The following is a 126,924-nucleotide window of genomic DNA, read 5'->3' on the forward strand; positions in this document are numbered from 1 at the left end:
TGCTACATGATGCCTCCGCTAATCACCTCGATATCAATTTCTTTCTTTAAATTTCTATAGACTTGACAGTGACTGAACTAGTTATTCACAAAAGTATCCTGAGGACTTTATATCTGAATATGTGATAATCAGTATTTTCATTTTATAAGGTGATTCCTAAAAAACTAAAGCAAGTGTATAATATCACTAAATAAACCTTAACTTTCAGATATAATCATCAATATATTTCTACCACTTCTTATATGCTCTTCTAATCTTGAATGTTTACTATTCAATTCAACAAAATTGACATGGACTCCATAAGAATCTATCTGATTAAACCTAGTCTTTGTTTCCATTTCAACATCCTAGACAGGCTGATCACTGGCATTACCGATTTTGTTTACTGCTTTTTAAATGAAATAACAAGTTAAAATGCGCGTAATTTCCAAACTCTGTTTTAGCAACAGAGCATTCGTGCAGCACAAAAAAGCACAGTAGATGAGTGATAAACAACAACAGGGCATTTACACAACAGAATACTATTTGGCCATAAAAGAGAAGAAAATTTTACCCTTTGCAAAAGTATACATGGACCTGGAGAACATTCTACTAAGTGAAATCAGCCAGTCAGAGAAAGACAAATACCATATGATTTCATTCATGTGTCGAATCTAATGAGCAAACCGAGCAAACAAGCAAAATTGACAAGACTCATAGCAGGATGACAGCAAAGAGGCAAGGGGTGGGTGGTTGGTTAGGGAGTAGAGGGAGTGAGCAAAAAGGAAAAAGGACTCATGGACATGGACAAGTGTGGTGATTGCAGGGGGGTGTGTATAATGGGACTAAATGGTAATGGGGAAAAAACACAATAAAAATAAAAATAAAAAAAGCACAGCTGCTTTGGCATACACTGGGGTGAAATAAGCAGCAAGAGACCATGAGCGCCACCTCCTGGCTAGTGATTCCCCATCAGGTGCCCCAGGGCTCCTTAGAACCTATTTCAGGAGCCACTTTAATAAAATACACACAGAACAGAACAAACACTGCTGCACAATGGAGAGTTTTAGTCCATAGTAAAATTTTCACTGACAGGGAGCACTATCATGTGAAAACAAATAATGTAAAAGTTTATATTTACCATACAAAAGGTGCAGGTAATCAGAGCTGAATTAAGTAGACCACTTAATTACCTGCTGGTACCAATCTTTAAAAGTCATTTTTATTTTTTTAAGATTTTATTTATATATTTTTAGAGAGAGGGGAAAGGAGTGAGAAAGAGAGAGAGAGAGAAACATCAATATGTGGTGGCCTGTCACACGCCCCCTACTGGGGACCTGGCTTGCAATCCAGGTATGTGCCCTGACTGGGAATCCAACCACAACCCTTTGGTTCACAGGCTGGTACTTGACCTACCGAGCCACACCAGCCAGGGAAAAAGTCATTTTTAAAGTGACTTTGAAATGATTTTTAAAAGATTGAATATCAAAGCCAATATTTAAAAGGTCATCACTGAAAGTTAATAAGATAGAGGAAAGTAGACTGTCCAGAACTCCTTTTAGCTACAATACTATATATTCTTAGTAAGGCATCACTTAGTCATGCCTAAATAATACCTACGATCTTTAAGAAGGGTGACTCCAATTAATTGAAGGGCTTTTGTTTTGCTGAGTGAAGTAAGCAATTTGAGAGTCAAAACTAAATTGTCACTGGCTATAGTGAAAACGCTGTTACCAACTATAGTTTTCTCCTCTAAATGTCAAGCACATATTTAAGAGTAGCAAATTGAGGGACTTCCGCCAAGATGGAGGCATAGGTGGAAACACTGTGCCTTCTCCCACAACCAAGTTTGAATACAACAAAGATTTGGAGAAACAAAGACACAACCAAAGGACAGAAAATTGAATTATACGGAAGTCCGACTACATCTAACCGTTCAACGGGGACGGTAAGAGGGGCGGAGCCAGCAGCGAGCAGTGTCGGGCAGGACAGGGCCCCCGACCCAGCGCACAGTGAGACAGACCACGCAGGCCCCAGGGGGCGAGGGCTGACGGCGGTGGCACACTTGCGTGCNAAGAGAGAGAGAGAGAAACATCAATACGTGGTTGCCTGTCACACGCCCGCTACTGGGGACCTGGCTTGCAATCCAGGCATGTGCCCTGACTGGGAATCCAACCACAACCCTTTGGTTCACAGGCCGGTACTTGATCTACCGAGCCACACCAGCCAGGGAAAAAGTCATTTTTAAAGTGACTTTGAAATGATTTTTAAAAGATTGAATATCAAAGCCAATATTTAAAAGGTCATCACTGAAAGTTAATAAGATAGAGGAAAGTAGACTGTCCAGAACTCCTTTTAGCTACAGTACTATATATTCTTAGTAAGGCATCACTTAGTCATGCCTAAATAATACCTACGATCTTTAAGAAGGGTGACTCCAATTAATTGAAGGGCTTCTGTTTTGCTGAGTGAAGTAAGCAATTTGAGAGTCAAAACTAAATTGTCACTGGCTATAGTGAAAACGCTGTTACCAACTATAGTTTTCTTCTCTAAATGTCAAGCACATATTTAAGAGTAGCAAATTGAAAGGGTACAAGTTGTTAATCTTCCCTGGATGACTGAAGGTCTGCATATTGACCCAGCGTCGATATATACTACAGTGTGACTTGTTTAAAATTTGAATTTGCACAAGTCAAGCACCAGCTTTAACCATAATTTCGAATGACCTATTACTTTCAAGTTGACAAGTCATTTTACTATCTCAACTCTTTACCTAGATTAGAAATTCCATGAAAGCAGGGACCATGTCTTTTTTTCATTTCTGTGTGCTCTACAGAGCTTAGCATACTACCTTATACATAGTCAGGTGCTGCTCCATTAGATAAATTGTTGCTGAATTATTAAATTGCTGCCTTCACCAGGCTATTCAAATTTCACCTGTCCAAGAAATAATTCATTAGTTTCACCTTCAAACCCCACCTCTTCTCCACCTACTTCTCTAGCATTTATCTCACATTGGGGATAGAAATCATCTCGAAAGGTGTTCAGTACTGGAGCAGGTGTGGTAACAGGCCTGCTGAAGATACTTACATGAGGAACCCTCCCAAAGCCCTTCCCCAAGGAGAAAAGAGCTAGGACGGTAAGCCAGACTCAGAAAAATGAGTCCTTTTTTATTAGATGTGAAAAATCATTCTGAGCACATCTTGACGTCTCTTACTCAAACTTTTTATTGGCACTGAATTATAAACTGATGCCTGGATCATCTAGGTATGAAAATGCATGTGCAAGACTTTCAGTGTGTAAAAAAAGAAACTACTACTTTTGTAGCTGAAAAAGTACAGTATCTTTGATTTCTAATAAGATTGAACTTTTTTCCTCAATTAGCTATTCCTTCTTTTACTGTCTGTTCAGAATTGTTTGCTGATTTAGGTATTAGATTGCTGTTTTTCTTATTAACAACATTCTTTCAAACTTCATAGTTCTTCATTTTTCTTGTATTTTTTCCCATTTTGTTTTTAGTTTCCTTTACATAGTCCTCTTGGTTAGTCACATTTTTGTATGACTTCAATGGTTTTAAGCTTATAAAGTCCTCTTTTATACAGCAATTTGAAAATTATCCATTTTCTTCTATCTTATTAGTTGATTTTGCATATATTATGCTAATAACATTTTAAAATTAACTTTTAACACCTAAAACTACCCCATTATCCCAGGATCATTTATGAAATAATAATTTCAATTAACACCTATTTGAGATTCTACATTTATTATATATTGAATCAACTATATAGAAGGGTTTGCTTTGAGAATTATCTTGTTCCATAATTCCATCTACACTTTCCCCTGCACTATACTGGTTAATACTGTATTTTGATAGTGTTTTAAAATTTGAGAAGGAAAAAGTATCATTATTACTTTTCCTGAAAAAGATAGTCATACCTATTCAGTCTTTCAGATATATTTTATGCTTAATTTGTCAAGTTGTGTTAAAATAATTATTTTTTATTTTAAAGATTTTTATTTATTTTTCCTTGGGAAGGGAAGGAGAGAGGGAGAGAAATATCAGTGTATGTTTGCCTCTTCTGTCCCCTCTGTTGGGAACTGGCCCTCAACCCAGGCATGTGCCCTGACCGGGAATCAAACCATAATCCTTTGGTTTGCAGGCCCGTGCTCAATCCACTGAGCTACACCAGCCAGGGCTAACAAATTATTTTTTAGAGGGAATTGATCACTTGGAAGCATTCAACCTTCCACAGGATGAAGATTCGTTTTTCCATTGGTTTGTCTTAAGGTAAATAGCACCATACACCTTTTCTGGATGCCACACCTTCAGATAATGGCATATGATAATTGCTAGAGATGCTTTTCACTTTTTCAAGGTAAGAAAGACTCCTCTCACATAATTAACTGAATGGGCATGTAGCTGGTGATTTTCCAAATTCAAAGTCAGAAACAAGTTCTTATTTCACAACATCTGAAAACTAGGAGCCAAAAAAGGGAAAAAAGTATGTAAAATTTCTAGAAGAAAAAAGAAAAATCAAAGTCTGAATTTGTGGTTTTCAAATTTCAGTTTGCAACCAGATGTTGAGTTTGGGGACTTATTTAATAGACCGTCAACAAAAAAATTCTTTAAATGGAATTGAGATATTTTCTCAGTACTGCCTTGAGAAAATTCTTGTCTGTCATGCATGCACATGGGTGTGTGTGGGTGTACTGGATCTGAATCAAAGATAAAAATGAATTTTTGACCACGTTGAAGTTTATTCCACCAGGATTACCAGTACACTTTTCTAAATTTAACAGCATAGATGATTATGTTCCTAATCCATTTGTTTCAAATCTTCCCCTCTTCATTTCCAAATTATATCTTTATGACTTGGAGGATAGGTTATTTTCACATTTCCCTTTTTAAGAGATAAACACCTTCACTCCTTCCTCCCTTGCTTCTCAGATTCCCCCATCTAAGCTAAGAATCATGGTCTTAAAACAGGGCCAAAAGTAATCAAGACAGTGTTTATTCAAAGAGAGAATGTGTCAGATTCCACACAGATATATAGAACTCCATTTTTTCTCTTTCCTCCCAAGAGTGTAAATGGAAAACAAAGATGCCAGGCACATAGGAATCCTACTCAATCCATGCATGTTAACATTTTTTTTTAATTAGGCTCAAGCTTTTACACAAGGCGGATCCTACCAGGCTTGTTTTATTCATTCTGTGGTGTACTTAGCGACTTATTCCTTGTTACTTCTGCGAAACAGCATTTTCTTCTTCCCAAGGCTAACTCTAACTTACCTTAATATGGGCAAGTACAATACAGATCATTCTAAACAATTTAATTTATAAGTTTTGCAAATGGGGAATCAGAGAGATAGTCGTAACTGCACTGTCCCCTGCACCACGGTGACTTTCTCCTCAAGTGAGATTTTAGTCCAAGGAATCTCAAATAGATAGTGTCATCACAAGGATTTTGTGTAAAGATTCTGTTATACTTTTCTTTCAATATCCCCTAAGTTTAGAGAATTTGTCTGTAAAAATATATATAACATGATTTGAATATTGTAAATGAAGATAACATAGTATATAAACAAAATTATATATTAATCACCCTGTAAACTCAGAGATCTTAGTAGTCTTCAGCCTTACTAATTTAACTCCAAATATTGTAGAAATCAAGCTGGTAGGTCTATTCAATATGGTGATTACAGGTTAGAGAAATAATGGAGCTAACCATTAGTTCTGGTTATCAAGAGCTAACCATTTCCAACCACAGTCTGTTTCAAATATGTTATTAATATTACTTGGAAATAATCACCTCTATCTTACATATTCTTTTTTTTAAAAGATTTTATTTATTTATTTATCTTTAGAGGGGAAGGAGAGAGGGAGAGAAACATCAATGTATGGTTGCCTTTCGTGCGTCCCCTGCTGGGAGTTGGCCTGCAGGGAACTGGCCTGCAACCCAGGCATGTGCCCTGACTGGGAATCAAACTGTGATCCTCTGGTTCGCAGGCCCGCACTCAATCCACTGGGCTACACCAGCCAGGGCCCTCTATCTTACACATTCTTGATTTGGTTCTAGACTGACATTTATTTCTGATCAGATGCTTCATAAACACAAATATTTCCTATCTAGGACTTCCCCTCTTCACAAAACACAATTCCTTGACAATGCATTGACAGGGTGCCACTGACGTTTCCACACAGCAACTTCAAGTTTCATAAAAATAATTCTTTTGAAGAACCTGTTTTCTGAGGAATTCCTTACATAGCATATTGCTACTTTTCTATCAGGAAATAAAGATTTCCTGGTCAAATGCAGGCAAATAGCAGATATTTTTAAAGATTTTTTTTTAGTGAAAATTTACCATTTTATTTTTCAGAGATCATATTTGAAATATGGCTCAGAGTGACTTCTTCTACCCAGAGAACCCAAGGAGGCGGGAAGAAGTCAATCATCTTCACCAACAGCTCCTTGATTGCTTATCTGACAGCTTCCATGCCACCAATAAGCTGATTGGCGTCTTAAATACGCATTTGGGGTGCAGGCTGGCCTCCATTGAGATGAAAAGAAATGGGACCATCAAAGAAAATTGTGATATCATCATCCAAGCTGTGATGAAAATCCAAAAGGAATTGCAAAAGGTTGACGAAGCACTCAAAGATAAACTAGAGCCAACCCTTTATAGAAAACTTCAGGATATTAAGGAAAGGGAAACAGAGAAAATTGCAATAGTACAAAAGGTTATTTCAGTCATCCTGGGAGAAGCTACTTCTGCAGCCAGTGCAGTGGCTGTTAAACTTGTGGGCTCAAATGTCACAACCGGCATAATTAACAAGTTGGTCACTGTGTTAGCTCAAATTGGTGCTTCTCTCCTCGGTAGCATAGGAGTTGCTGTTCTTGGCCTTGGCATAGATATGATCTTCCGTGCCATCCTGGGAGCAGTGGAAAAAACGCAGCTACAAACAGCCATCAAGAGTTATGAGAAGCATCTGGTGGAATTCAAGTCAGCCTCAGAAAAATATCATCATGCCATTACTGAGGTCACCAACACAGTGAAACAACAAATGAAATAAGCCATCTTATTTGCCACTGGAATATTTTCTGCTTCTCTCTCAATAATAGTGTTTGGTTTCTTGGATTAGGTTCATTTTCCATAAGCTTTCATCATAGACATAAATACAATAAACAAATTGGGAAAAGGAATTACAGATGCTAAAACCAGATGACTCTTGAGTTTTTCAACAATAAATGCCTGGATCAGTTGGTGCTAGACCCTGGGAGTTAAAAGACTGTATCCCAGGATGTCTTCTCACCCTACTCTACCAGATCAATAACAGGGTAAATGCTATTATAGAATAGGTGTAGAGGTTGCCTTTTTCTTTCTAATTCCCAGTCAAAATCTTTAAATGTACATTGAGTGCTGAGGCTTTCATTTCTCCCACTTCAGACATCATTTAGCTTTGAGGACATACTTAGTAATTTCTGCCTGGTCATAAACCCTGGGACTTTGAAAATAGAAATACTACCACAATTTCGATCATCACTTTAAATCCAAATTTGTGTAAACTGGGAAAGACTGAAATATGATTTGTAACAATTAATGTCAATGATAGGTCTGTAAATTTCTAATTACACACTATAATCTGAATCTATTTTTAACAGATAAAAGTTTAAACTAAAAAGATAAAGGTTTTGTTTCTGTAATTGCAATCAACCCTGATGAATGTAGTATGAAAATTAAATATCCCTCAAGTGTTCAAACACTCTGGAACTTTTTTTTAAGTATATATAAACTTTTATATATATATATCCATAAAATGCATTTAGAATGCAAGAGATGAAGCCACTCTTTCAAGCGTGGCTTGAATGACAAGGGTTTATCATTCAAAGGAAAGTCATCATTTATTACCTTATGAGTTTTCAGAAAAATAAATTTCACTTTCAATACTAGCAAAAATTAGGAAGTTGCCCTGGCTATATAAACCTTTAGGTTGCCTATTTCATTAATTACCTAGTTTCAGAAAAATCCAGAGGCTAAGGAGGTGTAATAGTTGTTAAATTTCTGCAGACGGAAGTGTTTTCTAAGTACTTCACCAACTAATAACTCCCTGTTGAGATTTTTGGATTAAACTCACGAAGTTATTAATAAGCTGTGATGCAAGAATGTGTTTGTTTTACTTGACACTTGAATCCAAGTTCAGGAAAAGTCTTGACATTTAACAAGCTCAACATATCTCAAAAATTAAAAGCTAGATAAAACACTTCAGTTTTTAAATGTACTAATTCTCTCATGTTCTATCATTATTTTTTAGTTACAAAACATCGCAATTTACTTGCGACATCTTCAATATTAAATGTTTTTATTGTTGTTTACTACCTGATTTATACACTTGAAACCACAAGATCTTTTTACTGTTCTGAGACTCAACAGTCAGTCTAAAATCAATTCAAAAATTTCCAAAGACAAAGGTTAGTTTAGGACCAATCTTGAACGGTTAACTGCACATTTAAATATTCTGCTAATATTTATAATTCACTGTAGGAATCGGCCTACAACAACGTATTTCCTATAAGGGATATTCCAATTAAGATGAGAAATAAACAAGCATGTCCTCTAAGGACAGAATTTTAAAATTACCTATAAGAGGAAAACATAGGGTAGGAGCCTTGGGGGAAAAATGAATACAAGAGAATCTTCAAAGACTAAACTGAGGGTATAATCCCGTGCGTACAATGACATCATAGGAGACGTTTTGGCTGGTGAAGAGACCACAGACAGTATAACAACCTCGCCTGTCGTAAAATTAAAATTGACAGATGTATTCCCACTCTTCCTTTCCAAAAAAGTAATCCTGTAGATTAGCAATCTGGGACTCTAATAGGAGCACTGATTTGCTCAGGTCTACACATGTTGTGTGTATCTAAAAATTACTGAATTTACAGACATACATGATGTTGGCAAAACACACCAAACACAGTAGCAAATATTATTTAGGGATTCATTCCCAAACAGACACTCCGAAACGAGCGTACAAGCTTACATCATTAAAAAAAATCGCGAAACTAATACAACTCCAGAAGGCAGAAACAGCACCCACACACTTTCCAACCTACACAAGGCCGATCTAGCGCGGCGAGATAAAGTAAGCACCCGGAATTAGGTCAGAATACCTGTCCTAAGAGGCAGGGCCGTCTTTTCACCAGCCAATCATATATCCGAGCTGCTTCTCTTTTGATTTCTACTGGTCGACAAAAGTGTCTATCAATGTCGTATTTGTATGCGTAATATTAGGGCGGGCTCTTAGCAGATCGTCAGCCAATTCACTACTGTCTTGGTGCGGAAGAGAGTCGGGTCTTGGAGTTCTTTGTTACTTTCTACATTTCCAGGACGTAGAAGTGCGAGGATCTTGAGCCCACAGGGACAGGAAGTGACGTAGGGATGGTGGAGGGGCGCGAGGTTTCAAGATGGCGGTTGTTGGGTAGCCGACCGGGAGCAGAGGTGAAGGCCCCTGCGAAATAAAAGAGGCGAGAGTCGTCCCCTCCCGGCTTCTTGCAGTCCCAGAGTCTGGCGGAAGTGTAAGTGTGCGAGATTGTCCCAATCGGATTATTCATCTTTTCCGTTCCTCCCTTGGGCTCGCGCTGTTGCCTCGGGACGGTAGGCCCCCTAGCCCCGCTCTTTCTCTCCGTATTAGGGGTCTCCCGGGTGCGGACTTGGGGGATCCCCGAGCCTGGGTCCGAGCGGCGACCACCGGTTAAGCGGCTGACTTCTCTCGGTTAGCTAGCGCCGCCTCATGTCTTTCCACGTTGATTGGTAGGTAGCCTTAGATTTGATGGTCAGGGTCAACCGTCGCCATGGTTTCGGCAGTTGCTGCTGCTGTTGCCTCGGGTGGAGATGGGCCCCGACTCCTTGGAACCTTTTTGGCTGTTTTGAGTTCCCTCATGGTTCTGTGGCCCAATTTCCCGATCGCCCCTGCTTTGAGACAGTTAAAGTAGTTTGCGCAGGCTAAGGCTCCAGCATCCTCTGTAAAAAAAATAAATTCTGTAATTCGTATTCTGGTTCAGTTTGGGAAAGATGAGTCAAAACAAGAGCCTGAGGGTAATTGAGCGAGGAAAGCAGAAAAGGTATGGATCATCAAAGATATGAGAGCTTGTATTTATACTAAATTTGTATGCTTCTGCCTTCCACAGCCCCCATTCAGTTTTTCTGAGAAGGAAACCCTTAACAGGCTAAATTAGTTAGCATTGGAACAGCTTTGGAACATTCAGCACCAGTGAAGGCAGTAGAACACTTGCTGAGAGAGTTATCGACTTGATAATGTCTGATAAAATCTTCATCAAGAAGGAATGGTGTCATTCTCTGACCTCCTAAAAATTTTGCCTGGGGCCCATAACTTCCATAGTAAAAGGTTTAACTTTTCGTTAGGCAAACCCTGTCGATTGTTTTGGCGCACCTAGGTTAACACATTTTTGAAATGCTGCTTTTTCAGACCCCCTCAGAGGCTTAAGGACGACCTTCAAGGGGCACATAATCTTACTAACCATATTTTGCCATGTATAACGTGCATCTGTGTGTGCTGCACACCCACACATTTTTGCCCCATACTTTCAGGGGAAAAAGCCCTTTCATTTTAATTTTTTAATTCAATTGTTTGTTTATTTATATTTAGATACTTGTTTTTTGTATTATAAAGGAATTTTAGCATTTTTAACATGGTACAAGAAATTTTACATAACAAATAATTACAAAACACAAAAACAGAAGTTATTTCAGGTATGACCCATGTGTAATGTGCATCTTTATCTTTACCTCAAAAATTTGGGCAAAAAGTGTGTGTTATACGTGGCAAAATGCAGTATACTGTAACCCAGTCATAGATATTTCCCCCCTTGCTTTCTCCCGCCTCACTGTAATCATTCTTACACTCCCCCCTCCCCCAACCCCTATGAAAGAGACTGCAAAACTGTCATTATCCAGAGCATTTTTGAGATCTTGCTGCCAGGCAGGTCATCAGTTTGGCTCAGATAAGCTCTAATATATTCTCATACAAATTTTCTACAGGTTTGGACACTCTTAGGTTGAAACTTTTTTTTTAATGAACAAGTGAACCACACAGATTATCAACATGGGACGAAGATCTACATCATCCACCAAGAGTGGGAAATTTATGAACCCCACGGACCAAGCCCGTAAGTATCCATTCATGTGGGTGATGAAGAGAAGTGGTGAAAAGTGCAAGCGCTAGGGCATCTGTTTCGTGATGCCCTAATTACCAGACCAGCAGTGCCAGGAGTCGGTTGTATGAAGTTAACCAGAGTTCTTGTGGGCACATGATTAAAACTGCAAAACATGCAACCAGACCCACATGGCAAAGGGTCACCAGTTTGATTTGCCAGTCAGGCCACGGGCATGGGTTACGGGTCCAGTCTGCGGTCAGGGTGGGCACGAGGGGCAACCAATGGATATTTGTCACATCAATGTTTCTCTCCCTCCTTTTCTCTCTCTCTAAAAATAAATAAAATCTTTAAAAAAATAGATAAAACTTCAAGTCATTCAAAAAATCGTCCATATTTCTGATTTGATTCTACTTGCAAAGTAGAATTGGCTTAAGCCTTCTTTTTGTATTTGGGATTTTGAATAAATTGGTTTGTCAAGTTCTTGTGTAATATTTTATGGCATCATTTTTTCTTCGGGGTTTCTAATTATTAAGAAAACCAAAAATTGTTGATATTTTTAGTTGACAATATTAGAACAGTGCTAGTGACACAGTGGGGAGAGGCCAGGGATGCTGCGCAGCCCGGCCATGGGCAGGGCGGGCCCGCAGTTCACGTTATCTGTGTTAGAAGGTGCTTTAACAGCTGTAATAGTTTTAAAGGTTTATGTTCTTTCTCTCCCTCAAGGAAAAGAAGCCCGGAAGAGAGAATTAAAAAAGGTATGGGTTTCAGATGCATCAAATTAGTTATCCATGTTGTTTGGCACATCTTGTCATTTGGGATTAGCGGATTTCAAAATAACATTTCCAGTTATTTGTCAGAAAATATACTTTACACTTTTTATAACAAGCCATAAAATTTCAAAGTACCATACAGATAGATGCTCCTTGACTTAAGATGGGGTTACTGTTATGTCCCAATATATCCATCATAAGTTGGAAAATGTCTTAATTCAAAATGCTTTTAATATTTCTGACCTTACCAGACAGCACAGTGTAGCCCACCTTACCTTAAACATGCTCAGAATTTTTACATTAGGCTACAGCTAGGCAAAATTAGCTTGCCTACTGCCCAGTATCATGAGAGACTGTCGTGTTACATATGGCCAGCCCAGGTAAAGATCAAAATTTAAAGTACGGTTTCTGCTGAATTGGTATCACTTTAGCATCATCGTCAAGTCAGAAGTCAAACAGTGGTCGGGGACCATCTGTACCTGGAAACTGACCTGACCTTGCATATAAGCTCACAGCAAGGTGGCTGGTTAACTTTCCCAGTGAGTCAAATAACTACTTTTGAAAGCAACTCATTTTTGGTAGTTATTAAAACATACTACTTTGTTAATGGCCACTGAATTAGTGAATGAAAATAAATGTGATACAAAGTAGCTTTGTCTGTTCATTTTCCTGGTTATGTAGCTGTTGAGCTTGTCACAAAGTGCTTCCCAGAATAGGGGAGGATGTACTTTTTAGCATCATGGCCTTAATACATTCAGAAAAGTTAGGTTTTTAATTGTTTTTAATTGTGTGTTCTTGTTATATTAACATTAAATCCTGCAAAACTTTTCTCTGGTATATAATTTTAGAATGTAGCTGACACCTTTGTTTATTAAAAAAATGTTTTCAGTAACTACATCTCTCAAATACTTCCCTCAGAGAGCACATGTAAAAATAAATAACATTTATTTACCTTTTTGTATAAAGATGAAACAGTTTTGAGTAAAAAAATTATATAATTTCTCGTGGATGAAACAAGTGATCAAGATCGCGATTTGATTCCCAGTCAGGGCACATGCCTGGGTTGCAGGCCGGTTTCCTACAGTCCAACTCCCAGCAGGGGACGCACGAAAGGCAACCGTACACTGATGTTTCTCTCCCTCTTTCCTTCCCCTCTAAAGATAAGAAATAAATAAAAAATATTTTTAAAAAGATTTTTAAAAAAATAAGTGATCAAGAAACCAAAAAGTTCAACCTCAGTTTAGATTCTTGAAGCACATTGAAATAAAAACTCCTCATTAGTGTCCAGCTTCTTCACATACTGCTATTGCCTTTTTCTAAGAACAAAAAACAGCGCATGATGGTACGAGCTGCAGTTTTGAAGATGAAGGATCCCAAACAGATTATCCGGGACATGGAGAAATTGGATGAAATGGGTAAGAATATGTTAAAGGGCCAAATTTGATAGTGGAGACAATAGTCTGATACACAGAGGCAGGCAGATAATGAGTGGAAGCAACAGAGGCATGTGCAAAAGCAAAGCATGGTGGCATTTGATGCTTGAATGTATTTTAATGTCAGAAAGACAAACCGCAATGGTAGGGAGTCATTGTAATCTGCAGATGTCATTGGAGTAAGCGCGAAGCCATTATTCAGCCTGCGCTAATTGTTGTTAGGAGGGATTGAACACCCACTTTGGCCAGCTCACTTTTTGAGAGGAGACAGAAATCTGGCTTCTGAAGTTCCTTTGGGGTTTTTTATTTGTCTTGTTTTGTTTTGTAATGCTAGCAACTACCACATAAATCTGTTAGACCACCATGAGTATACCAGTTTTCCACATTTTCCAGTGAGATCCAAAGATACTTGACTGCTTAGTAAGGATGTAGCTGAAATCATCAAATACCAATATTAAATATTAGGATCCCCCTTTTCACATTTCATAGAATAATTTTATTCAGTCCCTTTATCTACATCTTCACACTTGATCTTAGCCAAAAGGCCGAGAAGCAATATCTACATCTTCAGTATCCCTGCTTTGTCATTACTAGAAGCACATGAGGTAACTGCATCTTACCTTTCCTTGCATCTAAGGTATTTAAAGAATCGTATGTGATGCTACCCCTGGAAATTTTATCCCAACCCACAAATACCAATTTTCTTAACATTAGAACATAGGATTTTTTAATAGAAGTTTTCCAGTGTGCAAGAATAAAGTGCTCAAGTCAACTATGTACTTTTCAGCAGTCAGCTTTTTGCCAATTGTCTTCTGTCCCCTGCCACTTTTTAAAATTATATATTAAAGGAATCTTTATAAGTTTCATTTACAAAAGTACCCAAAAAGTTTCAGTGGTTTGCCAAAAAACAGTGAAAAAGTTACAGTGGATCTCTTCACTGATGCATTAAATAGGGTTCAAAAAAATCCAGGTATGTGAGGGTGCAGAGTTACAAGCTCTCTAACATGATGTGGCTGAGCCTGTGCACTGAGTTCTGGGCCAGACTGTGTGATGCCCAGTCCTTCCCAGTCCTGAATTGATTTATGTGGCTTAATCACACGAGGAGTACTGTGGTGTAAGACCATACCTTCTGGTTTTGAATAAATCGCCAAGATTAATAGTTAATGGGATTTAGGGAAGAGGATAATTAAACTTGTTATTCTTTAAGAAAAAGGAGAAGGGAACATTGTTTATCAGCACCATAATTACAATTTATAAAACTCAGTACAAACTACTTTAAGGGGAAAAGGGCATATATTGACTCTTATAACTTGGAAATCCTGATGCCATTATCAAGCCTGTCCATCTCTGGCCTTTTGTCTGTTAGCTTTGTTCAGCATACTGCTAATGAATTTCTTGAGATGGGAGACAAAATATATATGTGGAATGTAGTGGCGGTTGGGAGACAAGACCACGGATAGCTCTCCATTTATTTCATTCCTGCTTGTGAGAGCGTCTCCTCCACATCTACATTTAAAGGCCTCGGACAAGGATCTGGCCCCAGTCTGGATCCTGTGCCATTTGATCTCTGAGTCAGTCACTGGCAAGGGTGATGGAGGGGGGCGGGTGTGACTAACCAGGCAGGCCGAGAGTCTTGTGCTAATCCCTCCTGGGACAGAGGCCCTGAAATTAAGGCCCATTAACATGGGTTATATGGTAGCTAGACGAAGAGCACCAGTCCTTTATAAAAGTGATAAGCCAGATACCACTGGGTATTTAGTTTGTGATCCCCTTTAATCATCAGGCCTTTGTTGTGAAGTAGTTAATGTCCACATTTTGCAGATGAAGAAGCTGAAAATAAGAGAATTCAAATGATGTGCCCAAGATCTCAAAATTAAATGACAGAGTCAATGTAGTGTGTAAACCCAAGTCTGCCTGGCTGAAGCTTAACTGTATTAGCATAGAGGGGTAAAAATGGATTTTTATTGCAAAGATGAAAAATAATTGGGTGACATTTTTTAGAAAGGAAAGTGGCCATCTTAAAGGGATGGAATTTTCATAAGTATGAATTGCAGTTCTTTAGAAATGAAAGGATATATCTGATGTCTAGCCCCCTTTTAAAATTTCTAGCATATAAGTTTTTGATGAAATGGTACAGTCTATTGATAACCTAAATAAAATGACCTTTTTGTGTTTAATTCCATAATCTCTTTTCTCTCAGAGTTTAACCCAGTGCAACAGCCACAGTTAAATGAGAAGGTGCTGAAAGACAAGCGTAAAAAACTGCGTGAAACCTTTGAACGAATTCTTCGGCTCTACGAGAAAGAGAATCCAGATATTTACAAAGAACTGAGGAAGCTAGAAGTGGAGTATGAACAGAAGAGGGCACAGCTTAGCCAATATTTTGATGCTGTCAAGGTAACCAAGTTTCTTTAGAAAGAGGAACTAAAGTGTTATGTTTAGATTTGCTCTTCAACTTGTTAATGGGAGAATTGATTATTGAGCCTCTTCCTCTTGGCAGTTTCTTGGCAAACTGAACACGTACAAGAGAAGTTAATCCATCTGCCAATACAGTACTAGCCAAAAGCTGGGAATGGCTCAGATAGTCTTAAATCTTAAAAACATCCTGAACCTCTGTGGTTGTGGTTCCATTTCTGTGAAATTCTTGAACAGGCAAAAAATTTGTAGCAGCGATTATCTTGGGATAGTGTTAGGGACTGACTGGGAACAAGTATGAAATGCTATATGTATTTGTCAGAACTCACTGATTTTATTATACATGTCATTGTAAATTTACCTCAAAAATGTAAAAAACCTGAATGCTATCATTTTCGTAAAGCAGGTAATATGGGTTCCATTTACAGAAGAAGGAAACTAAGAACTTGCTTAGTCATGCAGCTAGTATGTGGCAGAAACTCTTCAAAGGCTGACTAATTTTAGAGCCCGACCTCTGCCACTGGAAACATGCTGAGTTAATTGATACGTGTTATTTATTTTCCAGAATATTAAATAGAATGACTCTAGTACTAGAAACTTTACCAGTTGGACTTCTCTAAACAGCAGTTATTTCAAACCAAAACCAACAAGAATTGATACCGGGAGGAGAAAAAAAACTGAGTTTGGTTCTTTTAGAGGAGATAGATTATTTTCAGTATTGAAGAGGCTTGTTCTTGTTTTTGTTTTTTGAGATGTTCATGTTAGGTGAAAAGCAAATCCAGGTTATAGAACAGCTGATTGAACTTCTCATGTTGATAGATTACTCTTACTGTACTACTGAAAGTTTCTCTCTGTTTCAGAATGCTCAGCACGTGGAAGTGGATAGTATTCCTTTGCCAGATATGCCGCATGCACCTTCTAACATTTTGATCCAGGATATTCCACTACCTGGTGCCCAGCCTCCCTCCATCCTTAAGAAGACCTCAGCCTATGGGTACGCGGGAGCATAACCAAATAGCATGTATTAAAAGCACCTCTTGACTGTCTAGAGCCAAAATTAATGCAGTGGGAAATAAAAGACAAAGTGAATGAATATAAGCAGTGCCTCATTTGATTAAAGATGAAATTTTAAAATTCCTTGAAAATTGTTTAGAAAAGTAAATACCACTGTTAACATGATTACTGTGAAATTTTCTTTGCAGACCTCCAACTCGGGCAGTTTCTATTCTTCCTCTTCTTGGACATGGTGTTCCACGTTTGCCCCCTGGCAGAAAACCTCCAGGTCCACCCCCTGGCCCACCTCCTCCTCAAGTCTTGCAAATGTATGGCCGTAAAGTGGGCTTTGCCCTTGATCTTCCCTCTCGTCGGCGAGATGAAGACATGTTATATAGTCCTGAACTTGGTAAGGGGTGCTTGTTCCTTTTGCTCTTAAAAGCTACCCAGCTTTTACATTGGCCCTGTTTTTACATCTTGTCCACCACCCTCAGAATTGGGAAATAAATGAGAATACCATATGGATAAATCGTAGGATCTACCTACATAAAAGCATCCTACATAGCAAAGTATAGAAATGTTTGTTGTGTTTTAAATTAGGCTATTCTTAGAAATATCGCCTACTACCAGTTCCCTAAGATGTGGATACCTGTTTCCCTTCAGCTTTATTGTCACAGACTATAGAGTTTCGCCGTGTGCACAGTGATTTTGTATATATAACTTCTAAATGTGATTTGTTTTCAAATCTGAATCTTTTAAATTGCCAAATGAAAATATTGTCAGCCTATCCAAATAGCCCAGATCTGCACAGAAGTTTTTTAAACAATTAGATTATTGTCACATAATGAGCATAATTCTCTGTGTTTTGGGGGTACCATGTAGTGGAGGAACCAGTCACATTACCCATCCCCTGCTCCCTCCTCCCTTTCCAGCTCAGCGGGGTCATGATGATGATGTCTCCAGCACCAGTGAAGATGACGGCTATCCTGAGGACATGGATCAAGACAAGCATGATGACAGTACTGACGACAGCGACACTGACAGATCAGATGGGGAAAGTGAAGGGGATGAATTTGTGCACCGCGATGATAATGAAAGAAACAACAGTGAAGAAAAGAAATCAGGTATGTGCGGATGGAGGTTGCATGGTATTGATCAGTAAATGGGACACAGGCAGAAGGTCCTGACTTCTTAATACATGTGTGAAAGTAATTGTGGGCTCCTTGAACGGAAAGGTCAGAGCTGCATTCATCTTTATGTCTCAGCAATCTCAAAGTTCCTGACAATAAATACTGATGGATTTTCTTTTTAAAAAACAGTGTATGTAATAAAAATGTCTATGTAATAAAGTTTACTTTTGAGGGAAATGATAATAGCTCTTCAACAGCATAAAGATGTGCTCTCATGGGTATGTATAGGAAAGAAAGAATAACCACATAACTGTTGAGAAAACCATATTCAGATTGTTGTTCTTTAATGAGTCTATTTAAATACCTACATTTGAAGCCCCTTAAATTGTATGTGATTGGGGTATATTATTTGAACCAGAGCCAGAATTATAACGCAGGTATGCCTTTGAGTAGAGTCATGACTCAATGGAACGTATCCATAATGTGTGTGTTTGATTATTATAAATTCAGACTGAGTTACATGTACTTTTAAAGTAGTTAACACATTCATCAAGAAAATTTGAGCCATTGTAATAGGTATTGAGCAGTACAAAATGTATGATGTGTCGCATCTCAATGGTCTTAGAGCTGCTTTTGGAATTGTTTTAGTACCAGCAAGTCCATATTTATGTATTAGTTAATGCTAAAAATATTATCATTTATAATAATGATAGGTTTTTCTCCTATTTCTTAAGAATTATGGTTGCAAATCAAAAAGCTAGTTGAACAGAGTGGGTAGAGAGAGCCAGTAATGAAAAATTACAGAGGGCCCTTAACGTAGGAACAAGTACTAGGAAGTAGAAAGCTGTTAGAGCCACAGCAGCTGCATTTCTTCTGGGACTGCGGTCTGCCTCGTCTTCCTCTTTCTGACAACTGGTGTTTTTAATATGGACTCATCAGTGCCGTCTTGCTGAAAATGGCTGTCCTGTGATTCAGTGGTGATTCAGCTAATATGTACTGAGTTTTTCCTATATGCAAGGCATTTTGTAGGTACTAAGGATATAAACAAAACTAAAGCCCTTCCCACATGGAACTCCTACCCTTCTGTGTTTACCAAGTAAGAAAGCTTCTAACATTGTATCATCTAGTATGATGTTGAAAAGCATCCAGTGAATAACTTTTTTTTCCCAGTTAAGAAGTTCCCTTCTAGTTTGCCAAGAGCTTCTGTCGTAAATACTTTCTAAGCATCTGTTGGGGTATTGTTAATGGGTTTTTTTTCTTAAGTTGTTTATTGTAATGACTTGCATTAAAAGTTTTCTAGGATAAAAGGTGAAATACTTACCTTATAGCTTGTCTAATGTTAAACTATCCTACATTTCTGGGACCAATCTTACGTGTTTACAGTTTTCTTCCTTTTTTTAAAACACTATCTGATTAAATTTGCTTATATTTTATGTTGGCCAGTAGGTTAGTTTTGGTGTCAGTATTATGCTGACTTCATGACTTCTGGACAGCATTCTCTTTTCCTATGTACTTTTGCAGGAAGTTTCTGTAGTGTAATCTTTGGCTGAATTTCCTTGTAAAATTATTTCATCCAGGTGCCCTTCAGTGAACACAGATCTTTGGTTCATTTCTGTTTCTTCCAGTCTTACCACTTCTTTGACCAATTTTAGTAACTTATATTCTTCTAAAAAAATGTTTGTTATTTTTATCTGTGTATTCAGTTTTATTGGCAAAAAGATGTTAGTATGTCTGTCTTATTCTGTGCATATCTTCTGCCAGGTTTTACAACAAATTTGCAGGCAACATTCGTGTCTAGTAATTTATAGTATTTGTTCTCTGGTAAGCATTTACTGAATTGTGTTGATGCCAATTCCACCCCCACCCTCCTCTGGCACCTTAGGTCTGAGTGTACGGTTTGCAGATATGCCCGGGAAATCAAGGAAGAAAAAGAAGAACATTAAGGAGCTGACCCCTCTTCAAGCCATGATGCTTCGAATGGCAGGTAAGGCACGAAAAGAGTGGTGAGTCTCCCTTTGGTATTTCCTCTTGCCAGGTGCTTACGTATGTTTTTCTATTTAGTATCCCAACAACCCTGAAATAAATTATAAATCCTCGTTTTACAAAAGGTCAGGTTTGGAGACATTAAAGTACCCAGAGTTACATGTAATTAGTAAGTGGTGGAACTGACATTTAAATCCAGGTCTGTCTTATTCTAAAGCCTACTAGCATAGACGAGTGGAATAGTATTTGATTCTTTACCTTAGGTATTTTATACAAGACTATTTGGTTGTTTATTTTCAGAAAGCATTTACTGAGCATGTGTCTTCAGGCAGCACACTTTTACAGGCTATAAAAAATTAACTCCATTTACCTGGTTTGAATATCTTTCAGGTCAGGAAATCCCTGAGGAGGGTCGGGAAGTAGAGGAATTTTCAGAGGACGATGATGAAGGTGATTCTGATGATTCTGAAGCAGAAAAGCAGTCACAAAAACAGCATAAAGAGGAATCTCTTTCTGATGGCACATCTTCACAGCAACAAGCTCCCCCGCAGTCTGTCCCCCCTTCTCAGATTCAGGCACCTCCCATGCCAGGACCACCTCCTCTTGGACCACCTCCTGCTCCACCTTTACGACCTCCTGGACCGCCTACTGGTCTTCCTCCTGGGCCACCTCCAGGTAAGCATTTACATGCTATAAATAAATAATTAGGTCTACATGTGGTTAGAGTGAAGTCATTCCAAAAAATACGTATTGTTAGTGGTGTTTTCTTTTCCTCCTAGTGCAGTTACCTAGAAATCAAGGGTTCTTGGGGGACGAGTGCGACTGGTTTGTTCTTTCAGCATTCTTTGATTATGATGCCATTAGGCAGAAACTGAGTATATAGCTGAGAGTTTCTTTTGATACTACTTTTTAATATGACAGGTTGACCCTATTCAAGATTGGTAGCCAGTGAGACTAGGACACAGTAAATGCTCTGTCCTGTCCCTTGGTTTGGGGGTTATTGGATGTCGGTGTAATCTTTATAGTTGGAGACAAAAGTGATAGGTATTAATCACATCTTCAGCTTAAAAAATATGTTTATTTACAGTATGAAATAACATATACAACTTCTTGGCTCTTTATGATTTTATTCCTTCTCTATAGCCAATTAAGTTTTCTTCAGTTGACTTCATCCTTTTCCTGTTAGTTCAAAGCAAAATGGCCTATCTTAATGACATTCTTTGTGGTCCTCAAATTTATCATAATGAGTTTCAGAAGATCACTGAAGCACTTGATTTTGTAGTCCATTTTCAGCTCATGGTGGAACCATTTAAGAATTCCTTTTGCCCTGGCAGGTGTGGTTCAGTGGGTTGAGTACCAGCCTGCAAAGCAAAAGGTCACCAGTTCGATTTCCAGTCAGGGCTCATGCCTGTGTTGTGGGCCAGAGCCCCAGTTGGGAGCGCGTGAGAGGCTGCCAGTAGAAATTTATCTCCCTTCTTTTTCTCCTCCCTTCCCCTCTTTCTAAAAATAACTAACTAAATAAAATCTTTTTAAAAAATAAATATTTAAGAATACGTTGTTGATTATGCTATTACAATTGTCCCATTTTTCTCTCCCCTTTGTCCCCTTCCACTCTGCACTTCCCCTCCCACCCGCATTCCCCCGCTTTAGTTCATGTCCCTGGGTCATACATATCAGTTCTTTGGCTTCCCCATTTCCCATACTACTCTTAGCCTCCCCCTGTCTATTTTGTACCTACCATTTATGCTTCTTAGTCGTTATGCCTNGTCGGGGGCCCTGTCCTGCCCGACCCCGCTCACTGCTGGCTCCGCCCCTCTTACCGTCCCCGTTGAACGGTTAGATGTAGTCGGACTTCTGTATAATTCAATTTTCTGTCCTTTGGTTGTGTCTTTGTTTCTCCAATCCTTTGTTTTATTCAAACTTGGTTGTAGGAGAAGGCACAGTGTTTCCACCTATGCCTCCATCTTGGCGGAAGTCGTCCATGTGATTTCCATTTCTGTGATTTTGTTCCTGTCCTAGTTGTTTGCATAGTTTTTGTTATTGTTTTGTAGGTTCTGTTGTTGGTAGTTATGAGTTTGTTGTCATCATACTGTTCATATTTTTCATCTTCTTTTTCTTAGATAAGTCCCTTTAACATTTCATATAATAAGGGCTTGGTGATGATGAACTTCTTATCTGAACTTGACCTTATCTGAGAAGCACTTTATCTGCCCTTCCACTCTAAATGAAAGCTTTGCTGGATAGAGCAATCTTGGCTGTAGGTCTTTGCCTTTCTTGACTTGGAATACTTCTTTCCAGCCCCTTCTTGCCTTCAAGGTCTCTTTTGAGAAATCAGCTGATAGTGTTATGGGAACTCCTATGTAGGTAACTGTCTCCTTTTCTCTTGCTGCTTTTAAGATTCTCTCCTTATCTTTAATGTTGGCTAATGTAATTATGACATTCCTTGCTGTGTGTTTTCCTTGGGTCCAACTTCTTTGGGACTCTCTGAGCTTCCTGGAATTCCTGGAAGTCTATTTCTTTTGCTAGATTGAGGAATTTCTCCTTCATTATATTTTCAAATAACTTTTTAGTTTCTTGCTCTTCTCCTGGCACCTCTGTGATTCAGATGTTGAAATGTTTAAAGTTGTCCCTGAGATAAAGCCTCTCCTCCTTTTTTTGAATTCTTGTTTATTCATTCTGTTCTGGTTGAATGTTTATTTCTTCCTTCTGGCCCACACCATTAATCTGAGTCCCGGTTTCCTTCTTGTCACTGTTAGTTCCCTGTATATTTTCCTTTATTTCACTTCACATGTCCTTCATATCTTCCTTTATTTTGAGGAAATACTCAGTCATTTCTGTGAGCATCCTGATTACCAGTGTTCTGAACTCTGCATCTGATAGGTTGGCTACCTCCCTGTTGCTTAGTTCTTTCTCTGGAATTTTGATCTGTTCTTTCATTTGGGCTATATTTCTTTGTTTTGGCAAACCTGTTATGTTGTAAGGGGTGGAACCTTAGGTATTCACTAGGATGGGGCAACCCACATTGCTGCATTGTGGCACTGTATGTGAAGGAGGGGTCTGAGAGGGAGTAGTACCAGTTGCTAGCTTGTTCGGCTCTCGCTCCACTTCCTGTCACTTCCCACAAGAGGATTTTATTCTTTTAGGTGCTGATTCCAGGATGGGTGGGCTTGTGTACATTCTAGGACCCTATGGGTCTCTCCAACACTCTCCTGTGAGGCTGGGAGTTTCTCACTTCACCCCAACCCCCTACAGGTTTTTACAGCCAGGGGTTTTGAGCCTTTAATATCCCACGCTGGAACCCTGGGTTGTGCGATTTGTCTTGCTCCCCAGTTGTTCCTCCCAGCTTAAACTCACATGAATGTGGGACCAGCAGTCCACTAGCTGCCACCTGCCTGGGTCTGCCTCCTTGTTGTGCATCCTTTCCACCCCCACTCCCTGTCTCCACCTGTCCTACCAGTCTAGATGAATGTTTTTTTAAAACTCCTCGGTTGTTGGGCTTCCATATAGTTTTCTGACAGTCGTGGTGGTTCTTTTGTTTTTCAGTTGGTTGTGTGAAGAAGCAAAGCATGTCTACCCACACCTCCATCTTAGCTGGAACTTAAAATAAGTTAAAATTTTTTTTCGCATCTTCATAATGTTTCTAGCCCAACAGAGCTGTCATTGAGTATGCTTGTTGTCAGTGCTGGGTAACAAAGAGGTGATTCGTAAGAAATTGAGTACTCTCTCTCTGGTGCTCAAATATTGTTGGATGAATTCTGCTTCTACACATTTCAGTCAATTTTTGAAGTTACCTGATTTTAGGTCAGAGTGATACATCAAACCACATCTGAGTTACCTTTATTTGTTAACCATAATTACTACTTCATATATATTCATTTGACATTAATTTATGATTTTTCTCTTTTCAGGAGCTCCTCCATTCCTGAGACCACCTGGAATGCCAGGACTGCGAGGGCCTTTACCTCGACTTTTACCTCCAGGACCACCACCTGGCCGACCCCCCGGCCCTCCCCCAGGTCCACCTCCAGGTCTGCCTCCTGGCCCTCCTCCTCGGGGACCCCCGCCAAGGCTACCTCCCCCTGCACCTCCAGGTAAAGCTTTTGGTCCATAACAAACACTGTCTCCTATACAGTGTGGGGCACAGTAGGTTTATAGTTGCGAGTGCAAGAAACACAGCTATTCTTGTATTATTATTAATTATTGCATTATTTTCTATATGAACAACAACTGTAAACCTGTTTTTGCCCCATCCTGTGTATTTCATTTGCTGCAGGACATATTTTTATATTTTAGTATCCTGAAATAAAGGAGTATCTTAAAATGGTGCTTTTTAATTGCTGTTAACCTGGATTGAACTTGGGTTCATCCACAGAGTATTTGCATTGATTCCACCTATTACTTAAATTCTCCATTTGAGCCCTGACCAGCATGACTCAGTGGGTTGGGTGTCATCCTAGGCCAGAGGGTCACCAGTTCAATTCCTGGTCAAGGCACATACCTGCGTTGTGGGCCAGGTCCTGGGTTTGGGACATGCGAGAGGCAACCAATCCATGCTTCTCTCCCTCATTTTCTCCCTCCCTTCCCCTTTCTCTAAAAATAAATGAATAAAATCTTTTTAAAACATTCTTCAAGTTTTTTAGATCTTATAACTGTAGTGATTCCATACATCTGCATTAAGTACCAATTAATGTTCAAAATCACAAGGGAGATTTTTTCCTTCAACCCAGTATCAGTGCTGGTATGCAGATTTTCTTGTCTTTTTATGTGTGGCAAGTACCTCTGGTTTACTGCGCCAACTGCCACAGTTTAATGTAAAGATCATTTCTATTAAAAAATCTTTACATTAAAGATCTCCAAGCTGGGACCTTTTTTTCCCTTCTTCTCAGTTGTATGTGCAATATTTATGACTTTGTATGAGCTGTAGCATCATAGATTTGATAAAATTGGGTGTTTGATATTCAGTCTTGAAAGTGGCATTTGAAGAAAAGTTAAACCTGCTGTTCTTGATAAAATGATGATGATAGTCTAAACCATCAATGAAACCTGAATTATTTTCCAGGAATGGTGACTTAGTTGTGATTAGTTGCAGTATCTCATTTCCCACTTACAGAGTTACCATTTTGGGGAGAAGTGATGTGGACGTCACTAAATAATGCATGGGAATCAAACCTAACCTTGTCTGTACTATACAACTGGGACAGACTCTTAGACTGTCACGTTTGAAATGTAACCATTTTGAAGTCATATTTGAAGCCAGTTGGTGATTTCAGTTTTACTTTATATTTTAAAGTAGTGCATTATGTAGAGGAAGAAAACACAATTACTATAAATACAAAATACAGACTGAAGATGAATCTTGTTTTATAATAAAATATTTCTTATTATCAATATTTTTGAGTTTTAAATAGCAAGCAGCATGATTTCAGCTTACTTTATGTAAATTGTCCATTTTTTTAAAGTTGTCAGCCTATGTTTTTAACATCCTTAATCAGTTATATTCTGGTTCCTGCGGTGTTTAGCAGCCTGTTTTCTCCTTCATGTAGGTATCCCTCCACCACGCCCTGGCATGATGCGCCCACCTTTGGTGCCTCCACTCGGACCTGCCCCACCTGGGCTTTTCCCACCGGCTCCCTTGCCAAACCCAGGAGTTTTAAGTGCTCCACCCAACTTGATTCAGCGACCCAAGGCGGATGACACAAGCGCAGCCACCATTGAGAAGAAAGCCACAGCAACCATCAGTGCCAAGCCACAGATCACTAATCCCAAAGCCGAGATTACTCGATTTGTGCCCACCGCACTGAGGGTCCGTCGCGAGAATAAAGGGGCTAGTGCTGCTCCCCAAAGAAAGTCAGAGGATGATTCTGCTGTGCCTCTTGCCAAAGCAGCTCCCAAATCTGGTCCATCTGTTCCCATCTCAGTACAAACTAAGGATGATGTGTATGAAGCTTTTATGAAGGAGATGGAAGGGTTACTGTGACAGCTTTGATGCCCAAACACCTTCTGTTTCACATCATTTGTTCATAGAGAAAGGGGCTCTTGGGAAACTTAGGCAGAAGAGCCACTTTCGTTGTCAGGGTATTTTCTAATTTCAGTTGAAGGCGTATCTTAAAGTTTAGCCTTGTTCAGAATTCGCTGCATAGCAGAGAGCATTTCACTCAGAATAGGTTGGTTACTGAAGCAGTTCTGCCGACATCCATTCCCTTTCATGAAATGCCGCCATTTTCATCCTGTTTCTTCTCTCCAGTTCTTTGGAAATGTGATCAGGGGAATCTTTGTTACTTGTTCCTATTCTCTTGTGTGCGGTGGGCACTGGAGTAGATATTTTGAGGGGAAACAGTTTATTTCACCCCATCTTGCCTTTTTGTTTATTTTTAATATTTTCCTGTAAATATTTTGTAATATTGTAGTGAAATGGATCACATCATCATTTCCTAATAGCAAGATGTGTGGGAAGCAAATGTACAATTCTTTGATTAAAATTATTTCCCACTAACCTAAACTTTGAGTGTTTCATGAAATAAATATAAATAAATGTTCTACTGCAAGATCCTCTGAGTTCCTGATAATGTATAAACATGATATCTTTTTTATGGTCAGAAAAGAAGTATTTAAAACTTGGGTGTAAAGTTACTACCATTTATGACACAAAATGAGAATCTTACTGAAAATGTGGTTAAGCTAGGTTCTAAATATAAAGAATTCTTTTCCTTCAGGATTACCATGTTGACTTTAGAAAAATTGAGAGGTGTTATTTATTGCTAAGAACACATTCGGTCTTATTCTCAAAGATCGCTTGCTTCCCCCAGAACTTGTGGGAATGATACTGATTGAATGGCACACCTTTTAAAACATTTCAAAACTATTAGAGTCAGAAAAGGTTACTCTTTTTCAAATGTGTTTTAAAAGCAAATAAATTGAATAAGAATGCTTAACATTAATTTACATTGCTACTATTTTCTTTACAAAGTAATCACTAATCTACCATATAATTTTAGGGCATGACTTTAACAATATTTTCCCCATTTTACATATGAGAATAAGCTAAAGGGCTTACGTGGTTTATCCAGTGGCCCAATAGTGTATTCCATGTGCAAGGACACAAAGGTGCGTGCACACACAACACATCATGAGACAACCTATGCTTTGCAGTCAGGCTAGGCAGACCTGTTGTTTCCTTTGTATCTTAAATGCCTTTCATGTGAATCCTATGTAAGTGCACCTCAGTTCTTGAACTTATTTGGTGCTGGAAGGCTGTTCAAGAAGCAATTTGTTCAAAAAACAAATCACACCTGAGATGTGTGACTGATCGTACAGGTATCAGTATGAAAGGGTTGTTAGGTTGAGAACCAAAGTTTTGTTCAACAACAGATGGTTTTTTCCATGAACAACTTGGTAAAGAATCTAATTATTCAAGATGGGAGATGTTGGAGAACCAAAGTTTGTACCATAAAAAAGAAGTAAAGATTATTGAATAAATCTTGTATGAAAGAAGGAGAAGTCATTGAACGTATATATAATAAATCCTTAGTATTGTAAAATTCTCAGAATACTATTTGGTGCAATGTGTACCTACAGTGTGTGTGAGAATTATATTTGCATTTCATAATGAGACCTGTGGCTATAGGGTAGGGGATAGATTGACTCAAGGGTGAAAGACAGGTGGGGAGGCAAATTAGGAGACCACTGCATGCAGAAGATGAAGAGTACCCAGACTAGCACAGGAACAGAAATTCAAAATTAGGTGACAGACTGGGAGAGGAGTTGCAGAATGAAGGGAATTGGCCCAGTTTGGAACAGGCTGCGTTTCAGATTGTTGTGCGGTAACCTGTGGGAATCGTAAGAAGGCTGGTGAAGTAATGAAGCTCAGGAGGCTGGTAGAGGGTATTACCATTAACACTGAATGAGAGGCAAAATCAAAGGGAGAGAACAGTGAAGCACAAATTAAATAATCACAGTGATAGTCATTTATTGAGCTCTTAATCACACACTAGTCACTAACTGCTCTATAATAAGGAATTAATATCCTTATATGAATGAGAAAACCAAGGCTTAACAAGGATATAAATAAATACCTACATTTTTATTGGGTAGATTGTTTTTTCTGACGAGTACAAATTAGTATTACATCTTTTTATTTGAGGTAGGCAAATGGGAAGCTGGGTATTGGAAGAAAGAGCAAAGTCCTATTATTAACATATACATGTAAATATATATAATATATAGGTAAAAATTGTAATTCAAAACTATTAGAAATACAAGGAATTATCATGTTAAAGAAACCGTAACAACCTATATGGAGACAAAAAAGACAAATATAAAAAGTTCCTTGGACATGAAGACAAGGGGACATGACAGGATTCAGACAAAGCGCATAAACGTGGGACTGAAATACCCGCAGACAGCAGCTCTCTTGCATGGTGCCCGGACCCTGTGGCTTTTGCTTTGGGATGTCTGTGCTTCCACTGTTCCGTGAGCCCTCTTCTCAGTATCGTGTTTTGTCTTTAGCTAATGAGGAAGGAGAAAGCAGCCCAGCCCATAACAGCTCAGAACTGGCCTGAATTGTTGCCTGGTGTTGCTAGGAGCTAGCCTGACACAGCCCCACAGCGGTTTGTTGTGGAAAATTTCACAGAACACCAACAAGGCCGTTCTGTGGCTGTGAAAAATCAAAACAAACAAGTGGTACTCTGCAATTGCTGTCTGAACACAAAAACACAAGAATGGTCCAAATCAAAATGACCAAACAGACTCCTATGTTGACCAGTATGCATTGGCCTGTTTACCAATTACAGCTTTAGCTTCACTCCATTCCTTGTGCCTTATTAGGTGTATTAATCTACCCAAACCATACACTTACCTCTATTTCCAAAAGCATGCAATCCTGGGCAAAGCCCCAAAGTCAATGATATTACCCTAACCTATAATATGTACGTTCTAATACCCTCTCAGTGAGACACACCACATCTTCCCATAGTATGTCTTCTTCCTTGCTGCAAAGAGCAATAAACACAAATTATTCAACTATCGGTATGTTCACAGTGCTATTTGGCCAGAGGGCATAGACGAAAATAGAGATTCATGAAAGTACTCGTTGCTGGGACCAGGACTCTCACCTCCGTAACTGTGTGAATATTTAAAACCCCTTGTGGTTCCCTCCGTGTGGGGCACCAGTTGCTCAAGGCTGAGAGGTAAGTTCATGTTGAACTGACTTCCTGTATTTTGTTGAAGCCCATGTGTCATTTATTATGTTTCTCTAGGAATAATATCTCTTGGAATTTTTTGTCTAATCAAATCGGTATTCTTTGATAAATTGTTTTTAGTCTTCTATTCCATGTTTTCATTGCTTGTTGGCTTGCTTAACATTTAGTATTGTCTGTAAGAGGCCAAGTCTGAAGGGAAAGGATGGACAGAGGCCTGAAATGTCTGTTTTTTGAGTTGACCTCCAAGGGCGGAATTCTGAAGTACTCCGACCAGCGACTTGAGGACACACTTTGCTTCAGGTCACCATTTCTAAATCTAATAAAGACTTCTTTCTCACTCTTGTCTTTGTGTCCCTGAGAACTGGTTTGTTTAGTTTTGTCTGCCTGGACCCATGGGTGATGACTGGCCATTGGCCATGTTCCCAATGGATCAGAAATTACACATCTTTATAAAACACTATTACTCCTAGTTATAATAATCTAAAACTGTACCTCTTCCAGGCCCAACACCTGCTTCCTTCCTGTCTACTCATTATAACAGTGACTCACTCACCTACCTCTTTAATAGGTACAGTTTCCTCAGGGATCTTTTGGAACTGCAATGGCCACTTAGACTTTTGATGTGAACAAGATAGTTCATTTGAAAAGTACTTTAGAGCAGAAAGCAAATAAGCCCTCATGAGCACATCGCTTGTCTGGTTTGTGTAAAATGAAAGATAATTTTGTTCATTGTAGGGCTTAGCTCTCCATTTCCATAATTTGGAGTTAAGCAGCGCTGGCTTCTTAATTGCATGGTTTGATAAAATTATCAAGGGCCCCAGTTACTAGCCAAATGTGTTGTCATTCTATTACTGTATATGTTAAAACCTGGTTTTCAACACCTAGACTTTTCTTTCTCTCCTTGGAGAAAAACACAAAATAAAACTTTACAGTGATAATTTTTTATCTGCCTAAAGCCAGCTGGCTTCCTTATATTTTCTTCTTTATTTTTTCTGTTCCTCTTTCTATTTCCCTCTTTTGGGAAAATAAACATTTCTGACTTATAAAAATGTATGTTTTAAGCATCCGAAAATACCTATATTGCTTTTACAAATTAATAAGTTACCACTGCTTCTATAACTTTTATAAAAATCAAACTTCATTAAAATATATTTATAAACTATAATCAACTTATTGGAATGACAATAAAGAATACAATTGAAACTGGTTCTTACCAGTATTCTTCTCATCTTTTTTTTTAAAAAGGTTTCCGTTGTCACCATATATACCTTGAATTCTCTACGTACAACGCAAAAGTGCATGCCCACTCCGGCACCGTTAGTACAGTGAGCCAGCTTGTCAGCACCTGCTGTGTGCGGAAAACGTAATCAACTCTAAAGAATGTTTTCTAGTTATATATCAAAGTATAAGCAAATCGGGGGCGGGGGGTATCAAGGAGTACAGCAGTTTCAATTGTGAAAAAATCTTTATCCCTTTACGCTCTGTCTCCTGATGTCTTTCAGGCCATATCCTCTCATTTCCTCAGTGGCCCCTCTTCCTCTGCCAGACAATTGGGTCTCAGGGACCCTCATATCCCCTGTGAGCTGTGGCTGTTTTTACACATTCACTAATATATCTGTACACATGTTCTATACACAGATTTTCCCTCTGGGTGATTTTGTCCAGTCTGACCATTTTTAGTCACAACTCGCACAATCTTATCTCCAGGCCACACCTTTCCCCCTGGATTCATTCACATGCGGCTGCAGGTGTTGTTTTCTGACCCCTGTGCCTTTGTGTACGCTACTCCTCTGCCCAGACCACCTGCCGGTCAGGTTGACTGGTACACCTAGACTCACCTGCCACAGGTGCCACTCTTCCTAGCAGGCTGAGGGGCACAGGTGCCTCTATTACTGTAACAGCCTGGGCACCTCCCTTTCTTTACATGTAGCCTGCTAAATTATAATCGTCTCTTTTATTACATTACAACCACTTTTGTTAATGGAAGTTATCAATCATGGATATAACATAACAGTTACATAGTAAGTTGCTGAACAAACAGGCCCCATTTTTAGTCTGCACGGTGCACTTAACAAACCATTAATTCCAAACTAGATTGTCTTGTGGGGGGGATGCAAATTACGTTTCATAAGCATCAATTTATTATGCCTTTTCCTGTTAAAGATTGAGTTACATATATCCTGTAATTAGTAAAATAGCCATTAAACTTACAACTTTCTCCCAGCAAAGTCACAGGATTGTTAGAATGACATGTTTACCTATTTCAATAGGTCCCATAACTACTGCTACTCACTTTAAATCCATCGGCCTATAGAAACAAGAGTTGTTGCTATTCAGTGAGCATGGTTCTGTACGGGAAACGTATTGCTCTCATTCATTGTCTCACTGATTCCTCCTCAAAACCCACTAAAGTAAACTCCATTATTATGCCCACTTTCTAGAAGACACTGAGGCTGAAAGAGATGAACATTTCCAGTCATCCTAATAAGGAACAGAGTGGATTTAAACCTGTCTCATTCCAGAGAGCTTGAGTTCTTAAACACCATGGCATTTGATCTTTCAACCATTAGAAGGGAGTTTGTGAAGAGTTTGTATGTAGTAGGCCAGTCATCACCAATAATGGTGCCAAACTAAACCTTTTGATTCCAGGCAGACAAAACTAAACAGGCCAGTTCTCAGAGGCACAAAGACAAGACTGGCCCTGCAGAAAAACAAAGAACAAAAGTTCTACCCAAGTCACAAACTACCACATTGAATGTCTTACCTCTGCCACAAAGAGATCGTGTGTCTATAAATACAACTATGGATTATAAATGTTAAAAATCAGAATTCAGGTACCATCAGTTTTGGTACTCTCTTCTTTGATATGGTCTTGTACTTGAAGAAATATTGGCCTTTTAAAGGAACAGCCATACAGTGGCAAGAACTGTTTGCTCATCAAGGATCATAGGCTGAATTGACTTTGCAGGAGGTACGCATTTTTCACTAAATTATTCAGGTAAAAAAAAAAAACAACTCTCAGAACCAGGTAAGATGAGGGACTGATGGAACCTGGGCATGGTGGGTATTTAAGGAGAACCGAAGAACCTCGGGGAAGCAGCAGTGGAGGTGGGGTGGCAGTCACTGCTCTTTGTGTTCCTGGCAACAGGGTTAGAATCTTCAGAGGAAAAAGAAAAGTGTCTTTTCTTTTATTTTGTTTTCTTCTACATGTCTTGATGGGCTTCGTCCTTATTTCTTCACCATTTTGTTAATAAGCCTCAAGTATTTTCAGGAAATTAAGACTTAAATGTACAACCAGCACTTGACACGTTTTGTCCTTCTCCAGGGCCTACCATGCCCCTAAAGTGATAACACTGATAATATCCTAAGAATTAGGCAGTAAAAACAAAACAGAAAATCTTATTAGTTACAGTTACCTATACCTTAACCTATAAGGATAAGCCCATATCCTATAGGAAATGGTACTTCTTTTAATTTACTGAGTGCCCATACATCCCTAATATATGCAGTAAGTGAAGAATCTCAGTCCTCGGGGTGTTATGACTATTTGACATATGGGGAAGCATTCTGTATTGAAAGATGAGGAGTGAACAGCTGGATATTCTGTAACCTTCCCATGGTATCCTTGGGATCTATCTCCTGAGCAATTAGGGGGTAATAATCTGTTTAACAGAAGTGTGTGTGGCCTGGCCTTTGTACATCTCAAAGACTACCACATGAGAAAAGTAATCTCTACATTCATTCCACCAGCAGTGAAGTGACACAGTACTAACAGAAGCTGAAGGGGAATTCTTTCTCTGATATTTATTTGCTCATTGTCCTGTCTTTGGTCATCAGGAAAAAAAAACACACACACACAAAAAACCCCATCTGGCCTCATTCATAGCTGTGCTCCCACTACCCATCACCTACCACTGAGCATGTTATATATAGTTGCTCGATAAATACTGGGGAGGAAATAAAGAAAGTCCATGTGGGAAAACAGGATGAAGATGTACTTTTTTTTTCAAGAAGACTTCAACTCTGACTCACAGGAAAGATTAATTCAAAGAAATGAAATACAAACTGGGATGTATATCTTTTTTGTGGGCCCTGTGGACGATGATGAAGCTTGTGGAAAAGAGTGAAATGGAAGGGTCAACCAAGGACAGAATAGGATTGCCACCGTTTAACTTTAAAATGTGGATTCTTGACCTGAAATGTTCTTCTTCCCGCACTGAAATCATTTGTCCTTGCCTTTTCTCATAACTCACTTATTTATGAAAGAACTTCTGTGGCATTAAGCAATGCAACCCCTATAGTCATTGTTGGAATGAGGTTATTACTTAGGGCCAGTGGAAGAACATTTCAAGCAGGCTATTTGTTGTTATAAAGCAAAATCAAACCTAGTACATTTCCAAAGGAGCATAATATGGCAACAAAACCATTCTGAAGCTAAAAACTTTTCAATCATTTTAAAAGCTCACAAGCATATGTTACTCATGACTAAAGGCACTGCACTGTTATGCAACATGAGTGTCAGGGGAACAAATTTCCAACCTCATGACTCATGCTTCTGTACTACATGTAATACTGGGCGTTCCCTTCATTTTAAAGAAATGTGAACAAAAGTGTATGTATGATATCCAAACCATGCAAACACAACAGCTAACAGCTTAAGAAAAATCTAAGCTGACAGTGTGTTCAGAGTCACTTCCAAGTTGGAAAGTTATTCCACTTTTTGAAAAGTATAGCCAGATAGTCAACTTCCTGCCCCAGACCAGCTGGGTTCCACCGTCCCTTTCCTGGAACTGGTTTTGGAACTGCCCATACAGGGTAAGAGCTACAGCCTGAGAAGAGGCCACAAAAATCATTTCCCCCCCCGCACCCATACCTACTCTGCCTCCCCCTTACCTTAAGGCGAGCAGGGAGAGCTCCCATCTCTGCCCACCTCCAGGACAATGGGTCCCTCCTGGTCTCTTTCACACGCCCATAACACCTCGAGGGCGACCTGTACCAAAGCCGACCCACCAGTACCTGCTCCAGAGGTCTCCGGCAGGCCCCGGGACTACACAGCTCTCTCGACAACACGATTTTCACCGACTTTATTGGTCCCCCACACCGCTGGACCCCTGGCAGCCCACCCCAACAGATAGCGCTGACCCTCCGTGACATCCAGCATATTCAAAACCACTGCGGGATTTTTATGAAGAGGCTTTGCTCAAAAAGCCAGCTCCCCTCTGGGGGCGTCAGAATCACTTGCTCTTCGCCTTCTGACTCTCCGTCTTCTTGGGCAGTAGCACGGCCTGGATGTTGGGCAGGACGCCGCCCTGAGCGATGGTGACTTTTCCCAGCAGCTTGTTTAGCTCCTCGTCGTTGCGAATGGCGAGCTGCAGGTGGCGAGGGATTATTCTGGTCTTCTTGTTGTCACGCGCGGCGTTGCCTGCCAACTCCAGGATCTCCGCGGTCAGGTACTCCAACACCGCTGCCAGGTATACGGGCGCCCCAGCGCCAACTCGCTCCGCGTAGTTACCTTTGCGCAGCAGTCTGTGCACTCGGCCCACTGGGAACTGCAGTCCTGCGCGGGAGGACCGGGACTTGGCTTTTGCCCGCACTTTGCCGCCCTGTTTGCCGCGACCAGACATGTTCACCTCTCGCCTAAAACTCCACGGAGAGAAATAACAACAGCGATCCCCTCCGGGTTTAGGAATGAAACGTAACACACCGGAACTGTCTCTCTCAATACTTTACAGTCACTAGGCAGTGCCTTCCCATTGGACGCCGCAATATTCTCACCGCCCACAACCAATGATAGGCAGGCTCCACTCCCAATTAGCACGCGAGCAGAGAGACCGCCTTCTCCAGCTCTGTCCAATCAATATAGAAAACCTTTGCTTTGGGTTGGATCCTTTGAATTTATTGGATCCTGAGGTTTCAGTGTTCACGCTCCCACTCAGGAAAATAAAGTATTGAGAATTAAGGAACTATGGTTAGGAAAATCCGGAAGAAGACGTTCTCCGTCCACATGTACCAAGAGCTCAAGAAATAAATGCCCCTGGAGGTCGCGCACGATGTGTCAGACGTCGCTGCGCCCACTAGGTGGCATTTCTCATAATACAGCGTCCTAGGCAGGTATAGTTAAGTAATTCCAGAGCCCGCACTTGTGGCAAGGCACTTGGGAGCAGCACTGGTTCTCAAGCAAAATCACAAACTCTTTACCAAATTCTGCTTGCCCAATACCGGGCACGTTGTTCCAATAAGCAAGTGCCTGGCCTCCTGTAAACCCAGAGACTCCAGCAGTGTGAGGAGCTGGCTTGGAGGGCAGCTCTGTATGGAGTTGGTCATCTGATTTTAACCAGACCAGATGAAACTGGACTCCCCGCACAGCTCTGGCGATCACAGGCTACCAATCTGGTTTCTAAAGGCTGTGAAACTAAAGTGCTAGACTAGACATGAATGCTTTCTTCAGAGAGGGCAGGAATAAGGTCGCTTAGTCAAAACTTGAACATCTGCTGTGTCTGAAGTTTTAAGTCTGAAAAGAACCTCTGGATTGTACAGATGATGCAGGCTCCGCTTGGTTGCTGAGGCTGAAACTCTTGGCCTAGGCCTTAGCCTAGTCCGAGGTCACAGGCAACTCAGATCACATTGTCCATGAAAACTATGAAGTACTTGTAGACAAGCCCAATGGTAAATAAGGTCAAGTAAGGCATTCCGGTGGCACTCAGAGGTCATGAAAAGACTAAGGAAAGAAAGAAGGGAGCAACTGTCTTTGCAGAGCCATAGCATTTGGAACAACATAAAGGTTTTTTTATTAGAAATTACTTTCTATTTTTAATATAGTTTATTGATTATGCTATTAGTTGTCTCATTTTCCCTTTTACTCCCTTCCACCCTGTACACCCTCCTCTCCCACCCACATTCCCCCCCTTTAGTTTATGTCCATGTGTCATACTTGGCTTATAGTTCTATAGCTTCTATGACTATAGTCATATAGTTCTTTAGCTTCTACATTTCCCATACTATTCTCACTCTCCCCCTATCTACTTTCTACCTACCGTCTATGGTACTTATTCTCTGTACCTTTTCCCCCCTCTCCTCCTCCCACTCCCCTGTTGCTAACCCTCCATGTGATCTCCTTTTCTGTGATTCTGTTCCTGTTCTAGTTGTTTGCTTAGTTTGCTTTTTTGTTCTGTTTTGTTTTGCTTTATGTGTGGTTGTTAATAATTGTGAATTTGCTGTCATTTTACTATACATGTTTTTTATCTTCTTTTTCTTAGATAAGTCCCTTTAACATTTCATAAAATAAGGGGTTGGTGATGATGAACACATTTAACTTGACTTTATCTGAGAAGCACTTTATCTGCCCTTCCATTCTAAATGAAAGCCTTGCTGGATAGAGCAATCTTCAGTGTAGGTCCTTGCCTTTCATGAGTTGGAATATTTCTTTCCAGCCCCTTCTTGCCTGTAAGGTCTCTTTTGAGAAATCAGCTGACAGTCTTATGGGAACTCCTTTGGAGGTAATTGTCTTCTTATCTCTTGCTGCTTCTAGGATTTTCTCCTTCATTTTAAATTTGGCTAGTGTAATTATGATGTGCCTTGGCATGTTCCTCCTTGGGTACAACTTCTTTGGGACTCTCTGAGCTTCCTGGACTTCCTGGAAGTCTATTTCTTTTGCTAGATTGGGGGCATTCTTTTTCATTATTTGTTCAAATAACTTTTCCACATGTTGCTCTTCCCCTTCTCCTTCTACTACCCCAATAATTCAGATGTTGGAACATTTAAAGATGTCCTGGGGGTTCCTAAGGCTCTCCTCATTTTTTTTTTGAATTCTCGTTTCTTTATTCTTTTCTGTTTGGTTGTTTCTTTCTTCATTCTTGTCCACTCCATTGATTTGAGTACATTTCCTTCCCATCACTATTGGTTCCCTGTACATTTTCTTTTATTTCACTTAGCATAGCCTTCATTTGTTCATCTAATTTGAAACTAAATTCATCCAATTCTGTGAGCATCCAGATCATCAGTGCTTTGAACTGTGCATCTGATGGATTGGCTATCTCTTTGTTGCTTAGTTGTATTTTTTTCTGGAGCTTCCATCTGTTCTTTCATTTGGGCCATTTTTTTGTCTTGACGCACCTGTTATGTAGTGAGGGGCAGACCCTTAGGTGTTCACCTGAGCAGGGTAACCCAGTTGCTAGGTTGTGATGCTATATGTGGGGGAGGGGCCCGAGAGGGAACAATGGCACTTGCTCCACTCTCTGCTGGATGTCAGTTACTTTCACCACTTCCCCCAAGCAAATTGGGCCCTTCTGGTGCTGATTCCCATGCGGGTGGGCTTATGTACATTCTAGGACCCTGTGGGTCTCTCCAATGAACTCTCCTTTGAGGCTGGGAGTCTCTCCTGGAACCTCAACCCCCACAGGTGTTTTTGATCGGTGTTTTGAGGCTTTATTTTCCCAGGCTGGGACCCTGGGTTGCATAGTCTGTCTTGCTCCTCAGCTTCACCTGATTCATTTGTGCGCAAATGTGGGACTGCCTAGTCTGCCAGTCGCCTTACGCACTGCGCCTCTCCACAATCCTCTGCCTTACTGGGTCTGCCTGCTGTTCCCTTGCCTGGGGTCCACGAGCCACCGCCTTGCCGCAAGTTCTCTCCACCCAGCTGCCTGACTCCACCCCCACTACCCATCTGGATGAATGTTTCTTCTTTAACTCCTTGGTTGTCGGACCTCCATACAGTTCCATTTTCTGTTAGTACTGGTTGTTCTTTTGTTTCTTAATTTTTGTTGTCCTTATTTTGATTGTGCAAGGAGGCACAGTGCATCTACCTATGCCTCCATCTTGGCAGGAAGTTAGAAATTACTTTTTATTAATTCACTGAGGTAATTTCATTTACCTCAATATTTTCCATAATTGTACAATTACTTGGCTGTGTCATGTAATGTTAAATACATATTAAAATAAACAATATTTTATGTGGATTATAGTATCCACCAAATTTACCCTTCCACCAACCAATAAAGATTTGATTTCATTGAAAAGCTTTTTTCAGCTATCTATGTATAGTTGAAAAAAATTTTATCTACAATAGTAGAGGCTGAACAAAAGTCTTTGGAGCTGAGAAGCAGTAAGTGTATTGTCACGGTCACGTGGTCATCCTGGATCCAGACTGCTCTGTATGAATCCTGACTCTACCCACTTCTCAGCTGACCTTGGGTAAGTTATTGAGCCTCTCTGTGCCTTTCCCAAAGTGATTTGAAGATCAAATGTTAGTAAGCATCCAGTAACTGTTAGATAAACTGAATTAATGGACATGCAGTTTTTAACAAGATATTCCTGGAATGAGTTTTGTAAGTTTAGCTTACATTTTTGCCTATATGATGGGAAGATTTTTAAACAGATTATTATTATTATTGGCATCAGTTTTCATTTTATTCTTGTAAACAAGGGAGATTTCTAACTTGAAAATGTTCTAACCTTGACTTAATTTATACTGACTTTGTCATGGTCAATATAAATAAATCAGTCCATTTTACGGTTACAAGAACCCTGACTACTCAGGATCTAGTAGGCTTTTCTTCTTCCCTCTGAGTCAAAGCTTAAACTCTTATAGTACAATTCAACTCTTCAAGTTTTTTTCAGCCATCTAGTGTTCCAAGGGCTCTTTCAAGTCATCTTTCTTTAAAACAATTTCTTTTTTAAAAAGATTTTTTAGTTTATATTTAGGGAGAAGAGAAGGAAGGGAGATAGAGAGGGAGAGAAATATCACTGTGTGAAAAAAAAAAAACATGGATTGGTTCGCTCCTGCATGCCTCCAACCAGGAATCTGGCCTGCAACCCGGCATGTGCTCTGACCTGGAATCAAACTGGCTAACTGGTTTGTGGGATGATGCCCAACTCATTGAGCCACACCAGTCAGCACAAGACGAGGGACAGGAAGCACAATTTTTATTTATATTTATTCCTCAAGATATTAGGTACCTGGGGAAAAGTTTTAAATCATCCTCTAAATACCGCTGCTTTTTTATCACAGTAAAACCTTTTGAGAAGACAGAGTCCTGCGTCCTAGAGTGGTGACACCACTGAGTTTTGCTTTTTGTTTTTTTTTTTGGGGGGGGGGTTAGTGTCATAGTTACTCTATTTTTTTATTTTTTAATATAATTTTTATTTAATTCTTGTTCAAGTACAGGTTTCTGTCTTATATTCCCAACCCTGCCCACCCCCCACCCCATGCTCCCCGCCTCCCTCCCCTTTCCACCCCCCACCCTTAGTTATTGTCCATGTGTCTTTTATACTTGTTCATGTGAGTCCATTCCCTTTTCCCCTATGATTCTCTCCACTCTCCCCACTGGGCCCTGACAGCCTGTTCCATATTTGAGTGTCATTGGTCATATTTGCTAGCTTGTTTGGTTTGTTTAGATTCCTGTTAACGGTGAGATCATATGATATGGAACCAGAAAAGACCCCGAATAGCTGCTGCAATTTTGAGAAAGAAGAACAAAGTAGGAGGGACTACAATACCTGATATCAAACTGTATTACAAGGCCACTGTAATCAAAACAGCCTGGTACTGGCACAAAAACAGGCACATAGACCAATGGAATAGAACAGAGAGCCCAGAAATAAACCCAACTCTCTACAGTCAATTAATATTCGACAAAGGGGGCAATAACATAAAATGGAGTAAAGACAGCCTTTTCAACAAATGGTGTTGGGAGAACTGGACAGCTACATGCAAAAAAATGAAACTTGAGCACCAACTTACACCATACACCAAAATAAATTCAAGGTGGATAAAAGACTTAAATATAAGCCATGAAACCATTAAAGCCCTAGAGGAGAGCATTGGCAAGAAAATCTCAGATATTCCACACAGCAATATTTTTACTGATACGTCCCCTAGAGCAAGGGTTATAAAGGAAAGAATAAACAAATGGGATCTCATCAAAATTAAAAGCTTCTGCATGGCTAAGGAAAACAGTATCAAGATAAAAAGAGAAGCAACTGTTTGGGAAAACATATTTGCCAATGATACCTCAGAGTTTTGCTTTTTGTTTAGGGATTCCCCTAAGAAAAAGATGGAGAGCCTCCTTATTGGGGGTTTGTAGTATAAATCACTGCTTATAGCCAATCATGGCATCCATTATTTTACAAGAACTTTGAATTTCTAAATGGAAGTAAGAACCTCAGATTTCAACAATGAGAAATTTTTAGCATTTCAACACAATGAAACTATAGAAATAGTTATTAGGTTGAAAAGCGAACACAGGATTGGGGTGAGGGAGCAAGGAGTCAAGAAAATCTGCAGATTATGCAGAATCAGCAGCAAGGGAAAACTGGGGGAGGAAACAAGGGAGAAAGTTAGACCTTTGAAATAGTTTTAATTCTCCACTGGGCCACAAAAGAGAACAGAAAACCATTAAAAAATGTTTCTCCTTCCCCACTAACGACTTAAAGGGATGCACAGGTGAAAAGCTGTAAAGCAATTGCTTTGAAATCCAACCAGATGTAGAACATCACTGGTTCCTATTGATTTTCACATTAGTCTGGAAATGGTTATTATAGGAGTAAGCACTCCATTTGAAAAATATAGAATCAGAATTTGAACACCCCCATGAGAGAGAGACCAAGGGCTGGCAGGGAGGTGGGGAATAGAGAGAGATGGAGGGAGGGAAACCGAGCATGCAAAGGATGTGGCCTACTTTGTTTTAAGCATTGAGAAAAGACAAGATACATTCTCTTGAGTCTTTCCTCAGTTTTATGGCAAAAATAACAATAAGGTTTCCCCCCAAAAAAGCAAAAAATAATCAGTCTTCTTCTGCTTCCTACTTACTTGACTCACTATTGAGGAGAGAGAAAAAAAAAGTCTCCTGGGGGCCTAGAGCCCTGCTCACTTTCTTGAGGTTTTCAGATACATCTGCTGCAAGGAACTAGAAGTCCTGGTCACAGAATTGTTGGCTGCTTACGTAAGGATGCCTGATCCAGGTAAAGGTGGCAAAGGTCTGGATAAGGGAGGCACCAAGCACCACCAGGTCTTAGAGAAAATATCCAGGACATTATGAAGCCTGGTATTCACCATCTTGCAGAACAAGATGGTGTCAAGCACATCTCTGGGGTCACCTCTGAGGAGACTCGGGGAGCTCAAAGAGTTTCTGGAGAATGCAACTCGTCCTGTGGTGACTTACATGTAGTTTGCCAAGCACAAGACAGTCTGGCCACAGCTGTGGTGTGTTGAAACACCAGTCTCATTCTGTATGGCTTCCACAGCTTAACCTCCAGACTCCATAAGGCCCTTTTTAAGACCCCCAAACATGTCAAGAAGAGAGTCATTGATACTACCTTTCCTGTGACTGTCGGATCAAAATACAGACAGGTGCTTTTGATGAAGTGTTGCAGGTGCCTCTAAAAGTGGTAAAGTTGCGGTTGAAGCTGCTGCTCTGGAGGGTGTTTCCGAGTTACAGGCTTAGTGTTTGCGGTTTGGGAGGAGGGCTGGTGTGAGTAGTCAATCTCCGAGTGGGGAACCCAGCGCCGCACCTGGGATGTCTGACTACTTTGGTATCTGTTTGGGAGGAGGAAGTGTTTCTACAAACTCCACGTTTTAGGAGAGGCAGAGGGTTTCTAGGCAGCTCAGGCCTCTGGCTCTGAACAAGTTTGGAAAGGCTTCTTTGTAAATCAGGGCTAGCCGACATTCTGCCTCTTATTGGACGTTAGGGCCACAACATCAGAGGGGTGGTTCTTCCCTAATGCTGCAGGGTGCCTGCCCTGGCAGAGCTGGGGACATCGCAGTGTCCAACAGGGAAGAACCTGTAGCAGGCAAGTCAGAAAGCACGAAGTGCAGTTCTAATGTGGTTTGCTGGAGTATTGAGGGGTGTGAATGTTTTATTTTTCTTGCTGACATTTTGCTGAAGTGGTGACCAAGCTCAGACGCTGATGACAAGACAGCCAAGTGAGGGTGACATCCAAGGTCAGGTGAAGCTCATGGCCTCTGCACTACCCATGGGCCATCTGCACGAAGTTAGCATCGCGGAGCCAGTGAGCGTCCCTCTCTCAGATCTAGTACCCGGAGTTGGTGCTGAACCCCTGAAACAGGGGAAATGCAGGAATTAGTCCACGGTGCAGCCGGGGGCAAGGGGCAGCATCCAGCCCAGCATCCAGGCCCCGCTGTTGCTCAGGAGGCGGTCAAGTGGCCGTTGCAGCCTGGAGATAAGACCTGGCTTCAGAATAAAGTCCATTTTCTGAGCCGCTCACGGGACTGTGGAAGGGAGATGGGGGGTGGGTTGGTTCTACTAGTTCGGTGAAAATGGCACGGGCGAGAGAACTGTGTAAAAGTGGGGTCTTGCTCATTAGTCCGGCTGTGTGGCACAGAAGCCGCCTGTTTCATTTTCTAGAGGCCACTGTAGGGCTGGAGATGGGGGGGAGCACCTAATGTGCAGGCCAGCTGGGGCTGCCAGTGAGGCCAGGTGTTTGATGGCTTCCCTGTACTAATAACTAACCCTTTTTTATATGACGGAAGTAGGGAAAGCACTTAGGACCCCTTAAATGCTGGGTGAATCCCAGCTCTGGCTTGTCTAAACACCCTGAAGTCAGTTAGCCTCCTGGATGTGGTTGCCCAGAGTGCCTCTGGGGGAGTTTCCTGTCCTTGACAGCTATGTGTGTCTCATTTTAAATGATGTATGTCTCAAATCCACCCAGGGAAACATTCCTTGTATTCCCTCATTATACCATTTTTTGGTGTGCCAGGCACATTGGAACACTTGGCGTTTCATTATTGCATTCAATTCTCCAGCAAGCTTATGAAATATTTACAGTCCTGTGCCACATAATGACAATTTGGTCATTGAGGGACTGAATATACAAATGTGGTCCCATAGGATTATAATGGAGCAGAAAAATTCCTGTCACCTAGTTACACTGTAGCTGAGGTAAGGTCATAGTGCAAGGCATGACTCAGGTGTTTGTGGTGGTGCTGGTGTACACAAGCCTGCTCTGCTACCTGCCAGTCATGTAAAAAAAAGTATATTCACATGTAATTATGTGCAGTACATAATATGTGATAATTACAATAAATGGCTGTTACTGCTTTTATGTATTTACTATACTTTTTATGATTATTTTAGGGTGTATTCTTTCTACTTAAAAAAAAACTGCTATAAAATACTGCATTTTGCTGTGTATAATGAGCACCCTGGCCCAAACTTTCAAGAAGAAAATCTTTTGTTCTAATTTTTAAATTCAATTATTTATTTATGTATATTTAGAAACAAAACCAATTTTCATAGTGCAGGGTACTATTTTTGCATACAGGTATCCTTATCATTGCTTCCTAGAGTTATACTTTTAGCACTTAAGCTAAATAAAAGAATTAAAAACATTTATATAGAAATGGAATTACTACCACCCATGTACAACGCAGACCCTTATTTTCCCCTCACAAATTTGGGCTCAGCAGTGCGCATTACGCATGGCAAAATACAGTCGTCTATCGTGTTGCACCATCAGCAGCCTGTCTGCTATGTACCATGTGTCTTGTTTGCATCTTTTTGTTTTGTGCTTGATTTAATCTCCTGTTGTTTGGTACAGCAACTTGCTCTACAGGCTTGTAGCCCACCAGCAATAGACTAGATCCTATAGCCCAGGTGTAAAATAGGCTATTACCACCTAGGTTTGTGCAGGTGTCGTCTGCGATCTCCGTACAACAATGAAGTAGACTAAGGACACATTTCGCAGTGAATGACTGCAAGTGGTATTATTCATTACCATTATACAGATGAGGAAACTGATGCGGAAAGGGAAGTGAAAAGAAAAACTGGAGCCAGGATTTGAACCCAACTCTGTTGGATCCCACACCCTTTGTCCTTAACTTTTTATGCCACCACTTCTGCCTTGGAGGGCCCCTGTCCTTATTAGCTGACATTTCACATCCAAGTACTTTCTCATACTCCACAAGCACTCAAGTACATTCATGATGTTGGTGTTAATTAAATTTCTAGAGGAGTGAGACTATCCTAGAAGCTCAATTTTCTTTAGTGCAAGATGGTGGCATTGGGGGGGGGGGGAGCAGGCGGGGAAGACTTTACTTAAAAGAAATAGCAGAGTCTGGTAAACTTCTGTCTGTATATTTGTTGAGTGTGAATCAGTGAATTTAAGTAGGAAGATAATATACCTATTAAATCCCCAGTTTAACATGAATCAAATTATTGAGGCTGAAGGATGAAAGGTAGGACCCCAATGAAGCATGGAAATAAGTATTCCTATGAAAATTTAAAATATCTATTCTGTAAGTATTTAATTTACCTGGAATTGTTTATTTTGTTCATTTGTATTTTTGATGATGGCCTCCATGATTTGTACCTGTGAAACAGAATTTATATTCTCTCTGATAGCAGAGCTATTTTTGTTCATGTCTGATGCTCTTTATAAAATATAACAAATCACCCAAGCACAGGAAATCTTTATTTTTACCTGTAACTGTGAGTCCCATNTGCAAGATGGTGGCATTGGGGGGGGCGGGTGGGCAGGGAAGACTTTACTTAAAAGAAATAGCAGAGTCCGGTAAACTTCTGTCTGTATATTTGTTGAGTGTGAATCAGTGAATTTAAGTAGGAAGATAATATACCTATTAAATCCCCAATTTAACATGAATCAAATTATTGAGGCTGAAGGATGAAAGGTAGGACCCCAATGAAGCATGGAAATAAGTATTCCTATGAAAATTTAAAATATCTATTCTGTAAGTATTTAATTTACCTGGAATTGTTTATTTTGTTCATTTGTATTTTTGATGATGGCCTCCATGATTTGTACCTGTGAAACAGAATTTATATTCTCTCTGATAGCAGAGCTATTTTTGTTCATGTCTGATGCTCTTTATAAAATATAACAAATCACCCAAGCACAGGAAATCTTTATTTTTACCTGTAACTGTGAGTCCCATGCTAGCGCCCGGTGCTAAAGCAATTGTATTTTCCAAACCCAAACTGGGTCCTATGGTTCGAGAATACAGCAGAATATCTGAACTTGGAACTGAGATTTTCTGAAGTTGACTAATAGAATGCCTTGCTACAGATGTTGGTTAAATAAAGAACTTTGTTTAAAGATTCTCTCTAATGCCTCTCTTACAGTGTGAATAGAAGGCTGTTGAAATTAGATCCTGTAGCAAAGTCATCTCTTCGGAATGTTGAATATTGAATAACTCTTTTGTTGCAAGTATTGTTAACTTTTAAAGATTCAGAGAGTAAATAAGCACAGTCTCCACCACCAAGAAGCTTCTATTTTCTGAGTAAAGAGACAGGATGGGGAAGTACATCTCTGTAGCAGTACACATCTGGTTTGTTCTAATAGAATTGTGTGAATGAAATGCTATTGGTGTACAGAACAAATTCTGTGAGGCTTAGGGGAATCTTCAAAGACCAGGCAACATTTGTTCTGAGGCAAAGGCTCATTGCAGAGGGGAGGGCCACACCAGACAGACTTGGAGAACAAACAGCACAACGAATGCCAGAGTAGTCCAGGCATGGTGTGTTTGGAGAAACTCTTAATATTGGACATGTAATTTGCCCTGTTGCCCAAGAATAATGCAATGCACTAGGTAAACAGTTGCATAAAAATTGAAACCAAGTCCAAATAAGCCAGTAGAAAAATGGGCACAAGACAGTGGATAAACATGGCCAATAAGCATAGGAAAAGACGTTCAGTTCGATTAGTCATCAGGGAATTGCAAATCAAGCTCACAGTGAAATGCCATTTTTTTGTTCACTAACTAGCAAGAATTTAAAAGTACAATGGCAAGTGTTGCACCCTTATTTTGCTAATAGGAATATATATTGGTTCAACTATTTATGAAACAAAAGTTGTCATTATCCTGTGAGCTTGAAAATAGATTCACATACTTGGTGAACCAGCAATTCCACCCTGTCTATTACAGTATGTGACAAATGAGAAATAATTGTATGGAGATAATGGTCATTGGGAGATTAATATTGAAAACTACAATAAACCACCTATGAGTCTTTGTACTTTCCAAGTTCCTGCCACATCCACCTTTTCTTTTAATTCCTCAAGGTCCTTTTAAAAATCCATTTATTCAATAAATACTTACTGAATTTTGACTGCATTGTTCTAGGAGATGGGCATACAGAAATGAGCATGACAATTCAATTCCTTGAAACCATAGAGCTTAAATTCTAATGTGGAAAGCTAATCAATTAACTAATTAATAAATAAGGTAGTATCAAATACTGGTAACTTTTATAAAGAAAATAAAGCAGGGTAATTTAACAGAGAAAGACTAGAAGAATGAGGTGTTCTTTGAACTGGATGATGACAAAAAATGCCTCTAGGAGGTGCCATTTGAGCTGAAATCTGATAACAACAGACACCAAGTGGCAGGAGTTATAGACAGAAAGAACAGCTAAGTCAAACATCTTTTAAGTGGGTGAAACTGTGAGCAAGGCAGAGAGTGATAGGCAATAAGACCTTCAATATGGCATGGTAATTATTATGTAGAGCCCTGGCCTGGTAAGTTTATTTTAGAAATAAGAAAACTGAACATCAGCAAATTTAAGTAGCATGCCCAAGTCCATATGCTTAGCAAACAGCTAATACAGGATTCAAACCTAGCTCCAGGTTTTGTGGTTTTTGTTTAAGAATATCAAACCACCTTCTGGAACTCAAGCTCTTTTCTGTCTCAAGATACACCATTCTGCTCTTCAATGCTCGCCCTGCCTTTCCAACTAAGAATGAATCAATAAACAAAACTGACAATTAATTACTCTGTTCAGAAGTTTGCACTCCCAGGAGCTAATCACTGTCCTCTTTCCTTAGCTCTCATTTTACCCCGAATCACTCCAGTATGAGGAATTAATCCTTCAGCTACCTGGGAGTGGGTGCCAGGAGTAATAGCTAGCTTCTCTACAGGAAAACAGTTCATTTTTTTTTCAGGACTAAGCACTCTGACCGCCTAGGGAATGGACTACCCCTTTGAAGTAAGGGAAGACAAATAAAGCGATTGCCAGAGCACAACAAACTTTATTACAGCTAAAGTACATTACTACTATCTCCAACACTTCCCAGAGTATATACTTCCTAGGGTATATAAACACAGCCACCTGGATGAAGAGCTAATCCCAGAGTCACTAGGAAATTTAGATTTCTATCAACTCAGCCCTTCCCGAACATGAACAGACTGGACTCAGGAAGGAGAGAAAAGAAGACTTTGCTTAAGGATTAAGTAGAGTTTCTGTTGGGATGGTGGAGGGGAAGATTCCAGGAAATACAAGTCTGAAGGAAAAGAAACCAGCCTGTCAGCCAGAAGCATGCCAGGCACTGGTGCTAGATTTAGATGGGCAGCCCCAGTCTACCGCGGTGATTCGGCTGTCAGTAGGTCACCCTTCCTTGCGATCTACCTTGAATCTCACTGCATGCTTATAGAAAGTTCCAAAACCCTGCCCAGTATTTCGTCAAGTCCTGAGTCTGGAGTTGCCATGGTCATCTCCGACTTGAAATTCCTCCTTCTGCACATCGTCAAGGCATCTTGTTTCTGTTCCATCCATCTGACATTGATCTGACTATCTGTTCATACGTCCCACAAATTGGGCACGTTGTATACAGCACAGACCTGACTGAAGGTTCGGGGAGAGCTAGCCAGTTTTATCCATTTTAAATTCCCAGCGGGATACAATCGTCGTGAAGGCAGGAATTTGTTCATTCTTGTTATACTGCAAATGCTGAGAACATTAGAAAGCACTCCATAAGTAGCTGTTGTATGGATAAGGTAAGGCATCCTTTCCTCATGGAAAATACAAGCAACCTCAGTTATTCTATATGTTCTTGTTCTTAAAAGTCTTCAGCTGCCATCTCACCAGGCCCTTCTCGCTGGCCTTTTCTTTCCATGTTGCTCCCAGCCTCTCCCCATCTTGTTGGCCCGCTTTCTCTTTTTCTCTTTCTACCTCTCCTCCTCACTACCTCCTTCCTGACTGGCCCGAGGACCTCGAAATTGTCCTCATTTATATAAAGCAGTTTGTGTTTCTCTATGCCTAACTCAGAAGGTTTGCACGTCCAAACCCATCGGAGTGCTCAGCAACGCCAAAGCTTTCTAGTTACCCTGCTCCATCTGGCATCAGGTTACCCTATGCAAATAGGGTCAGTAAGTATTTCCTCCACAGGAAAAAAATCAGTTAAAGCAGAAGTTACTAAAAAAGTATATATTTCTAACTTAAAATTTTTACTTTATCTCAAAACATATTCATGTTTATTTATTCATCAATTGGTTGGTATTAAAGCAAGAAATTACCTCTGAGCCCCAGATTGGAGCTCTGAATCAGCTTTTTTAAGTAAACCTTAAAAAAGGTTTAAAAAACCTTAGTGTAGCTTGTACTGTTTTTAGTGTTTGATGTATTGGGCAATTGACAAGCTAAGGACAAGTTTTGCTTGTGTTTTTTTTTTCTTATTCCTCAGTGTTTTATAGCAATCTTGCCACAGCATATCTCCTAGTGATGTGCCTTTGTTTAAGATATCTAGCAGTTTTCATATGGATTTCATCAGATTATGTAACATTTAATTAAGGATATAAAGTAGTAAAATAAATTTGGCAAATTTAAGCGCAAATAAAAGAAGCCCCGGGTAAGCAAATGACTTAACAGGAAGGGGCAGCAGGCATCAGTCACTCAGTGATTCAGAGTAGGTATATTTCAGTAAATCTGGTGAGTCCAGAAAACCATCAGTTTCAAAATACGTTACTGTAGCTACTTTTCCTCTGTACATTTACATCAGAATCTCTACCTTTGTGTTTAGTAAAGAAAAAAAAACTTTCATGTTTTAGTTTCATTAGTTCTTCGTTAGTACCATGCCTTCTGGGAAACTCATTTTTGCATCTCAATGTAATAAGAGACTGCTATAGAGTATAGCAGTGCAGTGTGCTCCTGTAGGCCTGAAGGAGGTGAGAAGGGATCTCAGTAGGAAGCACATAAGAGACCCTAAGTGTTGCCCAAAATAAGGGGGTGACACATGCAGGTGACTTGTTCAGCTGCCCCGTCCCTTCTTTTCTCATATCTTGAGATGCTTTGCATTTGATTGAAGAGTATGTGTCATAAACTTGCTAACCCAGGTGTTCCATGATGTGCTTTCGACCCCTGAAACTTCCCCAGCAGAACCTGCCTCCCTTTAATTGTGATCTGCATGCCAGCAGTTCTACAACGTAAAGAAAACATAATTTTTGCCTTCAAGGATCTGGGAAGGACTGTTATCTTGGTCCTTTGCATTTGAAAATCTTTTCCTGGTTACATGCTATAATCAGATGATTCCTAGAACTGCTTCTACCTTTACTCTTTATATCTGAATTAAAAGCACACGGTAGTTTTCCACCTGACATGACTTCCTTTGATATTTGCAATTCCCAGACCCAATTAAAACAAAACAAAAATAGTCTACTTTTTTCTCCTGCCCTCAGGAAGTGGGAATAGCAACAAATTAACAGGTAGAAAATTAGACTTCTGGCCAAGATGGAGGCATGGGTAGACACATTGTGCCTCCTTGCACAGCCAAAAGAAGGACAACAACAAATTTAAAAACAAAAAACAATCAGAACTGCCAGAAAATTGAACTGTATGGAGGTCCGACAACCAAGGAGTTAAAGAAGAAACATTCATCCAGACAGGTAGGAGGGGCAGAGTCAGGCAGCAGGGCAGAGAGGACTCACAGCAAGGTGGCAGCTGGGGGACCCAGCCAGATGTCGAATTGCAGACTGGGAAGTCCTACATTCAATTGCAGATAAACAGGGAGGAACAACTAGAGTGCAAGACAGACTGAGCAACCCAGAGGTCCTGCACGGGGAAATAAAGCCTCAAAACCTCTGGCTGAAAACACCTGTGGGGGTTGAGACAGCAGCGGAAGAAACTCCCACCCTCACAGGAGAGTTTGTTGGAGAGACCCACAGCATCCTAGAATGTACACAAGCCCACCCACCAGGAATCAGCACCAGAAGGACCAAAATTGATTGTGGGAAGCGGGAGAAGTGACTGAAAACCAGCAGAGAGCAGAGCAAGCAGCACTGTTCCCTCTCATGCCTCTGCCCCCTTTACAGCATCACATGGGTTGCCCCGCCCTAGGGCAAGCCCTAAGGCTCCACCTCTTACTACATAACATGCATGCAGAGACCAAAAAAAAAGTGGCCCTAATGAAAGAACAGATCAAAGCTCCAGAAAAAATACAACTAAGCGATGAAGAGATAGCTGACCTATCAGATGCACAGTTCAAAACACTGGTAATCAGGATACTCACAGAATTTGTTGAATATGCTCACAAATTAAATGAAAAAATGAAGGCTATGTTAAGTGAAATAAAGGAAAATGTATGGGGAACCAACAATGATGGCAAGGAAACCAGAACTCAAATCAATGGTGTGGACCAGAAGGAAGAAATAAACATTCAGCCAGGACAGAATGAAGAATGAAGAAACAAGAATTCAAAAAAAGAAGGAGAGACTTAGGAACCCCCAGGACATCTTTAAATCTTCCAACATCCAAATCATGAGTGCCAGAAGTAGAAGAGGAAGAGCAAGAAGTTGAAAACTTATTTGAACAAATAATGAAGGAGAACTTCCCCAATCTGGCAAAGGAAATAGACTTCCAGGAAATCCAGGAAGCTCAGAGAGTCCCAAAGAAGTTGGACCCAAGAAGGAGCACACCAAGGCACATCATAATTACATTACCCAAGATTAAAACTAAGGAGAGAATCTTAAAAGCAGCAAAAGAAAAGGAGACAGCTACCTACAAAGGAGTGCCCATAAAATTGTCAGCTGATTTCTCAAAAAAAAAAAATCTTGCAGACAAGAAGGGGCTGGAAAGAAGTATTCAAAGTCATGAAAGACAAGGATCTACATCCAAGATTACTCTATCCAGCAAAGCTATCACTTAGAATGGAAGGGCAGATAAAGTGCTTCCCAGATCAAGTTTAAAAAGCTCATCATCACCCAGACCTTATTACATGAAATGTTAAAGGAACTTATCTAAGGAAAAGAAGATAAAAAATACGTTAACAACCGAACAAGAACAAAAGCAAACTAAGCAAACAACTAGAACAGGAACAGAATCACAGAAATGGAGGTCACATGGAGGGTTATCAGTGGGAGAGGGGGAGGGAGAAGGAGGGGGAAAAAGTACAGAGAATAAGTAGCATAAATGGTGGGTAGAAAATAGACAGAGGGAGGTTCGGAATAGTATAGGAAATGCAGAAGCCAAAGAACTTATACGACCCATGGACATGAACTAGTGCAGTGCGGAGGGGAATAAAGGGGCGGGGGGGGGGGAATGTATTTAAAAGAAAGAAAAATACATAAAAAAGAAACTGCTACCAAGAATCCCCCCCTCCAAAAAGAACAAGTAGAAAATTAGATTTCAGTCCAAGTTTGGCCACCAAATGTGCATGAGAAGTTGGGGGCAGCAGTCTTGTGGGACTCAGCTTTTTAACACGTGGGATCTGACACTATCTCTGAGCACATGGTGCCACAACTGAGTTAAATTGTGACACCCAGCTGGTATCAGAGAATTATTTTGTTCATGGAAATAATGAAATATTTCAATAATTCAAATCTGGTGTCAGAAGTAAAGCAGGGGAAACACAAGAAAGATTTTCTTTCACAGATGCCCTTTCTTTTTTTTTTCTTCCCTAATAGTTCTGAGTAGGACTTCCAGTGCTGTACTGACAAGGAGTGGCAAGAGTAGGCATTCTTGCCCTGTACTGGATCTTGGAGGGAAAACCTTCAATTTTCCTCATTAGTTAGGATGTTAGCTGTGGGGTTTTCATAGATGGCCTTTATTGTGTTGAGATAAATTTCTTCTGTACCTATTTTGTTAAGAATTTTAATCACAAATGTGTGCTGAATTTTGTCAAATGCTCTTCTTGCTTCTGCTGAGATGATCGTGTGTTTATTTCTTTCATTTTGTTAACATCTATTACACATTGATTTGAATATATTGAACTACCCATGCATCTCAGAGATAAGTCCCAGTTAATCATGGTGTATTATACTTTTACTGTGCTACTGAATTCAGTTTGCTAATATTTAATTGAGGATTTTTGCATCATATTGATGAAACTACTGTTTCATCATTAGTTTTGTAGTTTTCAAAAGACGACCGTAGTTTTCTTTTTTGATCTCTTTATCTGGCTTTGGTATTAGGGTAATACTATCCTCATAAAATGAGTTTGGAAGTGTTCATTCTTCTTTGTCTGTTTTTGGAAGAGTGTAAGGATGATTGGTATTAATTCCTCTTTGAATGCTTGGTGGAATTCACCCATGAAGACATCTGGTCCTGGGCCCTGGCTGGTGTAGCTCAGTGGATTGAGTGCAGGCCTGTGGACCAAATAACCGCAGTTCGATTCCCAATCAGGGCACATGCCTGGGTTGCAGGCCAGTTCCGAGCAGGGGACCCATGAGAAGCAACCATACACTGATATTTCTCTCTCCCTCTCTCCTTCCCTTCCCCTCTAAAAATAAATAAATAAAATCTTAAAAACAAAGAGGAAAAAAAAAGACATCTGGTCCTGGGTTTCTTTGTTGAGAGGCTTTTGTTTACTGTTCAATGTCCTTCTCTATTATTGATCTGTTCAGGCTTTCTATTTTTTCTTTATTCAGTTTTGGTAGATTGTACGTTTCTGTGAATTTGTACAATTCTTTTAGACTACCCAGTCTGTTAATGTATAATTGTTTATAATAGTCCCTTATGTTCACTTTTTATTTTTCAGACGTCCATTGTAATAGCTCTTTCATTTTTTATTTTATTTATTGCAGTCTTTTTCTTTCTTAGCTAGGACTGAAGTTTGTCAATTTTACTTATGTTTTCAAATAACCAATTTTGAATGTTGTGGGTATTTTCTATCCCTATTTGACTTATTTTTATTGTTTTTTATATTCTCCATTTGAATCATTTCTGCTTTAGTTTTATTTCCTTCAGCCTGCTAAATTTTGGGTTAGTTTGATCTTTTTCTAATTACTTGAGGTATAAGTTTAGGTTGTTTATTAAATATCTTTCTTTTTTAGTGTAGATCTTTATCACTATAAATTTCTCTCTTATTCCTGCTTTCACTCCATCCTTGGTATGTTGTGCTTTCATTTATTAGTCTCCATGTACTTTTTAAGTTGTCTTTTGAGTTCCACTTTGACCCAGTATTTGTTCAAGAGTCTGTTGTTTAGTTTCGACATATTTGTGAACTTTCTGGTTTTCTTGGTCTTATCGATTTCTTTTTTTTTAAGATTTTATTTTTTATTTTTAGAAAGGGGAAGGGTGGGAGGAAGAGAAGGAGAGAAACACCAACGCATGTTTGCCTCTCACGCACCCCCTGTTGGGGACCCGGCCCCCAACCCAGGCATGTGCCCTAGGCTGGAAATCAAACCAGTGACCTTTGGTTCACACTCAATCCACTGTGCCACACCAGCCAGGGCTGATTCTTCTCCATTTCTAATGCCCCAAATCTAATGCAATATCAAATCTAATCCATTTTACCTTTTAGATATCTCTTGAACCCATCTCCATGCCACTATTGTAATCCAGGCCTCCTTTACCTCTGAACTGGGCTACAGAAACAGACTTCTAACTTGCTCCTCCTTCTCCCCAGGTTATTCCTTCCCCTAACAGTTTAACTAGTCTTTACAAATTTCACCTGATCATATCTTTTCCTTATTCTTTTAAAAAAATTTTTAAACATTTTATTTATTTTTAGATAGAGGGGAAGGGAAGGAGAGTGGGAGAGAAACATCAGTGCTTGGGGAAGGGAAGGAGAGAGAGTGGGAGAGAAACATCAGTGCGTGGTTGCCTCACATGTGTCCCCTACTGGGGACCTGGCCTACAACCCAGGTATGTGCCCTGACTGGGAATCGAACCAGTGACCTTTTGCTTCAAAGGCCCGTGCACAATCCACTGAGCTACACCAGCCAGGGCTCTTTTTCTTGATTCTTTTTTTCTTAATTTAATTCTTGTTCAAGTACAGTTTTCTGTCTTATATTCCCAGCCCTGCCCCCCGCAGTGCTCCCCACCTTCCTCCTATTTCCACCCCCCACCTTAGTTATTGTCCATGTGTCTTTTATACTTGTTCATGTGAGTCCATCTCCTTTTCCCCTGTGATTCTCTCCCCTCTCCCCTCTGGTCCCTGTCAGCCTGTTCCGTATTTCAGTGTCTTTGGTCATATTTTGCTTGCTTGTTTGTTTTGTTGTTTAGATTCCTGTTAATGGTGATATCATACGGTATTTGTCTTTCACTGCCTGGCTTATTTCGCTCAGCATAATGCTTTCCAGTTCCATCCATGATGTTGCAAAGGGTAGGAGCTCCTTCTTTCTTTCTGCAGCATAGAATTCCATTGTGTAAATGTACCATAGTTTTTTGACCCAGTCATTTACCGATGGGCATCTAGGTTGCTTCCAACTCTTGGCTATCATAAATTGTGCTGCTATGAACATCGGGGTGCATAGGTTCTTTTAGATTGGTGTTTCCCCTCAAGAAGTACCTTAGGATATACTCCTAACAGTGGAATTGCTGGGTCAAAAGGCACATTCATTTTTAGTTTTCTTAGAAAATTCCATATGATTTTCCATAGTGGTTGTACCAGTCTGCAATCCCACCAACAGTGAACTAGAGTCCCCTTTTCCCCACAACCTCTCCAGCACCTGTTGTTTGTTTCTTTGTTTATGATAGCCATTCTGACTGGTGTTAAGTGGTATCTCATTGTGGTTTTAATTTGCATCTGTCTGATAGCTAGCGATATGGAGCATCTTTCCATGTGTCTCTGGATCCTCTGTATGTCCTCCCTGGAGAAGTGTCTGTTCAAGTCCTTTGCCCATTTTTTAATTGGGTTGCTCGTCTTCTTTGAGTGGAGTCATGTGAGTTCTTTGTACATTTTGGAGATTAAACCTTTGTCTGAGGTATCATTGGCAAATATGTTTTCCCAAACAGTTGCTTCTCTTTTTATCTTGATAATATTTTCCTTAGCCATGCAGAAGCTTTTAATTTTGATGAGATCCCATTTGTTTATTCTTTCCTTTATGTCCCTTGCTCTAGGGGGATGTGTCAGTAAAAATATTGCTGCATGGAATATCTGAGATTTTCCTGCCAATGCTCTTCTCCAGGGCTTTAATGGTTTCATGGCTTATATTTAAGTCTTTTATCCACCTTGAATTTATTTTGGTGTATTGTGTAAGTTGGTGCTCGAGTTTCATTTTTTTGCATGTAGCTGTCCAGTTCTCCCAACACCATTTGTTGAAGAGGCTATCTTTACTCCATTTTATGTTACTGACCCCTTTGTCGAATATTAATTGACTGTAGAGATTTGTGTTTATTTCTGGGCTCTCTGTTCTATTCCATTAGTCTATGTGCCTGTTTTTATGCTTTTTCTTGATTCTTGATAAAGTTCCAAATCCTTAATGGCTTCCAGGAAACCCCATGGCCCACCCTACCTACTCCTCTGACATCTTTTATTGCCGCTGGACTCCTAGCTTTCTCCACTCCGGCCATTCTGTATGTCTTTCAGTCCCTCAAGTATCCATGCCACTTCCCATATCTGGAACTTTGCTCAAGCGGTCCCCCTCCCTCACATGCCCTCTCCACTTAACTAACTCCTGTCCATCCTTCAGGGCTCAACTTAAAGAATAATTTTCCAGGGATGCTTCCTGGACTTTCTAGAATAAGGTTGGTTAGTCTTCCATGTGCTTTCATGGCACTTTGCACTTTTTTCATTGTTGAATTTAGTTATTCGTAAATATTTGTTTAATGTTTATCTTCCCTACTAGAATGCATGTACAAGAAGGATATCAATGTATTCATTTCATTCATGTCTGTATGCCCAGTGCCTTGCCAGTGCCCAACATATAGTCAAGTCTTAATAGTCAGAGTGATTGAAAAACAGCTCTTCCTAGTTAAAGATTCAGTTTCAATGTACTTATAACCTAAACATGCATAGTCCATCATATTTGTGCTTTTGTTAAGCCTTTTGGCTTTTTTTCCATATTATAAAGCCTTTTATGTACACACTACACTTCTTTCTTCCTCTTTTTCATCTTCCCAGTGATGTGTCATAAATTGTATTTTTATTGGGTGAGGCCCAAGTAATCTCCTTGTTTATAACTCTGACCTTTCTGTGAGCAAACACACAGAACGAACTTTGGTTTATCTCCTACCATAATGTAGCTGCTAATTACAGGCAAGCAGGCTGTATCCTACGGTCCATGTGACCAGTGAGGTATGACCAGAAAGGAACAAGGCCACCCAGCTAGAAGCTGTCTAGCTGGAGTTCCTGTCTCTCTAAAAGCCCAGAGTAAAGCAACTGAGCACAAGGAGTATGGTTCTGAGGTGAGCGAGGTCATGAAGACACCACTGTGGGACTTGGCTTTGTGGTCACTGCTCCTCTCTCCAGCGCTGATGACTTGGACTAGCACAATGAGCCAAAACTGCAACAATGGCAACTACCAGATCAGCGTCCTGATGATGAATAACTCAGCCTTTTCAGAGCCCCATGAGAAGCTGAGAAATGCGGTGAACAAGGGATTGAAAATAGTGAGAGAGCGTCTAATTAATAATGGTAAGAATATGGTAAAACGGGTCCTCCTCCTCCCTGTTACAACCTTTGGGGTCAAAGTGTTGCTAAGTGAAGACCTTGTGTTCTTTGCCTGATCACCAACTTTCTCTAAGGGTCTGCCCCACAACTCCTTTCTATTTGAAGGCTCTACATTCCCAGATAGAAGGATTCGAGTCTTCACCCATAATCTGCCCTGCTCTGGGAATGGTCTGACTCAGGGAATGCCAGGTGTTTGCAGCAGTGAAATGCCCCAGATACCATTGCAATAAAAACCAGATTACCACTCAGTTCCAGAGAGGCATCATGTTTCTTCCTGCAGTTGTTCAGAGGCAGGATTGGTTCTGGACCTGAGATTTCACAAGGTTACCAGTCAAGAAGGTGAATTAACAGAGTCAAATTCATACAGATGCTGAATCTTTCTCTGTCACTTTTAATCCATCCATTCACTCTTTACATCTTAGTGGCTATTATTGTAAGACATAGTCAATATAATAAGTTTCCAATCGAATTCAGCATTGCAGTCCTTCATTATATCTTTTAATCATTAAAATAAACTTTACAACATTAGATAACATTTGAAGAATAAAATATGTAAGATACGAGAAAAATTACCCCTGATAATTTCTAGCAACCTGGATATTTCGAGTGTCTTTTTAAATGTTTCTTGGTTTCTTGTTTTTTAGAAACATAGCTGGGATCACTGTGGAGTAGAAACAATTTTCTATCCCTCTGATTTCACCTTACATTATTCTACAAATGACTTTTTATAATTGAATAATCTTTGTAGCATCATGAGATTAGATGTGTGATATCCTTTGGATATCCTTTGGAGTAGATATTCTCCTAAATCATTTAATAATTCCCTGTTGTAAGATATTTCATTATTTTTAATTTCTCATGATTATTTTATAAATACCACACTAAACATTTTTGTGTGTGTATCAATAGGTTTTTTTTTAACTCTTTGAGACTAGATTGCTAGAAGTATAATCACCAAGTCAATGCTATTTGATGCATCTTAATGGTTATTTACGGTTTTGAGGAAGGTATATCTTAGTTTTCTCTATTTAAAACAGTATGGTAATAATAACAGGTATTATACGCCATATGTGTGTAATAAGTTAATTCTGTGCAATATACATTTCTTCAATCCTGTCTGAGACTGGACTCAGATGTAAGTAGAGAAACTAGGTCACTTAATAGAAATCCCCTGTTTATCAAGGCAGTAAGTAGTAATGGAAAGAACCCTTGATTTAATTGCTCTTTGGAGTCCCTGTTGAGTCTCCTTGCAACCCTGGGTGAGTGATTTTCCTTTGTTTCTTTGTGTCGTGGTTTTCTTGTTTACTCAATACCCGCCATGTGCTAGGGAAGGTATATAACCTGTTTAATCAAAGCTCTGTGAGACTGGCATTGTTGACACTTTCACAGCCGAGGTTTAAGAACTTTGCTGAAGTCATACGGGTTGTCTGTTTAAAATGAGAGTCAAACCTCTATCTGTCTAATTCCAAAGAGTGTATCTTGCCACACTGTAAGACCTTGACTCACCATGAACTAACTTTCTCATTAAAATAAAACAGTAGAAAATTGTGGTTAGAAGTAGAGATTTGGAATCAAACAGATCTTTGTTTATATTCTAGCCTTTTATCCAACCATTTACCATGAGCGATGTCGAGGAAATATTTAAGTTTTCCGAGCCTTATTCCTCACCTACAAAATTACAATAGATAATAGTTACCTCATGTGGGTATGGTGTGAATTAAAAGAGTAAATTTCTTGAAGTATCTACTACACGGACTGAAATAGTAAGAACTCAATGAATGACAGTTGTTTTGGTTGTTGTCACTGTTATTGTTGTTCTTGAGGATGTCAATGCTGTTGTTGTTGCTAAGCCGATGGTGTTGTTAGGAGAATAAGTTACCAGGCATATAAAATAAACAATATACTGTATTGGTATGATCTTTTTTAAAAAATATTTTATTTATTTATTTTTAGAGAGAGGGGAAGGGAAGGAGAAAGAGTGGGAAAGAAACATCAATGTGTGGTTGCCTCTTATGTGTTCCTCACTGGGGACCTGACCTGCAACCCAGGCATGTGCCCTGACTGGGAACCGAACCAGCGACCCTCTGCTTCACAGGCCCATGCTCAATCCACTGAGCTATACCAGCCAGGGCTGTATTGGTATGATCTTGATCTCTGAACACATACAACCTGAATGTAAATTCCTGCTCCATCATATACTAATTGAATGAGTTATTTACTCTCTCAAAGTTTCACTTATCTCATTTGTAAAATAGAGTTATTAATGGTGAGGTTCTTCAATAGATTAAATGAGAAGAGAATTTTAAGGGCAAGAAAGAATAAACTACAGTGCTCAAATTTTTGTATTTGGTGATGCATTTTGTTGGATGGATGTTCATGCATAGTAAACGCAAGAAGTCCAAGTTGTGAGGGAAAGATAGGTTCATCTTTTAAGTATATTGAGCATTATTATTTGGAAAAAATTCTAAGACGATATGCTGAAGGGCTAAATAGAAGAAAATTGAGAGTTCAAATGTCATGGGTGACATTAAATAAATGAGATCAATATTTTTTCCTAGTACTTAGGAAACCTTTGTGAATGTTAAAGAATAGAGAGGATTTGAGGAAAAACATAAAAAAAGATTCCTCTGATCTCAGAACATTAACTCCTCAAGGTTGTGTGTCTTGTGGCTAAACACACGCACTGGGTCCACATCCTCTACGTGCTGTCATGTGCTCAGGGGCCCCTTTCCTAGACGCCGGCACTATATCCGGACTCACTCTGGTACAAGCCCTCTTCAGAGCTCTTGCCAGAAGACAGAGGGTTCTCACATCACCCTGCCTTTTATGGTGTTCCACTCACTCCCCCCGGACTGACACGCCGCGGTGCAGTGAGAGAGCAGGCCAGAGGGGAATGAGAACTATGCTTGGGGTGATCATTTATTTCAAAAGTTAACCTTTGATTTGTCATTCTACAGAAGTCATTCCATTTTCTGAAAAATGTTCAGTATTCTCTTGAGAGATCTTTTGGCAGTTGGGACAATAAAAGGGATTCAAAAGCAAGAGTTCACATAACCACAGAATATTGAGAGGCAGCAGCATGCTTTATGTTCCATGAAAATGGCTCTCGAACTTCTGGTCTTAAGACCTCTTTACACTCAACAATAACTGTTGAATCTGAATAGCTTTTTTATGCCATTATTTATCAGCATATAGTGAACTGGAAATTAAAACTGAGGAATGTTTTATTTACTGATTTATTTAAATAGCAACTATAGATATTTTGTCAGTTACCATAAATACAATTTCTTAGTGTAGAAAATTTATTTTTATCAAAAGCAAAAAGTAAAAGTAGGTGGGGAAAGTGGTATCGATTTACATTTTTGTAAATATTTAATGCTAGGCTTAATAGAAAGTGGCTGGATTTTTATATCTGCTTCTGCACTTAACATGTTGCAATAGAAAATATTGTGTAGCCTCTGAAAAGCTCCACTATATGCTCATGAGTGAAGAAGGGTGGACAAAAAATTTAAAAATGTCTTAGTGTAATTATGAGAATATTTTTCACCTCCTGGACTCCCTGAAGGGGCTCAGGGTACCTCAAGAATTAGCAGCCACACTTTGAGAACTGCTGTTCTCCACACCAGATTGATCAGGTTCTAGAATCAGAGTGCCCCGAGTTCAAAACCCAGCTCCACTCCTTGCCAGTGTGTCACCCTAAGCAAGTTTATCCACTTCCTTAGACCTCCATTTTCTCATTTTTAAATTAGGAATGGAAATTATAGATTAACATCATAGGATTCAGGAAAGAATTGAGTGGAATAGTGTAAGCAAAAATCCATAGCCACTAAGCACCTAGTAACAGATCATCCAGTTCTAATCTGAATAAATGGGGGAGAAATGGGCCCCAGAGCTAAAAATCACTTGTCCAAGTTCTCACTCTGTAAGATACCGGTTCCCCTTCTCCCATACCCTGTGCAGTATTTATACTTGATTTTGCCATGTCTGTCATGGACTGCCTTGACCCTAGGATTTTTAAGTAGGTCATCTTCAGTGTTTTTTATAGCAAGAGATGGTTGACAGGAAAGCGCTAACTTATACATTAACAGCAAAAGTATGACCATCTTACCAATGCTCCGTTTTCATCACGTGACCATGCATTGGTCTCCACCTCACTCCCTGACTCCTCTTGCTACTTTCCAAGACCTTATCCACCCCAGTTCCTAATTGCTTCCTCACATGCACTCTCCCACTCTTCTAGGTCGACCATATGTTGTTCTCCTGGCTTCATATACCCTACATGCTCCCTGATGTTATGAGAATTAATGAAGATAATGGATATAAAGGGCTGGCACATGGCCGCTGACCCCACATCTTCCATTAACTTTCTCTGACTGGTCTTACTAAACGGACCCATTTGGCTAGTCTTACTGAACGAAGTACTGTCCTGTCATCTCTGATTTAGATCTCTTCCTCAAAAAGTAAAGAAGAGATAAAATGCTCCCTGGCTGTAGACACGTATCTGAGGGGCTGTACAAGTGCAAAGACTTTCCATATTCTGAAGGAATAGTTCTATATCTTTTAAAATATTCGAATTTGGTGGTCTAGTTTCATTTTTTTTGCATGTACCAGTCCAATTCTTTCAACATCATTTACTGAAGAGGCTATTTTTACTCCATTGTATGCCCATGCTCCCTTTTTCAAATATTAATTGACCATATTATTTCTCAACTCACTATTCTGTTCCACTGATTTATGTGTCTGTTCTTATGCCACTACTAAACTGTTTTGATTACAGGGACCTTGTAATATAGTTTGATATCAGATATGGTGAACCTTCCTACTTTGTTCTTCTTTAGAAAAATTGCTGAGGCTATTCAGGGTTCTTTTGGCTTCCATTATCAAAATGAAAAGGGAACCAACCTTATGGGAGAACATGTTTGCCAACGATACATTGGACAAAGGTTTGATCTCTGAAATATGTAAGGAATTCATATAACTCAAAACCAGGAATACAAACAATTCAATTGAAAAATGGGCAAAGGACCTGAATGGACACTTCTCCAAGGATGACTTACGGAGGCCCAGAGATATATGAAAGGATGCTCAGTATCACTAGCTATCAAGAGAGATGCAAATTGAAGCCACAATGAGATATCACTCCACACTTGTCAGAATGGCCATAATTAACAAATCAACGAACAACAAGTGCTGGTGAGGATGTGAAGAAAAGAGAACCCTAGTGCACTGTTGGTGGGAATGCATTCTGGTGCAGCCACTGTGGGAAACAGCACAGAATTTCCTCATAAAAACTATAAATGGAGCTGCCTTTTGACCCAGTGATTCCACTGCTGGGAACATACCCTAGGAATCCTGAACCACCAATCCAAAAGAATGTATGCACCCGTATGTTCGTAACAGAACTTTTTACAAAGCCAAGTGCTGGAAACAGCCTAAATGCCCATCAGTAAATAACTGGATCAAGAAATTGTGCTATGTTTACACAATGGAATACTATGCAGCAGAAAGAAAGAAGTGATTTCTATCATTTGCAACAGCATGGATGGAACTGGAAAATACTGTGCTTACTGAAATAAACCAGTTGGTGAAAGACAAATGCCATATGATCTCACCTATAAGAGGAAGCTAATGAACAAAATAAACTAATGAACAAAATAGAACCACGGGCATGGAAACATGGGACAGACTGACAGTGACCAGAGGGAGGGGAGGGGATAAAACCAGGTGGAAGGAAGGGAACGGGACTATCAAAGAACATGTATGAGTGACCCATGGGCATGGACAACAGGGTGGGACTTGACTGCTCCTCTTAATAGAAAGAGGAGTGGGGAGTGGGATGGACAGAGGAGGGCAAAGGGGGAAAAACTGGGACAACCGTAACAGAATAACAATTTTAATAAATAGATAAATACATACATAGATACATAAAATATTGTAATTTGGCCCTGGCCAGTATGGCTCAGTTGGTTGGAGCATCGTCCTGTAACCAGAAGGTTGTGGGGTTGATTCCCAGTCAGGGCACATAGCCAGGTTGCGGCTCCATGCATGGTCCACGCACATGCGATTCCCAGTCCTGGCGTGTATGGCAGGCAACCAATCAATGCTTCTCTCTCACATCAATGTTTCTCTCCTTTTCTGTCTCCCTTATTCTCTCTCTCTAAAAGTAATGAAAAAAATGTCCATGGGTGAGGTTTAAAAAAAACATTAAAATATTCTAATTTGGATGTTCAGAAGAACAATAACTTCTCTTGCTAATATTTCCTTAAAGGAATTAAAAATTATTACATTTGACCAACCTGGTTTGAATCCCATTTTGCATGTGAGTCACCACATAGAGAAATTCAAATGGTTTGTGCGAGGACACATAAAAAGTCACTCACACTGCCAGACTAGCAGCTGGTGTTTCCAGGCTTCCTTTATAAGGGCTTCACAAAATTAAGGACATCTCTGCTTAGGAATCAGGGATGTGTCCTGAATATTCCTTACTGAAAGAAAAACAAAATGCAAAAGAAAGTGTTTGATCATATTGTTCTGCTATCTCTTTTTTGGCTCCCTAAATGTAATGCTTAGCAATACCCAGGGATATTAGCATCAATGCTCTTGTCTTCATCTGAAGATGACCCATTATTCAAAGATCCTGGGCCAAGTGGGTGGGTAGAGCTTACTTTGGCTGTCATCACTTTCCTAATACTTACCAGACCCACAGAAGAATCTTGCAGAGTCTAGAATTATGAAAATAGGATGAAGAAAATGAAAATGCCTAAAACTGAATTATGAGATGATTGCACAAATATACATATGTATGTACTATGTACACACACACACACACACACATACATGCTGAAAATCACTGAATTGTATACTTAAAATGAGTGATTTTAAAAATTTTATTTACTTATTTTATTTTTAGACAGAGGGGAAGGGAGGGAGAAAGTGAGGAAGAGAAACATCAATGTGTGGTTGTCTCTCATGCACCCCCTATTGGGGACCTGGCCCACAACCCAGGCATGTGCCCTGACTGGGAACTGAACCAACAACTCTTCGGTTTGCAGGCCTATGCTTAATCCACTGAGCCACACCAGCTAGGGAAAAATGAGTGATTTTTATGGGGTGAATCATATACATCAATAAAGCTGATGAGACAGAGAGGCAGACAGAAGCAGAGAGACAGAGAAAGAGAGCAAAGAAGAGACAGGGACTAATATAAGAACCCAGAACTCAAATGGTGCTAGGCCTGAAAATGGATTTCCATAGCAAAAGATAAATTTTGTATCTGGTATACAATACTGAAAAATAACACTAGTTTTCTATTTTTCCTCATTTCTGAATAACAGGCATAAATGTGATTGTGAATGCTTCCTTTATCTATTCAGACGGGGTGATTTATAAGTCAAGTGACTGTCGTAGTAGCACCTGCGAAGGCCTTGAACTACTCAGGAAAATTTCAGTAAGTATATGCCTTTGTAGATAGAGCTCACACCCTCTTGTCACAGGACAGGCAGAGTGTGAACTTGGGTACCTGTCCATGAGCATCTCTCGTGTCATTTCTAACCATGCTGCCAAGTGATGTAAACGCAGGATACTCTAACTTTACCCCTATATATTTTCCAAGTGATGAGGGCCCTCCAGGAATCCAGGAGAGTGGGAAGAATCTTAGCAGTGTCTGTCAATACACTTTCAATGGTGTGGAGGGGGATTATTTTGTTTTTAAAACTTTAAAAAAATTTTAATGTTGATATTAACTGGTTTGCCTTTGTGTCCCTCATGAAATACTTGAGGTGCCCTGTTAAAAATATATTCTGAAGCCCTACAGCAGAGATCTCTGTTTCAAGTCATTACCATGCATGTGGTCACAGAAGGTCTGAATCTAACTTTAAAGTAATAACTGTGATGTCAAAGGATAGATATGGAAAGTGAGAAATTTGTGCCGAATCCCTCTTTCCAGTTCCCAGCCCCAACCTGAGCTTTGCGAAACTTAAAAAGTTTTCCAAGCTCTCTAGAGACAAGAGACACTCACACACTATAGAATTAAAAAAAAAAAAAAAAAAAAAAACAAGGCTTTTGGTGAAGGAGGGCACTGGGCATGGAGCCACGGTTCCAAAACTTGACTCACTAACATCACACCAACGCCGCACCCATGCCAGGAGGAGGGGCTGAGTGCAGCAATCCTCCTCAATCTTGGGAGGACAAGGGGGGAACAAGGGGAGTGTATATGCCTCTCTACAGAGAGAGGTATGACCTAGTTCTCCAAAATCAAGAACAGGATGTTTCTAAGCACATTCCCCTTGAGAAATAGTAAATAATAAAATCTGTGGTCACCACCTGGCCACACTGCACTTGTTCTCTTTAGCTGGACTTTGTAGCTCTCCCTAAAACTTGCCCACTCCCCCCAGAGCAGCTCCAAATCTAGTTTCTCCCTAACGTGGCCTGCAGATAGTGCGGATATCCCCATCTGCCAGGCCCTCTTCCTCCATTCTGCGTTCCCGTTTTTGATAAAAAAAAAACACAGGTTCTCGGAGGTCAGCTCACTTCCAGCGGAATACTTCCCTCCGCCCACAGCGCGACCGCTCTCGGGCCTCTTCATCCCTTAGCTGCCCCTTCCTGGCCCAAGGCACCGTATGTTGCTCCTTTCTGCTCTGCATTCTAACATCTTTTTTTTCTTTCAAGAGGACATTTATTAAAGCTGGAGACAGTGAAGCAAGGAAGGGCCTCGGATAGAAGCTGCTGGAGAGAGCCTAGGGGGTGCTGTCCTGGCGCTTGAGAAACATTATGGGAAAGAAGTGAGCCAAGGCAGGACTGCTCTTAGCTCACTGGAAATCTGAGAAAAGGGGCCTGGGGGACAGGTTCAGGGGGTTAGCCTGGGACAAGCTACCACTGCGCATTGCTCCCCTAGTTGCAAGTCTCGTGGCACCCCTTAGAGTTTAGGAGATGCATGCCTGTGGGGGAAGAACAGGGGCTGGGGGAGGGAGGGAAAGGCACGGTGTACTCCCAGTAGAGAGCGTGAGTGCCCATTCTGACATCTTGAGTGGTCCACTTTGTAACCTTCTGGGAGCCTTCCCCTGGCCACGTCTTTTCTATCCTTTGGGGGGGTTTTTGTTTTGGTTTGTTTTGTTTTTAGTTTTAGGGATTAGTTTTCTTTTCTTCTTCTTCTACAGACTGAAGAAAAAATGGGCTGTGTCCTCATGGGGCCCTCGTGTACATACTCCACCTTCCAGATGTAGTAAGTAGTTAGTTTTGTTGTTTTTTAAATGCCATTGTGAAATGAAGTCAAGACACAACATCAGTGTTTAAATGGTGTATCAAACAGCATTCTAGTCAAGGCAACACTATGAGAGGTGGTGGGGGCCCTCGTATTTTGTCACCTTTCTTATAACCATCACTCTCTTATCCAGGCAACTCTGCCTTTGCTCAGTGCGGGGTGAATGACAGTAGCTGTTCAGGTTCAGTTACTAACATCTGAGCTGGAGAGGCAACCTGGTATAGGCAGAAAGTCAGAGTCCTGGCAGGAAACAGGAAAGACAGGGTGACTGGATAATGTGAGGAGCTTACTCGAAGACGTTTTCACAAAAGTGTAAGTAGAACGGATGGAGAAACAAAGAAAAGGGCGGCACCCTAGAGCGTGAGCAGGGTCTGTGTTAGCCCCAGGGGTTGCAAGAGCAAGGAATGTTGCAAGGTACTGATTTCAGAGCATTACCTGGGGGTTATAAATAACATAGGAAACAACTTTGCACAATGCCCTTGTCGGCTTAGAAAGAAGCTTTCAGTGGGTCCTATAATGAAAATACTTCTCTCTCCCTGGGACAATCGCCTTCATTCTTTCCGTTCATTAAACCTCATCACCACAAACACTTTGTTCTGCCAGAGTACACCGTCCCCCATCAAAATCCCTCTCACATGCCTTTCTCTCACATGTTACAAACTTCCCCTGAATCAACAGTCACCTCTTGCCTACACTGAGAACACTGTGCTGAGGAACCCCTTGCAACAGATTTGGAGGGTCAACTTTAGACCTCTGAAATTTCTGTTGCAAAGTGTGCTTCTCACACCCAGCCCTACAAACAGACTCAGATGCTCAGGCTGTGCAGAGCGTAGACACACCATGGAAGCACTTTCTGAGCGCATCTTCCATACCAAAATGCAGGCAAATGCAGAAAATCACTCTTTCTTGCATTCATTCCCAATAGTCATCTTCTCTGACGACTTATTAATAATGCTTTAAAGTATGCCCAAAAGGAAAGGAAGATTGAGAAAACTGACTCACTATGTACAAGGACTTGCTATGTGCAAAGAAGCATTTAGTTTTACTGGAATAGGAAGAATTAAGTAAAACAGAGTCCCTGCCTGGATACATAGATAAGGTGACAAGGACACTGGTGACCAGCACAAGGCAGAGTGAGATAGGTTCCATGGGAGAAATACAAAGAAAATGCTCTGAGGGCACAGAAGGAAATGGTCTCCCCTGCTTGGGAGAGTTAGGCTTCGAGGACAGAAAAACTTCACCAAGGGGGTGGCATATAAGTTAACTGGTTGCAGAATGGGTGATACATTTTAATGGGTAGAGCCAGGGGATAAGCATCCCAGCCTGGCAAAAGGAGAAGTAAGTGTGAAAGCAAAGAAGCAGTGAAGTGTAGGAAATGTGTTGAAGCCTGTACTAACTGGTACGCAAGAGATTTATAGGAGACTACTAGAGATAAAACTAGAAAAATTAAGTAGGACCATATTTGGGAGATCATGAGTTCCAGGTGAGCTATATTTGATTAGGTTATCACTAGATTATCAATTAGATTAGATAATTTGTTGTATTTAACTAGATTTAGTTCTATATCATGAACCATAAGTTCGAGCAGGGAAGTCCCATGAGAAGCAGCTCAGCTCTGGAAGAATACTGACAACAGTGAACAGGAAAGCCTGAAGCACACAGGGGAGATGGACGACAGGGGGAGGGAGCCTGTTCAGCGTGAAGCACCTGACACAGGCAGGGAGGATAGCTGCTAAAGGTATTTAAAGGCGGCATCAATAGTATTTGATAACTGATGGGATGATGGGGTGAAGGTGGAAAGTACTCAAAAAGGCTTTGAGATCTCAAAACACTAAAAAAAATGGGAAAATCCGAATAAGGGACAGTTTTGAGAAATAAAAATGCAAGATCAATTTGGCTGTGAGCATGGGGAGTTTGAGATACAAGCAGATCACCCAGTGAAACCTTTCAAAGAAGCACTGAAGATGGAAAGCGTATTGTTGTCCTTCCTTTGTGAGATATGTACTGAGTGCCCACACATCTGAATCAGGCTTACTGAACATGCTGAGGTGAGCAAGCAAGACACGATTCCTGACTTTGCGGAGCTTGCAGTCTAGTGGAGGAGACAGATACTCACCCCAAAGGTCTTAGGCATCAAGGAAAGTTTTCCTCTTTGGATAAAGAGAAATTTAATCTGGAACCCGAGGGATGAGGAGGAGTCAGCCAGGCAGAAGGACAGGACGACAGCATTCCCAGTATATGTGAGGCCCTCATGGAGAATAAAGCTTGATGTGTTTAAGGAACTACAAGAAGGCCCACACACTGAGCAGAGGAAGGAAAACTCTAACATTTTTAGTGGATGTTTGTCTCAAAGACAGTCCACAAAAGAGCCAGAAATAAAGCAACAGATCAAGAAAAGAGTGTAAAGGGCAACCCTTGGATTCTACGATTGTGGTGGCTACAGAAGCCTGTCCTCTATTTTCTTAACCCTACTCCCCAAAGTTTCTATAGCCCAGCCTGGATATTATGAGAGCCCAGGTGACAGCTCATTTCAGAATAAATCAAAGTAACCAAGCCACAGATACATGAAGACACTTAGAGTATTCTTAGAACATAGCATAGGCTCAATAAACACTTTAAAATTCACCTGTGTGGGAGGGACATCTACATAAGACACCTGCTTGAATGATCCTGTTTCTTCCTTATCATTTATTAAAGAGGGATCTTATTTGTGCTACTTAAGTTAATCCTGACATTGATTTCTTTCTCACCTCTTGGCATAGCCTTGACACAGATTTGAAGTATCCCATGATTTCAGCTGGAAGTTTTGGATTGTCATGTGACTACAAAGAAACTTTAAGCAGGCTGATGTCTCCAGCCAGGAAGTTGATGTACTTCTTGGTTGAGTTTTGGAAGGCCAATAATTTGCCATTCAAACAATATTCCTGGCACACTGCATATATTTTCAAGAACGGCACCGAGTCTGAAGACTGCTTCTGGTAAGCAGATTATCAACACGATCTGGCACTTGCCATGGAGATAAAGGCCTGAGACTTGTGGCAGGCCCCTGGTCATTATCAGATGCACCTTCCATCTGGAATGGCATTGGGAGTGGACACTAGCCTACTGTCTTACCCACAGATAAAGCAAAGGGGTCACAGGAAACATCGTATCATAAATATAATTGAGCATATATTGCATTTTCAACACTCTTCCTCGTTTTCAAAGTACCTTCAACAAAATTGTATTGATTTCCCCCGGTAAACCCTCTGAAGAAAAGAGAACAGGTACTATTATCTCCATTTTACAGATAAGGACCATAAAAACCAAAAGTTAATGCCTTCTATTACTCTGCAAGATATGATACCAGAGAATGTGCAATCTACCTATACCTGCAATTAGTTAGAAATCATTTCTCTCCTAGTTTTTCAGAAGAGTAAGGGGCGGGGGTGGTGCAGAGAACAGGATAATGGACACCCTTGCTAAAATGAAATTGCAAGGTTTGCTCACCTTCCACAAAGGTGGCACAGAGAATCCTTTGGGTTCTTACTGATGCCTCCAGGGTTGCAATTCAGCTCTGTAGTCTCCACATAAGCACAGAGAAGGCTGAAGCAGGGCACCACTGGGACTGCGCACCTAGGGAGCTAAAAGGATGAACCCAAAGGCCTCATCCTGGAAATGCTGGGGTGAACTTAGAACACACTTAAGTTCATTTCACACAGGAGGAGAAATCATTCCTATCAATTTTTAATTCTTGTACTGTAGATTCAAAGGTTGTATCTGGGTTGATGGGGCAGGTTTATAGTGCAGCGAACTTTTCTTCTGCAAATAGCAGGAAGCCATTATCAGGAACCCACCAAATCTCCACTTGCCTATATACATGAAGATTCCCTAAAACTTCCTCAATCGTTTCAGTAAATTAGATGCCTTCAATCATGGGGTGTATTATCTACTGTGTTACTAGTGAAAATGAATTTCAGATGAACAAGTCCCAGGCAGATCTGCAAACAATGAGCAAGGGGCAGGAAAGGTGGTGAAGCTGATGTCTTACAGTTTCTGTCTTGCTCCCTCTGTTCCAGGTACCTCAATGCTCTGGAGGCTGGGGTTTCCTATTTTTCTCAGAACGTTTACTTCAAGGAAATGTTGAGACAAGAGAGACAGTTTCACGAAATCTTAATGGACAGCAATAGGAAAAGCAATGGTAAGAAGATATGAAGATGATATTTTGCCAACTTCTTTCTCACAGCTACCACTTCCTTAGGACTCATTTGACAAACCTACCAGACAGAGCTGTTGCCAGTACTCACTTTATTTTGTATCCTTTGAGAGATCTGCAGTTGCATGCCACTCCATTATATTGTTTCTTTTATTGATCAAAACCTTATCCTCTGAGACAAATTAGAAAAGTGGTATTGAGCAAATAGAGTAACTTCATGAAAGTAAAGATGATGTTAAAATCCAGCTTTTATAAACCAAAATGATATCATAATCCACGATCAGAGTTCATTGAGTTTTTTTAAGTTCATCTCAGTCCAGTATATTATTGGATGTGTGACCATTCCTCAAACACTGGGCACCCAGCTCCCCTCATGACTAAGAGGATATGTCTACTGGTATGTAGGATCAGGCAATATTACAAAAGTAAGCAAAGTATCTCACCTGCCCAGTGATCTCAAGTTACAGGTCAAGTGTGAAAAGCTAATGGGATAAGGTCATACTCCCTAAGTTACTGGGTGATTCGCTCCACTTTCCACATAATTCTCTTTACAAATAAGAGTAAAGGAATCAACTGTGGTGATTTCCTAGGGGAGAACACTTGCTGGGCAGGATTGCCTGGTATACACAAATCATGATCTACTGTCATTATGAAGGATTTCCCAACTGAAGGGCCTGCCCTTTGTAAAACATGGGCCAAGATATGAGAAAACATAAGCATTAAATGTTCCATATCCCTAAATGGTTTACAATTCAACTGGGCAACACAATATTGAAAACATCTACTGAAGTGCCCTGCAGCTCCCCTGACTCCTGGAGCCATGCACTGGGGAGTCCAGCTGCAGCTGTGAGATAGGACTGTGCTCCGTCACCGACGTCCATAAGACTGAGTTCTGAGTGAAGAAGCTACAAAGCCCACAAGAAAAGTTGCTTAGGAAAGTTCCAAAATACATTAACTTATACTGTATCTTTTCCAACCACTTTACAAAAGGTGAGACGACAAAAGTTACCAATGAAAATAGTTTTTATAATGACTCCAGCCTGGTGCAATGGAATCGGCATTGAACCAGATTCATAAACCTGGAATTATAGGGCTATCTTTGTCATCGACTAGTTCTTTAACCCTGTGGTATTAAGGCTTCAGCTTCCTTAAATCACTCAAATTAAGGGAATGGACAAGACCATTCTTATTAAGATTCCATTTAACTCTACTCTGACACTATGACTGTAAATTTAAGGAAGGGAGAGGTAGTGATTTGAGGAATTGGTGTGAATCTTAAAACAATGAAGCACAGACATACGGGCTTCAAATTCAGGCACCGGGTTCCCTCCCTGTTGTGTGCAGACCGTCGTATATTTCTCTCCTTGTCTTGCTCTCTCTCCTTCAGTGATTATTGTGTGTGGTACACCAGACACCATCAACACCCTTCAGGGTGGCCGGGAAGTGGCTGAAGACACTGTCATTATCCTGGTGGATCTATTCAAGTAGGTATAATATTTGAAAGAACTTTTTCCTTCAGAAAGAAAATACTCTAAGGATTTCCAAAAGACATATTCTCTTTTCTGCTGCTTAGCGTAGCCTCATATAGGGTTCAATGTGATGATAATATTTTAGCCTGTGTTTCACTCCCTTTTTTATTACATCCTCATTCTTATTTAATTCGTCATGGCCTTAGTAGAGATATATGCCTTTGACATCACTATCATATCTAAATACCAAAGTTTTATGAAAGTGTATTAAAGCCGCCTGTCTATTCATCCTGGTGAGTAGCCTGATTTAAAAGTCTTTTCCCAGGCAGTGATAAATCAACTTAGAACCTAAAAACATTATTTCTGAGAATGTGTGCCATATCTGTGCCTTCAATTGCTAATGGCCTTTGATCCTAGATTATCTTTCCTTCAGTCACCTTTGATATAAAAAAAATTCCAGTTAAATGAGTTTGATTTACAGTTATTCTTTACCTATTGTGGCATAGTCACTGGGTGGTGATCTTTTCCTCTGCATTTCTCTGTAGCTGAAGAGAGAACATTCTAGAAAACACAAATCACTTTTTATCACATCCCTCATTTTACAACTCATTTTTTAATGTGGAAACCCACAAACTAATTGTGCCAAGGCAATGTCTGAGTCAGATTAAGCTGAAAATTAAGCCACTGGTGTGGCTCTGTGCTCTTTGCCCCATCAGCTAGATCATATGACTTCACTTATCTGGCTGGATCATTAATCATTACCTGTCTGTATTCAGACCAGAAGCTATTATTCTTTCCCGTATTTGCCTAGTCATTTCACCCACACTAAACATACTTTTAACAATGTGAAGAGAAATTAAGTTTAGGAAATTCAGGCCTATTTGAACACAATTGTTCACGTAGATAATTTGACCAATTTAACATTTTAGCTGCAGAGTATAGGAGGGAGGGCAAGTTATTAACATTTCATTCCTACACTCACACTAATAACTGCTTGCAAAAACTGCTTTGCCCTCTGGAAGGAGTCCTCAGTGTAGGCAAGTTGAGGTAATTTTGCTGTTAGCAAATCCTCAATCAACTGCCAAAGTGCTGGCGGCCCTTTGCCACTATTCCTGAAGGACACCTGACTATGTTTTGGGGAAATTATGAGATTCAGTTGAAACTAGACCTCACTTGACTTGAGTTCAAATTCTAATGTTGACACTTCTGGTTCATTAGACTCTTGGGTATTATTTAGTGTTTTGAAAGTAAATCTGCTCATTTGTAACATGAGAATAAAAATGCCCTTTTTATAGGGGTACTTTTAGATGTGATAATGCAAGCCAAATATTCAACACAGTCCTCAGTTCAGAGATGGGTTCACCTGCTGTTTGAATATTAAATGATGTTATAGCAGTTCAAACATGTTAGATTATTGGCCTACTAAAACATTCAAATGAGTAGGGAGTTTAGATGCCGCATGTAGCGCAATCTCAGAATTACTGAGAGCCCACGATGTGTCAAGTATTATCCTGTAGTTGAGGATACAGGGCCAATAAGCAAATGTCAGCAAGTTTACAGTGTTAGAGAAAATGTTTAGTCCTTCCGTTCTTATGTTTCACCATCTGAAAAGTAAATTTAATTCATAATATTTCTATCATATCTTAGCATCTCAAAATTGTTATGAGCACTTAAGGAAAAGAATGTTCCCAGGTATAAATCAAGGGTCAGGGAGGCCTGATAACAAGCACTAACCCCCATGTCCAGAGCCAAGGAAAGTCGTATCTATCTTCTGCTCTTCCTTTCCCCTTGTGTCTGGTAAGCACAGCTGCCTAAGTTCTCTTGTTCAACTTAGCAGGGGTAGAAGAAAATCAGTTTATCTGGAGAAAGTAGAAAGATTTTCAGGTTACTAGAAAAAAAATAAAATGCTTTAAACTATTTCAAAGCTGATCTTAGAGTTTGTGTGAATTGTAGAAGGTCCATCTCTATTTTTGGAGGAACCTAATATTCATTAAAAAAGTTGTGCTTTTATTGCAGTAAGAACTACTTCCGGGACAATGTCACAGCCCCTGACTATATGAAAAATGTTCTTGTTTTGACACTGGGTCCTGAGAATCCCAACTCAAGTATCTCTTTTACCCAGGATCCCTTACCGGTAAGTAAGCTGCATATAAGTATATTGTTGTTTTCTTTGTCAAGGTTAAGATATTGTTCCACTGTTTGTGATTCAAATTCTAAGATGAGCTGTTAAAACTCTTAGTATCGGTCAGTGTGCTCGGCTTTAGACCAGCACAAGAGTATGAATTTCTGGAACATCAGAATGGAAATGACAGTGTAGGGAGATAGAAGAAGGCTTGCTAACTTAGGGGAGATAGAAATTTACTATGTCAAATAAATGAAGTTTTCCCTCATCCTAAAACAGCTTTCTGCTGGCACTGATATCAAAATTCCACCTTTAGAGATATATGCCGGGGTGGGCATAAGTAGGTTTACAGTTGTTCACATGGACAATGCCATCATTAATAAATAACAATGCAAATATAAACTCTGTTTTGCATACTCACAACTGTAAACCTACTTGTGCCCACCCCTGTATTCCTAAATTAAGCCATCGTTCTCTATTTTGATTAGAGGTTAACCATTGTCCACATTTGTCCAGGAGAGTCCCGGTTTAGGCTTCTTCTCCCAGCATTACATCTGGTTTAGCATCCGTCCCCCTCAAAAGACACTCTAATTGGACATCAAATCATCGTCACCTTATTCTGATGCAGGGCTTCTGACTCTAACACCACGGCAGGCTTGGTCAGTCACTGCACCTTAGTGTGTTCAAATTCATCAGATGCAATCCACCCTCTGAGACAGGGAGAGCAGGTTTGGAGTGGGAAGAAGAGGGAAGGTGCATTTCTGAGGACCCTGAACAGTTTGGGAAGGGTGAGCAAAGGCCAGGCCCAAAGAGCTCTACCAGGAGAGTTGGGTACCTTTGAAAGTGTCACAGTTTTTCCTAGACTAGCAGTTCTAAGCCCTCTGTTTTACAACCTTGCCAAAATTAGGGGCTACATCTCCTTTTTGGTGGGACTGGGTCTTAACTGGGTTTTTTTACTCTCATGAAATAATTTCAGCAAAAGACACTGTAACTAATGAGAGGTGTTTTATTTTTTCCTTTTTCTATTGGATATTTTGTGCCATACTTAAGGGTGTACTATTCAGGTATCACTTGTACAGGTTCTAGGCTCTGGCAAAAGTGTGATTCTCCATGGGTGGGCAGTCCAAAATACCCAAGTTGACATAGTTCACTTGGTCTCAGCGGGCCATGGAGCTTTAATCCATAGCTGAACTCTGTGAAGTCCAGCATGCAAAAGTTGCAGGGGAGTTCTGACCCTGTCTTTTATGTTACCCTGGGCAGACATTTGTGGCCTGAAGCAACACCCAGTCAGAACTGTCTTCAAAGCAAGTTCATTGGTATTATCCTATCAAACTTCTCCTGCCCCATTGAGGATGCTCAAAGGCAGGGAGATATTTTTATGGTTGTTTTCTCTTACTCTTTATTGAAAACGTGAAACTACAAGTGTTATTTTTGGATAAAATATTACAAGAATTATGTAAATGCCATATGTTGTCCCTCCCTGTTGAAATGAAATATTTTGTCCTCATGGAAAAGAAGTACAGCTGTTTTTAGTTACCGCCTGAAAGGCAGTGTTCTCAGTTCATTGATCCCAAGAGGAGAGAACTGTGACACAGGCATAATGAAGAATCCCACCCCAAGCAAAATTCTCCAAAATTCTCTTGTAATACCATTTCTACAATTCCCCTAATATTCAATTACCTTTGTAGTTACTTTGCTGACCCCAAGAATGTTTTGCTCCTGGCTCAAGATCAGAATCTCTTTTTTAAAACTCATTTTACAACTTTTCCCCCTCATTCAGGAAATGAATTACTTTTCTCATGCCTATGTGAATGGAGTCTTGCTCTTTGGACACATGCTAAAGATATTTCTTGAAAATAAACAAGATGTTACCACCCTCAAATTTGCTCGCGCTTTCAGGAACATCACTTTTAAAGGTACTGGCCATCTAAGGGCAAACAACAACACTTAACTAACACTTTCTACAGAAAACGGAAGAAATACGGACTTTGTGGATGGACTCGGGGAAACAAAGAGGGGCTTTGGCAATAGATGAATCAATAGATAAATACCTTTGAACTTAATTGAAGACAAACATCATTGTATAGACTTTGGAAGTGCTTTTATCAATTACTAGACCCCAGTTTATGCTTCAGAATTTCAGAATCCTTTAATATGAAAGGAAGAGCACCTTGCTAAGGCCCGGTAGTTATGAACACACTCATCGCAGGTTTTTGAGCTGTGATGTCCTGACTGTGCTTGGAGATTCGCAAGAAGAAAAATATTTGTGGTGTGATTTAGGTCTTTCCATCTTTCTCTTTCTATCCTTCAGATATCAGGGACCCTTGTTACCCCTCTAACTCAAAACCTCTCATAACGATACCATCCACAATTTCTCAACACATATCCTTCTGAACTATAGGGATCAGCATCTCCTTTCCACACAAGCTCCTAATGAAACGCCTTTTATTTCCCAGATCTCATCCAGATACTCCATAAAAATTAATTTTAGATTAATGTGTGTTAAGTAAAAGCCAAATAATAGTTGACTTCTCTAACTTGCCCTAAGTCCTTACCCTGAAAAACCTTCCTCACACTGCAGGGTGAGGCTTCTGTTAGCTTCAGAGGGTGGCAGACACCCAGCCCAAAAGCTTGAGGGCTTCGTCCGTCTCTAGTGCATGACAATGATAGAAGAGACCGCTTCTGCTCCCCTGAAGAAGCAAGGAGGGGCCATGTCTTACTGATATTCTCATGTGCCCCAAGCTCTTCCAGGCACTTAATGTACATTTTTCTCCCAAAGTTTGAAAAGTGTAGCACAACACGTAATATAAAATGTGCTAAATCATTTTAAGTATAGTTCAGCGTCATTATGTTTATTCATATCATTATGCAACAGTCACCACCATCCCTCTCCAGAGCTCCTTTCATCTGTTCAACTGAAATGTGACAGTTATTTAACAATAATTACCCATTATCCTCTCCCTCAGCCCCCTGGGAACTGTCATTCTACTTTTTGTCTCTGTAATTTTAAATGTTCTATGTACCTCATATAAGTGAAATCAAACAGTATTTTTCCTTTTGTGACTCTCTTATTTCACTTAGCATAATGTCCTCAAGGTTCAGTCCATGTTATGATATGTCACAAAAGATTCCCAGCTGATATTTTTTTCTTTTAGTATTTTTAATATATCAGCCCACTGTCTTCTGATCTTCAGTGCTTCTAAACAGAAATCAGCTAAAAATCTTATTAAGTACCCTTTGTATGTGACAAATCACTTCTCTTACTGCTTTCAAAATTCTCTTTGGCTTTTGACAGTTTTATTATAATATGTCTTGGTGTGAGTATCTGAATTTATTTTATTTAAGTTTATGTGAGTCTCTGAATTCATTTTCCTTGAAGTTGGAGCTTCTTGCATGTTTATATTCCTGTCTTTGATCAAATTTGGCAAATTTGGACATTATGAATTCTAATATTCTTTTATATTTCCTCCCTCTCTTCTCCTTTCAGGACCTCCACAAGGCATGTGTTGGTCTGCTTGATGATGTTCTATAGGTCCTTCAGGTTCTGTTCAGTTTCCTTCCATCTTTATTCTTTCTGTTCCTCAGACTCAGTAATTGCCATCACCCTATATTCATGTTTGCTGATACTTTGTTCTGCCGGCTCAAATCTGCCTTAGAATCCCCCTACTGAACTTTTCATTTCAGTTGTTGCACTTTTCACTTCCAGTATTTCTTGGTGCTTTTTTAGATTTTCTTTCTCCTTATTGATATTTTCATTTTGTGTATGCATCTCTTTCTTGACTCTACCCATGTCTTCTTTTCTTTGGAATGGGCCATATTTTCCATGTCTCTGTGTGCCTTGTGGTTTTCTTGTTGTCATTGAACACTGGACATTTGAATATAATAACATGGTAATTCTGGAAATTACACGGGGAATGAGAAATTCTCCCCTGGGGAAATCCCCATTCCCTAGGTTTGCTGTTTTTTATGTTTCTGCCTTTTTTTCCCATTGTTGTGGGCTGTCTCTGTACTGAGAGGTAAACTTGAAGCCTCTCGGTCCTTTTCTGAGTCTCCGTCTTCTTCTTGAGTTTCCAATTTTCCCATATATGCTGTTGCTTGAAGGTCCTACTCATCAACGTCTGTCTCTCAAAGGGAAAAGAAGATAATCAAAGGGAGAGAAGGCACACCAACACTTCACACACCCCGAAAGCCATATCAGCAGCGGGGTGGGGTTCTCAGTAATGGCTACCACCTCTCTGCATCTTTCTGGTCATAAGCAATGATCAGCAATCAGAGCACAGATCCCCAACACTTGGAGGACAGGGTCTTTCTGTTTTGCTCATCCTGGCTCCCGCGAGCTGCGTGAGCTTCTCCAGGAATACACGCACAGCTGTCTGCCACGAGACTGAGGGGTGGGGGAATAAGTAGCTGCTGCTGTACTAAGAGCTGAAATGGACCGAAATTACTCCCAATTTACCATCTGAGCCTTCCCCTGGAAGCTGCAAGCCTTTGACTTCAGATTCACAGTTCCAGAAGAGTTACACCAGACAGATTCTCCCAGTGCATTCGTAGTCTGGGCGAGGGGATAGATTTCTGATGCTTCCTACTCTCCTGTTTTCTCAAAATCCTCCTGTGTGCATTCTTAATTTTATCATATCTGTGATCTTGGTCAAGCATCTTAATAGCTGCTAACCCAGGCTTAGAACAGGAGACATTTATTTACATCCTAAATGAGCCACCTACCAGCTGTACAGCCCTGAGCAAGTCACTGTGTTTAACGCTCTAACCCCAGATTTCTCATCAATAACATGGGGATAATAGTCCCTGGGTCATAGTATTTCAGGAAAAATAAAATGATAAATGCATGTAAAACACTTATCACAGATCCTGGTGTAATAGACACAAAATAAATATTAACTATTTGAACTGCATGAAATTATAGTATTTGACCATATTTTTTACCTAAACAGCCATTTCATACATTTGTTGTACTGCTATTATTTCATAGATGAGAAACTGAGACATAGCGAACTTAATTTCCTCAATGTCTTCAACCAGTGAGAATGAAGGGATAGTGAACTTCTTACATTCTAAGTTAGATTACTCAGTGACCTACACACCGTGATACTAGTTTGATAAATACTCTTAGCAAAAACTTTTCACTAATAAGCAGGAAGAATCTATTACATTTAGCCATCCCCCACCCCAAATGCAATGTAAAAGATTTTTCCTTCTAACTAAAAAACATCTCTCATAAAAATACTCTTCAGAGATCTCGGGGCCAAGAACCAATCCAGATACCCCTGGATTGGATCATTTAGATCATTTTCTCAGTAACATAGAGCAATTTGAACCTATTTTATACCCTCTGTCAGTATCTAGCTGATTTTTTAGTCAGTAAATTAACAAAGGCCTCTAACTCTTTCTGATTTTGCTCTAGGGCTAACAGGTAATGACGTGACTTTGGACGACTTTGGGGATATTGATAATCAGATGGTGCTTCTGTATACCTCTGTGGATACCAAAAAAGTATGTCTGACTTCTCATCAAGAACTTGGGTTGAAGCGATTGGCTGAGGAGGGATAACGTGGGAGGCGAGTAATAGTGAAGGAATTAGAGAAGTTATGTAGCCATAACCTCTGGAAGTTAGTTTATGTCAGATTCACAATTTTACTCCACTTGGGGCATTATTGCTTAAGCATTTTGACCCACAGAACTTTTTATTCAGAATATCTACTCTATTGTATAAAAAAAATGCCACCCAGAATACATTGACATAAAGACCAGACTATTCATAGAATACCGATGAGAGGATGACAGTTCTCTTGTAAGAATTGTTCATTCAATTCCATAACTAAAAATTTCAGTAAAACATCTTCTGAACTTCCGTGAAAATAATTGTGTAGTCCCTCTGACACACATAAATAGCCCTATAATGCTATTCTTTTATTCACATTCTATGTGTCTTTTCTTCTCTCCAATTTAGTAGGTTCTTCACAGAGAGGGAGAGAGTCTTACCTCTATGTGTCTCTGATGCTTAGCTTCTCATCTGGCACAAGGTTGATGGCTGATAAGCATTTAATTTAAAAGCAAAAGACATGTCTTTGTGTCACCCAAAGTAGTGCCCATCTCAGAATTTGAAGGCCACAGTTATAGCCAACCAAATGGTCAGTAAAAAGTTTTTGTATTTAAGAGGTTGGGCCCTTACAGAACTAAGACTCTGACAGAAAAAGTTATTCACGTTTATGTAATTTTCCAGTGTGAGCATTATGACATTTTCATGAAGATACATATATCTCCAGCTTTGTAAAAGTATCAGTAATAGAAAATGTAGAAAGCTAGAGAAAAGAAAGTTAAGCCAGAAATTTGGGAACATTATTTCAGAAACATCCAAAGTTTTCGGTTACTCTATTGGGCCCTTATATAATGCTATAGTTAGCATTCATTCAACAGGAGTACTTTTTTAAAAAGATCCCCTCCATACTTCAGTTACTAGTAGTAACAACAAAGACAACTAAAACCCCCTCTAAGTTATTTGCACCTGGGATGAGAGGCCGATACTTGTGGTAAAATCCCATGTCAGCCTCATGCCTGTTCTTCAAAATCAAAGATGTTGTTCTGTGCACTTATTCTCTCTGAAGGCATACCTAGTTGAATTTTTCAGTAATCTCGTGCCACCAGTTGTGCTTTATAATACATGTATATGCAGAAACCAGGGATTAATTTTCAAAATATAGGGCTATAGATACATTATTCTGTATCCAGAGTAGGTCTCAATACAGATATAGGATATATCCTATCCTCAATACATGCAATTATAGATTCCACTCTCAAGTTAAGAGTATATTTTTGAGGCTGTAAAACTTTTGTCCACAATGTTTTAAGGGAATGGTTGTGAATTTAGAAAGATGGCTATTAGCCCTGGCTGGTATGGCTCAGTGGATTGAGTGCTGGCCCGTGGTCACTGATTTGATTCCTGGTCGGGGCACATGCCTGGGTTACAGACTTAGTCCCCAGCTGGGGACGTGGGAGAGACAACTGATTGATAGTTCTCTCTCTCTCTTTCTCCCTCCCTTCCCTCTCTAAAATAAATACATAAAATATTTTTAAAAAGAAAAAGAAAGATGCTCTTTTTAGACTTCTCTTAAAAACTGATTCAATATGTGTAGCAGTAATTTAAGGATACAGTAATATTCCCACTGTGAGATTACTTTTAAAAAAAAAAAGCCTTTATCCTAAAAGCCTAGTATCATGTATAAGAAAGCACATTAGAGGAAAAGGATAGATTTAAAAATTTTGTTATTGACAGAACTTAAGAAATATAGAATTATTTCAGAGCCCTTGACATGCATTAAAATGGAAAGTGGGTTTTAGCTGTTGTGCATTTTGTCAAGACACCACTTTCTCTAGTAACTGAACATTGTGGGAAACATTGATGCTTCACCCCTCAAGCAACTTAGAGCTAGCCACTTAATTTCTCTTAGCATCTGTTTTGCTTTTACTTTTTTTGCATTTTAAGTTTTATTTTCAAATACAGTTTATATTCGATGTTATTTTGTATCAGTTTCAGGTGTATAGCATAGTGGTTAGACAATCACATACTTTGCAAAGTGATACCCCTGATATTTCAAATACCCACCAGGCACCACACATAGTTATAACAATATTATTGACTGTATTCCCTAGGCTGTATTTACACAGGGATTCGCATCCCTGTGAGTATTTTGTGACTACCAATTTGTACTTCATAATCCCTTCACCTTTTCCACCTGGTCCCCCAGCTCCCCTCCCCTCTGGCAACCATCATCAGTCAGTCTGTTCTCTGTGTCTAGAGTCTGTTTCTATCTTGTTTGTTTGTTCATTTTGCTCATTAGATTCCACATATAAGTGAAATAACAAAGTATTTGTCTTTCTCTGACTGATGTATTTCACTTAGGATAATACCCTCTAGGTCCATCCATGCTTTTGCAAATGGTAAGATTTCATTCTTTTATGGCCAACTGGTATTTCATTACATATACCTACAAGCTTCTTTGTCCACTCATCTATTGATGGGCACTTGGGTTGCTTCTATATCTTGGCTATTGAAAATGAACATAAGGGTGCACATATTCTTTTGAATTAGTGTTTTGTGTTCCTTCTAATATATACCCATAAATGTAATCATTGAGTCATAAGGCAGTTCCATTTTTAGTTTTTTGAGTTATCTCCATACTGCTTTCCACAGTGGCCACACCAGTCTGTTTTCCCACCAACAGGACACAAAAGTTCTCCTTTCTCCACATCCTCGCCAACACTTGTTTGTGAATTTATTGATGATAGCCAATCTGACAGGTGTGAGGTGATAACTCGCTGTGGTTTAAATTTGCATTTCCCTTATGATTAGTGACAATGAGCATCTTTTCATGTCTCTTGGCCTCTATTTTAACATTTGTAAAATGAAAGACTCGAACCAGTTCTCTAAAGAGCCCAAGAACCTGTATTGGGCTGACTGTAGTGTATGGTCATGAAAAACAAAAGCAGAAAACGGACCCGCGTGGAGCTTAAATCCACATTCATGCTAGGAAGCAATAAATGGATCTTACCAAGCTCCCCCATGGCTGGTTAACATTGTCTTGTTTCACTAAAAACTGTTACTCTAAAGTTTGAATGTTGTTGGACAGGATGGTCAATTTCATCAGAAGTTGTTCTAAAATCTTTTTTCTGTTCATCCTTCTTTTTTATGCCCTGATATAGTATGAGCTGCTTTTATCCTTTGACACCCACAAAAATGTAACTAAACCAGAAGTTACAAGTCCCACATTCATTTGGAAGAAAAATAAACTCCCTAAAGATGTTCTGGAACAGGGTAAGATATCCTAAAATCATTTTTCTGATAAGGAGAGTAAGTTTTATGGTGTATGCCTTTGGTCTGTGTTCTTTGTTTTGTTTATTGTCTGAATTATATTTGCCAGGTTTACAAATGTGGACACTCCTTCTCTGCATGAGGAATGATTATATTATAGTTATAATCAAACACTGAAAATCTCTCTAACTTAGCATAGCTACCTTCAATAATGCATTCTACTCACCCTCTGACATAAATCATCCTGTAGAAAAATAGGTTTGACAACTGGAAAAGTGAAATATATTCTTACTCCTTTTATGTTCTACTGCACTAAACTCAGAAAGTACATCTTTCAGGCAGAGGGGCGGTCAGTGAGCAGGGCCTGCGAAGTCTCTCCCATCACCTCCCAGAACACACACTCGGGTTATAATGACGGTTACCGACCTACCCAAGATGAGGCCTGATCTGTTAGGGAAAGCCCTCACATGACCCCCCTTCCCCCATGCAGCTTCAGTGCCACTGTTAACACCAGCCATGTCTGGACAGGGCCAGGACAGTCTGTCCTTGCTGGAGCTGGCCAAGGCTTAACACAATGAATATTAAGTGATTCTGTGTTCCTAATCTAGTTTTAGGGGGAAAAAAGTTTACATTCGGAAAAATATTTGTGCCTAAAGATGAAAAAAAAAGTAGAAACACCATTAATAAAACAACTAACAATTATGATATATGAAGGGGTACCCCCAAAATGAAATGAATTTACTTAAAAAATTGTGTATTTGTTCTTCCATGTTTGAACTTCAGTCACCTTCAGAGTACTCTCCATCTGATGCAATGCTCCTGTTGAGACATGTTTCCCATGGCTCAAAACAATTTTTGAACTCCTCGATTTTGATGCCTCTTAGCCATCAAAATGCCTCTGCCATTTTTGTTTCACCTTTTCTACATCAGCAAAATATGTTCGTTTGAGGATATTTTTCATCCAGAGAAACAAAAACAAAAGTCTCTCTAGGAGAGATCAGGTGAATAGGGAGGATGGGGCATGGGGTTCATGCCATTTTTGGTTAAAAACTGCTGAATACTCAGCTTGGTGTGGGCAGGTGTGCTCATAAATCACCCATCATGAAATGAGCAAACATGTTGAAAGGTTTGATTACCAGTCAGAGCACTGACTGGCCTGGGTTGCAGGTTCAATCCTCAGTTCAGGCACGTGCAGGAGGCAGGTCAGTTGATGCTTCTCTCTCACATCAATATTTCTTTCTCTCCCTTCCACTCTTCTTTCCTCTCCCTCTAAAACTAACGAAAAACGGTCCCCAGGTGGGAATAAAAAAATAAACAATAAACAAATATTAAAATTTTTAACTAGAAATATTTTTATCCCACCAGAATCTCTGAAAAGTTGCTCTAAACAGTTGGTTGATGAGTTTCCTTGTGTTAAAGCTACAACAAGTAACTCGTTTCTAGTTCCCTTAAGCTCCATAAGTCAAATTTGGTTAAAAATGATCCCTGTGTTTTTATTTAATAGTCATGAGCAGTTGACTAAAGCAAAGAGGAAGGTGGGAAGTGGGGACCCCATTCTTTTCAACAAAAACTGACTTTAGATTTATTGTTATTGATTTTTAAAGTTGACTTCTTTAGCAAGGTGTACGATGATGATGGTGATGATGTCTAGAACCAAATTCAAGCTTCTTAGGTTTTAAACCAAACTTGACTTCTGAAAAATCTCTCTCTCTTCCCAGGCTTCTGCAACTTTCTACTTCTTCCTTTTGTAACTTTCTGAATAAAAATTATTTTTTCTCCTTAATTATAACTTTCAGTGACAATGATAAGTATGGATTTTTAATATACTTCTTTAAAAGGTTTTAGATGTTTTGGTTATTGAACAATAATTCTGTGCTTTGTAAAGTGCTGAATTCAAAAGGTAATTTTTAAGAGAGCTCTCATTTACCTAAAAGAGATCACATTAAATATTTAGATTCTACAAGACAGGGACATTGTATCATCCTGGGCAACTTCACATTATCCTGAGTTAACTAGAAAATTTGGTTTTCCAGAAATTTTGTTACTTCACTGTTACTACATTTAGTTTTAAGTTTTAGTTTTAGTTTTAAATAAAAGTAAAGTTTAAGTTTAAAGTTTAGCTTAAGTTTAATTTTTAGTTTTTAGTTATAAGTAAAGTAACTCAATCTTTCAAACAGTATGCAGATAAGACATTCACATCCGGTAACTGCCGACTCGGTAGCAAAGTTTCATCTGGACATTGCAGCATCACTGGGTTGTTATTCATTCAGCAAAGATTCACTTAACACCAGGCAGTGTTCCAAGTACCTGGGACACCGCAATGGGCAACACAAATGAGGTTTCTATTCTCGTCCAAGCCTTCATCATCAGCCTTCTGGGTTATAACAACATCCATAGACTTCCGGCTTCCGGCTTCTGGCTTCCGACTTCCGTCCCACCTCCTGCCTAACTTCCGTCCAACCAGCACATCCCAGAATGACAGCATGAATCCAGTCATATTACTGCATGGTTGCCAACTTCACTGGCAGCTCCCCGTTACCGACGGGATGAAGTCAATGACTTATTATTCCACAAATTTCCATGATCTTCCTACATTTCCGGCCTTATTTTTTGTTTTACCTCATCTCCCTCCCCCACTCTCAACTTCCTCCTACTTCCTTAGAGAAAGGGCCCTGCAACTTCATGCCTTTGTGCCCTTATTGATGCTTCTCCTTCTGATTAAAAGTTATGACTACCCCATACAACTGGAGAACAACCACTCGTCGTTAATATTTAACTTGAATTTGACCTTTCCTAAGCTTTTTGTTATCATGTCAGGAGAGTGTTTATCTTAAACTTATCTTACCAGACTTCTACATACAGCTTATAATTACATGTACTTGTTTACACATCTTTTTATACCATACAGTCCATGTGTGCAGTTAATTCTTTACTCATACTTTTTTGTCCCAACACAATGCCTTGGGAAGAAAGGAAGGAGAGAGGGAGGGAAGGAAAAAAGGAAGGAAGGAAAGAGGAAGGAAGGAAGGAAGGGAGGGAGGGAGGGAGGGAGGAAGACAGATAACTGTAAATACGTTTTTAGTCAGCATAATCTGTACAGTGTTAACTTCAGTCAATTCACTTCTCTAAGTATGAATACTTTCCCCTGTTAAACCAGGAGATTTAACAAATCACAAGGTTCCCTCTAACTATTATATCATATAACCTTGGGGTTATAAACTCAATCTTCATTCATTATGGCCCAGTTAAACAAAATGTGATAACCCCAGCAGCCACCAGAAAGCAGCAGAAGCTTAACCTGAGAACTGACATGATCCTGTGAACTTACCTAACAAGCAATACTAAAATGTATGTTCAACTAAAAATTTAAAATTCTAATTAAAAAAATAGTCATGGGATGTAAAGTACAGCCTAGGGATTGTCGACAATATTGTAATAACTATGTGTGGTATCTGGTGGGTGCTAGACTTACCCAGCTGATCACTTTCTAAGTTATGTAAATGTCTAGTCACTATGTTGTACACCTGACACTAATATAATATTTTATGTCAACCATAATTGAAATTTTTATTTTATTTATTTATTTTTAGAGGGGGCAGAAGATGGAGAGAAACATTGATCAGTTACCTCTCACATGCCCCCAGCTGGGGTCCTGGCCCTGGGCCCACAACCCAGGCATGTGCCCTGACCAGAAGTTGAACTAGTGACCTTTCAGTTCACAGGCCATGCTCAAGCCACTGAGCCACACCAGCCAGAGCATATTTTTTTAAACAAATTTTAAAATGGAGGAAAAATACATTTCATTTGCCAGTTGTCAAACAGTTTTTAAATAAAATTTAAAATACTATTGTAAGCAGTATTTAGTATATTTAAATACTATATTTAGTACAACAAGATGCTTGAGTGCAAGCATTCTTTTGACAAGTGCATAAGAATTTAAGTGGGCGGAGGACCCTACAGATGGGGACCCTACAGTCCCATGCATTCCCTCAAATTAGGGGGTGTGTAATTCTCTAGGGGTGTGTAATTCTAGCAGTCTGATAGTAGACTCGCCTGCCCTGTTGAAATTCTATTTCTCATACTCACTTTTTTAAAATAAAATAAACATAAGCATAGAATTTATTTTTTTTAAACATTCAGTCTTTTACTATTTTTTTTAAATTTTATTTATTTATCTTTAGAGATGAAGGGAAGAAGAGAAGGAGAGAAATATCAATGTATGGTTGCCTCTCGTGAGTCCCCTGCTGGGAACTAGCCCGCAACCCAGGCATGTGCCCTGACTGGGAATCGAACCACGATTGTGTGGTTCACAGGCCTGTGCTCAATCCACTGAGCTACACCACCCAGGGCTCAGAATTTATTTTAAAAGAACCAAATCTTAACCTGTAGTAGCGTGCGATGGTATTTTCTAAAATAATGTTTTGCTTTTCAGTTACAGTTGACATATGATATTAGGTTAGTATTAGGAGCACATCTCATACTCACTTTTGTTTTCTGGCTGGAGGTATGAGGATGAAGGTTGTGGCAATGGTGGTGGTGATATACATGGTAACTTATAGTAGTAAACAGAATTCACCAAAGTCAGATGTGCCCACAGTGCAACTCCGACTCCAGCCTATTCATTGTTTTTCTGCCCTGATGAGAATAGAAATCCAGAGCTTACATTGTTCACTGCTAAAAGTTTCCCCTTAGCAGAAAACAAGATAACAAGCAAAGGCAAATTCATGTGTTAGCAAAGCATAAATCCTTCACGTTTATCCGTTAGAGAAAAGTGCTGCGGTATTAACCCCAAGCTAAACCCTCTGCCTATTGAAAAAAAAAAGTTAGTTCATTGCAAGTACATAATGTGATGAAACAAAAACAGTTTAAAAATACATGTGATATGCAGGATAAGTATATAGCACAAGAGGTGTTTTTAAATACGCACTTATTTACATTTTTAAACATTGGGCACTTTTTCCTTGCCTCTTCTCAGACAGACAGATGGGTGGGGCCCAATTTTTATTCAGTTATTTCTTCAACCATCTTTTAATTGACCCATTACCAGGACCAGGTCTTGTGCTGGGTGACCAGTCCCTGGTAACCGCATGGACCACAAGAACATGGACCATGCCCTCAAGTCTATATTATGGTGTCATGAGAGAGAATACTGTGAAGGCGCTGAGGTGCTATTTTAATAACGAGGTCTTGGCATCTCTCATCTCTCCAGAGGCACCTTCATCAGTTGTATTTTTAGTGAAGAAAAAAATCATGCACATGATGATAAAATCCAACAGTTGAAATACTCATGATGGAATGTGAGTGTTCCTGCTCCTGCGTCTTTGCCTCCCTGGTCTCTCAGTCACTTATGCTTCTTGCTCTTTGCATATGTATTTCTAAATACCATATATATATATTTCTTGATTCATCAGCTTTACATATTATCTATTTATCTCTTGTATTGTTAAATGAAGACTTAATTCATCTTCACTAATACGGCTTTTCTCTGATCTCTTCTCAATTTAGGTCTTTTTTATTAATTCATTTATTAGTATCTTTGTCATTTTAATTAATATGCATGAGCTTCTAGTAGTGTTCAATCAATTAGATATAAAATTTCTTGCTTCCCAACTTTGGAAGGTGAAGATGTTAGTGTTCCTATTTTTTCTTCTACCTCTTTCCCAGCTCCCAAATTCTCCTGTGTTTCTCTGTAACTTGTCAGGACTGATAATATTTATTTAGTAACCATATGAAACCATCTGTCATGTGCCTATAAGTTAACATTCTGTAGGTTGAAAACATTTTCATCATTACATTTAAATGAAGTAAAGAGCATGCTATGACATCATTTCTTTCTGTGCAGCTCCAGTGCCTCTCCTTTGTGACACACATACCAGAAAACAATATATTTTTTAAAAAAATTAAAAATTCTCCAAAAACCTGATCAAATTTTAATTTGTTTCATTTTTAGACTATGTCTTCCTTGAACATTTTCTCCTAGAATTTCCAATTGGGTCTCTTTTATTTTTGCTGTGAGAATAAACATGTCTCCTTCACTACATTGCTATTATCTGCCAGCTGCTTACACACGCTTGTCTATTGCTTAGAATCCATTCTGTTTTTTTTCTTTTTCAATCCAGTAGCTTCTTTGTCTGACAGAGACCTATCATGGCCAGCAGGAACCATGAGTTTCCTATAGTTTAATATTGTGGTCCTTCTTGACCTAGCTTACTCCTCTGCATACGCAGGTTCTGCTTTAATATTTCTTTGGGTAGGATCCACATTTTCCTGGATACCACTCACTCTCTGTGAGTCTCTCACATTACCCCATCTACAGAACTCCAACCACACACTCGTGTTCTAATAAATTAAATCACTTACCCTCTTCATTGACTCCCCTCAGTGACCTTAGTAGAGCTTGGAGAGGATCAGCAGGCAACACTAATCTAATATTCCAGCATTGGTTTACTTTTTTGTTCTGATTTGTTCTGATTTAAAAAAAAAATACTTGTTTCTGTCTTTCTCTTTGAATTCTCCTTAGGTATATTGGTTTCAAGAATACCAGACTTCCACCACCAAAATTATTTGTGTGATGGAAGCTATTTTATGACGTATACCATTTGGTGATTCTCATAAGAAAGAAATGAGAGGTATAAACTTTAAGAATAGCTGAAATTGAAAACCACTCCCACTGGGCACATCCCAGATAATTTCCTTCAGAGACCAACCCCCCAGGACCTATATCATCAATGAAGAGATGGAGAGAAGATAGTTTTTAAAAGGCTCTCTCCATTTCCTCTTGTATAAATTACATTGTACACCTGGAATATTTAGAATGCTGTATTCTCGTTTCCATGATCCTTACTAATGCATTTTTCACTGTCTTTTCTGTGACAGGACCTCAGATCCTGATGATTGCAGTCTTCACTCTCACCGGAACTGTGGTCCTGATCCTTTTGATTGCTTTCCTGGTGCTGAGGTACCTACCACCCCCTCTCTCCTGCTATGCTCCTCTTTCAGGGAGGGAAGGAGAGAGAGAGGGTGGCTGTCAGGGAGGGAGGGGGAGAGGGAGGGGGAGGGGGGAGGAAGGGAGGGAGGGAGAGGTCCAATGCCTATTGATGATGTTAACATTAATGTATGTTAACAAAGAGATCTCTAAACAGATGTGAGATCATGAAGGTATTCTGCATCAAAGATGGTATCAAGGGCAGAATATTATTGAGTGGACATATTAGAGCCTATGGAGTAAGAGAAACCTGAACTCAAGTCCCAGTTCTGTGACTTACCAGTTGTGTGGTCTTAAGCATATTACTTAGCAACTTAAGTGTATTATTTAGCTTCAGTATCATCACCTGAACTGTTTAAGGGGTTGAAATGAAGTATGGATAGTGACTACCATATAACAGGCATTTTATAAGTAGAAATAAGTTACTTTCGCTGCTTTATTGGTGTGTTGTGGAAAGTTTCAAAGTCTCTTTATTGATGTTGAGGTTGGAAGAGGCTTTGGAAATCACCTACTCCAAATTTTCTGTTTGCATAGGGTAGGAGAGGCCCAGAAACCTATACAACTATTCTGGAATCGCATCCCAGGGCAGTGTCTGGGGCCCAAACTAAAATTCAGGCCTTCAGACCAGCAATTCCATGATTGTTCTATTCAACTTGGACATATGAAGTGCCTAGCACAGTTCCAGAGATAGTTTATACTTAAAAGTATTAGTTTATATACTTTAAAAATATATAAACTAATGAATGAACAGACATGCCATCCTGGTCTATGTATGTTAAATACACAGAACTTTCTATCCTAATGCATTATCAGGATCACCTCCATTTCCTAACCAAACGAGACAACAGTTTTCTCTATACATCTCACGTTTTGGTCTGTGTCAATGTGCTTTCTCGCAATGAGAGTCCAGCCTGTTGCAGGCCAGTGGAAGTTTTCTTCAGGAAATGAAGTAGGTTATTCTCTTTAGTCTGAAGGCTCCTGTAATTCTGTGTTGCTTGGAAATACAGGAGATGATCTACAGTGTGGGGTGACCATTTAGTTGAGGGTGAGCAGAAACCCAAATCTGGAGATAGTAAAGCCAGTCAATAATAGGGTCAAAGATGTAACCTAGAAACCAAGTCCAAATGGGTGTTAGCTTAAGATAAGGGTAACTCACAAGGTAAGAGACAGTGGCAGGGGGAAATGGGCATTTTCTATTTTCTCTAAGCATGGGAGGGAGAGATAGGGCATCCTAATAACCAACAGTCCATGCAAATATCTAGAAGACAGATGTTGCTCTTGTAGTTTTCCACTACAACAGCCTATAGAAGAAAAGCAGCAAACAATTTATGGCAATTCAGTATGAATGACAGTTGGCACTGTTAGGTCCCAGGAGTTTGTCGAGTTACAGAGATGAAAGCCTGGGAGTCTTCAAGGCCTAGTGCTTACCCTACTTTCCTTTGGGTTTGAGGGCCATCAATATTGGTCAATAATATCCAATTTTTTATGTATTTAACAGAAGGTTACTCAAAGTTAGATGGAAGCATAGGAAGAGAATAATTATTTCTGCTAAGAGACATTAAAAAGGCATTATCAATGACCTTGAGAAGGTGAGTAGGAATTTGTCAAATGACCACAAGCAAAGGCAAACTCATGGACATACAAATAGGTCCCTGGAGAAGAATATAGATTCTAGAATCAGACACATCAAGCATGAGAATTTGGGTTATTTTAGAGGTGACATTACAAGTTACTTGGGAAATAATGTTGGGCAGTAGGCTTTCAATGTGAAAAAAATTAAATGCTGCCTGAAATCATACACAAAGATGGAGTTAATTCCATATGAAGTTTGAAGTAGATATGGACCTAAATGTGAAACTCAAACTTCAAAATTAAGAAGAAATTAATAGAAAATGACTTTATGATCTCAGGCTAGGAAAGTACTTTTCAGTCAAGATAAATAAAGAAAAATCATAAAGGAAAAAATATAACCATGGACATAATAAAATCAAAATATTTTATAAAACAAAGTTAGAATTAGCAAACTGGAAGGTGTTTGCAACATGTAACAGGACAATGGGTTTGTTTTGCAGACTATATAAGGAACTCACATAATTTCATAAGAAAAGAGTAATTCAATGAAGAAAGTAGAAGTAGACAGAATTATGAATAATTTTACCACTTGATACAATCTATAAAATAGCTAGAAAATATTTGAAAAGATAATCTCTTAAGTGATCAAGAAAATAAGGTGCAAAGCACAATTAAACAACATTTCACGTACATCATTATGGTCAAAACACATCTGACAACACCAAATGCTGTTGGAATACGGAGGAAAGAGGAACCCTCCTGAGTTTACTTAGGGAAGCCGGTTGGAGTTATCCGTAAACTTGGGAGCAAGCATCTCCTACAACCCCGGAATTCCGTTTTATCCACACTCTCTGGGGAAAACAATTACAAAACTTCGACATTTTGAATGTTAGGATGCATGTCGTTACAATTTCTCTGTGCTTGTCTAGTTTCTTGATACATATGTTTTAAAAGGCACAGAGGCATAAGAGGAACTGGCTTATTTATAAATCTGGTATATTTTCTGGTGGTTTAAAAATTGTTTTTGCCTTTTAAGTTATCAGTTTAAAATTTTTTTCTCTCCTTTCCCCACCCCCCGCTCTTCATGTCATCAGTACAGATTCTTTATTATGGGGAAGGACTGTATTAGTGAAGGATCTGAGAAAGTGAAACAAAAAGGAAAAGAAAAGAATGTAAAAGGCCATCAGAAATCCTTACAAGTTTGCTGATGGCCAGCACTCGCCGCATTGGAGAACACAGAGTTACAATTGGACTAGACTGGCTCACCACTTATCTACCTGAGCCAATCAAGGTTCTCAACTTCTCCCAGTGTTCAGAAGCTGAATGGCATGAATACTAATAAAAACCTATTGACTGGTTCTGTTCCTTTCACAGAAAATATAGAAAAGAAAATGAACTTCGTCAGAAAAAGTGGTCCCACATTCCTCCTGAAAACATCTACCCTCTGGAGACCAATGAGACAAACCAAGTTAGCCTGAAGGTAAAGCGCACCTCACTTATGAAGAATTCTATCCAGGGCTGGTGCAGCTGGCCAGGTATTTGACAAGACATTGGTAGCACAGCAGAAAATGTGCCAATCAGGGATCGTTTGTTTCAGAATCCAGGATTTAGATATTATTTCATTCGGTTTCAAATGTCCCTAAGAGGTCAATTTTAACCAATATTATAATAGATCACAGGTTTTATGAATATTAAGTTGAAAGATGCAATAGTTCTCAATCATTCTTTGGCTTTTATACCAGAAGCCTGGGAGACCAAGGGCTGTGTCTGGCCTGCAGGTCTGTGTGGGTAGGGGAAAAGGGGGGTGGATGGGACATCTGAATATTTATCATCTTTTAAAATTAATTGCCAACTGTAAAAACCTTGGAATGGCATAGAAAAATTCATAGTACCTGCTTCTTCTGACAATTCAGTTGATCCAGCAAGTCTAGGCTATACCCAGAGCTGGTGGGGCTGCCCCTCAGACACCTAGCCCAGGGTCCTCCCTTGCATTGCTCCTTGGGCTTTTAGCCATAAGTATGGAACTCAAATGCACATCATGTTTCCCTAAGAGCAGCTGTCTGTAGCTACAGGCAGTGATTCCCAATAGGAGGGAACAGGCAGAAGAAGGAAGCAAGAAAATCCCTGGCTGGCCCTGGCTGGTGTAGCTCAGTGGATTGAGCGTGGGCCTGCGAACCAGAGGATCGCGGTTCGATTCCCAGTCAGGGCACATGCCTGGGTTGCAGGCCAGTTCCCAGCAGGGGCCATTTCCCAGCAGGGGATGCACGAGAAGCAACCATACATTGATGTTCCTCTTCCTCTCTCCTTCCCTTCTCCTCTAAAAATAAATAATAAATAAATATTTAAAAAAGAAAATCCCTGGCTGGCTGAAGTAGACCACAAGGAAAAAGCGAGGGATAGTGGAACTCTTAAAAGGAAGGGAGGAAAACCCAGAGTTAAGCGTGAAAGTGGTAGATACCTGGAAAGAAGATACTGTGGAGAGGAGCGGTGAGTTGTGAGAGAGAAACACAAGTCAATTATAACAGTGTCCCTGGGAGCCTGCCCCGCATACTATGAGCGCACAACAGATGCAGCCTACCTGGGAGAGCCTCTCAGCCTTTGACTGGAAGTGGATGGGACAAGATACGGGGCTTCTGGAGTAATTGGCTTTTTCTTGTGCCAGATCGATGATGACAAGAGACGAGATACAATTCAGAGACTACGACAGTGCAAATATGACAAAAAGGTGACTGGTCTCCTGTTTCACGAGAAACTCTCAGTTAGGGGTGTGGTCTGGGCCTTCCGGCTCAACCCTGCCCCACTTCCGATGGTGGCAGTGCCAAGATGGGGTGGGTGCCCGGGTTGCTCCCTGGGGCCGGTCTTGGAGCCTTTCACAGGGATGGGAGGGGCTGTGCTGCAAGGGTTACAAACCCACAATCCTGGGGAAAGTAAAGAATACATAGAACTTTTGAGATGAGTGGAGTGTAGGAAGCAAAAGGGAAAAGAAAAGAGACACAGAGCAGTCCAGGCAACCCTAGTATTATATTTTGGCTCGTGCAGTGGGAATATGGCAATTCCATACGGGGTGGTTGTTACTTCCCTTCCCTCCCCTTCCCTTCCTCCTTCCAACCTTAATTTCTTCCTTTTCGTTTAGCCATTCTTCAAGAAACACTCAAATTTGAGCCTCTCCTATCCTAGGTACTAGGCACCAGGGATATAAACCTCAACAAAATACCAGATACTGCTCTCAAGACCTTACAGTATAGTGGGAAGATAGTCACACAAACAAAATATTACAACATGCATATGAATAGTCATGTTACATTACCTTCTTAATTCAATTGATCTTTGCAGAGGGTGATTCTAAAGGATTTGAAGCAGAATGATGGCAACTTCACTGAGAAACAGAAGATAGAATTGAACAAGGTACATGTCCCTTCTTTGAAACCCTTAAGTGAGAAAAAGCTCCACTGCATTTTTCCTAAGCACTGAGGTCCCTGGTGGAACCAAGACCTTATTGGGGATACTGAGAAGAAAGCCCTCAGGCCGAGAAATGGGAGACTATACTTCTTCCTGCTGAAAATTCCACTAACAGATGCTGAAGAGTGATGTTCAATGGGATAAACATGTTGGAAATCTCTTAGCATGTCCTACAAAATGGTTCTGATATTATTTGAGAGTAGTGAGAAAGAGAGACCATTCAGTAAGATGCAGTGCAAAACGTAACGTGAAATGTGCTGACATCCCAGTGATGAAGAGCAAGTCATCTTCCCAGAGACCTGAAACATGTTTTATTAGCAGAGTAATATTTTCTCTGGTGCTCTTTTCTGGCTGACTTGCTGTGTAAATAAACATTGTTATCTTAGTTGCTTCAGATTGACTATTACAACCTGACCAAATTCTACGGGACGGTGAAGCTTGATAGCATGATCTTCGGGGTGATCGAATACTGCGAGAGAGGATCCCTCCGGGTAAGGACCTGTAGTCATTTCCAATTTCCTAACTGGTCAACCATATGGACAAAAAAATCTAGTAGAAGTTTTAGATGTTCGCTCAGTGAAATAACATCAGAGAGCCAGCAAGAAAGGTTGGTGGGTCAATGTGTTACCAAACGAGATCACTCACAGTGTGTCAATAAGTCTTATTATATCTTTACTAAAAAAAAAAATAATAAAATACAATAAATATTCAGGAGTGTAGATGTGAGGAAACAGAATAGATGTGGGAAATTAAGCAATTACTTCTAAATTTATCTTATTTTACTTCAATATTTACTTGATTTGTATTAAAAGAAAATTGGATGGTCATTATGACAGCACCAAATAAGCATTAGGAAACTTGTTCATAAGTTCTGGTTTTGTAACTGTATGAATTCCTACCATCCTCTCCCATGTAAGGGATTGAGGATGGGCAAGGTGTTGTCAGATGGGGTCAGGTGTACGGACATCGCAAGTTCAAAGCAGAAAGAGAAAGTCAGACAGAACTAAGCCAGTTTCTTGAAAAGAACCAAGCACCAAGTAGGAATATAAAATCATTAAATAGTTCAGAAGGGCAGGTATTTACAAGAAACAGTCATTTACAAAAAAACAAAGTCAGGTGTGAGGCAGAAATGGGACTAAATGGGAAAAGGGTAACAGAGGAAGGAATTAAGGAGAGTTGCTTCAAGGAGCATTGAAATATTTGAACCTCACCTTCAGCAGTTCATGGGCATCTGTTTCGACGGCTTTCCACCTTTTAACTATGTTTGGGTAGGTGACCATATCAGGATACTTTGAGAGTAAATGGGGCACTATAATAATTGTTGGAATAGCAGGCGTAAATTGCAAGGCCTCCAACAAACCAGCATGTGTGGTCACCCTGCCTTTTGGACTATTTTTAGACCTGCTATAACCTCAATATTCTCCCTCCCTAACAAAGCTAGAACCTTAAGATTGGGGGCAGTGGCAGCCCCAAAAAGGTCTAAATACTCGTAATTCAATAATGTTTTAAAATAATTTTAAAAATTTAAATTAATCCCTTAGAAAATTTTAATAAACTTCAATTAAAAAAAGAAGTTTTTGAGGGCAAAGAAGCTTAACAGACACTTCTCCAAGGAGGACATACAGAGGGCCCTGACACGTATGAAAAGATGCTCAGCATCACTCACCATCAGAGAGATGCAAATTAAAACCACAATGAGATATAATCTCACACCAGTCAGAATGGCCACCATTAATAAATCAACAAACAATGCTGGCAAGGATGTGGAGAAATATTTATTCCAAGCCAGACACTGAATGAGATGTTGCAGAGACATCAGTGAAGAAAAATTAGCATAGAGTTTACGTTTTCATGATGGGAAGAGATAATAAACATAAACAAAATATATCAGGTGTTAAGGGAAAAAATTATGTTAGAGTCTATCTACTCATAACTTAGCTCCCTTAACTTGTCCTGGTGCTTATAGCCCAGCCATCCTTACCTGAAATAAATTATGACTTTGGACCCTTCACTGGAAATTACTAGTATGGTACGTAAGTTAAAACTAATGATCAAATTGGGCTTTTTTCCCAAAGAAGAAACTATTGTTAGGCTACTACAGTTTTACTATGAAGAATATTTATTAGCTGAGAACCATTATCTTGTTACAATTGTCACCATGTTAAAATAGTGAGTTCAAAATTCTAGGTCATACAATTCACACAAAATCCAGGATTCTATCTTATTGATAGAGGACTTAGTAAACTTAAAAACACTTAGAGCTATAAAGCCAATGCATGCAATTGATCATCCGCGAGTGAAAACATAAGCCCTAGTAAATGAATTTTCTGACAGCAATTCCATGTTTAAAAACACTAGTGTAATTCGATGAGGCAGGACCTGCAGCCCAAATGACTTGTGATTCGGGCTCAGCAGCCCACCCACCCCAGACAGGCATCTGCTCATCTGCTCCTCCCTGCACCCTGTCAGGTGGGAGAACCAGGGTTTGGGATGCTATGGGTATCTCTTGCTCATGTCCTTTTCATGAAAGCCACCTCATGTTTCTTAAGTGGGAAAGAAAAGAAATACAGGGCGGGGCAAAGTAGGTTTAACAGGTGTTCATATGGAAAATAATACAACAGCTTAAAAAGAAGAAGATCTTAACCTCTGCAACAGCATGGATGGACCTGGAGAGCATTATGATAAGTTTACAAAAGCCAGGCAGAGAATATGATTGCACTCATCTGTGGCATCTAATGAACAAAATTAAGTAACAAGCAAAATAGAGACAGACTCATAGATAGCAGGCATACAGCTGTGGGGGGCGGGGGGGTGGGGATTGACCAAAAAGAGGAAAATAATACAATAATGAATAAACAAAGATAAAGAATAAACTGTGTTTCGTGTACTCACAACTGTAACCTGCCTTGCACCGCCCCGTACATGTTCAGGAAAGACAAGGCACCAAAGTTCCAATTTGCTCCTGAGCCCAAAACCTCGTGGTTAGAAGATCATATTTGCCTGTAATGGTCTCTCCACAACATCCCTCCTTATGACGACTCGTCTCCTTCCTTTTCTTTTTCTCCGGTTCAGGAAGTTTTAAACGACACAATTTCCTACCCTGACGGTACATTCATGGACTGGGAGTTTAAGATCTCTGTGCTGTATGACATCGCGAAGGTAAGAGACGTACAGACAGAAAAGACATCTAGAAAATTAAATATAGGGGAGCAGATCTAGTAAGCTATTCAGCTTCTCTGCATCGGTTTATTCATCTGTAAGTCGACAACAAAAATAGTACTTATGTTGTAGGGTCATTGTAAGTATTTATGAAATAATTCATATACTTTGCATAAATAAGGCCTAGTGCAAGTAAATGTACATGCATATTGGTTCTTATTATTCTTCTTATTATAGTCTTTCTACTCTGGGTTTGAGGCCTACATTTTCATAGAGTTGCTAGAAATCAAAACCATATAAAGCTGCAGGGAAAACAAGTGAATCTTCAATTTTATAAGAGAAAATATTAAGGGCAGGCAAGCATTTGCATGAGGCAGTAATAAATTCAGACACGTATATTCCCAGACATGGGAATACCAGTAACCAGGGCCTCATTCAAGAATGAAGAAAAGTCAGTCCCACGAGTCAGCTATTTGACACAGTCTTAAATCACCTGAGAGTCCCATTGGATCAGAATCAGTTTGGAAAATGTTACATGATATCCCATTTGCCACATCACACCTGTGTTCCAGGCTGAAAACCAGTTTCTGCAATGACACCTCTGGCCACCAGAGGGAAGCACACCAGCAAAAAACAAGCTTCTCCTTTGGAAATAGAATAAAATCCATGAAATTTTAGAACTAGCCTAGCCTTGCGCTTCCCTTGGGAATAGCAAGACCTTATTATACATATTTTCAAGCTGAGGTAGTAGAGGACCAGACATACTCAAATTCACAGACCAAGTAAGTGGTAGGTAAAAACACTATAGGAAAATAGGATCAACCCTTTGTTTTATGTTATATACAACTACTTAATAGGAATCTTTAGATGATTGGTTTTTACTGTGTCACCCAAATAGATTTTAAAACTCACCCTGGCTGGTATCGCTCAGTGGATTGAGCTCCAATCTGTGAACCGAAGGGTTGCTGGTTCAATTCCCAGTCCTGGGTTGCAGGCCAGGTCCCCAGTAGAGGGCACATAAGAGGCAACCACACACTGATGTTTCTCTCCCTCTCTTTCTCCCTCCCTTCCTCCTGTCTAAAAATAAATAAATAAAACCTTAAAAAAAAAAAAAACTAGATGTGGTGCTCAGGCATATGTTAGGACCTTAATATTTTAAAAGTAAAATTAATGGAACTAAGTTTTAAATCTGATAGCATCATTCTATATATATGCAGGCTGAAATGATTTCAAAATGTCATTTTTTTAAATAATCAAGCAAATGCACAGTGTCTTATCTCTTTGCTTTCTTGTCCTGTGAAAAATTGCAGGGCATGTCATACCTGCATTCCAGTAAAACGGAAGTCCATGGGCGCCTGAAATCTACCAACTGCGTGGTGGACAGTAGAATGGTGGTGAAGATCACTGGCTTTGGCTGCAATTCCATTTTACCTGCAAAAAAAGGTTTGTAGTGAAATTTTAACCAGTTTCCCACTGTTCTTTTTTTTTTTTTTTTAATTTTCTTACAAGCCTACATCATTTGCCCAGGAAACAGTGATACTGATCAGAAAATGAACACTTGGAGCCCCAGGGGGCAACAGCTGGCTGCTGTCCCACACTTCACCCCGTCACTGTTCAACAGGCGCTCCTTGAATTGGACAGATCTCCTCCGTGGATTCCCTTCATCCGTGTCCCTTGATATCAGTGAGAAATCATGAAGAACTTACTAGCTGATGGAGACAGAACTGGGTGAAAAAATAGAAAATGTTAAGACTAGTAAGAGACCTTAGAAGTCATGGCCTAACCTGATCTCTTTAGCAAAGACAGAGAGGAAAGGTTCAGAGAGGCCGAGAGATTTGCCCAAGTAGATGGAGCACAAAACAGAAGACCGGTTTCCAAGTTCTAGATGTCATTTCTTTATCTGTCACAGTGATAAGAAAAAAATGTTATCAGTGAAACACATTGTTATATTGTTTAAGATTGTGATAAGTTTCAAAAAAGTAACAAAGAAAGATGACTTGTAAAGTACAAAGAGCTTTTGTGTTGAATATTTAACCCTGAGTCTATAGCTCAGGGTTATAGACTCAGAAATCTAATCGTATGAATTCATATGATTGAAAATAGATCCAAATAGTACATTCTATTCTGATTTTATCCTGCAATCCTTTAGCTTTTTCTTAATAGAAGAAAATCATAATTCTGCCCCTACTTCTTCAGTCACATCAAGCATCCTAAGGCATTGGACTCCACCCAGCAAGGGCTGGTTGAAGACCTACTATGTGCCAAGCATGGTTCATCATGTAATAGAATAAATTTCCTTCACTAGATGACTCACCATGACAGAAAATCAGATGAATTGCAGGTCTTGAACATCACTAAACATCACTCTATTACATCTACTTACCTGTACTGTTGTTCACCGGAATTTTAGCAGAAGTAGATGTACCTACCTTTCCTATAACCCCAAACCATTAGGACCAATTGCACGTGAATCACAAATCACATAAAGTCACAAGACATAAATTCAAAAAGGCAATGAACATTTGGACGGAACACCATGTGAGGTAAATATGCTTCATCATAAGCCTGTCACTGTACTCAATAACATGAATCTATAGATTTTTTTCACTGAAGCTGCTAAAGATACAAATCTCAAAAGGTTTACAAGGAGCTAGGTGATCCTGGCAATGGTAAAGAAAAAGTGTGTGCCTTGGTATTCCTAAATGAGGCATACGATAGGGGTCCCAAACCCAAGCGTCCGCAGGAGCCGAACAGAACGCAGGAGCACTTCACTCGTGCGGAGTGGACTAGATGGAAAGCGCTAGGGAGTAGCAGGCACAGCAGTAAACTGAGGGCGAACCGCATGCGCTACGTCTGAGAGAATACTGAGAGATGCAGAGAAAACACATCCGTGGGCAATGGCCCACGCAGAGGCCGCCAGCACGTCACAGCTGGAAAATAGCAGTGACAGTCTCCTTGTTTCAATGTGCTGTCTTGGTTGTTCTTAGGAAATATGTATATTTTATACTATAAAAACATATAAATATGCTTCATATTACATATAAATATTTTTAATACTTACAAAGGTTTCCTAGGATTATGCCATATGTCCCATAAGCTGTTAAGTCCTTCAGCCTCTCATATTCTCGTTCATCCCTCCCACACATCTCTGTGAGCACTTCCTACACTCCAGGCGCTATTCTAGGGAGACCTTGAGGGTCTCAGGACTGTGACCTTAGCAGTGTCAAGGACGACATTGCCATAGGACCTCACCCAAATCCTGGCATTACTTAGTCCGCTTAAAAGGTAAGTGTGTCTTCTACCCTTAACACCATTATTTTAGCATACACGCCTCAAAAGTTTGGGGCCATACAAACTCAAGGCCATTCATAGTCAGGGCGCACGGTGTAGGGACTTAAAGAACAAAAGCGGATTTGTAACTGAACAAGAACAGAGGCTCGCCTGCCTGCAGCCACGAAAGCCAAACTGGGGCACGTGCTGGTGCAAAAGGAAAGACGTTTGCTCGGGTGCCCGCATCCGGAGAGAGCGGTGGACTCCCATCTCAAGGACCAGCTCCTCTTTCTGCCATGGGAAAAGTCCAGCCACGGCCTCAGCGAAAACAAGACAAAAGCCCGTGTCCAGGATTCTTGCTCCATTTTAAAGTACGGTCCGTTGGAGCCCACAGGCAGCCGCTAGGTGGCCATAGTCCCCATCCAGGGAGCTTAGCTTGTTCCCGGCTGCCCAAACCCCTCCCGGAGCCTGTGTGGGGACTGCACAGCCATGGGCCCCGCAGCTGCCAGTGCCACACGGTCACGTGCTCCTGGGAGACAGAGCACGCCAACGCACCAGCAAGAGCATCACCAGGCGGGCGAGAGAGAGAGAGAAAGAGAGGCTCTCAACTCGAGGCCACGTGGCTGCTAAGACTAGATCAGGCAAGTGCGCCATGTGAGCGCAAGTCCCAAGCCAGAGGGAGCTTCTTTGCTCCCTGGGATTATATGAGCTTGGGTGTGGGACAGACCAGGTGCTTTCTCAGGACGACCAATTAACTTCCCACACTTTTGCACACTTTGGATGGGCCCACCTTGCAACCCATCCCTTCTTTTCCCACGCTAGACTGACGGGCCTCTTTGGTCACCACCTCCCCTGCACTATTTTGACTTCTGTGGTGTATGCGCCTGCTTTCTCCTCCTCCTACCCCCAATCCGCTAAAGTGGGGATAGTTTTTCTCTATCCAATTATCTTGCTAGCTTTTCACACCCTCAGTGTCAGAAGCTCCCCCCTGCTGCCATCCTGGCCAATAGGGGAGACTCCCAGGCCTCCAGACAGACTGTCCACCAGGAACAGTTGGAGTCTATGGGTGGCCCACCCCCTCACCTTTGCGATCTTTATGCTGAATGCCCAGATCTGTGGACAGCCCCGGAGCACCTCCGCCGGGCCAGCGTCTCTCAGAAAGGAGATGTGTACAGCTACGCGATCATCGCACAGGAGATCATCCTGCGGAAAGAAACCTTCTACACACTGAGCTGCCGGGACCAGAATGGTGAGAGTCTGCCCCCTTCGTCTACCCCCTCCGGGAGCCAGCCAACCTGCACTGTAGGCCCACAGAGACCCGAGTCTGTGTGGCCACTCCCACCTCCCTCAGCTGCAGAAGCAATGGCGTATCTGCACTGCCCAGAGGCTGTGGAAGCGTTGGGTGATGGCACGAATGTTCAAGGGAGTGAAGAGCGTCATACACCAGTGCCAGGAGTCGAGTGTTAGTTGAAGAGTCGCCCCCTAAAATGTCCCTGTTTCCTCCTGATTGCAAATAGTCATGTGTCCATTTAACGCCTGAACTAGATCACTCAAGTGGATCAACCGTATATTTTAGTTCTAACTAAGATCTATAGTTTTTGTCACGTGTCCTCTGACAAGGGGTAGGGGGAATGTTTCATTCAGTCCTCATCTACTGAGCACTTGTGCCAGCTCTAAGTGCCTGGGGGAGGGGTGACTAAGGGTTGCCTGTGTGGCAGGCTATGGTCTGGGCAGAGGAAGCCCACTGAAGGCAGTGGTACCCAGATTGGGTTTCATAGGGTTAGTAGCCTTAACTTAAGGTGGCCTCCTGGGTAATAGTGGGTATGAGACCCGTTAACCTGGTGGCTCATCTACTTATTCAGCGTCCATCTGTCCACTGAGCGCTGGCCTAGGCTCTGCCACAGGCTCACCGGGCACCCATCCACAGTCGGTGAACCAATTCAGAATCTGACCGCTGCCAAAATTTCTTCATGCTATATTCTTTCTTGTAATTTGAATTCTTCTTGTCCCATCAGAAAAGATTTTTAGAGTGGAGAATTTCACTGGCGTGAAGCCCTTCCGCCCAGATCTGTTCCTGGAAACAGTTGAGGAAAAAGAGCTGGAGGTGAGTTTCTTTGGGCCTCCATAAGAAATTACCATGAACTTCATAGATTAAAACAAGACCGTTATACTCTGGACAGCAGAAGTCTGAAATAAATTATGGACAAGATCATGCTCCCTCTACAGCCGGGGTCCCCAACGCCCCCACCCTCATCCCTCCACAGGGCAGGGGGCCTACTGGGCAGGGCCTGTTAGGAACCTGTGCACCGCAGGAGGTGAGTGGCTGCCCAGGAGGCAGAGCTTACTGCCTAAGCTCTGCTTCCTGTTCCCTGCACCCCCTGGAGAAATTGTCCTTCACAAAAAACAGTCCTTGATGCCAAAAAGTTGGGGACTGCTGCTGAAGGCTCCAGGAGGGAATCCATTCCTTGCTCCTTCCAGAAGCATCTGCTGGCTGACAATCCTTGGTCTGTGGCCCAAATATTCCAATCTCTGACTCGGTGGCAAGTCACATTCTTCTCTCCTCTCGTCTAACTTCCCTCTCCTCACTCCTATGTAAGGACACACGTGACTACATTGAGGCCCACCGAGAGAATCCAGAATCTCGAGATTCAATTTAATCACACCTGCAAAGGCCCTTTTCCCAAATAAGGTAACATGCACAGGTTCCCAGGGATAGGGCACAGACGAAAAGCTTTGGGAGCTCTTGTCAGACTGCACCCTGCCCTCCCTCATCCCCCTCCACCTTCCCCGGCTCAGGAAGCAGCCGGTTCCTTAGGCGAGTCACCTTCTCAACGTCTAGGAGGCAACAAAGCCAGATGTCTATGTGATGCACTGATTGGGCCTGTAAACACGGCCTGGTGGTTGAAAAATAAACATGACACCATCTGGGAAAATAGGGAATTGTACTTTGACTCTTCATTGTTGTCTGAAAGAAACTGAGCTCTTCTCTCTTCGCTTGTTAAATTTTTTATAATCCCTCACAAAGGCCTTTACAGCCCGTGAGAAAAGATTCTACATTTTTTTTATCTAAGGTTTTATAATCCCCAAAGAGAGTAAATAAAGTATTTTTATGGTCTTAACAACAACAATAAAAAACCCATTGTTTCTTGCGGGATAAGGATAACACTTTCCTTCAAGTTTATAAACACCCTTCCAGTGAGGTTCATGGCCAACCTGGCCAGGTGTGAATGGGCCACTTTTAACTCTCTCTCCTCTGTCAGCATTAAAGGTCGGCTGTGGCCCCATGGTTCTATGACAGAACTGCTCGTCTCCTTGTCTTATTCCGCCCCACAACTCTCTGCCTTTCCGGATCCTGGGATTCCTCCCCACGTGGCAGTCTGTCCTTGCTGAACACTCCCTTCTGGTCGGAGTGTATCCATGTGTTGCCCAAACCCTCTGTCACCAAAGTATTCTCCTCCTCAGTTCACTCGTGTAGCTGGATGGTTCTGGAATTGGGAGCCAGAAATAAGATTTCATCTCTATCAGCCGGCTCCAACAGAATGTGGGCCTGAGAGCAGATGGCTTGCCGATGCCCCCCCGAGCACCCACTATTCACTCAGCGGTGCTGTATGAGACCGTTTGTGGGTGGCTTCTGCCCAGGCCTCTCTAAGACTGTCAGTAGGTCACGTACCAGGGCAGGGGCATCATCTGGTGGTGAATGCAGGCGACCAGAGACTATAACACACGTCCAGTCCTGCTCGGGGCCTCACTGAGTCACCCAGCAGGAGCACTGCATCTAATACCATTTGTGGTCCTCTTTTTGGCCGGCATGAAGAACAAGCTTTATGTAACACAAATGGTTTCTCCATGCTTTTTGATCCAACAAAAGCTACAGACAAGTGGTAGTAAATGGGATAATGTTTCCATGCGCTTCCTCAGGTATCCCTCTTCCTCCAAAGCTCCCCTTCCTCACTTCTCTCATATGTACGTAACCATATGTATTATGATTCCTAATAATTATAATTATATTATATGTAATTATATTATTGTAATAGCCATAATTATATTATAATGTGATGTAGAATTATCATATGCACTATTATTTCAACATGTAATAATAATTATTATATATATTGTTGAACTTTGCCCAAGCAATATTTCGGATGTACTTACACTAAGGAAAGTATTGACTGTTTATCTGAAATTTGAGTTTAACTGGGTGTCCTGTATTTTTATTTGCTAAATCTGAGAGCCCTGAGGCTACTTCACCAACCAATTAAATCAGAATCTCCTAGGGTGGGGCCTGGGCAAGAAAAAAATGTGTAAACTCTCTCCAGACAACTCCACCATTAGTCGTGGCTACAAAACATGGCTGAAGAGCCTCAGTCTCATTGACAGTCGCTGTCTCGCACTCACTGGACCCCGGCTATTTCTCGTGCTCCCCAACATACACCCTGCAAATGCCTGTGAAGCATTTTGTCTCTCCCATCAATTCGGTCTTGTCCAAATCGATATTACCTTGTTGATGAACGCAGGGCCCACAGGAAGGGCTTCAGCGAGGCGGTGCGGGTGGCGATGTCCGAGTCACACTGCAGACAACCAGGCCAGCTCACGCTGTCAGCGTAGAGATGTTTTTAAAATACTCCCTGACTCAGTTTCTCCCATCAAGGAAAAGACCAGGGTGTGACGCCACCCCCTGAGCTAATCCACCCCTCCTCTCTTTCAGGTATATCTACTTGTAAAAAACTGCTGGGAGGAAGATCCAGAAAAGAGACCAGATTTCAAGAAAATTGAAAGTACATTGGCCAAGATATTTGGGTACTGCTGACATTTTTACTTTTTTTCACCAATTTCAGATTTTTCCTACAAAAGTAGACATTGGGTGACACTTAAAAATGAAAGTGCCTGTTCTAATAAAAAAAATCCCGTCACACCAATAAATTCCATTTAAAAAAGTAAAAAAGAAAGAAGAAAAGAAAGAAAAGCCCCAGACTGCAATGCCTCTCTCAAAAAAATTAAAATGTTGTGCAGACTAACCAGACCATTTACTCAGGGAAATAATCACTTGAAAAGTTAAATACTGAAGAGCAAACCTTGCCTACTTAAAACCTATTTTCTGACTAATCGTAAATATTTCTGTTAAAAGTATAGTTCCCTGAGCCTTCTGCAGGTAATTCGAAGTTAGAAGTCTACTGTGGGTCCTGGGTGTCTGTAAAGTCTCTGGATAATTCTTAAGATCTGCAAGTTTCTTAAAATTTTTACAGTCTTAGGAATCAGCAACTTAGCTTTTAGGTACTTAAGACTTGAGCCATGAAGCAGGTTACAATTCAAGATTTAAAAAAAAAAGGCATGCACAATTATCCAGGAAGAGTGAATTCTAGATTTCTCGGCTTTCTGTTAGAGACAATACAGAGTGAGAAAAATAACACTGGACAGAGAGAGAAGACTCTGTTCTACTCCGGGTTCTAAGAATAGTCGTGGGGCGTGGAGCAACAGGCTTCTCCTAATTAGGTGGCAATTTTCTTGTTAGTAAGGTTGGACTGAGCAAGGTCATTTCTACAGGGCCTCCCAGCACTAACTTTCTATAGTTCTCACTAAGTTATTCAGGTAGTTAACGAGGTTAAAACCCTTGGGGCTGGAGATGAGGTGGAGTGAAGTTAATGAAAGTGTGGCCATTGATTTGGTGGATTCTAAACTGTCATTTGGGGGAAAGGAGCAGGAGATAACAAGTGATTTAATTCTTGCCCACTGTTCATTCCTTCACAAAGCTGTTAGTGAGAGAAGACGAGATTGTACATGTGACAGATGAAATGTGAACTCTTGAACATAAACTGGGCCCCGGGTAGTCTGCCCTAGAGACCCTGGTGTAATTGACCTGGGGAGCAGGCTGGCATCGTGGGTTTTAATAGCTCCTTAGGTGATTAAAATATGCAGCCAAGGTTGAGGAAACTTTTAATTGAATCAACTCATCATGAAGATATCCATCTTCGTCCCTTACACCTGCTCCCTCACCCTTTCTACCAACTAGACTCTATCTACTTTGTGTTTCTACTAAGAATCCTCTGGGGAACTTGTTTAAAAATCCCATTTCTTAATCCCCAAACTATCCGTTTCCAGTCAAATGGGTTTGCAACAGGACTCAGAAATGTATTGAATTTTTAACAAACCCCCCTCCCCACCCCAGGGGGTTATGATGCAGGCCCTCGTGGAAGTGGTAACTTGTAATTGTCATTGTTGTGATAATGAAATGGTATGGTTTGTTCAGACCCTTTGCTTGTGCCATATATATTACAAACATCATTTCTTTTGTTAAATTTTATTTATTTTATTTTTAGAGAGGGGAGGGGAGGGAGAAAGAGAGGAGGAGAAACATCAGTGATTGATTGCCTCTCCAGCACCCCCTACTGGGAACCTGGCCCAAAACCCAGGCATGCGCCCTGACTGGGAATCAAACCAGTAACCCTTTGTTTCACAGGCCTGTGCTCAGTCCACTGAGCCACACCATCCAGGGCTCAAACATTATTTCTGATCCCCATAACAACTCTGCAGGAACTCTGTGTGCCTCTGACCCAGCTCCGCAGTGAATCTTGTCACGTTCACCAGTGTCACAGAAAGCTGGCTTCTCAGCTAAGCCTCTTGGTCTAACAAAATAATCCAGAGTTAGGTTTTTTTGCTGTAGGACCCTGACTCTACATTCTGAGGAGATGATGTTAGGCTCAACTTTCCTTTTTTTGGTTGTTTCTCATATACTTCCATTTAGCACCTCTAGAGCATCTTTTTGAAGGTTTTTCCTTTATTGCAAATTATTTATTATTAAAATTTTGGAAAATGAATAAGCAAACAAGAAAGTATAAACACTACCTATTTGTAACTAGATGACCACCAGTTTTCAAAAATTAAAAATGAGGTTATAATTTTTGCTGTTTTATGAACTGACTTTCACTGAGCAATATAGAGGTAACATTTTTCTGTGTCCAACGATTCTAATTTATATTTAATGACACATGAATACTCTGTTGCACAGGTGGCAAACACAAGGCCGGCGGGCAGCGTCTGGCCCTCCCCCTTGTTTTATCCAAGTTGGCACCTTGTTTCTACCCACAGCAGTGCTGAGCTCTCCCGTAACTGTTAAATAGTTACATTTACACAGTCCTAAGATTACATGCGGCCCTTTGATGGCAACTGCGTGCGATGCTGACGTGCCACCCCTCCCACCCCCCAGTGAATATGAGTTTGACACCGCTGCTCTCTTGTATCACAATATTTTAACAACTTGTGTATTACCCACTTAGGTTGTTTTCAAACGTCTGCCAGTGTAGAGAATGCTGTAGCATTCCATGTAGTTAACTTTCAGCCTCTTCATGATTGTTTCCTTAGGATAATTCTCAAAAGCAGAGCTGACAGGCTGATTGGTTCCTGTATTCTTAAAGCTTGTGACACATTTTCCTAGATTGCCCTCCAGGGAGATTGTTCGGATGTATTTGCTCCTCCTTATCCACATTGATTACCATTGTTCTAACATTTGGGGTTTTCTTTTACTTTTATTAATCTTATTTCTATTTTTATTTCTTTAATTTTTATCTGATGTTATATATTTTTTGTTCTGTTTCCAGTCCTTGTTATCTTTTCTTTGTTTAACTACCTGTTCATCATATTTGCCCACTGTTATAATGGATGTTCACGTTTTCTTAACAACATGGAAGAGCTCTTTCTCTATCACTACCCACAGCCTTTTTCATGACCAGAAAAGTGAAAGTTATATGGATACTTTGATCCGACGTCTGCAGCTATATTCTCGAAACCTGGAACATCTGGTGGAGGAAAGGACACAGCTGTACAAGGCGGAGAGGGACAGAGCCGACAGGCTTAACTTTATGTTGCTCCCAAGGTAAGGCAAGTCGGCCTGCTGATGCAGTTTCCCACGACAACCCACCTGTGCCTCAGGTATAACGCCGAACGCTTCAGCATATTTGTCTGGCATTGTTTTGTTTTGTATCTATTTAGGATTGTTTCCTTTGGCATATTCTTTAACAGACTGGGTTTAAAAATGCATGGGCCTTGCTAAACATTGTTCTGGTTTGCACTCTTAACACCTCAAAAAGAAAAAAAGAGGTTGTTTTCAAGTGGCTGTGGGGTGCCACGGAGGGAGAGTGGGCTGTGGAGCTGGAAGGGCCTGGTTCTCACATCTCTGTGCCACTTTTACTGAGTCTGGGACTTCGGGCGAGTCACTGTCTCTCCTCAGTCTCAAAATGGAAATTACAGCATTTCTGTGGAATCTGTGAGCTATGAGGCACTTTCAGGCACTGTTTCTTTGCTTTCTTCTTTCTACTTCAAAGTAGAAGCCAAATGACAAGAAGGAGGAGTGTTTTCAGTGGGGGAGGTGGGGCCACACCTCAGATGTCTCACCTCAGAGGCGTGTGCAGGCTGATCCCCATTTGTGAAACAATGTCGCAGACATGTCAGAGAGAAAGGAAGTGAGGTTGGAATCCCCAAACAGTTTAAAGTTTTAAGTGTTGGGACTCAGGTAATAACTAAGGAATGTTAAAATAAGCAAGAAATTAAAAATGTGAAGAGTGTAAATGTGTAGAAATGTGAAAAAATGTGAGGAAATAGGTTGTAGGCCAAGGCATCCTCACTTGCCACCATGAGAAGTACTGTCCTTCTCGTCAGAGTATAATAAAATGTCCCATTAGATCAGGGCTAAGGAGGCAGTCTAGCACTGGGTGAGACAGGAAATGGAGATCAGCCAGGCCTGACTGCAAATCATAGTTCCACTACTGAAAGTGCATGTGCGATCTTGGGCAAGTTATCTGAATGCTCCAATCTGACAGGCTGGCTCAAAAAATGCCCTGAAAGAATGTGCAGGATTTAAGGAACTTACTTAGCACAGTGCCCAGAATGTCTGTGGTTGTTATTATATATAGTAGCCATGACTTTTATATATAACTTGTATTAGTTACTATTTTATGTTGAACCCATGCTTATTTAGAATATCACTTCTACATTAGTAAAGGAATGAATTCGAGATTGTAGGAGCTGTTTTCTAAATAAATAGCTTCTCTTTTATAAGCTTGAGTGAAGGGTAAGAGTTACACACAGGCTCTATTCAGTCACTTGAACCTTAAGAGAGCCTGATATAGAACCCACGTGCTCTCAGAGAGCCAAGGAACAGCCTGGCATTGGTACCCTTGGAATAGGCTGGAACCCTATTAGGCAATTTCAGTCAGCACTCCATAAATGTTAGCTGCATAATGCATAATTCCTTGCCTGGCCTTTGATGCTGAGTTGTGACCAAAAAAATATCCTGATTATCTGGCTGCCTTTCCAGAGTGTCATCATCAGTGGTTTTAACCAAGAATGTTACTCAAATGATTTCAAACAGCTGGTTCACCACCTCGGGTTTTTCTTCTTCCCTTTGGTGCCATGTGCCACTTGGACCACTAGGGGGAAGACGTTTTCATCGCATTGATGAGGCAGTAGAGCACACATGCCTTCAACAGCCGCAGCACACCAGGACCCCAGTGCAGCTCACTCTAACTTACGTAAAAATTCTTTGTATTTGCAAAAAGGAAATGAACAATAACTAGAAGAATCAAAAAGAAATATTCACAGCAAAATTATTAGTAAACTTAAGACAGCATGTAGAAACCAGTTACTATTGTACTTAAACACTTACTTGACCAAACAGTTGCCCTTGGGGTTGTTTTGAATAGATTAAAGTGGCAGGTTTTTTCCTTCTCTGAGCCCTTCTAAGACACCTACTCTGGGCACTCATTCTATCTGTGTCAACAACAAGCTGTGAGGAAAGCCCCCCATGAGAGGCCATGGCCCTTCATGTATCTACCAACACTGGTGTCTCTATTTTCTAGGCTCATAGGACTTTTCTGATATAATCAGGAAGATGAAGGGTAAAGACAGTGAAATATTCAATTTTATCGACACACCTAGGAAGCCTCCAAAATAATCTGCACCCTGATACGGGGCATGTCAAGAACAGCCACCCAGAAGTGCCCCTGCTGATTCAACAGCCACACCAAAGGGATGTTTTGTCACCACACCAGTTGGACAACTTCTTCCCTCCCAGCTCTAGAGGTTTTCTAAATATTTTTTTGTGGTGGATGGGCTGTTTTCTGGGAAAGTGCCAGACATTCTTCCTGGGCCACAGTCAGCACACCGCTCGATCTCCCCCACCTCCCCAACTGCGGTCCCAGGCCTGGGGTGTGGGAGAGTGCTGTGCAACAAAGGACTGAAGGGTGGGATGTTGCCCACTGCCAGGCCTGGCTCTGCTCTCTGTGGCTGTGGGACCCTGTGAGAGTCATACTTTCCTTTGAGACTCAGCTTTCTCATCCATATAAATAAGGGATCTAGTCTCAACGACTTCTATGGCACCTCCCAGCTCCCAGGTTCTGATTCTAGTGTTCACATAGCCAGATCCGTCCCAAAGCGATTCCAAGGCCAGACAGGTGGCATTAGGCTTGTGTTGGGGTTGGGGTCAACGGAAAGGTGGCTTGGCACTTAAAGGAATCCAGAGTCCCTCCTTGTGGTTCTTCTTTCTTAATTCTGAGTCTGAGAGTCTGCTCTTTATATCTCTTCAGCAAAAATATTCTGAGTGGCTTCTATTTGACTTCTTCGGTTCTGGCATTACTTTAACTTATCTACATGATAATTGACAGTCCTTTTATTTAAATATATTTAAATAAAACATAGTTTAAACCATTTATTTAAATATATTTACATATATTTGCATTGTTTATTTATATAAATATTCAATGTAAATATATTTAAATATATTTAAATGAGCATATTTTAAATATATTTTTAAAATTCTGGCTCAGACTATATCAGAATTAATTTTTAAATGAATATTTCTTCATAGTGATAACAAATAATGCCATGTTAAATATTCCAGGGAGGTAAAACCATTGACTTGGATGAGAAAGATCTGGTATAGCTATAGCCATTCAAGCTCTTATGTTAATTACACTCTCCTCAGCATCTGGATGTACAGCTGTATCTAGAAGAAACTATGAATAGAGAGGTAAAAAAATGGGCAAGTATGTGTATGTATTAGGTTACATAGCATTAGAATTATGTGTATGAGTATTAGGTTCAACAGTCAAGCACTAAGTTAATACTGAACCTGCTTAGAGTCATCTGAGTTCAAATACATATATTACATTGGTATGTATGTAATATATTCATGTATATATGGTATATGCAACATATCTTTGCTTCCTAGCCACCCAGTTCCCAAACTCTAGAATTCCTAGTGGACAGTCTCAAAAACTTATGTAAAAGAAGAAAAAAATTACTGAGGTTGATGGCATTTTTTTCCTTCCTTCTAGGCTAGTGGTAAAGTCCCTGAAGGAGAAAGGCGTTGTGGAGCCTGAACTGTATGAAGAAGTTACCATCTACTTCAGTGACATTGTAGGTTTCACCACCATCTGCAAATACAGCACACCCATGGAAGTGGTGGACATGCTGAATGACATCTATAAGAGTTTTGACCACATTCTCGATCACCACGATGTGTACAAGGTAGCCCCTTCTCCCAACAGGTTTAGATGATTGCATGGCCTTCGGTCAGCCGGGCCAGAATTGGTTGTTTCTGATATCACTCAGATGTTCCTGATAATTTATTTATTTATTTTAAGATTTTATTTATTTATCTTTAGAGGGGAAGGGAAGGAGAGAGGGAGAGAAACATCAATGTATGGTTGCCTCTTGTGTGTCCCCTGCTGGGAACTAGTCTGCAACCCAGGCATGTGCCCTGACTGGGAATCGAACCGCAGTTGTTTGGTTTGCAGGCCCGCACTCAATCCACTGAGCTACACCAACCAGGGCTGTTCCTGATAACTTATGATTTAATGAATCAGTGGTTGAATCTGAGCTGAAAGTGAAAGGAAGTGGAAGAATAAGAAGGGCCAGAAGTCAAAATGACCATGCCACTTAAGAAGCAGTTTGAAAGGAACAACTTAAAGTTCAGCAGGAATGAATTTTGGGCACTAAATTTAGGAAAAAATGACATAGTCTCAAATCATCTTCAAAAAATGGATAGTGTTGAGGCTGACTGCAAGTGAAGTAGAGAAGACACCGAAGTCACAATAAGCAGAATAGGAGTATCTTGCTGAAATAGCAAGCATCGTTCAAAGAAGACTAGAGAAGACCAGGGAGAACTTTCTGTAAGTTCAGAACTGGATCTACAGTAGTCCCTGACCAGAGTGCTGATGAGTCTAAGTTGGAGGAGTAAAGCAGAATTGAATTCCCACATTTGCATGTTGGAAAAGCAGCATCCACCATATGCAACAACTTCAGATAGAGGGCTCTCCATTCGAATCCCAGTTTGCCCCTGACTAACCAGTAACCTCAGGTCTTTGTTCTATGTGTGAAATGGGGTGGCAATAACGCCGACCTTAATGGGTTACTGTGACGATTATTTAGATAAACAATATACCTGATCCCCGTATCCTTAAGTAAAGCTTAGAAGTCATTCATACAACACTCTGTCATAATGGATTTTACTCACAGAGAGGACTTCCCTTTTAGGGTTTGTCGTAGCCCAGGCCTCACCAGATGCAAGTCAGAAAGCCGTCTTGACAACAGTTCTTGTTGGATAGAAAATAGTTATGCGATTAAGAGATAGCTGGCAAAAAGAAGTTAACTAACCAATAAAAATGAACTGTGTATATGATTGTGACAATTAAAAGGCAGGGCATTTATCAAAGAATAATTTTTATGCAATACTGTTAATATAAACCTACTACTTATTATAAGCAAAGTATAGAGTCACCATATTACAAGAATGTGTGTTATGTCTTGAAGGAATCTACAATTATATTTTTTGAAATGGTATGTGGAAAATGGTAAGTGCTGAAAATGACTTTTCTGGTAATTAAAGGTATTCCTAAAATGATGTCAAGCTGTTCAGGTTTGAAATATTTAAACATTCCTAGAACTGCCAACACATCTGGATGATTTACATTATGATGAAGTACTTGCATATTGTGATCATCATTTATAGCTGTTTTATCATCCAAATTACTAGACTAGAAAAACCCTGAAGAAATTAGCATAGAACTGATGTCAGAGAACGTGTACAGGTCTATGCTCATACTGAGTTCTCTTTTGTATCTGACATGTGATTGACTACTTCTGTTTAATTCCTTGTGCCTTTCGAAGGGGCAGATTCACTGATGAGACACTATTTCCACAGGTGGAAACCATTGGCGATGCCTACATGGTAGCTAGTGGTTTGCCCAAGAGAAATGGCAACCGGCATGCGGTAGACATTGCCAAGATGGCCTTGGATATCCTCAGCTTCATGGGGACCTTTGAGCTGGAGCATCTTCCTGGCCTCCCAATATGGATTCGCATTGGAGTTCACTCTGGTATGGCGTTGAGCACTGTAGCAAATAGAAACCATGTGTATCCCTGTGCGCCAACTAAATCAGAAAGGACAGTTTTCGAATGTGATCAGTTTTCACATGAGGTTTACTCCTGACTCTGTCTGCCGAAATGAGGTCCCATTACCCATCCTGACATGATCTGACCCAGTCCCAGAGACTCTAGGAAACAGCACTTGTGACGGCACCTTTGGCTCCTGGAACGATAGGCACCAACCACATGCTAAAATAACAGGCTCCAGATTCCCTGTTTAAGTCACTGGATTTACCGTTCCATTTCTCCCCTCCCCATTCTCTCCTTCTCCTCTGCCCCCAACTTCTGTATTTTTTTACTAAAATATTACAGTATTTTAAATGGGCTAAATTATCCACACAGGGGGAAATTGCTGGTCCATTTCCTATAATAAAAGGGCATTTACACTCCTCTCATTGGTACACAAGGAGAGCTGTCAGCCTTGAAGGTAGAGATTTGAGAAGATGAATTACAATTGTTATAGAAAAACATAGTTGGAGAGGAACTCAGAAGTCATCTAGATTAACCCTTTCTAGAATATAAATTATCTTCATAGGTTTGAGATAAGTAATAACAGCCCCTGTTAGAAAAATCCCAGGATTTCCTGAAAATTCAGTTTCCAAAGCCAACTCATATCATTATCCTATAGTTATCATCATAAGACAGCCTTTCCCTGTGTTCAGTTAAATCACATCTCACCATAATTTCTTGTCACTGCTCCTCTTTCTGCCTTTCGGGCCTCCCAGAAGAGCCAGCGTACAGAAAACCCAGGAGGTCACTCCAGGCTTTGTGGCCAGGACCAGACAACTGCCTTTACGAAAGTCACCCTGTGTCCACTCTGCCTGTCCCAAACCTGACAGGGAGTATTGATTGATTAAGAAATCAGTGCAGTTCTCAAAGTGACAGTGAATTGAAGTTAAAAAATGCTGCCATGCCTCTCACTGCCAGAACATAGCCGTGGCCTTTCCCAGTCACGTGCACCGCCACATGTCACAGATGTTTCCATATGCACCCGAGGGAACTGCCTGGGCATCTCCCCAGCCAGCAACAGCATGCCGCCTGTGTTCTGGCCCAGTGCAAATTGCAGAGAAGGGAACAGCGAAGGTCTGAGTGAACCAAGCCAGAAAGAATGGAACTGTGGGTCCTGGCCCCGTCTCTTTCCCTGTGGCCTAGTCAGTGTCTGAGCTACCATATTGGGCTGGAATGAGAATACATGTTAAGCACACATATCTCCTATCTACTGTTATTCGCCTGGGTATTATCCTAGGGTTTAACCCTAAGAAATTAAAAGGTAGAAGTTAAATAGTGGTAGTTGAAAGCAAGACATAGTATCTGCAGGGGTTTTCTGCTTGCAGGGCCCCCACCCCACCCTTTATCGCTCATTTTGGAAGTGGAGAATCACTTGTGAATAGACGGAAGGCACAGGTCAGAGATCTTCCGATCAAGTAGCTGCCTCTCCTGAACCTTCCCTGCTCAAGGTTGATTCTTTTCTTCTTTTGTTTATTTTTTACTTTTTTATTTCAATGTTCATAAACACAGTGCATTTATAGGATACATTTATAAAGAAACTCAACTCATACAGATCAAGATGCAACTAGAAATCAGTCCAACTAGAAAATCAATCATTACCTCTATCCGAAACCCAGATTTGCAGTTTGAGTTCATCTTTAACCCTTTGCGTTCAGTTGTTCCACACTAATACTTAATTAACAACCCTTCCTCCAGATGGCAGCGCACAGTCTGGCCTCAGCGTGGTTCTCCTTCGCGTGTTCTTGTGCCCCTCCCCCCATTCTACCGCATTCACCTGGCACATGAGATGCTCAAGGAGGATTATACCAAATCCTTGCCTTCTGGGCCTTTCATCATCGTGCCATTAATCCCACAAGTTACCCTGCTAAAAAATTATAAATGAAACCAACCTAGGTTGTGGAGCCTTCAAGTGCCCTGTGCCCTCCAGCAGTTCAGAACCCTGGGCGTTATGGGTTAGCACAGTAAGCAAGTGATGGCGTTGTCTCCACTCTTCCTGACCGCTTCTGTTTCAGCTATTGACTGTGCCAGGGGGAAATACTTTCTGAAAGCATGCATTGAATAAGACACTTCCCTCATTGAATACATTCATTTAAAGCAAAAGTCAAAACTCACTATTTGCACCCTCAGATACTGCTCCCTAAGATGAAGTGTCAGCACTGTGACCCCGAGAAGGGTCTGAACCACCTTACTGCACTCTGGGATTTTCACTGCCTCTACTCGCTGCCTTTTCCAGGCCCCTGCGCAGCTGGAGTCGTGGGGATCAAGATGCCTCGTTACTGTTTATTCGGAGATACCGTCAACACAGCCTCTAGGATGGAATCCACTGGCCTCCGTAAGAAGGGAGATTGTTTTGCTTAAAGGACAAAGACTCTCTCTTCCAGCAGAAGGGAATTGTGGGGTAAAACGCATACTAAGTGCCAGTGGGATGAAGAAGGACCCTTCCTCACATTGACTGAATGTGCGCCTGTGCCATTCCAGTCCTTGGTGCTCTCGCTGTCATTGTGGCTGTTTACCGATGATTATGCTTCCCTTCAGGCTTAGTTTTCGATGGTTTCTATTAGTCTGGGTCCATTTACAATGTATTCAGGCATGCTCTACCTGGAAGAGTCATGAAATTTAGCATAGATCCATGTAAGTTAAAAAAGTTCAGTAGGCTAGGTGTGGAGTATACAACCTGGTTCACTTTTCTGTTCTTCTTCAGTTTGGTTTCCCTAGGAATTGGTCTTAGTAACAAATATAAGTATTTGTTATATGCAAAACCTGTATTGCCTTTGCTTGGCAGGGTAGAGGTACGGTGTGTTGCACGTAGGAGATGCTCAATAAATATTGATGACAATGATCGTAATAGAAACACATACAAGGGAGAAAGAAGGCACTGGTAGGTGTGGGCAGTGACTGCAAACACACAGGTGTTAGAACAGTATTTTGGCAGTTTGCTGACAACCTGACACTGGTTCTTACTGGAAAATCATGATACAGGACAATCATGACCTGTATCAATATACAGGAAACCTATGCAATCAATATACAGGAAAATTGTGCTAAAGGAAAGAACAGGGTTGGGGCCAGGCAGACTTGAGTTACAATGATTACTGCGCAAATCACTGTCTTGGGTAGGCTAGGGAGGAAGTTACGTCATCTTTCTAGGCGTCACAAATTTGAAGATGTAAATTGAGAATGGGATACCAGCCTTGCCGGGAGGGTTCTGGAAGGATGTGAGCTGACACATGTTAAGCATTTAACAATCCCCTGTTACCTGGTAGGCATACAATATGTAGATGCCATTATTCTTACTCCTGTTATTGTCTGGGGCACCCATGGTGGGAAAGGGGATGCACAGAAATGGCCTTATGAATGGAAATACACCCTCACCACAAATATCTCAGGAAGATAACAGTATCCCAGAGAAGTAAACCTTGAGAAAATCAAGATCCTACTAGCATCTCCTGAATCTTTACCTGGTTGCCCACACTTCGGCTGCTTACTGGAACTTTTACATGGGGACCCAAATCCCAGCTCTCAAGCTCAGCAGCACAGGCTAAATCTAAAGCCAGGCCCTGGGGCTACCACTCTGAGCTGGAGTGAGAATCTGTGGAGCACGGCCCAGGGAGCCCCATCCCTCAGGACCCTGAAAACCAGGGCCAAACCCATGTTATTCCCATGTGTGATAATATTTCTTATCTCACTGAACGTAATTTTATGAGTTCTTTCACTGCAATATCAAAGCTGTCAAGAACCCCTGAAAAAAATGTCCTGAATCACCAGATTTAGGCCATGCAATAGATTTTAAAATTGGCAAGATTTTCATCGACCTATGTTGTTTTTCCAGCCTTAAGAATTCACGTGAGTAGCTCTACCATAGCCATCCTGAAGAGGACTGAGTGCCAGTTCTTGTATGAAGTACGCGGAGAAACATACCTCAAGGTAAGTGATCCGCAGAGAAAGTACCCCCAAAACACCACTCAGAGACACACGTGGCTGACTCCTCTGAGAATGGACACCCAGTGGTAGTAATGTTCGGGAGCATAAGATGAAGAATCCTTTTCTGCAATCCCTGCTTTGATCCCTCTCCAGCGCCGAGGTGACCACCCACTGTCCCCATGATGATCACCCACTATCCTCTCAATGATCAACCATTATCCCACAGTGACCACCCACTGTCCCCACAGTGACCACCCGCTATCCCCATGGTGATTACCCACTGTCCCATGTAAGAGAAGCCACCACCAAAGCATGTGAACTCAACTTCACTTCAAAGAGCCCTGTAGACATTTTGGACTATAACAACTGTGTTATAAAATGCTGCCACCATTTTTTCCATGTGTACTCAAGTTCTGCTCCCAATTCTTCCTCTATACCCGAGAGCTATAGTGTGGTCCAAGACTAAATTAACTTAAGTCAAAATTCCCATTTTCTTACGTCCTTGCTCTTACTGCAAAACATGGCCGCTCTCTAAGGCCACCTCTCTGGTCCGTTGCTTTATCCTTCTGGAACTCTGGACAAGAGAACCCAAGGAGTGGCCCCAGACTTCTGACTCAGCATCACCTGGGTGCTGGTGAAAAGGCAGGTGCCTGGACTCTCCACCAGGCTTACTGAGTAAGACTCTGTGGGAATAAACTAGGAATAAATTTAACCTGGGTATGTGCCCTGACCGGGAATCAAACCCAAGACCTTTTGGTTTACAGGATGACATTCCAACCAACTGAGCCGTGCAGCCAGGGCAACCAGGAATCTGTGCTTTTATGATTGTGATGCACACTAAGGTTTGAGAACCACTGCCCTGGACTCTCCACGCTGTTCCCCACATTTAGAACAGCTACCCTCCAAAGCCACCACATGCCTCCACTTGGCTGTCATTGCTTTTTGAAGGTCATTCCAATCTCTTCACAATTTGTCTGAAGCCAATTTTGACAGTAAGCATGTCTGTCTCCAGCAGCATCTAGCCTTCACACTGTGACTGCAACTTGGAAAAGCCTCCTTCTAGGCAGTAGGGCCCTGACATCACCCTCACTTTCTGAATCCTCCATTAATGCGTTTCCTGCACAGAGCACTGCTCCCCAAGTAGAGGTGGTTGATGGGCTACTGCAGTGCAAACACAGCCAGAAAACCCCACTAGTTATACAAACGAGTCTCCTTTCAAATACCAGCTCTGGCCAAAACACTATTACCAGTAATTTTCCATTCGTTTTACAGCCTGTAGTTGGGCCCCAGAAAATGTCACTTCAGAAGTGCTTACTGTGATGCACACGTGTTTATAATTTACACACTTGAGGTGGGGAAGCCGTGGCAAAACTTTTGTGGCAAACTTTGCAGCAAAAAGATCTAGAAGAAAATGTGGACAATGAAAACCAGCTGGGATTTGTTGGCATAACAGGACAGCAGATGGACTTTCTTCCTTTTTAATGTAGAATTCTTGTGATGTTGCTATTGTGATATTTCATAGTATCTTTTGGTGGGAAAGAAAACTCGACTTAAAAAAAAAACAGGTCTGGTGATTGAGAGACTTGTATTTAAGAGGCATTTGGAAATAAAGATCTGCCCAGAGATAGTGCAGATTGTATCAGGAACTGAAATACAGGCGCTGACAAGACACTCAGAGGTGACGTGTTTCTTGTCAGAATGGTGGGCTAGAACTGAACTGTCTCCTTATTCTCCCTGGCACACACCTTTCTTGTCTCACTAGGGCAGAGGAGCCGAGACCACCTACTGGCTGACTGGGATGAAGGACCATGAGTACAACCTGCCAACCCCTCCTACTGTGTAAGCTTCGGGGTGTGGTGGGCGTGGGAGTGGAGGTTTTGGCTGTGAAAGTTGTGCGACAATAGAGCCAATTTAATTGTGGGCAAGTGCTTTGCCAGTGGCAATATTACATGGACTATGAGGACTACATAGGTGAGAAGTTTAGAGACCTCCCTTCTCCAACTGCTGGAAACCGGGTGTTCCAGGCGCGCCCTGGAGAACAGAGGACAGTAGGGAGCTCACCTCCTGTGTGTCTGGGTCTGACCAGAGTAAAGCATCCTGGAGGCAAACAGGCACTGGGCTGGGCCATGTGTTGAAAGCAGGACCTCCCCCAACCCCAGGACCGTGGTTTAGGTCTTCCCATGGAATTTGTGCTCTGAAATGAGGAAGACAAGGTTTCAGGTCTAACCAACAGGTTTCAGTTCCCCTAAACGTGACTGAGATGGTCATGCAATTGCACATTGGTGGCTGCAATCAGTCATGTGGCTCTGGCTGTGACACTGCTATATGGTGGAGAAGCCATGTCTTGCAGTCTCCCAGAGGCTGGAGCCAGCCTACAGAGATGCCAAAACAACCCATGTCGTCCCTGGGGCAAAGGAAACCTGGCCTCTTACTAGGAGTGCTGCAAGTCCATTCCGAATTCTTGAAACCCTCCATTCATTCTGAGTCCTCCCCAGACAAGATCCAGAGTCCTAGGAACGTGTGGGACCAACAAGCTTTCAGGGTTGTGCTGCAGGGGCCCATCGTTGTTCTGGCCTCTTTCCCCTCTCTGCAGTGTGCCATGTAAACTTAACAGTGCTTCCAAATTCTAGCGTTAAGTAAGCATGGCACTTCACTTTGAAACTGAAACATAATCTTCAGCTTGAAATATAGTCCGCTTTTTCTGCAACTGCATGGAGCAGGGTGACAGTCCCTTGAGCTCCTTCGAGCAAGGCAAGGCTCGTTTTTTTTACTCTCTGGATTTCCTGTCTTTCACACAGACGATAGCTTCAATAAGTGTTTGGTAAACTGAACTGGTTGTCTTAGAGCTAAGACATATTCTGTACGAATTGCTGAGAAGTTCCATTTTCCCTCCCCACTTACTTTCCAGGGAGAATCAACAGCGCTTGCAAGCCGAATTTTCAGACATGATTGCCAACTCCTTGCAGAAAAGGCAGGCTGCAGGAATAACACTCCCAAAACCCACACGGGTAGCCAGCTACAAAAAAGGCACCCTAGAATATCTGCAACTGAACACGACAGACAGAGAGAGCACCACTTTCTAAACCTAAGTGAGGCCCAAGGACTCAGGCAAAGGAAGCACGGATGACCTTAGACGGCAGCCTCAAGGGTCCCGAAAACCTCCATTTCCCTGAGACCTCAGTGGGACAGAAGACTCAGATGCATTCTACTGAGCCTCGGCTGCCCTGTTTAGAACATTTTTGGAGAATCTTCTGGAACATTCTAGAAACGTGAATTACCTTTTACTCTGGAGCCAGATCTCAACAGTTGCTCCAGGAAGCTTCAACCTGGGAAAATAGAATGAATGAATGTACTATCTCAAAGTCGAAGATATTGTGTTCTCATTTCATTTATTTTGTTTTGTTTACTAGCTCTTTTTCCTTAAATATTCATGATAGGATTTTTTAAAATTGTCACAATTATATTTTAAATATCTTATCTCCATAAATTATATTTAACTCATAATTTTTGTAGAAAATATACTATATGTTAGTCAGGAATAAAAGTGAAAAGTTTACTGAGTCTGTGTACGTGTTTTCACCTATTCCTGACATTTTTCCTGAAACGCACCAGCCCCACCTTGCACCCACTGAAAAGCTGACTACGTGCACCAGCCCTGAAGCAAGGCAAAGCTGGCGTTGTTGCTCAGGGCTTAGAACCTTTACATTCAGTGTCACCTGCTGCACAAGAGATTCTGTCCTAGTCCTCTCCCATGAGAGGCAGGGCCTACAGCTGTCTCAGGTCTGGGGTAAAGTCAAATCCTGTTTAACTATGTTCTAAACTCTGCAAATATCCCTTTCCCTCCACTCAGCAGCCATCTCCTGACCCCGCTATGGCTCCCCAGCACAACCCAGTTGCTTGGAATCTCTGGGAAAATGGCAAAAGTCAACTGCTGTTGCGTAGACAAAAATGAGCAAGACAAGCATGTAGCACTTCCGGCCTTAACCTTCAGAACTAGAACTTCTTCCCACACATTCCCCCTTGTCAGGCTGCTGCCATGAAAACCACTGAGAGATTAAGAAACATGTTATGTCTTCTCAGTCACCTGGAAAAGCAGAAAATCAGAAGCTAATAAAATAAATTATGTCCCGATTTACAAGTTGAGAACCTACTATTCGACAAGAGTCCCTCCCTCGGATCTGGAGGTTTATAATCAATCTGTGCCTCAGTGTCCAGCACAGGGAGACTTTCTGCGTGGGGGTGAGGTTGTGACATGAAAGTTCTCAGTCATTTATTTAGTAAATGTATATTGAGCATCTCCTCTTATTCTAAGAACTGAGTGTGGTGTTGACATTGTAGAAACATGGTCTCAGCTGAGCTTTGAATCTTAGAGAGGGGAAAAGAAATGTAAGGAGTTAATTAAGTTGGGTGCTAAGCAGCATTCCTGACAGTGGGCAGATTTAGCAATGTCTAAACCAACCAGAAAAACTCAAAAGCAGGTGTGATGCTAAGAAGCATTGATAAGACTACTTCTCAGTTGAAGTCTCAGGTTTGTCTGCTATTACAGAATTTACATGGGTGTGAAATATTTCTCAACCTTCACACAGATGTGTGGCCTCAGCTTGTCCTCTTAGTAATGTGGTTATATCAGTGATGACAGTGACTAAGGATGGGACCTAAGCCCTGGCTGGGCGGCCCACTTGTTTGGAGCATCATCGTGTACACCAAAAACTTGCAGGTTCAATCCCTGGTTGGGGAGCATAGGGAGGGAACACTTAGTGTTTCTCTCCTCTCTCCCCCCTCTTCCTTCCTCTGTCTTGAAAATCTTCAGGTAAGATTTTTTTTTTTTAAAAAAAGAATGAGACCCAAGCAAGTGTCAAATTCCTGCACTATTCTTTTCTAGCTTTCAATTAATTAATTAATGTGTCTAAGCTCCTCATGTTTCACTAATAAAACATGAAGCATAATATCCACCAGAAGCAGTTGTTACAAAGATTTTTTCAACTGAATTTGTCAGGCACTTAGCACAGTGTTCTCACATAGTAGTTTCTCAGTGCCTCTACCTCCCACCTTTCCCCTGTCTCTATTTGCTTTATCAGAATTTAAAAATTTCAAACCCAGGACTTCATATGCACAAAGTACACATGATTTATATTTAACAGCTGATAACAGAATTTTTCAAGTGTATACAAACATAGAAGAATATGGCTAATGAATCCCTATATAGTCATCATCAGTTTCAGAAATTAACATTTTCTTTCAAATGTGAGAAAGAAACTCGTATTTATTGACAGGTCTAACGACTCAGGCATGGACAACAAAGCAGCAGCAGTGTGACTGCTCTGTGGTGACAGCATAATCGATCTGTGCAGAGCGTCCAGGTCCTCTCCACGCACGCAGCCCTCATACAACATTTTGATGTGTTCACCAGCTCGGAAGCTCTCAGGACCCGTTGTTTGGGTCTCCTTATGCAGTCTCCTTATGCAGTCTCCTTATGCAGTCGCAATTGATTGAATCATGAGCCACTGGGCTAATCTCCAGTCCCTCTGACCTCCCCAGAGTGCAGGGAGGGACAGGTCTAAAAGTTCCATGCCTGTTCTTCCCGAAGCTGTCTAGGGCCCTCCTGCCTGGATCGATTCATTAGCATATAAAAGACACCCTTCTTACTCAAGAAATTCTCAGGGTTTTAGGAGCTCTGTGGCAAGAACAGTAGAAAGACCAAGAATATTTTTTATTATACTACGGTCAGGGTTCCTGAAGGTGGACACGTTGCCAAACAGCAAACAGCAAGTGGAGCCCTGCTGCCCGCTGCTACCTGCTAGGCAAAATTCCGGGGGCAAATGTTTGAAGATAAAAAAAAAAGGAGTCTTCATTCAAAAGCCACACAATTTTGAATTAAATTTCCCCATGCATCAATCACTTAAGCCTATTAATGAAGGCTAAAATCCTTAACTCTTGAGTTCCTCTATCACCCCCTTGGTTAGTTTTTAATTATCTTATTTCTATAGGATTAGCTTCCAAACTAAAACAGCAGAAGATACAAAAGCTACATTTTTGGAAGAATAGCAGGCTTCTGCCTCAGAGCCCATCCCTTGGGGAACACTTGAAGAAGAACAACTCTGCCACCCCAATCCTAGGCTGCACCCAGAGTTTCCTCCCCCATCCAAAATACTACCCTCTGGGAAATGCCGGCGGCTGCAGCACCATCATGCAGGCCTCCTCCAGGAAGAGACCCAGAGAGCCAGTCTCTGCCCTCCTTTCATTGGAAATCTCCTGGCCCATAATGCCATGGGCTCTGGAGGCTATCTGCTTCTCAGCCAATCCCATCGTAGACTGTTTACCATTGCCTGGGCAAACTCCTCCTGCTCCTGATCTGATTGGATCTCGGTATCAGACAGATTGCGAACAGAATGAGGAGCCAACTTGCAGCTCCCAGAAGCTGCAGAGTTAATTCTGATGCTCAGCTGAAGGCAGCTATCATTATCAGTGTAACAGTCTACACTCATTATTTACAATTGGTTTATTGGGGAGTGTACTGATTTCCAGGGCTGTGCTTTGTGTGCTGCTCTCAGCCTGTCAATGACCAGTGTTGTGTCTGTACTGGTCCTTGTGGCTGTCATTATGATTGCAAGATGCCCTTCAGCAATAAACATTAAGACGCTTAGAAAAAAAGTATATTGGGGAGGAACAAACAGCTCCTCTCAAGTTTCTTTGGCTGATCTAATCAAATAAACATGAGACAGATTAACAAGAGAGTCTAAGCAAATTTAACATGTTCTTATGTGTGGGAACCCCATATATAAAAGTCCACACGCACAAGGGGTTCAGAGATACAAAAAGAACATGGGTATTGACAAAAGAACCTCCAGCCCAATAAAATGTTTTGTGAGAAAGAGTATATTTGAGCCAAAATGAGGACAGTTGCTGGGAAGCAAAATGGATTGAAAAAATGTTCCTGAAGAACGGCAGTTTTGCATCTTATTTTATGCCTTAGAATAAACGGAGGAGAACTAGGGGAGTTACATGAAATCCATTCGTGGTAGATTAGTGAGGTGGGAGAAAACGAGGCAGGGAAATCTCTAGGGCTGGGTAAAAAGTACAATGGAGAGACGCAGACATGGGTGGGTACAGCACAGAGATGGTATGTGGGAAACAATAACACCGTAGTCTTGTGCTCTGGTGCCTGGGGCCGTGCCCAGAACAGGAACACCCACCATGACCCACTTTTAGTTAGGAGTTTTTACATTCAGACCACCCGGTGTGGTTACTTTGGTTTCTAGTTTTGTAAAGCCCACCACGAGGGCCTCCCCGGAGCTTACCAGGTTGGAATGTGGCCCCTTTTCTGTCCACGAGAGTACATGAGACATCCTGAGCTAGGGATAGGGTAAGGTGCATTGGGGATTTCAAAGGGTCATTGCAAGATGTTAAGAGGAACAGATGCTTAGAAAATGAGAAGTGTGTTTTACCCTACAAACAGGACAAAAGAGGTTATCTCTGATAATCTCTTACAGGCAAGGCCTCTATTTCAAAGCTTCTAGGTAGTTAAGGGAGCAACACATTTTTTTTTGAGCCTGAGGCTAAAACTGACTTTAGGTCCAAACAATCTGCATACCACAGAGGCACACCTTGGGGTGACCCGCTCTGAGCCCCCATTAATTACTGACAGGTCCTGGAAATTATATAGCACACCTGGGGCCACACAGCAAGGTCCATGGGAAGGTGAGGCAGAGGAGACGGGGCGGTGGGGGGGGGAGCAGTGAGCTCATAGCTGGGGTTCTGCTTTATTGGGGTCAAATGTGCAGCCCTAGGGTTTCACTCTACTGGTGAATATAAAACATAAGAGCAGGAATTTAAGGCACAAGAAGAGAAAAACTAACAAGTGGCCCAAATGGTCACTTGTAAAAATCAACCATGACCTATAAAACACAGGACCATTCACCCCCCAAACCCAACCTGCCTCACAACAGGGCTCTTAATCGAGTCCCGTGACAGCTACAGCCTTTGTTGATGTACATGCCTCTTCTTCGAAATGGATGCTTCAGCAATAGAGTTTGGATTGCAGAAAAGAAAAGGAAAAGCTGTCAGAGCCTATACTACAGGCTGCTTGTAAGAAATCACCATAAACTTGGTAGCTAAAAAAACCCAGAAATGTATTCTCTCACAGTTCGAGGCCAGAAGTTTGAAATCAAGGTGTTGGAAGGGTGGGGCTCTCTCCACAATCTTTTTTTAAGGTTTTATTTATTTATTTTTAGACAGAGGGGAAGGGAAGGAAAAAAAAGGGGAGAGAAACATCAATGTGTGGTTGCCTCTGGCATGCCCCCTACTGGGGACCTGGCCTGCAACCCAGGCATATGCCCTGACTGGGAATTGAACCAGTGACCTTTAGATTCGCAGGCCAGCACTCAGTCTACTGAGGCATACCAGCCAGGGCTCCCTGCATCCTTTAAGGGAGCATCTTTGAGCTCCTGACTGACTCCAGGACTCCAATCTTCTCCTCCATCTTTAATGGTGTCTCTCCATGTTTATTGAGGGGAAGCAGAATATGCCACTTCCGCAAATAGATTGTTTTGAGCTAGACAGTTAAGACCTAGCAAATTTAGGCAAAGTCTTTTCATCTCCCTTAACTGTCTAAAAG

The 126,924-nt window shown here is 40.8% G+C and overlaps 4 protein-coding genes across 7 annotated transcripts in view; 3 read left to right on the forward strand and 1 right to left on the reverse strand.

The window, feature by feature from the left end:
• SMCO3 (single-pass membrane protein with coiled-coil domains 3) overlaps positions 1 to 7,076 on the forward strand; it is an 8,910-nt gene extending 1,834 nt beyond the window's left edge. For 2 of the 3 annotated variants that reach the window (XM_037033947.1, XM_037033945.1), the window contains exon 2: positions 6,361 to 7,076. In XM_037033947.1, coding sequence (XP_036889842.1) covers positions 6,377 to 7,054 — 678 coding nt within the window. In that variant the 5' untranslated portion in view covers positions 6,361 to 6,376 and the 3' untranslated portion in view covers positions 7,055 to 7,076. Of the gene's footprint in view, positions 1 to 3,027; positions 3,119 to 6,360 lie in introns of all 3 variants that reach the window. The other variant, XM_037033946.1, reaches the window with a different exon arrangement.
• A 2,287-nt stretch (positions 7,077 to 9,363) lies between these two features.
• On the forward strand, positions 9,364 to 26,580 carry WBP11 (WW domain binding protein 11). Of its 2 annotated transcripts, XM_037033764.1 has the most exons (12): positions 9,364 to 9,557; positions 11,041 to 11,168; positions 11,880 to 11,911; positions 13,248 to 13,341; positions 15,560 to 15,756; positions 16,635 to 16,768; positions 16,977 to 17,176; positions 17,700 to 17,891; positions 19,780 to 19,881; positions 20,271 to 20,555; positions 23,789 to 23,971; positions 25,424 to 25,857. In XM_037033764.1, the coding sequence occupies exons 2-12, from the start codon at positions 11,105 to 11,107 to the stop codon at positions 25,855 to 25,857; spliced, it is 1,917 nt and encodes a 638-aa protein (XP_036889659.1). In that variant the 5' UTR covers positions 9,364 to 9,557; positions 11,041 to 11,104. The 2 variants fall into 2 exon arrangements, with proteins under 2 accessions (XP_036889659.1, XP_036889660.1); XM_037033765.1 differs by lacking the exon at positions 9,364 to 9,557 and having other exon boundaries at positions 11,105 to 11,168; positions 25,424 to 26,580.
• Positions 26,581 to 34,143: 7,563 nt separating this feature from the next.
• On the reverse strand, positions 34,144 to 34,816 carry H2AJ (H2A.J histone). The gene has a single exon (XM_037033766.1). The coding sequence runs from the start codon at positions 34,699 to 34,701 to the stop codon at positions 34,312 to 34,314; it is 390 nt and encodes a 129-aa protein (XP_036889661.1). The 5' UTR covers positions 34,702 to 34,816; the 3' UTR covers positions 34,144 to 34,311.
• Positions 34,817 to 56,241: 21,425 nt separating this feature from the next.
• On the forward strand, positions 56,242 to 121,686 carry GUCY2C (guanylate cyclase 2C). The gene is made up of 27 exons (XM_037033942.1): positions 56,242 to 56,614; positions 63,985 to 64,097; positions 65,806 to 65,870; positions 68,672 to 68,887; positions 69,968 to 70,089; positions 71,492 to 71,588; positions 73,590 to 73,707; positions 75,476 to 75,611; positions 79,115 to 79,203; positions 82,411 to 82,522; positions 89,396 to 89,477; positions 92,451 to 92,556; positions 93,739 to 93,801; positions 94,410 to 94,481; positions 94,922 to 95,026; positions 97,608 to 97,694; positions 99,005 to 99,137; positions 102,076 to 102,213; positions 102,980 to 103,068; positions 105,670 to 105,761; positions 108,673 to 108,831; positions 112,289 to 112,481; positions 114,157 to 114,331; positions 116,623 to 116,721; positions 118,219 to 118,313; positions 120,073 to 120,149; positions 121,219 to 121,686. Exons 1-27 carry the CDS (start codon positions 56,278 to 56,280, stop codon positions 121,391 to 121,393), a joined length of 3,345 nt encoding a protein of 1,114 aa, XP_036889837.1. The 5' UTR covers positions 56,242 to 56,277; the 3' UTR covers positions 121,394 to 121,686.
• The last annotated feature ends 5,238 nt before the right edge of the window (positions 121,687 to 126,924 follow it).

The sequence above is a fragment of the Sturnira hondurensis genome, unplaced genomic scaffold (genome assembly GCF_014824575.4).
Source record: "Sturnira hondurensis isolate 20B ecotype Veracruz unplaced genomic scaffold, ASM1482457v3 Scaffold0021795, whole genome shotgun sequence".
Classification (NCBI taxonomy): Eukaryota; Metazoa; Chordata; class Mammalia; order Chiroptera; family Phyllostomidae; genus Sturnira; species Sturnira hondurensis.

Excerpts from the sequence above, each read along its gene's own strand:
- GUCY2C (XM_037033942.1), top strand. The coding sequence starts at position 56,278 with ATGACCAGAAAGGAACAAGGCCACCCAGCTAGAAGCTGTCTAGCTGGA. Across the intron at positions 75,612-79,114 it reads CAGGAACATCACTTTTAAAG|GGCTAACAGGTAATGACGTG; the intron begins GTACTGGCCATC and ends ATTTTGCTCTAG. Across the intron at positions 103,069-105,669 it reads TTGAGGAAAAAGAGCTGGAG|GTATATCTACTTGTAAAAAA; the intron begins GTGAGTTTCTTT and ends CCTCTCTTTCAG.
- WBP11 (XM_037033764.1), top strand. The coding sequence starts at position 11,105 with ATGGGACGAAGATCTACATCATCCACCAAGAGTGGGAAATTTATGAAC. Across the intron at positions 16,769-16,976 it reads AAGAAGACCTCAGCCTATGG|ACCTCCAACTCGGGCAGTTT; the intron begins GTACGCGGGAGC and ends TTTTCTTTGCAG. Across the intron at positions 17,892-19,779 it reads CAGTGAAGAAAAGAAATCAG|GTCTGAGTGTACGGTTTGCA; the intron begins GTATGTGCGGAT and ends CTGGCACCTTAG.
- H2AJ (XM_037033766.1), bottom strand. The coding sequence starts at position 34,701 with ATGTCTGGTCGCGGCAAACAGGGCGGCAAAGTGCGGGCAAAAGCCAAG.